Source organism: Stegostoma tigrinum, chromosome 27, assembly GCF_030684315.1.
Source record: "Stegostoma tigrinum isolate sSteTig4 chromosome 27, sSteTig4.hap1, whole genome shotgun sequence".
NCBI classification, from domain to species: Eukaryota; Metazoa; Chordata; class Chondrichthyes; order Orectolobiformes; family Stegostomatidae; genus Stegostoma; species Stegostoma tigrinum.
The window spans coordinates 32154343-32273259 of record NC_081380.1 but is presented as its reverse complement, the minus strand read 5'-3'; the positions used below and the strand labels follow the sequence as shown (position 1 = coordinate 32273259).

General features: G+C 40.8%; 1 protein-coding gene across 2 annotated transcripts; it reads left to right on the top strand.

Moving 5' to 3' along the window:
- Positions 1 to 12884: 12884 nt before the first annotated feature.
- Positions 12885 to 108638, top strand: gosr1 (golgi SNAP receptor complex member 1). Of its 2 annotated transcripts, none has more exons than XM_048557398.2 (10): positions 12885 to 12925; positions 13052 to 13154; positions 18843 to 18957; positions 31065 to 31152; positions 34517 to 34624; positions 40173 to 40264; positions 40936 to 41010; positions 92534 to 92563; positions 104925 to 105007; positions 106569 to 108638. In XM_048557398.2, the coding sequence occupies exons 2-10, from the start codon at positions 13124 to 13126 to the stop codon at positions 106691 to 106693; spliced, it is 747 nt and encodes a 248-aa protein (XP_048413355.1). In that variant the 5' UTR covers positions 12885 to 12925; positions 13052 to 13123; the 3' UTR covers positions 106694 to 108638. The 2 variants fall into 2 exon arrangements, with proteins under 2 accessions (XP_048413355.1, XP_048413354.1); XM_048557397.2 differs by having other exon boundaries at positions 12909 to 12925; positions 18843 to 18963.
- Positions 108639 to 118917: the final 10279 nt, after the last annotated feature.

Below are 118917 nucleotides of genomic sequence, written 5' to 3'. Positions count from 1 at the left end.
AGACCCTTCATCAGAAAAAGGGGAAGGGGAGAGAGTTCTGAAATAAATACGGAGAGAGGAGGAGGTGGATCGAAGATGGATAGAGGAGAAGATAGGTGGAGAGGAGACAGACAAGTTAAAGGGGTGGGGATGGAGCCAGTAGAGGTGAGTGTAGGTGGGGAGGGGATAGGTCAGTCGAGGGAGGAGAGACAGGTCAAGGGGACGGGATGAGGTTAGTAGGTAGGAGATGGGGGTGTGGCTTCAGGTGGGATGAGGGGATAGGTGAGAGGAAGAACAGGTTAGGGAGGCGGGAACGAGCTGTGCTGGTTTTGGGATGCAGTGGGAGGGGAGATTTTGAAGCTTGTGAAAGCCACATTGATACCATTTGGGCTGCAGGGTTCACAAGTGGAATATGAGTTGCTTATCCTGCAACCTTCGGGTGGCATCGTTGTGGCATTGCAGGAGGCCCAGGATGGACATGTTGTCTAAGGAATGGGAGGGGGAGTTGAAATGGTTCGCGACTGGGAGGTGCAGTTGTTTATTGTGAACCGAGTGTAGGTGTTCTGCAAAGCGGTCCCCAAGCCACTGCTTGGTTTCCCCAATGTAGAGGAAGCCACGCCATGTACAGCGGATGCAGTATACCAAATTAGCAGATGTGCAGTTGAACATCTGCTTGATGTGGAAAGTCTTCTTGGGCCCTTGGATGAGGGTGAGGGAGAAGGTGTAGGGGCAAGTGTAGCACTTCGTGCGGTTGCAGGGGAAGGTGCCAGGTGTGGTGGGTTTGGAGGCGAGTGTGGAGCGGACAAGGGAGTCATGGAGAGAGAGTGGTTCCTCTGGAAGGCAGACAAGGGTGGGGAAGGAAAAATATCTTTGGTGGTGGGGTCGGATTGCAGATGGTGTAAGTGGTGGAGGATGATGCGCTATATCCGGAGGTTGGTGGGGTGGTATGTGAGGCCGAGGATGTATTAGATGTTTTAGTAGACATAAAGGAGAAGATTGCTGAGGTCCTGGCGGAGATACTTAATACTTCACTGGCCATAGGTGAAGTGCCAGGTGACTGGAGGAAAGTGAGCATAGTTTCTTTGTTGAAGAAAGGCTGCAGGCATACTGCAAGTAATTAGAGATTGGGGGGCGCGGGGGGGGGTTTGGGGTGGGAGTAGGTGAAGGATCTGATTGACATGTACAAAATTATGAGAAGCATAGACACTGTACATTGTGAGAATATTTTCCCCATGGCAGAAGTGTCCTAGAGCAGAGGACATGAGTTAAAGATTAGGAGTAAGCAGCTCGGAGGATCTGAGAAAAACGGTTTTTCACCCAGATAATGGTAGAAACGTGGAGCATGTTGCCTGAGCGCATGTCCTCTTGCAATATTTAAAGCATCTGTACCAGCACTTAAAATGCCAGGGCATTGTAGGCTATGGACCGAGTGCAGGTAAATGAGATTATTATAGCTTGATGGTCATTGGTCAGCATGGATCTGGTGAGCCAAAGAACCTGTTTCTATCCAAGCTTCAAGGCCCGCCCCCCCCGGCCACTGCATCCCAAAATCAGCCCAGCTCGTCCCCGCCTCCTTAACCTGTTCTTTCTCTCACCTATCCCCTCCTCCCACCTGAAGCCACACCCCCATTTCCTACCTACTAACCTCATCCTGCTCCCTTGACCTGTCTGTCTTCCCTGGACTGACCCATCCCCTCCCTATCTCCCCACCTACACTCACCTCTACTGGCTCCATTCCTGCCCCTTTAACTTGTCTGTCTCCTCTCCACTTCTCCTCTATCCATCTTTGATCTGCCTCCCCGCTCTCCCTATTTATTTCAGAACTCTCTCCCCTTCCCCCTTTTCTGATGAAGGGTCTAGGCCCAAAATGTCTGCTTTTGTGCCCCTAAGATGCTGCATGGGCCTGCTGTGTTCATCCAGCTCTACACTTTGTTATCTCGGATTCTCCAGCATCTGTAGTTCCCATTATCACTTTAAGATTAGTGTCAGGTCAAAAATAGCTTTAAGATGGGCATTTGCTGTGCTGACCTAAAATGTTGTGCTGTGATTCGCAACCAACAATGCATAGGCATGAAGGAAACTTTGAGAGCTATAGCATTTGATTATTTTTCAAAGGACAAGTATTGCCTGTTCAAGTTTTTTTTTTGTAAGGCTGTCCTGTTTGCCATAGTGTAGAAGACAACAATGCAACGTCTTATGTGGTAACAGTTAATGGTAATGTTGTATACAGTACCCACAGAAATCTAGAAATAGATATGGAACAGATATTAAACTTAATGCTGTCATTGCAGTGTTACCGATGAGTAATTTGGCAAAACAGAAATATGCAAGCCAGAATATATTATATGTTATGCATTTAAAAATGGCCAATGCAAGGTATTCATTCTAGTTACTGCATTGCTTACTATGCAATGCCCATATTCCAACTAGTCACGTATTTACATTTTACAACTGAAACACTTGATCCATTTTCACCTTCAGTATTAACTGATTAAGTCATTCTCACATAATTATAGATAGTAGCATTATGCATTTCTAGTTGCAGAAAAGCTAGAATGGGAAGTAGCTTGCTTGCAAAGTCAATATTCTTTTAACTTGCATCGTTAAGAAGTCATTTTCCTGATTGTCGGGCAAGATCACTCTTAACGCAGAGAAAAAGGTTGAACAGTAACAGATCCGAATATCTGAAAGCTCTTGACTTGCTTTTGAAGTGACTGGATATTTTTAAACAACTGCACACTGAGCGTAGAAAGTGAAGAGGTGAATCATTAGGAACTTTATCTTGTCCTGGTGCTGTTATGTACAGACATACCCTAAGCTATAAATCAGTAATGCAAGTTTACCAGAGAAGTTCCTGAAAGAGATGTAACGATTTTGTTGAGATCCATCTCAGGTGGTGTGATACAGGACTCTCTCTGCTCTATGGGCTACACAACAAACCAAATATCAATCACGGCTAGAGGACCATCAACTGAAAGAAACACACTATTTAGTCTGCCAGAACCCTGCTTATCTTCTAATGTGAGCTATTTAATCACATTGGAAGTTTGCAGGCCAACACATTTCAACTTCCAAAGCTCCATACTGAGGGGCACACTAATGTTTGGGGTGGTGGCTGCAGGGACACAATGGAGAAAGGTCACTGTCTAAGGTCTTACAACCGTAGTATACTGAGGGGTTGCTAACCGGTAAACTCTCTGAAGCTACCATTTTTAAATGCAATGAATATTGCGAATAACAACTATAAATGTCATGAGTAACATGACTGAAAGAAACTGATTTAGTTTGGCACTTACTTAATCTCAATTTTGACCAGTCATATGATGTATTTTTATAAATTCTGTGAAATAAGTCTATGGTTGGAATAAAAACTTGCAGTGAAGGTTTAGTTTGAAGATGCCTCTTGTAAGAATGAATACATTGTAGAACAGATAACATTACATTAAGCTTCATCATTAGATTAGCAAGGATTAATGGAATTAGGTCTCTTTGAACACAAAGAGAGAGATGTGATAAGATGTACAGACAGATTGATTTTATGATGGTTTAGTGCCAAAATATCCAGGATAAAGCTGTAAGATATAGGAGCAGAATTATACCATTTGATCACCATGGATATGTTTCTCAACCCTGTTCTCAAGCCTTTTCTCCTTAACTCTTGATCCCCTTACTAAACAAAAATCTATCTCTATCTTTAAATTACTCTCTGGCTGAAGAAATTCCTCACTTCAGTTCCAAAGGGTTGTTCTTTCACCCTGAGCTTGTGCTGTTCGATCCTATCCTCTTCCCACTAATGTTCATGCTATCCAGGCCTCTCAGTATTCTATAGTTTCAATCAGGTCCCCTTTCATCCTTCGAAACTACGTGGAGTTTAGACCCAAAGGCCTCATCTGCTTCTCATATGACAAGTCCTTCATCCTTGAGATCGTTCTTGTAAATCACCTCAGACCCCCTCCAAAGTCAGTACACCCTTCGTTAGATATAGGGTCTAAAACAGCTCACAGTATTCCAAATGTGGTCTGACCAGAGTCTTACAGCCTCAGCAGTTATTTCCCTGCTCTTGTGTTCTAGCCCTCTTGAAATGAATGCCACCATTGCATTTGCCTTCCTAACTGCCATCTGAAGGTACATGCAAATCTTAAGTCTCTGTGCTTCAGAATTCCAAAGCCTTTCCACATTTAGAAAATAGTTTACGCTTTTATCCTTCCGACCAAAGTGTATAACCTCACACTTTCTGACATTGCATTCCTTCTGCCAACTCTTTGCCCACTCTCCTAGCCTATCCAAGCTTCTTCAACACTACCTGTCCCTCCACCTGTCTTTGTGTCATCTGCAAACTTAGCCACAATGCCCTTAGTTCCTTTGTCCAGATCATTTCTGCATAATGTGAATACTTGTGGTTCCAACACTGACCTCTGCAGAACTCCATTAGTCACTGGTTGCCATCCTGAAAAAGACCCCTATATCCCTACTCTGTGTCTTCTGCCACTCAGCCAATTCTCTATTCATGCTAGCACTTTGCCCCTAACAGCACGGAATCATCTTATTTAGTAGTATCCTGTATAGCATCTTGTCAAAGACCTTCTGGAAATCCAAATAGATCATATCTGCTGGCTCTCGTTTGATAAGATGGAAGTATGAAAGATAAGAAGGTGAAGACCATCCGAAATGGATAGTCAGTCATGAGGAAATTTGTTTTAAGAACAGTAAGCAGGTGATGGCTAGATTTTTATGGTAACAATAATGAGGCTTTCAATGTTCAGTTACTAGAGCATAGATTAGATCACTGAGTAGAAATTCTTCCCCATCTCTGCCTTAAGTAGGTGACCCCTTATTCCGAGATTATCATAGAATCCCTACAGTGTGGAAAGAGGCCCTTCAGCCCAACGAATCCACACTGACCCACAGTGCATCCCGCCCAGGCCCATCCCCCTATAACCCACCTAATCTACACACCCCTGAACACTCTGGGCAATTTAGCATAGCCGATCCACCTAACCCGCACATCTTTGGACTGTGGGAGGAAACCAGAGCACCCAGAGGAAACGCACGCAGACAGGGGGAGAATGTGCATACTCCACACAGACAGTCGCCCGAGGGTGGAATCGAACCTGGGTCCCTGGCGCTGTGAGGCAGCAGTGCTTTGTCCTCTGATTCTAGACTCCAACTCTTAGCATTTACCTTGACATGCCCCCTAAGAATCAGGTGCTTGGGAACACATGGAAGTTTATCTCCCAGTCATCTGCCAATTTGATTTGGAACTATGTCACCATTTTTCCCCTACCACTGGGTCTGAGTCCTGAAATCCCTTCTCAAACAGCACTTGGATCTACCTGTAATAGACAACTCCAGCTGTTTAAAAACACAGCTCACCTTCTCGGGATAATTATGGATGGATAACAAATGCTTACACAGGCAGAGATGCTTAATTACCAGGAACAAAAACAAACAGAAATGCTGGAAAAAGGCCCGGGAGCATTTGGCCCTTACAACAAATGGGCAAGATCCTGAGGTAAATCGATTTTTAACAAGCCAGTAGGTTCAGTGCATAAACTCATTGACACTGCGTAATTATGGTGATACACAGTTGCTTGCCCTGTTCATACAGGTCTTAGATCGCTTGTAGGATATGAGGTGTCAAAGTGGCTTTCTAATCATAAGTTCCAATGTAAAAACCCGTGAGGAGGTCTCTAAGTCAGTCTAATGAATAATACTTGCCACTAACCATAAGTTTGATCCAGTGATATCAGTACACAGGTATGGATCATAATTGTATTGAATAATATATTGCAATTCAAGTAGTCATAAACCACAAAGGACATTGTTAGACAGCCACATATAGTTTGAGGAGGCAAGGCAAGGAAACACACCTCCACGAACAGCACAAGGTTTGAAGAAGCACCTTTGGCATCACTCTGCACCAAAGCCTGACCATCTTATCAATCCTGCCAATCCACCCCCACTGCACTGAATAATCTAATGAGACGTCACCCAAATAATCTTGCGCACTATTTGGAAGAAAGAAATGCTTGAATTTACATAGTGCCTTTTTCCAATCCATTAGATACATTCTAAAATGTAGTCACTGCTAATTTAGTCAGCATATTTCTGTCAATATGCACAAAGAAAACTCTTACCAAAAGCGCTAAGATTTTTGCTGTGTGACGTTGATTGAATAAAAAATTTCTCTGGACAACCACAATGCCTTCCCTGCTTACCTTTGTGATAGTTATGTGGATATTTGAGATCATTCTGATCAGGGGAACACATCTCAACTGAAAGATGGCACCTCTGACAGTGTGGGATGACCTCAGTACTGGAGTGTTGGCTTTGATTTTTTTGATACTCCAGCCCTAGAGTTTTAAATGAATTTAGAACTTCACTCAGAGAAGAGATTGCTACTATCTGAACCTGCACTGTTAGAATGTGCCTAAGTGTGCAATTTGTGACTAAATATTGTAGTTAATCCTGTAAAGACAATACAAGCTGACATTTTATTAACTTTTACCACCCTTACTTGGGGCTCGCAAATAACAACATGACATAGCTATACGGTTCTCTGCTTGTGAGTGCAGTCATCACGGAGATGCAAGTACTACCTGTAAAGGGTTACCAAGATAAACATTAATCAAATGTCCCTTTCTCTTCATGCATCAATAAGGGAAAGATAATAACTAACCTAAAGGAGAGTACCTAACAGAATTAACTTTCTAGAATGTTTTTTAATTCATTCACAGGATGTTGGCACTATTGACTGCGCTGCCTTTTTGAACTGCTGCACCCCATTTGCAGTTGATTTGCTGACAATGCCCTCAGGGAAGAAATTTTGATTCAGTGACACTGAAGGAACAGTGATATATTGCCAAGTCAGAATGATGAGTAGCTTGGAGGAGAACTTGCAGGTATTGGTATTCCCATGAAACTGCTGCCCTTGTCCTTCGAGGTGGAAGTGGAAGGTACTGTCTAAGGAGGCTTGATGAATTTCTGCAGTTCATCTTGTAAATAGTACATACTGCTGCCGCTGAGTGTCAATGACCAAGGAAGTGAATGCTAATCAAGAGGACTGCTTTGTCTTAGATGGTGTCAAGCTTCTTGAGTGTTGTTGGAGCTACATTTATCCAGAAAGTAGAGAGTATTCCACCACACTCCTGACTTGTGAAGAAGGTTATTTCAAACAATTGGACCTTGATAATATAGATCAATGCGCTGAGGATTGGCAGATGGAATTTAGTTCAGATAAATGCTAGGTATTACATTTTGGTAAGGCAAATCAGGCAGGACTTGTACGGTTAATGATAAGACCCTGGGAAGTGGCGCTGAACAGAGACCAAGGGAGGCAGGTGCATTTATCCAGAAAGTAGAGAGTATTCCACCACACTCCTGACTTGAGCTTTGTAGATGGTGGATGGCTTTGGGCAGTCAGGAGGTGAGTTACTTGCTGCAATGTTTGACCTGCTTCTGTAGTCACAGTACCTATATGTATTCCTAATTCAGTTTCTTGTCAATGGTAAACCCCAGGATGTTGATAATGGTGGATTCAATGGTGGAAATTTCACTGTATGTTAAAGGGTAAAAGTTAGATTCTCTCTTCTAAGAGATGGTCATTGCCTGGTATTTGTGTAATTCACATGTTACTTGTCAACTGAAGCCTGGATGTTGTCCAGGTCTTGCTGAAATTGGGCATGGACTGCTTTAGTATCTGAGGAGTCATAAATGGTAATGTGCAGACATCATTGAACATCCCCACTTCTGACCTTATGATGAAGCAGCTGATGACAGTCCTGCCAAGGGCACTAGCCAGAGGAACCCCTGCAGAGATGCTCTGGAACTGAGTATGACAATCATCTCCCTTTTTGCCCGTCATGACTCCAACCAGCAGGGGACGCTCTCCCTGATTTTGACTGATTTAACTTTGCTAGGGTTCTTTGATGCCACACTCAGTCATATGCAGCCTCGATGTCTAGGGCAGTTACCCTCACTTTATCTCTGGAATTCAGCTCTTTTGTCCATGTTTAAACCAAGGTTGTAATGACGTCAAGATCTGACTGGCCCTGCTGGACCCAAAACTGAATGTCAGTGAGCAGGCTATTGCTAAGCAAGTGCTGCTTCATAGTGTTAATGACACCTTCCATAACATTACTGATGGCCAAGTGTAAACTGATGGGTTGGTAATTTTCCAGGTTATCTTTAATTGTAAATCTTTATAAGTTGAAACTGAACCAAAGATGCGGACATTAGTACAGTTGACAAGAAGCTTATTTAAAGGTGTAGCTTTAATAAGGTACCACTTTATAATCACATTGTTTTGCACTATGCACACAGCAATTAATAATCTCAAACAAATACAAAGAGGTTAACTTTAAATAGAAATTAAAGTGGAAAAGGCTTGAGGGGCTGAATGGCCTATTCTGGTACCTATGTTCCTGCGATGTTAACTCTATCAGTGATTGTCCTTTTTTTCAAATGTAATAACATTCTTGCAGATTCTGTTTGAGAACATTAGTTTACCTTTATGAATGATATCTTAAATATCAAACAAACTAGGTTAGATCATATAGAATCTTGGGGAGCTAGCCAATTGGTTACATAATTGGCTTGAAGGTAGGAGACAGAGAATGGTGATGGATGGTTATTTTTAAGCCAGGAGGCCAGTGCTGGTTCCACTGCTTTTTGTCATTTAGATAAATGATTTAGATATGGATATAAGAGGTCTCGTTAGTAAGTTTGCAGATGACAACAGAATTGGTAGAGTAGTAGACTGTGAAGAAGGTTATTTCATACAATTGGACCTTGATAATATAGATCAATGCGCTGAGGATTGGCAGATGGAATTTAGTTCAGATAAATGCTAGGTATTACATTTTGGTAAGGCAAATCAGGCAGGACTTGTACGGCTAATGATAGGACCCTGGGAAGTGGCACTGAACAGAGACCAAGGGAGGCAGGTGCATAGTTCCTTAAAAATGAAGTCACAGGTAGACAGGGTAGTTAAGAAGCATGCCTTCAGAGGTCGCTGCATTGAGTATAGGAGATGGGAGGTCATGGTGCAGCTGTACAGGACATTGGTGCTGCTGCTTTTAGAACACTACATTCAATTCTGGTCTCCCTGCTATAGGACAGATGTTGTGAAACTTGAAAGAGTTCAGAACAGATTTACATAGATGTTGCCAGAGTTGGAGGTTTGAGCTATAGGGAGAGGTTGAATAGGCTTGGACTTTGTTTTCCCTGGACGATCAGAGGCAGAGGAGTGACCTTATAAGTTTTATAAAATCATGAAGGACATAGATAGGATGAATAGACAAGGTCTTTTCCCCAGGGTAGGGGAGTCCAAAACTAAAGTGCATAGGTTTAAGGTAAGAGGGGAAAGATTTAAAAAGAACCTGAGGAGCAATGTTTTCACATAGAGGGTGTTGTATGTATGGAACGAGCTGCCAGAGGAAATGGTGGAGGCGGGTACTGTTAGAATATTTAAAAGGCCTCTGAACAGGTATATGAGTAGGAAGTATTCAGAGAGATACAGTTCACATGATGGCAAATAAGACTAGACCAATTTAGGATACCTGGTCGGCTTGGGTGAGTTCGACAGAAGGTCTGTTTCTACAAACAAATATTTCAGAGTTGATTTTCATCTTTAAATTCTTTGACTATAGTTTGCTTCCAGCTAAACTCCTTCCAGAGTCTCAACTTTAACACGAACGTTAGAAGGGGGAGAAAAGCTGTTTAGAGAATGCTTAGATTGAACAAAATAATAATTCAACAGCGAAGGAGTCCTCCAGATTGAACATTTGCAAGCTACTTCAAAAATCAACAAAGATAACAAAGTGTGGAGCTGGATGAACACAGCAGGCCAAGCAGCATCTCAGGAGCACAAAAGCTGACGTTTCAGGCCTAGACCCTTCATCTGAGAGAATTGAATCCACACTAATCACCCTCACCGCTGCTGCTGCTGCCCACTCCGCTCCGCCCACAGCTGATGCTGACGGAACCCCGCCCACAACCTCCACAGCCAGCAACCCCAGAGGAGACAGCCACACTGAGGCCTGCCGCATCTTCACCATCCCCCCAGACCTCCCACTGACTGAGGACGAACGGTCAGTCCTAAGCAAGGGGCTCACCTTTGTCCCCCTACAACCACACATCAACGAATACCAGTCACGTTTGGACATAGAGCAGTTTTTCCGCCGACTTCGCCTCCACGCTTACTTCTTCAACCGGGAGCCTAACCCTCCCTCCACCCGCTTCCAAAACAAGTCCTCCTCCTGGACATCACCCCCAGGCCTCCTAGCCTCCCTCGACCTCTTCATCGCCAACTGCTGTCGAGACATTAACCGCCTCAACCTCTCCACCCCTCTCACCTACTCCAACCTCTCCCCTGCAGAACAGGCAGCCCTCTGCTCCAACCCCAACCTCACCATCAAACCCGCAGACAAGGGTGGCGCAGTGGTATGGCGCACTGACCTCTACATCGCCGAGGCCAAACGCCGACTCTCCAACACCACCTCCTCCTACTGCCCCCTTGATCATGACCCCACCCCCAAGCACCAAACCATCATCTCCAACACCATCCATGACCTCATCACCTCAGGGGACCTCCCACCCACAGCCTCCAACCTCATTGTTCCCCAACCCCGCACAACCCATTTTTATCTCCTTCCCAAAATCCACAAACCTGCCTGCCCTGGTCGACCCATTGTCTCAGCCTGTTCCTGCCCCACCGAAATCATCTCCTCCTATCTAGACTCCATTTTCTCCCCTTTGGTCCAGGAACTTCCTACCGACGTCCGTGACACCACCCACGCCCTCCACCTCCTCCAGGACTTCCAATTCCCTGGCCCCCAACACCTCATTTTCACCATGGACGTCCAGTCCCTATACACCTGCATTCTGCATGCAGATGGCCTCAAGGCCCTCCGCTGCTTCCTGTCCCGCAGGCCCGACCAGTCCCCCTCCGCTGACACCCTCATCCGCCTAGTCGAACTCGTCCTCACCCTCAACAACTTCTCTTTCAATTCCTCCCACTTCCTACAGACAAAGGGGGTGGCCATGGGTACCTGCATGGGCCCAAGCTATGCCTGCCTCTTTGTGGGCTACGTGGAACAGTCCCTCTTCCGCACCTACACAGGCCCAAATCCCACCTCTTCCTCCGTTACATTGATGATTGTATCGGCGCCGCCTCTTGCTCCCCAGAGGAACTCGAACAGTTCATCCACTTCACCAACACCTTCCACCCCAACCTCAAGTTCACCTGGGCCATCTCCAACACATCCCTCACCTTCCTGGACACCTCAGTCTCCATCTCAGGTAACCAGCTAGAAACTGATGTCCATTTCAAGCCCACTGACTCCCACGGCTACCTAGGATACAACTCGTCCCACCCACCCTCCTGCAAAAATTCCATTCCCTATTCACAATTCCTCTGCCGCATCTGCTCCCAGGATGAGGCATTCCACTCCCGCACATCCCAGATGTCCACATTCTTCCAGGACCGCAACTTTCCCCCCACAGTGGTCGAGAACGCCCTTGACCGCGTCTCCCGCATTTCCTGCAACACATCCCTCACACCCTGCCCCCGCCAAAACCGCCCCAAGAGGATCCCCCTCGTTCTCACATACCACCCCACCAACCTCCGGATACAACGCATCATCCTCTGACACTTCCGCCATCTACAATCCGACCCCACCACCCAAACCATTTTTCCATCTCGACCCTTGTCTGCCTTCCGGAGAGACCACTCTCTCCGTGACTCCCTTGTCCGCTCCACACTCCCCTCCAACCCCACCACAGCCGGCACCTTCCCCTGCAACCGCAGGAAGCGCTACACTTGCCCCCACACCTTCTCCCTCACCCCCATCCCAGGCCCCAAGATGACCTTCCATATCAAGTAGATGTTCATCTGCATATGTGCCAATGTGGAATATTGTATCCATTGTACCCGGTGTGGCTTCCTCTACTTCGGGGAAACCAAGCAGACACTTGGGGACCGCTTTGCAGAACACCTCTGCTCGGTTCGCAACAAACAACTACACCTCCCAGTTGCGAACCATTTTAACTCCCCCTCCCATTCCTCAGACGACATGTCCATCATGGGCCTCCTGCAGTGCCACAAGGATGCCACCCGAGAATTGCTGTTCCTGCAACCTATATTCCGTTTGGGAACCCTGCAGCCTAATGGTATCAATGTGGACTTCACCAGCTTCAAAATCTCCCTCCCCGCACTGCATCACAAAACCAGCCCAGCTCTTCCCCTCCACCCACTGCATCCCAAAACCAGTCCAACCTGTCTCTGCCTCCCTAACCTGTTCTTCCTTTCACTCGTCCATTCCTCCCACCTCAAGCTGCACTTCCATTTCCTACCTACTAACCTCATCCCACCTCCTTGACCTGTCCGTCTTCCCTGGACTGACCTATCCCCTCCCTACCTCCCCACTATACTCTCCTCTCTACCTATTTTCTTTTCTCTCCATCTTCGGTCCGCCTCCCCCTCTCTCCCTATTTATTCGAGTTCCCTCTCCCCATCCCCCTCTCTGATGAAGGGTCTAGGGCCGAAACGTCAGCTTTTGTGCTCCTGAGATGCTGCTTGGCCTGCTGTGTTCATCCAGCTTCACATTTTGTTGTCTTACTATTTTAAATTGTTGATCTTGGGGCATTTTCTTTCACAATGCAATTTGTTTCCCTTCTTTAATTTTGTAATATCCCTCCACGCTGCAAAGAGAATCAAATGGGACTTTCTGCATCATGACTTCAGGATTGTATTTGATTCCGGGCGCTAACTTTCCCACAGTTTGATTGGCTCTGGAAATGTAGCAAGTACAAGAGACACATCACGAACTGGGACAGCTAACCGTCAGCCGCGCGCAGGCGCAATAGGTCAGACGCTGAGGCCCCTTTAAGATTGTGGTCGATACAATAATCTCTGAGGGGGAGCTTGGGTTCAGAGTACTATTCGGTATGAAATATACGTTGGGTTCGACGGAATATTTAGGAGTGAATTTAATGTGAGTAATTCCATATACAGTGGATCTTTGCGGAAATGTTTCTGTTGAAATGAGCAAAGGTATTTATTCTCTTCCAGCTACTGGTACAGTCCTCCCTCGGAAAGTGATGGTAATGAAGTGATCCAGGTGGGTGACGCTGGAAAACAAAGATGGCGGCCGGGAACAGCAACTACTGGGAAGGTGAGGAGGCCGTGGGCCGGGAGGGGAACCAAGCCAAGCGGATGAAAATCCACGCGTGAAGCCGTAAGGCGTTCTCCCCCTTCCTACCCGTCTTCCTTCCCCCCCCCCCCTCCCCGTCTTCTTCCCCCCCCCCTCCCCGTCTTCTTCCCCCCCCCTCCCCGTCTTCTTCCCCCCCCCTCCTTCTTCCCCCCCCCCTTCTTACCCCCCCCTCCTTCTTCCCCCCCCCTCCCCGTCTTCTTCCCCCCCCCTCCCCGTCTTCTTCCCCCCCCCTCCCCGTCTTCTTCCCCCCCCCCTCCCCGTCTTCTTCCCCCCCCCTCCCCGTCTTCTTCCCCCCCCCTCCCCGTCTTCTTCCCCCCCCTCCCCGTCTTCTTCCCCCCCCTCCCCGTCTTCTTCCCCCCCCCTCCCCGTCTTCTTCCCCCCCCCTCCCCGTCTTCTTCCCCCCCCCTCCTTCTTCCCCCCCCCTTCTTACCCCCCCTCCTTCTTCCCCCCCCTCCCCGTCTTCTTCCCCCCCCCTCCCCGTCTTCTTCCCCCCCCTCCCCGTCTTCTTCCCCCCCCCCTCCCCGTCTTCTTCCCCCCCCCCTCCCCGTCTTCTTCCCCCCCCCCTCCCCGTCTTCTTCCCCCCCCCTCCCCGTCTTCTTCCCCCCCCCTCCCCGTCTTCTTCCCCCCCCCTCCCCGTCTTCTTCCCCCCCCCTTCTTACCCCCCCCGTCTTCTTCCCCCCCCCTCCCCGTCTTCTTCCCCCCCCCTCCCCGTCTTCTTCCCCCCCCCTCCCCGTCTTCTTCCCCCCCCCCTCCCCGTCTTCTTCCCCCCCCCTCCCCGTCTTCTTCCCCCCCCCTCCCCGTCTTCTTCCCCCCCCCTCCCCGTCTTCTTCCCCCCCCCTCCCCGTCTTCTTCCCCCCCCCTCCCCGTCTTCTTCCCCCCCCCTCCCCGTCTTCTTCCCCCCCCCTCCCCGTCTTCTTCCCCCCCCCTCCCCGTCTTCTTCCCCCCCCCTCCCCGTCGTCTTCCCCTCCCCCTCCCCGTCGTCTTCCCCTCCCCCCCCCGTCGTCTTCCCCTCCCCCCCCCGTCGTCTTCCCCTCCCCCCCCCGTCGTCTTCCCCTCCCCCCCCCGTCGTCTTCCCCTCCCCCCCCCGTCGTCTTCCCCTCCCCCCCCCGTCGTCTTCCCCTCCCCCCCCGTCGTCTTCCCCTCCCCCCCCCCGTCGTCTTCCCCTCCCCCCCCCGTCGTCTTCCCCTCCCCCCCCCGTCGTCTTCCCCTCCCCCCCCCGTCGTCTTCCCCTCCCCCCCCCCGTCGTCTTCCCCTCCCCCCCCCCGTCGTCTTCCCCTCCCCCCCCCCCCGTCGTCTTCCCCTCCCCCCCCCCCCGTCGTCTTCCCCTCCCCCCCCCCCGTCGTCTTCCCCTCCCCCCCCCGTCGTCTTCCCCTCCCCCCCCGTCGTCTTCCCCTCTCCCCCCGTCGTCTTCCCCCCCTCCCCCCGTCGTCTTCCCCCCCCCTCCCCCCACCCTCCCCCCGTCGTCTTCCCCCCCACCCCCCACCCTCCCCCCGTCGTCTTCCCCCCCACCGGCCCGCCGTGCCCCCCCCCCCCCTCCCCCCCGGTCGTCTTCCCCTCACCGGCCCCTCCCCCCAACCCTCCCCATTCCCTGAAGCAGAGGGTAACTTCAGGGGGCTTGTGGTGAAGTGCTAGGTCTGCCTCTTGCCTAGAAGTCCTGATTTCTAGTCCTGCCTTCCCGAGAAATGTGTGATACCTTCAGGCTTTTGTGGTACACTGGTATGACGCTATCTTTGAGCCAAATAGTGTAATGACATTTCTGAACAAGTTGATTATAAAATATCTACCCATGTCAAGTCCAAGACTGTATTCTATGAGTTCAGGAATCTGTCTCAACCTGTTTCAACTGTAAGGTTTGTTTTTGCAGGAGGGTATTGGAGTAAATTTTTGTGAATTAATATATTTTATTCTCTGATTTAGAATGCTTTCTGGCATTCAGAGTTTCTTGTGGCACACTGTGTCCCTAATTCTGGATCAGAAGATTTACACTTAAGTCCCAGTTGCCGCAGAGTGCTGCCACATGGCCAAATAAGTTGGTTAAACATAACTTTAAAAAATTTATTTTAAAGCTGCAGTTGGGGAAAGAACTACATTTTTACAATTTATTATCACAACCTCAGGGTGTTCCAACTTTACTCTAACAGCCGTGAAATATTTGTGAAGGGCATTCGCTATTATAGCAAACACTGGCAGAACCTTGCCCTCTTTTCTCATTCCCAGTGTCAGTTTCTTTCCTGCTGTTGACAACTATGGCTAAACCTCACTTCAGTTTGGTACCAGTTAATTCATTTTTGTATTATTCAATACAATTTTGGCTTGTCCAATGATAGTGTCATCCCAGTTGAAAGTGTGTTTTTTCACATCTGTGTTTATTGAAACCAAGGACGTCTGGTCGTGTCGCTTAGTTGCTAACTGGTGTTCGTGGATGCTGGTTGCTAGTTGTTTGCCTGTTTGTCCCACATAGGGTTTGTGCAGCCTCTGCGTGGTATCTTGTAAACCACATTCATCCTGTCCATGGTATCTATTGCTGTCTTAGTGTGGCTCCTGGTTTGTGTGCTGTCCTAATTCCCAGCAGTCTGAGTAGTCTGGCTGTCAGTTCTGAGGTTTTTTAACGTATGGTATGGTGGTTATTGGTTTTGATTTGAAATGGGAAAACCCCACGATTGTTGGACAAACTAAATAGGACAGCCAGGGAATTCTTGGAGGATTCGTATTCATCTCCGGAATCCGTCAACAAACACATTGAATTAGATCCAATATATCGACCATTGCAATGTACGTCTGGAACGGGCACCTACCGGAGGCAGCAAATAGTCTTAATGTTGGCGGGGGGGGGGATGAAGTAAATCTTAAATATGGGAGAGAACATCTTTTAAAGTGTGTTACTAGCCATGAGTGAATTGAGTAGTTCAGCTGATCACTTGAGTTTATAATTCTCCACCCAGAGAGCTGTGGATTGTCAACCATTAAACACCATTCAGTGGTTGACCTTGATAGGCTTCTTGTGACTAATGACCTAACAGAATATCATGATAGTATGTACATGTGGCATTCAGGAGAAGATCAGTTACAGTCTAGGTAAATGGTGGGGTAGGTTCAGTGGGCTGAGTGGCCTATTCTTTTTAGATTAGATTCCCTACAGTGTGGGAACAGGCCCTTTGACCCAACAAGTCCACACTGCCCATGCAGCATCCCCCCCAGACCTAACCCTCTGTGGCCCACGCACCCCTGAACACTATGGGCAATTTAGCATGGCCAGTCCACCTAGCCTGCACCTCTTTGGACCATGGGAGGAAACCGGAGCACCCGGAGGAAACCCACGCAGACACGGGGAGAATGTGCCGACTCCACATAGACAGTTGCCCAAGGCTGGAATCGAACCCGGGTCCCTGGCGCTGTGAGGCTGCAGTGCTAACCACTGAGCCACCGTGCCGCCCCTTGTTCTGAAATTTTGTCTGAATCATGACTCAAGTTTAAATGTATTTTCAACAGCTGTTCTGTTTAAGACCAAGTTGGATATCATGAATGAGTGTTTACTTGTGTCAATTGCACACGTTTTCATATTTTAATATCATAGAGGACTAACTTCATGGATGTTAGTGGTGAATAAATTTAGCTGATTTGAATGCTGATGCACTACAGTTAGTTTTAAGTCAATACACAGTTCTAAAGGTGTGAGAGCAGCCTGTCCTTTTGAACCATGAATTTATTGTTACAGGAAATTTCTATAATTTGATTTCAGAAATAATCTGAAAATTGCATAAGGTAATAGTGCTCCAAGGTACCATCTAACTGAATGACAGGATATGTGACAACAGCCATAATTTTTCACAGGAAATGCCCAGTCTCCCGAAGTACCAGTGGAGAAGATGGCTAAGTTATTGATCTCATTTGAAGAGAGGAGAAGCCACCCTATTTCCACCTCATTTACCCCTGCACCTAATATGTGTTATCAGCAGAGATCAGACTTCATAGTTACATTTCACCTGTAATCTGGGCCCAAGAAGACAAGTGATTTGGGAAGTGGAATCAAAATAACAACAAGCCAAGTCTCAATGTAGCATGGGGAGTTATGTGTAAAAGAAATGAAAATAGAAATTGCAAATCTCTTCCATCTTCGTACAAAAGTATTTTGTTTGGTGTTCTGAATGATATGAATGTGATCAGAAATCTGAATAAAGACAGAATAAAAACTAGTAAGAGAGGTGATTTAGAGAAATGATGTGATTTTTACCATCTATTATTTTCGTCATTCATTTCTTCCTTTAAAATCTATTGTTGTTATAACAATACAAAATTTAATTAGATGCATTCAACATAATGTTCATTGTCATGTACCCAGATAAACTATTTAATTTGTCTGACTGTGCAGTAATGTATATCCCGTCTTTTAAGTCTGGTTTAATTCCACTATATTGCCGAAATGGCTGTATATCCCTAGTATCTTTCTGCCTTTTCTAGGCAATGCCATCTCTGTGCTGGAGAGGGATATGGTGATGGCTTCTAACATTCAGTTCCCATCAATATAGTGTTTAAGTCAGAGGAAAAAAAAACAAAATATATCTCCTTTTACATAGTTGCTTAAGATGACAACTATAATGGCATTTCCCATGTGCTACTTTTGGTGGCAAAAGTAATCATACAGGTATATCAAAGGCATGATCACGCTGGATAGTACATTGTCAACCTCAGTATTGTGTTGATTTCTGGTCTTCAAGATATAAATGTGAGAGTTCAATGAGCAGTGACAAGACTGATCTTGAGTCTAGGAGGCTTAGGGTCTGAGACACCTAAGAAACTGACTGTTTGGCTTTGAAGATGATTTTCAAATAGTGAAAATTAGTTTTTTTTTGGAGTAAGTGAAGGCGACACAAGTTCTAACTATTAAGGTTAAAATAAGTGCTGCTGTCAAGAAGTGTCTCCATGTTTCTGTGTGAGAAGATTTTGTGCTCAAACCCTAGTCCAGAGATTTCAACACAGTGATTCCCAACCCTACAGTATCACGCTAAGGGGATGTTCACACGTGCTAACTTTAGGATAAGATGTTAAACCAAAACCCTATTTCTTCCCCAAGTTGACATATGAACACTCATTGAGCTATTTACTGAGCAGTTAAGTTTCCCAGTACCTTTGGTACCATTTATCTCTCTTTGTCACAAGTTAGTTGGTAATTTATCAGATTTTGGTATTGTTTGCTGTCATTGCCTTCATTGCAATAGAGACTACATTTGAAAAGTACTTTTTTGGTTGTGAGGCACTTTTGCAAAGTTACTGCTTAAATTAAACTTCTTGATTTGCATAAGGTGATCCACATTTGAAGTGGACTGCTGGAATGGGGATTTTTTAAAAAAAAGTCTGGAACCAGTTAGGTGCTACAGCAGTGTGGTGTATTTCAGTGATATTGGCTTGAATGTCTTTTCCAAACCACACTAATGACCTTTGTGATTGACGAACTGCAAATGATTGGAGAATTGGCTTCATTTAATACCATTCAAATTCCAGGTGTAGTCATACTGCTTTCACTGAGGATGCTCTTGGTCAAAACATATCGACAATTATAACCTCTAATCCATCTTCCTCCTTACCAATATATCACTTTTTCTTAGCTAGATGAAGGTTGCTTAATTTCTCTTTTTGTGTTTGCTTAAATAGACCTGCGGAAACAGGCTCGACAACTGGAGAATGAACTTGATTTGAAACTGGTATCCTTCAGTAAACTTTGCACAAGTTATAATGGTGCCACAACAAGAGATGGACGCCGCGACAGGTATAGGTACTACACAGCAATCTCTTTCTTTTAGTTTTGTTTTACTATACTTTCCTGAACTGTCAAGAAAATATTTGCTTTGTAAACAGTTGGAGGTATTAATTCATTTTTTTAAAGTTTAGTCATGATTTCATACTTAGAGTAAAGCTGAGAAAGTTTTGACAGAGCTTTTGCCTTGCACTCAAGATGATTTGCAAGAGTATCGATTCAAGAGGAAAACCAGTATTGCTACTGCATGAGGAGTGTACTGATCATTTGGCAAATGAATGCTGGTTGGAAGCCTTGCCATGGTGAATACACCAGTTAATGCAGACTGACAGTTAACTCCTAGAATTTTAAAATTTTAAGCCATACAGGTTGACTCTAGTTAGAGCTTTGCCCTAATTTATAAAGCATAGAATGACTGCCACCTGCTTTGAATTGAAATAGGTGCAATGCATGTCCATGTTCTTTCTGTCTGCGAAGAATGGGGTTTTATGTTGATGTATATACCTTCCAGAGCATGTAAATGTGTGACACTAAACCTGACTGAAATTCCCAAATTGTGTGTTTGCATAATTCATTGTTCAATTGCAGAATTATATCAAATGTTAGACAGTGTTGTAAGCTCAAGCTCAAGGGCTGGTTGAGTATGCATAGTACCTTTACTATGGCTAGTGTCTGGCTCTAGAGATCATGGACTCATTGGTAATCATTTTCCAATGTTGTATAGATTCAGGATCAGTTCCTGCGGATTGGAGGGTGGCTAATGTCCCACTTTTCAAGAAAGGAGGGAGAGAGAAAACAGGGAATTATAGACCTGTTAGCCTGACGTCAGTGGTGGGAAAGATGCTGGAGTCAATTATAAAAGATGAAATTATGACTCATTTGGATAGCAGTAACAGGATAGGTCAGAGTCAGCATGGATTTACGAAGGGGAAATTGTGCCTGACTAATCTTCCAGAAATTTTTGAGGATGTAACTATGAAGATGGACAAGGGAGAACCAGTGGATGTAGTGTACCTGGACTTTCCGAAAGCCTTTGATAAAGTCCCACATAGGAGATTGGTGAGCAAAATTAGGGCGCATGGTACTGGAGGCAAAATACTGACTTGGATTGAAAATTGGCTGGCTGACAGGAAGCAAAGACTAGTGATAAACGGGTCCCTTTCGGAATGACAGGTGTTGACCAGTGGGGTACCACAAGGTTAGGTGCTGGGACCGCAGCTGTTTACAATATACATTTAATGATATAGATGAAGGCATTAAAAATAATATTAGCAAATTTGCTGATGACACAAAGCAGGGAGGCAGCGTGAAGTGTGAGGACGATGTTTTGATAATACAGGGTGACTTGGACAGGGTAGGTGAGTGGACGGATGCATGGCAGATGCAGTTTAATGTGGATAAACGTGTGATTATCCATTTTGGTGGCAAGAACAGGAAGGCAGATTACTATCTAAACGGAGTCAAGTTAGGTAAAGGGGAAGTACAACGAGATCTAGGTGTTCTTGTACATCAGTCAATGAAAGCAAGCATGCAGGTCCAGCAGGCAGTGAAGAAAGCTAATAGCATGCTGACCTTCATAACGAGGAATTGAGTATAGGAGCAAAGAGGTCCTTCTGTTGCTGTGCAGAGCCCTGGTGAGACTGCACCTGGAGTATCGTGTGCAGTTTTGGTCTCCAGATTTGAGGAAGAACATTCTTGCTATTGAGGGAGTGCAGCGTAGGTTCACTTGGCCAGTTCCCGGAATGGCGGGACTATCATATGTTGAAAGATTGGAGCGACTGGGCTTGTATACACTTGAGTTTAGAAGGATGACAGGGAATCTGATTGAGACGTATAAGATTATTAAGGGATTGGACCCTCTGGAGGCAGGAAGCATGTTTCCGCTGATGGGTGAGCCCAGAACCAGAGGACACAGTTTTAAAAATAAGGGGTAGGCGATTTAGAACAGAATTGAGGAAAAACTTCTTCACCCAGAGAGTGGTAGATATGTGGAATGCTGTGCCCCAGAAGGCAGTGGAGGCCAAGTCTCTGGATACTTTCAAGAAAGAGATGGATAGTGCTCTTAATGATAGTGGAATCAAGGGTTATGGGGATAAGGCAGGAACAGGATACTGGTTGTGAATGATCAGCCATGATCAAAATGAATGGTGGTGCTGGCTCGAAGGGCTAAATGGCCTACTCCTGCACCTATTGTCTATTGCCTTTCTTCTTGCGATCAGCTGAAGGATATGCTGTTTGATACAATCCTCCAGTTGTAGGGAAGTATGGTTTACATACTTGGCATTACGTGAGCACTGAAATTCATATTCCACATTACTCCTTTGTGAGATAGTTTGAATGTCTGTTTGGTTGACAGCCATCTCTTTTTAGTGGTGAATGCCACGTGATCAGATTGCATAGTAGCAGTGTGAAACAGCCAGCTGTGACTGTTGCTCAAACTTGAACAAAAAGCTTAACCTTCCAGCGTAATTGGAGGTAGACTGGGCACTTTCCAGGATTAAGGGATGGGGCCTTTCATACGTTAGCAAGAAATGATCCCGAAATAAAAACAGAAATTGCTGGAGAAACTCTTGTAGCATCTGTTTCGAGTCCCGTGATTCTTAATCAAAGTAAGAGGGTGCTGACTGGTTGTCGTATTTCAAAAGTGAATTTGAGCATGTGATGGACCCCATTAAGTCATCTAAGGAAATTCTTTATATATAGATGCAGATTCAAACACGGCAAAGATATATGTAGCAAATATATAAGACGAGGTGATTCATGAAGCCACACTTTTTCATAGAATCCAGCAAAGATATTTGAGAAAGCTGGGCCTAGTGAGGTTTTCATGCAACACCGTTTTATTTGGGTAAATGCGCTATCATTGAATCTGAACAGAACTGTGGGAGTTACTGAGTTCATAATTTCAGCTAATAACCCATTGATGCCATGATAGCACGTACAGACTAGCATTATATAGCGCTGCTTTGCAGGTGACTGTGGCTTCCATGAGTGTTCTTTGCAGTGGACACTGCATTGCTGTCTATGTGCCTATGTGATCCTTGCAAGTTTAGAGGAATACAGTAAATGTAAGCAGAAAACTCACTTGTGACTGTAAACAAAATTTAACAGCAAAAATACATTCACTGTCTGTTTCAACCCATTAAGCATCCCTTTGCTGGTTCATTCTTCAGGCAGTATCCTCACCAGTTGACCTGTCTGGCTTAAAACTTAAATAAAGCCAGCAGTTAATTGTCAGCCAGAAGTTATAGGTGCATTCTCCATGGCGATATCTGCTCCAATCAGAATCTATTATCATTCAGCATCTTTTGCTCGCATAGTATAAATGTTGGCTTTCTCCTTGTATTGGTATTTTCTCAAATTGTCCTCATGAGTGCAAGATGAAAAATGTTGCTTTTTTTTTCAGCAATTCTCAGTTTCTCTGTGACCAAATAATTAATTAATTGTGTTATGTCCATGACTGGAAACTAGTTTTAAGTTTCTTGATTTCTATTGCTATAAATCATTGATGGAAATATAGCATTTTGGAAAACAATGCAGGAACATTGAAAGGTGTTCTTACTTTTGTACCCATATATATTACCTCCTATTTTAACAACTTGTTCTAGCTGCTATGCACTTTTAAAATGTTCTCAGTTTTATGATAGGTTTTACAGTCACAATCTAGTCACAGATAAAGAACGGGAAAAATTGCTTCCTTTCTATTGACATTTTTGGCTTAAATTTACAACATGATGCTCAGGTTGGAGGTCTGTGAATACTATTAATTTGCATTATCTTTCACTGCTATTTTGAGATAGATTCTATTGCATTTGTACATTATTCAATAAGTGTTATTAACACACATTCTGTTTTTACTCACCAATTACTAGAACATATTGACAATATTTTAACAATTTTTATTCTTAAAAATAGGAACTTTTTTTGGTTCGGTTGCTTTTTCTTCCCTCTGGAGTGGGAAGTATGGGTTATTTTCTTCGCTTCTTTCTAGCATCAAGAAATAAGCCAAATCATAGTGACTTTACCACTGTCTGACTTGCTACTTGGCATATTACATATAATGGTTTGAATCTGGGTCCTTTCTTAACATTGATAATAAAATGTGAGGCTGGATGAACACAGCAGGCCAAGCAGCATCTCAGGAGCACAAAAGCTGACGTTTCGGGCCTAGACCCTTCATCAGAGAGGGGGATGGGGGGAGGGAACTGGAATAAATAGGGAGAGAGGGGGAGGCGGACCGAAGATGGAGAGTAAAGAAGATAGGTGGAGAGAGTGTAGGTGGGGAGGTAGGGAGGGGATAGGTCAGTCCAGGGAAGACGGACAGGTCAAGGAGGTGGGATGAGGTTAGTAGGTAGCTGGGGGTGCGGCTTGGGGTGGGAGGAAGGGATGGGTGAGAAGAAGAACCGGTTAGGGAGGCAGAGACAGGTTGGACTGGTTTTGGGATGCAGTGGGTGGGGGGGAAGAGCTGGGCTGGTTGTGTGGTGCAGTGGGGGGAGGGGATGAACTGGGCTGGTTTAGGGATGCAGTAGGGGAAGGGGAGATTTTGAAACTGGTGAAGTCCACATTGATACCATATGGCTGCAGGGTTCCCAGGCGGAATATGAGTTGCTGTTCCTGCAACCTTCGGGTGGCATCATTGTGGCATTGCAGGAGGCCCATGATGGACATGTCATCAAGAGAATGGGAGGGGGAGTGGAAATGGTTTGCGACTGGGAGGTGCAGTTGTTTGTTGCGAACTGAGCGGAGGTGTTCTGCAAAGCGGTCCCCAAGCCTCCGCTTGGTTTCCCCAATGTAGAACCAACCTCCAGATACAACGCATTATCCTCCGACACTTCCGCCATTTACAATCCGACCCCACCACCCAAGACATTTTTCCATCCCCTCCCCTGTCTGCTTTCTGGAGAGACCACTCTCTCCGTGACTCCCTTGTTCGCTCCACACTGCCCTCCAACCCCACCACACCCGGCACCTTCCCCTGCAACCGCAGGAAATGCTACACTTGTCCCCACACCTCCTCCCTCACCCCCATCCCAGGCCCCAAGATGACATTCCACATCAAGCAGAGGTTCACCTGCACATCTGCCAATGTGGTATACTGCATCCACTGTACCTGGTGCGGCTTCCTCTACATTGGGGAAACCAAGCGGAGGCTTGGGGACCGCTTTGCAGAACACCTCCGCTCAGTTCGCAACAAACAACTGCACCTCCCAGTCGCAAACCATTTCCACTCCCCCTCCCATTCTCTTGATGACATGTCCATCATGGGCCTCCTGCACTGCCACAATGATGCCACCCGAAGGTTGCAGGAACAGCAACTCATATTCCGCCTGGGAACCCTGCAGCCATATGGTATCAATGTGGACTTCTTCACCAGTTTCAAAATCTCCCCTTCCCCCACCGCATCCCAAAACCAGCCCAGTTCATCCCCTCCCCCCACTGCACCACACAACCAGCCCAGCTCTTCCCCCCCCACCCACTGCATCCCAAAACCAGTCCAACCTGTCTCTGCCTCCCTAACCGGTTCTTCCTCTCACCCATCCCTTCCTCCCACCCCAAGCCGCACCCCCAGCTACCTACTAACCTCATCCCACCTCCTTGACCTGTCCGTCTTCCCTGGACTGACCTATCCCCTCCCTACCTCCCCACCTACACTCTCTCCACCTATCTTCTTTACTCTCCATCTTCGGTCCGCTTCCCCCCCTCTCCCTATTTATTCCAGTTCCCTCCCCCCATCCCCCTCTCTGATGAAGGGTCTAGGCCCGAAACGTCAGCTTTTGTGCTCCTGAGATGCTGCTTGGCCTGCTGTGTTCATCCAGCCTCACATTTTATTATCTTGGATTCTCCAGCATCTGCAGTTCCCATTATCCCTTTGTTAACTTTGTCCAGCTAACCATTACATTAACAAACTAATCCTTCTGGAAAGTATGCAAAGTACTTTTTTTTAAAACAACTCAGTGTTGCCTTTTAAGTTGCTGCTTTCAACACTTGGGCTAATTGAATATGTCTCCTCATCTTGGGCAAAAATTTTATTGGGAAAAAGACTGCCAGTAGTGTATTAACTTCAGGATCAAATGATCACTGATGGTAAAGCACAGATTGAATCAAGTAAAGGAGCGCTGTACCTTTTGATTCGCTGTGACCATTATCTGCTCTTATTAATGCTTCTGTCATTAGATTATATGCAATGTTCTTGTGTCCAGTATCTGCTGTATAAAATATTTTCTGTCACATTGAAGTATGCTTTCTGTAGTGTAAATGAAACTAATTCAAAGTTTCAAATTAGGGATTGCGTTGAGAAGTTGGGGAATGAGATGCTGTTAGAATTCATTCGTGTATTTGACAATTAAAGCAACACCTGTAGTTTATTAGCAGTGCATACTGTTTGTTCAGTCAGCTCATTTATAATTAGGATGGCTGATAAGTTATTGAAGTGCATTCTAGTTCTTAGTACTGATCAGTGAATTTTAAAAGCAATCAAATGAAAGGAAGTTTGCACCGGCTTATTAATTTCTGTGCCAAAAGAGTCCTTTTTTTGCCTAATGATGTGCTGCAAGATGGCTTGCCGTTCTGTAAATTTGATTGTCTCACAACATGGCGTATTCAATTTATTTAGTAATCGTTTTGATTCTAATTGTATAGCACAGTTTGAATCAGATAACTTGAAAATGTTTAGCAAGAGAATTTGAGGGCGTGAGCAGCATCTGCAGGAGATTAGCCTGCAGTGGTATGGTGTGAAACAATGTAAGCACATTTCATCCCTTAAGGAGAATAGAGTTAGAGATGGGATGGATTTTTGTAGAGGGTTTCTGATTTGGCTGACAACATGTATCCAGATTTCAGTAAAATGTAATATTGCAAAACAGGAAGCGCTAAATTTTCTTAACTTGCAGCTTGTTTTCTCCTTTCCCATGCTCTTCTCTCCCAAGGGAGAGCTGAGGGGTTGTAATACAGGCATCACTATATCCTACAGAACCCTTCAGACGGTCATCACATCCTTACCCACATTTTTCTGCATGGGCTCACCCTTTGACTCCCAGTTTGGAGGCCAGATATAGTATCACCTCCACCTCAACCCAAACAGGAATCTTGCTGATCTCTATAGCTCGGCACTGTCCTTGTCGGTGTATTTACTTAGCCATTTCATTTATGTTTTACAATTTTTTTAATGTATTTTAAAATTGTTGCTTCACAATATTCCATTTTGAGTTCATTTTGAAAGGCTACGTAGTTCAATCTTTGGCCAAAAAAGATGTCATTATGCTGTTTTTACTGTGAAACAATTTTTGGTGGCATGCTGATCGTGGTTTTCAGATTTAAACCATGTCCAATTTAATAATGTCGTAATTTCTTATTTCACAGCCAAGTCTGAATAAAGTAATCATTGTTTAGAAATTAACAGTGATGGTCAACACATTGCAGAATTTAAAATTACAGCCTTTTTCAATTGTGTGAAACATGTTAACATGCACATAGCGTTTAACTCCAATGTTTGAAAATCTGTGTCTCTTCATTAGTTGTAAAATCAGGGACCGTATTTTTGGATTACCTGGACACGCAGAGTAGCTTTTCCATTCCCTTAGCTTTTCAGTGTACTTCTGTCATGCCTTGAACTGATTTTATTCTGCTGTCTTCAAATCTTTCTTGTCTGAAAGACACAGTTTGACTTTACGATTTAATTATAGTGCTGTGGAAGACCAATTACACTGATAAAATCAAATTGACAATATTACCTTTGAATCTTTAAGTGAGAGCTTCAACAGTAGACATGTCTGTGCATAGAACAGTACAGTGCAGGAACAGGCCCTTCAGCTCATCATGTCTGCTTATCTGTATCACCTCCCATGACAATGAATTCCAAGCACCTCTGTTTTCAAAAATAAAACTTGCCTTGCACATCTGCTTTAAACTTTACCCCTCTCACCTTTAAAACTATTTAGTATTTCCACCCTGCTAAAAAAAGACTCTGATCCATTCACTCCATGCCTCTCATCCCTTTATATACTTACCACATTATACCTCAGCCGCTGAGAGAGCCAGAACTGCCGATGCTGTTGTCAGAGCTAACACAGTGTGGAGCTGGAGGAACACGGCAGGCCAGGCAGCATCAGAGAAGCAGGAACCTGATGTTTCGAGTTTTGGAGAAGGGTCCCGACCCGAAACATCAGCTTTTCTGCTCCTCTGCTGCCTGCTGTGTTCCTACAGCTCCACAGTGTGTTAGCGTCTCAGCCGCTGATGCTTTAGTGAAAAAAATCAAAGTTTGTTCAGGCTGCAGCATGACTTGCTAATTTTTTATACTCAATGTCCCAGCCAATGAAGGGAAGGATATTATACACCTTCTTTACCACCATATCTACTTCTGTTGCTACTTTCAAGGAGTTATTGACTTGCACCGCAAGGACCCCATGTCAGTGTTCCTAACAGTCCTGCCATATACTGTGTACTTTCCTCTTGCATTTGACCTCCCAAAACGAATCACCTCATACTTGTACAGATTAAACACCATTTGCCATTTTCCAACTGATCTGCATACCCCTGTATCCTTTGACAGCCTTCCTCACTGTCCACAGCACCTTTAGTTTTCATGTGAATGAGCTTTGCCTCCCAGATTTAAGTTAATGTTTCATTACTTACTCTGGAGGATATGAAAACAAACCGTAGCACAAGAGCAATGCATTTTCCTGGTGTGTTAACTAACATCCCTCCTCTAAAGTCCCATTACCAAAACCAACCAAGTGGTCACTTTTTTTTTGTCTTTTGCTGATTATGGAACCTTGCTGTGTGCAAATTGTCACAGCTTTTGGCATCAAAGCATCAGTACCTACAGTCCAAAATTAATTTCTGGTTGCAAAGTTGTGGAATTGTTGAGATTGTTTGTTTGTGGTTTCTAAAATAGAAAAGCAGAATTTTTTTGAAAAGACAGAATGTCAGAAATTGTTGGTATGCAGAAGTGATTTCATTTAAACAGCCACCAAGTTACCCTGCACATGTGGAACAATCAATTAGGAAGGAAAGCACAGTAGCCTCCCTGGTATTCAGCACATGTGAGATATATTGGAAATGGGGGTTTCATGAAAAATACCAGTGGCAGCTTTTGTGGCACAAGATGAATGTTCATTTTAAAATAACTGGCAGAAACCAATGGCTCTCATTTGAATCTGGGAATTTTTGCAAGCACTGAAGAGAAGCTTCAAGGTCAGTCTTGAACTAGCTTTGATAAAGCAATGGACTCATTATTTTCTTTCAATTGCTAATGCAATGAAGTCCCTGCTATCTGGATTCCAAGCATCTGGAGTCAAGAATTATGGATAGTTGAGACCTAGATATTGGGGATTTTACTGTAAATGAGAAGGTAGTTTTTTGGAATAAAGTACGGAAGCCTTGTTGCCAGAGTGTTGTGCACAGTTTTGATCTTTTTACCTGGAGAGAGGGCATAATTCTAGTGAAGGTTCATTGGCTCACCTGACCCAGAGTGGAGCTAACCCTCACGTGGGTTGGGTGGCGAATTGTTCAACCTTCACCTGGAGGGTAGAACTGTGACCACCCCAACTTCTGTCACCAAGCTGCAATACGCAGACAGTACCTGCGTGCGCGCGCGCGCGCGTGCACACACACACACACACACACACACACACACACACACACACACACACACACACACACACACACACACACACACACACACACACGGACCTTGAGCTACAAACGGTTATCGATGCATTCACTGTGACATTCAGGAGAGTGGGCTTCAAGCTGAACATTTTGGGAAAACAGAGGTTCTCTACTAGCCTGCTCCTGCCCCACTACAATACTGTTGTGACCACCAAAATCCACACCAAGCCCTTGGAACGATACTTTAAGCCTTCTCTTGGTGAGAGCACACATTGATGAGGAAATTCAACATAGACTCTAATGTGCCAGTGCAGCATTTGGACACCTTACTAATGATGTTTGAAGCCCAAGGCCTCAGACTCAGCAGCAAGCTCTTGGTCTACAAAGTGGCTGTAGTTACCGCCCTCCTGTATGGATCAGAAACATAGACCATGTATATCAGACACCTCAAATCCCTAAAGAGTTAACGCTAGTGTTGCCTTTGAAACATCCTGTAAATCCAATGCCAGGATAGGTGTACCAATGTGAGTGTCCTCTCCCTGGCCAGTACCCCCTGAATTAAGGTATTGATCAGGCATAACAAGGTACAGTGAACAGGCCACATTGTCCGCATGCCCAAGACACAACAAATGCTCAGCTCCAAGCTCTGAAATGGTAAGCCGTCACTAAGAGGACAGAGGAAACGCTGCAAGGACACCCGGAAAGCATTGCTAACCGAATGTAACATCTCCATTGATGTGGGAATTGCTTGCCCTAGAGAACACAAACTAAGGAAGAACTGTCTGTGAGGACGCCAACCACCTCAAATATCACTAAGTGGTGCATATGGGAGGCCAAGCACAAGCAGCAGAAAGAGTGCCCAGAATCCAGAGTGTCCTACTTTATCACAACCTGCCCCATCTGTAGCAGAATCTGTGACTCGAGGATTGGACTATTCAGGTACCACAGCATACCTAATCCCCCAGGAGTGGAACCAAGTCATCCTCAGTTATAAGAAAATTGCCTTTTCCAAGCTGCCTTTTGTAGTGATAAATTATCTGTCAGAATTTTTGCAGTACATGTGGTGAGGTACCACTGTAGCACTATCAGGATGTTCCAGGATTTTGAAACTAATAATGTAGAAATGGTGAATGAATTGGAGGTGAACTTTTTGAAACAACACTGCTCCCACGCACCTGATCCTTCTCTATAGTGGAGACAATGGATTTGTGAAGATTGTTGCCAGCAATGCTTTCGTGAGCTGTTCATTGAATTCTGTAGATACTGTATACTGCAATCACTGCGGTGGAGGGAGTTGTTGTTTAAGCTAGTGGATGAGGTGCCAGTCAAGAAGGCAGCTTTATCTTAGATGGTATCAGTCTTTTTGCTTGTTCTAACTGCATCCATCTAGGAAAGTGGAAAAATATTGTGTTGCATTCCTGAATTGTGTTTTTGCCTACAGTAGAGGGGCTTTTGCCAGTCGAGAAGCAACCCAGCCTCTGAATTGTTGTGTAACCATTGCAATTTGTTGCTGATGAAATTTGTTCCCTGATCATTGGATGTTTATTTTGCTGGAATTTGGTGATTGTAGTGCTGTTGCATGTGTTTGTGCAGGTTGTGTACGCATCACTGTGCCTTTTATACTGTAAGACACAAGTAGCACAGTACTTGACAAATTATTTTTCACATTGTGATTCCCTTTTCAAAGCTTGGAAATTGTTACGACTCTGTCAGTAAGAATTGAGCGTGCATACTCCTGTTAAGGTGGAGGTACATCTGTCAAAGTTCCAAAGTGATCATTACTGCCTCGAGCTAATTTCAGCTCATGATCACCACTTCAGGAAGTTGTGATTTAGTTTTCAGTTCTTTTACCTATCAATTTCTGGATAAGAGGTCATTGGAATTAGCTTGTTCCACGCGTAAGTGACAAAACATCAAGCTGTTTTACATTCTGTTCAGCCAGTCCTTGTGTCAGTACCTATGGAAGTTGAGCACTGATTGCTTCTTGGGGAAAAGTATGGTTCTGCAAAGAATAAGTTTGTGTTGCTTAAGTATTTTGAAGTTTGAGATTTCTACTTGAAAGGTGCATCCATTCTTAACTACTTTCATTTCTTTTCATTGATTTGAACAAAAATTAACATTTTAATGCCAATGTGTTTCTCATTAAATATAACATAAGGAAATGTTGTACAGCTGATTTTGTTTCAAGGAATTTCATTTAAAAGTATGCTTAACCACCTTGATCAAGTAAACACTTTTTGTTTCACCTTGTGAAGTGGTTTCATTAATGTAAATTAAGTAAAATTAAATGTTTCATGAAAAATGTCTTCAATAGTAATGAATAATGTGTTGATTCAAACTTCCACTTATTTTGGGCACTTTTTTTTCTACATCAATTTTTTTTGTTTCTGTTGTATACTTGGATAGATTAACAAAGCTACTATTTTTGCAACTGTGTAGCAAATTATATGTTGTCCTACATTTTTCTCGTATTGTTGTGCTAGTTTTGTTTCTCTTTCTACCTCTTCTAGTTCTGATACAACACCTCTTCTAAATGGTTCGAGCCAAGACAGGATGTTTGAAACAATGGCTGTGGAAATAGAACAGCTGCTAGCCAAGGTGATTTTTAAACCTTCAATTAAATATTGCTATTTTGGAACCTTGTTAATAGTTATTACAGTTTCTGTAATTTGTAATGCTCCACCCTTCACAATCTGCCCCAACTGGAACTCCGTGCCTGTATCTGATTTTCTTTTACATCTTTTATTTGTCTTTCTCTTCTGTTAATGTTCACTTACTCTCCTTCCCCCATAATGGTCAGAATTTTCATTTTTCTCAAGCATGGGAATTGTTAGATGAAGACAATGTCCATACCAGTCTTTGCAAAATACAATGTAAATGGAGCTGTTCACACATCATCTCTTCCTCCTCGTACAGCTCTGTCTTTGAACCTTGACTACTGTTTGGGTCTTTGTTCATCCCACTTGTACACACCTGCATCCCACCACCACACTGTGAAACACATTTCCTAAACTGCTCTGCCTTACTTAATTTCTCCAACTTTTTCAAAGTCTTCCCAGAAACCCATGTTGTGTTTTCTTCAGCTATTCATGTTTATTTTTCTGATTCTTCTGATCTTTCTCTCTTCAAGCACTTCAGGATATTTTATTACATTAGGAATACTATACAATGAGAAGTTATTTCTTTTACAATATTGTGAGTGGTCACTGCTCACTTTTTTTCCTCGTTCGCCTGAAACTTTTAGGCCTCTCATTTCTGCTTGATAACGAGTGCATAGATAATAAACTCTGACAGAAGTTTTGTGAAATACCTGAGGTATGTGACCTTGATTTTACCACCGTTCTACAGTGAAATTTTAGTTTTAGAAAAAATGGAAACCAGGAACATGCCACAAAAAATGTCTTCAGCGATTGAACTGCGCAGAATGTCACTGCAAAAATAATGGAAATAGCAGGAACTGCCGATGCTGGAGAATCTGAGATAACAAGGTGTAGAGCTGGATGAACGCAGCAGGCCGAGCAGGAAAGCTGACGTTTCGGGTCGAGACCCTCCTTCAGAAAAAAGAAGGGTCTCAACCCGAAACATCAGCTTTCCTGCTCGGCCTGCTGCGTTCATCCAGCTCTACACGTTGTTATCTCAAAATAATGGAAAATATTTTGTCAGAAAATTCATTCCTACAGTGCACATGTTGTTGCAAAACATCATTCAATGATCAGTATGAAAGTTACAAAAGTGCAGGGCAAGCTTTGCAGCTGTTTCTTTTCCTAGGGCTTCTTTATTGTTGAAACACTCAAGACCTAAACCCAGCTGTAACACTGAATTGTTGTACATCTCCAGTGCCCTCAAGGTTCACCTTGTTATTTGTTGTATATGCGTTGAACCTGACATTGTCTTTCACCATTTATATTAGGCACTTGAGTCTAATTTAGGGCTCTCGGTGTTGTCACCATTATGTCTTTGTAAATTTGGGTATGATTGGATCGGTTTTGTCAACCACACCTTGAGACAACACTGCTGTTATTGACCGAGATAATTTTAAATAAGCAGTCATGCAAAGTTAAGATGATATAATTCTTCTCCATTCTCTGAATTCTGGAGAAGTAATCAATGAATAATTTATATTATGTAAAATAAGTACTGCATATTTAGGATAGAGCACTATTGGCTTTTGAATTTCTCCTTCGGTAACTTGTATCAAAATCCAGTTAATTTTAACCAGTTAATATTTTTTAAACAAGTTCAGCATTGTCCACTTGAAGTGAGTTTCTTGAGTGATCGAAAGAAAGCAGAAATATTTTTGTTTGAAGATTTCTGAAGATGCAGAGCTGTGCACATTTTTTTGTTGCATACCTTTCTGCTGTACCAGTCTCAATTCTTCATCTGATGTGCTCTGTTCTTAATTGACACCATGCATCGTTATTCCATTATGAAGAATTCCACACCATCGATTATCTGGTTTCATTTTGATTTTGAGCCTCTCTGTTGTTAGTGTTGAGCTGAGACCAAAAGACTATGGGAGCAGAATTTGGCCCATTTGAGTCTGCTGCATTTTCAGTAAATTGGCCTCCACAGTCTTCTGCGATAATGAGTTCCACATATTCAAACCCTGCCAGCTAAAGAAATTTCTCCTCCATCTCAGATCTAAAGGATCATTGAGTCTGGAAAGAAAGATCAATGACCTTTTAAAATCCAGATATAAGCAAGAATTACAGAAAAATAAGTACAATCTGTAGAGCACCATATCTCATCTCAGTAAAAAATGCTTTTATGCAAATGACTTTTTTAATTTAACAATACCGTACAAACAATAAAGAGATCAATAATCAATTAATTAGAGTGGCACAGCGGTTAGCACTGCCTCCTCTCAACGCTAAGGACCCGGGTTCAATTCCAGTCTTGGGTGACTATCTGACTGTGTGCAGTTTTCATGTTCTCCCTGTGCCTGCATGGGTTTCCTTCAGGTGCTCAGTTTCCTCCCACAAGTCTAAAGATATGCAGGCTAGGTGGATTGCCCATGCTAAATTGCCCCATAGTGTCCAGGCATGTGTGGATTAGGTGGATTAGCTATGGTTAATGCAGAGTTGTGGGGATAGGGTGGGAGAGTGAGTTTGGGTGAGATGCTTTTAAGAGAATCATACAATCCTTACAGTGCAGATAGAGGCTATTTGGGAGACTCAATGCGCCAAAAGATCTCTATCTGCACTGTAATGACTGTATGATTCTATTAATCTGTTTTTGTTGCTGAGAAATGCCCTGGATTTTGTATATTGTCATGATATCATCCAATAGGCAGATGAGTTTCAGCTTTGCAACTCTTCCTTGCAATATAGAACTTTGTGTATTAAAGTGTCAGCCCACTGTGCTGATGGTCTGGCATGGAACTTGAACCCATGGTTCCAACTTTTAAAGTAAGTACGTTACTGAAGGGGGCAACCTCATCTTTCATCGATTTTGAAAGGTTAGCTTTATTTCTTTCCCCTAATGCTGCCAGACTGACTAAGAGTTCTCGCATTTCTTTTTATTACAAATTCCCAGAATCCATAATATATTGAATTTTGAAGATCCTTTGTAATTTGGATATTTGTTTGCTTGTCCTGTCACCCTTCCTTATTGGGAATTAACTTGAAACAGTTGTTGGACCTTGCGTGCTATGCTGTATGCTTTTTGAATTAGTGAATCCTATTTTGCCCTGGTTTGCAGTGCCCAATATCAACTGACCATAAGTATCTATCACTGAGTAACCCAAGACTGAGTTCATGTGATTGCTTCATGATTTTAGTTTCCTGTACTCTACTAAATGGTGGCTATCTTTTCCTCAGCCCTTTTTAGACATTAGTATAACTTCTAGTATTACAGAGGAATTCTGAGCCAAAGTGTTTAGGGGTCAAAAAGGCATATGATAAGCACTGGCATTATTGTGGTATAAATGATTCTCAATTTTTTAATACACTTTTATCTCCAGCTGACAGGAGTAAATGACAAAATGGCAGAGTACACTTCATCCCCTGGTGTTACATCATTGAATGCAGCACTCATGCACACACTTCAAAGGCACAGGGACATTTTACAGGTAAAAACAATCTTCATTAAATTACAGTCTGGTGTTACTGTGATAGTACGTGTATTTCATTGTTGGAGCGGCTCAACATCGGTATATCTAGTTTTCTTCTCTACTTCTGTCGTATCATTATGATGCTACAATGTTGAGCCCTCTGGATTGTTTTAGCCTCTTTAATGCCATTTGGTTTAAAAATACTTGTGTGTTGTGTTGATTCTCTGTTTCCCTGTGGTTGAATGTTTTCACTTTATTTGTTTGTTTCATGAAATATTCCATTTTTAATAGTTCATTTCATGATCCAGTTCTTGCATTTTGAGGTAAATTACAAATGCAGTATATATTTGGTAGTGGTGTAGATTCTAAATACATTTACCACAGGAATTTGAAATCAAGATGATGGAGGAAACTATTAATTTCCATCTAACTGTATTTTTGAATGACAGCTGATGTTGCATTTATGATGTAAAAAGATTAGCTCATTGCTACCTATAAATGAGGATAAATTGCATGACATGATTTAATAGAGTAGTCTGAACTTAATTGAGTGACAAATGTCTTCAACTTATATGCTGAATGTACAAATGTCAACCTCAGCAAAAAAGTGAAAGGTGACTAGAACTGCGAAATAATGGCTGTCCAATAAAGGAACTTCTTGCATTTTAATCTTGCACTTTGAGAAAATAGGCTGGTAACATTTTTTTTAAAAAGCAATTAAAGGGAGTGTCCCATTCTTCTTACAAAACATTGTGCCATCCACTTCAATAAAAGTGAATTTCACAAAATTACAATGCCACAAAGCATCACACCTTCAGATTCTTTTCTCTTGTGTCCCCTGTTAAAACTAATGAAGATATTTTATATTTCTATTAACTTCATAGTGGAAGGCATACTTTTGCATGTTCTGAACGATAAAATTGAAGTCAACAGGTTAAAATACATTTTAATTTGGTTTGAGTTGCTGAACAGACCAATATTTTTGTATGTGTGTCCAAATGCATAATTTTGAAACTTCTTGCAATGCTAAAGACTAGAAACACTTCAAGCTGAAAAACTACAGTATATAAAAAAAACTATCCTCCTGTCTAACTCCCTTTGGGAATTGAGCAGCATCTGCCTTGGCTACCAGGAAGATGTATGTGGATATGTGGTGCTTCGTCAGCTTGTAAATTTTGTTTGTGCCTGAATTTGTTCAATAATTTAAGCGTTTTGGGATATTTCATCCAGGATTAGAAAGGATTTTGATGGCCAATACTGTGCAAAGAATCACTGGATCCACCACACAGACTTCACTGTCTTCAAACAATAATTTAAAGGCTTTTCTTCTAAAGTTTGCCCAGTAATTATAACTTAGCAATGTAAATCGTGAAGATAAATTGAATAGGAAATTCTAAAAAGAATTTGCGAGATGATTTGATTTCTTCTGTTTTGAATTAAAGTAGTCTGTACTAAAAGTTGAAACATTTCCTTAGAATAAAGGACTGACACTCAACATTTAGGTACTTTGAATATGTTCATGCCATCCATAACATTTCCCGCTGCAGCGTTTGTAATAAACTTGGCATGAGCTAATGTAAAGTTTTAAGATTTGTTTTCTTTACGTTTTTAGTGATTTTTGAACGAAAGATTCACAGTCAACATATCATTAGCTAAACGTAAGACAAGATATGTTCATGTTCAGGTAGTATCTGCAGAAGAACAACATTGACCTCATTCTTACCATGTAAAAGAATTTACTGATTGGTACTTAAGCTTTACAAATGCATTTACAAATGTTTTTAGGAGTATAGAGTGTATTGGGAGGGTTGCTTAAAACATTAAATTAGGAGGCAAAAATACATTAAGGAAACCCCCAAGGTATTTTGTAAGTATGCGGAGAGCAAGACAATTACCAGGGAAAGAATGGGGCCGATTAGAGATAAAGGGGCAATCTGTGTGTGGAGCCAGAGGATATGGGTGAGGTCTTAAATGAAAGTTTTTCATCTGTATTCACAAAGGACAAATGAAATGTAGCTGGAGACTGTGGCGACCTACGGTATGTTAAGATTAGTAAGGAGGATGTATTAGATATTTTAGTAGACATAAAGGAGAAGATTGCTGAGGTCCTGGCGGAGATACATAATACTTCACTGGCCATAGGTGAAGTGCCAGGTGACTGGAGGAAAGTGAGCATAGTTTCTTTGTTGAAGAAAGGCTGCAGAGATACAGCAAGTAATTACAGATTTGGGGGGGGGGGGGGGTGGGGGGGGGGGGGGGGGTGGGGGTGGGGGGGGGGGGGGGGGGGGGGTGGGAGTAGGTGAAGGATCTGATTGACATGTACAAAATTATGAGAAGCACAGACACTGTACATTGTGAGAATATTTTCCCCATGGCAGAAGTGTCCTAGAGCAGAGGACATGAGTTAAAGATTAGGAGTAAGCAGCTCGGAGGATCTGAGAAAAACGGTTTTTCACCCAGATAATGGTAGAAACGTGGAGCATGTTGCCTGAGCGCATGTCCTCTTGCAATATTTAAAGCATCTGTACCAGCACTTAAAATGCCAGGGCATTGTAGGCTATGGACCGAGTGCAGGTAAATGAGATTATTATAGCTTGATGGTCATTGGTCAGCATGGATCTGGTGAGCCAAAGAACCTGTTTCTATCACAAGCTTCAAGTTCTCCCCTCCCTCCACTGCATCCCAAAACCAGCCCAGCTCGTCCCCGCCTCCCTCACCTGTCCCTTCCTCCCACCTCAAGCCGCACCTCCGTTTCCTATCTACTAACCTCATCCCGACCCCTTTATCTGTCCATCCTCCCCAGACTGACCTAGCCCCTCCCTACCTCCCCACCTACATTCGCCTCTATAGGCACCATCCCCGCCCCTTTAACTTGTATGTCTCCTCGCCACCTATCTTCGCATCTATCCATCTTCGATCTGCCTCCCCCTCGTTCCCTATTTATTTCAGAACCCTCTCCGCTTCCCCCTTTTCTGATGAAGGGTCTAGGACCGAAACGTCAGCTTTTGTGCTCCGAAGATGTTGCTTGGCCTGATGTGTTCATCCAGCTCCACACTTTGTTATCTCTGTTTCTATGCTGTCTGACTCAGACTTTTATCTTGATCCTATCCAATTATTGTTCTGATCCACCTCCGCCTCTCTCTCTCGCTATTTATTTCAGAATCCCCTTCCCCTCCCCCATTTCTGAAGAAGGGTCTAGACCCAAAACGTCAGCTTTCCTGCCTCTCTGATGCTGCTTGGCCTGCTGTGTTCATCCACCTCTGATTCGCCAGCATCAGCAGTTCCTACAGTCAGGTTTGTTTTCAGAGACCCTCACAGACTTGCTGCAATAATAAGACACTGACCTGTTTCGAAAAACACACATCCTCTTATTACCAAGCAAGTACAAGCTGTGGAGAATCACTGTACTCAACCCGGTGCAGAGTCTCGCAAGTAATTTTCCCCGAGCAGTGGACAGTCCCCGCTTTTTATACTCTACAGAAGACATGATACAGAAAACAACTTCACAGTTTACAAAAGACATGATTCATGAAACAATTACTACAGCAGACAAAGACAGGATACCAAACAAGTATTGCATCAAGAACGTAAAAGACCAATATATTGTATCGATTGCTAGTGAAGTAGCTGCTAATGGCAGGAGGCGATTTCGAGTTGTTGTCCGGGACAGATTCTGATTTCAAGTTGCCAGTGTGTCTGGCTAGGACAAAGTCAGTGCCCTGGCCCCTTTGCCAGCGACAGAAGTTACGTGCTTTAGAGGTTTCACACCTTTACAAATTTTCCCCACCTAACCCTATTTAAAACAGCTTGATTCTAATTTTAATTCAGTCAAGAAGCTTAAGACAGTGTCTGCATACCAATGTGTGAGAAGATAAGGAGTTACAAAAGCTTTACCCTGCATTCCTAGCTGGGCAGGAAGCTTCAGGGCAGTGCCTGCATACCTATGTGTAGGTAGATAAGAGTTTACTTGTATAAATTAAAGTCTCTGCATAGGAATCAAATGCAGATAAAAGACTTTAATTTATAGAAGCATAGAAATCGATGGGATGTTATCACAGTAACATCTCACTACTATCTCTTGTTACGCAGTCGGTTTGTTTTAGAAATGTGTAATTGGTTAGTCTTCGATGTAGATCTCTTAGGAACAATATATGGTTTTGATATATTTTCCTTGTTATTGTCTGAGGTAAAGTATTTAAAAATTGCTAAATCACCAGGGTCAGGGATTGTGATCATTTTTTTCTGAAAAAAATTGTACCAAAACACTGGAAGCTGTCAACCTAGAAGTGGGATAGCTCTTGCAGAAAGTCTACACAAGTGAGTGTGTTTGGAAGAATAAATGGTGAAAGATTACTGATCAATGATTTGTAAAAAGCTTTGTACTAAACATCTTAACATTTAAATTAGATTAAAAGAAATTGTAACCAAATGCCTTTAAAAGACATAATCCTTTCAGTGAAGATGCAATGGATTTTTGTTTTTGCAGAGTTCCTCTGAAATTGTGTATGATTTAGATTATTGATAGAAGTACATCTGTTGGACACATCCAGTGTCAACATAATTTTGACTCCATTCTGCACCTTGTTTCAGGATAATTTTTAACTCAGTTGGTCATTCTGATTTAGAGTCCCACCTTCCATTTTTATTATAGACGTGCTTTCGGATATTCTGAACTCTGAAAAACCATAAATTGTAATTTCTACGGGATTGCCAAAGATCCATTTTGTCCTACCTCAGGTATTGTTTTGGAAGTGTATTGTGCAAAATAATTTAATCAGTTTTGTACAGATGGACAATACTGTACAATGTGCATTTCCAATCTTTGTGTTCTGTCTGTGAAAATGACAAGTGGCTTAGTTATGTTTTGATAATATTAGCTAGACTATTATGTTATCTGTTGCAATAGAGATCAGCTGCACTCTGTTCTCCTTTAAAAGGGAAAAATAATAATAGCTGTTGTCCTTGTTACTGCATGATCCTAATTATTGCTAGAAATGAATTTTTGTGCTATCACTGTCCCTGTGAAGCAGTTTTTTTTGTCAGTTTAGAAAACAAGGTCAGATATTACAAAGGATTTTAAGTGCGCTGTGTTATATAGTGTTACAGTATAATGGCAGTGCTATTTGAGACTTTTGCAGCAGAGGTATAATCAAAGCCATGTTGCTTCATTTCTACGTGCTAAACAACCTGAAAGTTTCCTTTTGATCCCCATTCCTTTTGGAAATGCTGGTGGTGCTAAACACTTTGAGTCTAAGTGCATCTTCAAGTGTGGTCAGTAATTGCCACATCCCACTGCTACCCTAAGCTGATGCATTGAACTGTATGTTCAGACTTCGACGAGTGCACTCTTCCTGCCTGTAATATTAGAGATTTTGAAGGCTGTTTAGCATTTGGAAAACAAAGCGTGACGTTTTCAAGCATTGGGCCCAACAATGGAAATTAATGGTGGAGGTTTTCAATTTTACTAAATGCAGTATATTTTTCCAGGAGGTGCCGGCCGAAGAAATGTTGTGAAATGGGTGGATAGTTGATTGTAAATGGTTGTTTTCAATTTGCCTTTCCACAGGATTATACACACGAGTTTAATAAAACCAAAGCCAATTTTGTTGCAATCCGAGAACGTGAAGACTTGTTGGGATCAGTTCGAAAGGACATTGAGTAAGTGATGATTATTTAACACTGTTAAAACATGAAGATGCTTCGTATGTTTCTATTTTGATACACACGCTGTCAAATTATAATAATGGTTCAGATATTCTGTAATTTGTTAGTTTGGATCCAATGATTGTCACATTCTTGCAGTATTTTTTTGGCCATGAAGGTTCATGTTTTGTATATTTCATTATAGTACTAAAGATCCTTTCCGTAAACATTATATATGAGCAGCATTAACTGCCTCTGATAATTTACATCTGTTTTATTTTCAATGTTCAGTTTATCTTCAATTTTGATTGAGAGTTTGAAATGAACATAAAATTTAATAAAAGTAATTACCCACACCACAGACATCTATCAGCTCTTAAGATAAATATATTAATTATAAAATTACTGATTTTTTTCAAGCATTGACAACCTGAGGAGAGAAACCCAGATGAAATATTGTGTGAATTTCTTTTGTAGCTTTGTTAATGTACATTTGGCTGGAGGACTAAATTTGCCTCCAGATCTAAATGCATACTAATATCGTCTGTTGGCCAAGTTGAAAATCAGAATTGAACTTAGCTGATAAAACTTCTAAGAGCTGTGACAGGTGTCTGTGTCCATGGAAGTAGGGTAATACTTAATCATTTTACCGTGTCCATTCAATAAAGTCTTTGTTAAATCTTCAGATCTTACAAAAGTGGGTCAGGAGTTAACAACAGGAGAACAGAACTGTTCCTAAAAGAGCATGAACACCTTCGAAAGTGAGTTTATTTTGTTGTTTCTTTGATGCGTTGCTGCTGTCTTGTGATTTTGATTTGTAAGAACATGGTGAAGATTAAAAGAGGGAAATATGTGAGGAAAGCATTGAGGAAAATTGTAATTAAAATGTAGCAATCTAATTGAGGTTCAGATGATATAAACCTCAAAAAACATAGATGCTTTGCGATCCCCAAAGTGAAGGACACCCTTTATAAACATGAGGCGAATTCTGTTTCACTACGGTGCGATCAGTGACCATGGGGGTTCTCTGGTCATTTTGTAAGCCTGATGTGCATGCGGGTAGAATAATGATTGTCCTGTTCTTTCAATATGTTCCCAGCCAATTCTATATCCCATATATTAGACCCTCTGGAAGCAACAAGATGATTTGTTGTTCTGTAAAAATAGGCTGTGTGTATAAGTTATCCTGATTTTTCACCTGACTTCCTCGATGATCCCCTCATTCAGATATTCTATAACTACAGGGGTACTTGGATATATACCACACAGAAACAAACCCTTTGGTTCAACCAGTCTTTGACGATCCTAATCCCACACTAATTTTGACTCACATTCCTCCCCATATTTCTTATTCACGTACTTGCGCAAATGCCTTTTAAAACTTTGTAACTGTGCCCCCATTCACTACTTCCTCTGGAAGTTCATTCCACACATGAACCACTTTGGGGAAATTTTTTTTTAAAACACAAATGTCTTCACAAGTCTTTCTCCTCTTAGCTTAAAAGTATGTTCTCTAGTTTTGAAAATCCCCCACCCTAGGGAAAAGAGACCTACTATTCACTTTATCTTTATTCCTTGTAATTTTATAAACCTCTCTAAGGTCACCCTTCGACGTCCTACACTCCAGTGAAAGAAGCCCCAACGCCTCGTTATAATTTAAACCTGCCATTCCTGGAAACATTCTGGTAAATCTCTTCTGAACCCTCGCCAGCTTAATAGTTCCATTGCAGTAAGAATTTGTTTGCAAGGGCTATATTATTTATTTAATCCTGTTAATCTCTTTTTATTTGGTGCCATTGATATAATTTATAATGAAATTCAGCGGGTAACCTCATTATTTTCAATGGAAATGTTCAATTTCTACTTGAGTATATTAAAAGCTGGCATAAGAGGGGCCACATTTTTAATGGCCGTTTATAAATTTCACAAATGTGCTGTGACCTCTTCGTTAATGAACACTTAATGAGGAAGAAAATGTATAATTACAGTACATTAGTCAGTGGAATTACTGTTGAGGGAAGAAACTTTTTTAAAAAGGAGTTCTTGAGTTTAAAATTTAAATGGCAGACTAATGCTGCTTAGACTTTTGTTTTATGAGAAATGCTCAAGAAACTTGTTACTTTTGAATGTGAAATGCAATATTATACTTTGTACAACTTCTTCATAGTTTTGCGTATTCCTATTTTGGTGGAAAAATATGCTGTAGCACAATGTTTGAAAGTGTCTTGTGTGTAACGTGTTTCGAATAAAAGTGAATTGGTTGATGCAATACTGATTCAAGCCTAAAGCCTGCAGATTTAAGGCTGCATGGGTGGCTTTTGAATCATGGTGTGATACTCTGCAGCATCTGAGTTGATGAAGATGCAAGTGAAATAGTTGTACAGGTGCTAAATGTTATCAATGTCATCATGCATAGTAGGCTAAAAGTAGGCCAGGTGAGTCAGTGTAGTTTATCTGGTTATGAGCAGAATCATAGGATATTTAGAGCAAGAGGAAATGAGTTGTGTAGCTGATGGAGACTTGAGTTCTTAATTGCATACAATATTAAGATTGCAAAATGACCTTGTGTTAGGCAGGCAAATGTGTCAAAGGAAAAAGGCAATAAAATCATATATTTAAGTTTGACTAAAATATATATTTTCTAAATCAGAAACTTGATCAGGACAATCAATAGGGAGTGATTGTTTTTGAAACGTATAAAATCCTAGAGCCTTATAGCACAGAAGGAAACCATTCTAGTCATTGCACCTGTGCCTGCACCTTTTTAAAGAACAGTCCAATTCACTCCCTTATGTCTAGTGTTTTCCCATAATCCTGCAAATTGGTTTGTTTTCCTTTGATTCGTTCTTATTGTAGGGTATGATTGAGTTGTAGTTGATTCTATTACTAGCAGTTTCAGTTTTGCATAAGCACAGTTTATGAAATTTGAATACTTTTCCTTCAAGCAGCCCGTTTAGTAAATGCAAATAACAAAGTAATGTGCCTGCTAGTGTTCTAACCATGGCAGTCGTATATTTTGTTCTACAGAATATTAGTGGCATTGTAGTCCACATTGATACCATTGGGCTGCAGAGTTCCCCAGCGGAATATGAGTTGCTGTTCCTGCACCCTACTGGTAGCATTGTTATGGCACTGCAGGAGGCCCAGGATGGACATGTCGTTGCAGAATGGGAGGGGGAATTGAAGTGGTTCGTGATTGGGAGGTGCAGTTGTTTAGTGCAAGCCGAGCTTAGGTGTTCTGCCGAGTGGTCCCCAAGCGTCTGCTTGGCTTCCCCAAGATTGAAGAAGCTGCAATGGGAACAGCGGATGCAGTATACCACATTAGCACATGTGCAGATGAACATCTACTTGATGTGGAAAGTCGTTTTGGGGCCTGGGACGGGGGTGAGGGAGGAGGTGTAGTGGCAGGTGTAGCACCTCCTGCGGTTGCAAGGAAAAGTGCCAGCTTGTGGTGGGGCTGGAGGGGAGTGTGGAGTGGACAAGGGAGTCTTGGAGAGAATGGTCCTTCTGGAAAGCAGTTAAGGGTGGGGAGGGAAAAATGTCTTTCGTGGGGTTAGTTTGCAGATGGTGGAAGAGTCGGAGGATGATGCGTTGGATCCAGAGGTTGGTTGGGTGGTACATGAGGACGAGGGGGGATTCTGTTTTGGTTGTTATTGCAGGGAGGAGGTGTGACGGATGAGTTGTGGGAAATGTGGGAGACACGGCCGAGGGAGTTCCCGACCACTTGGGTGGGGGAGGAGTTGCGGTCCTTGAAAAACGATGATATCTGGGATGTACGGGAGTGGAATGCCTCATCCTGGGAACAGATGCAGTGGAGGTAAAGGAATTGGGAATAGGGGATGGCATTTTTGCAGGAATGTGGGTGGGAGGAGGTCACACAGTAAGATTTCAAGTCTTAAGACTTTTTAACTCTTGTCATTCTGTTTCTCTCTCTTGGCCTTTTGGCAAAACCATTTGCTTTGTCCTTTGTTGTCAAGTCTACCCATGGCAAAGCCAACTGCTGTGGCCTTCCTTTGTTCCCAGGTCTTGAACCAGGCGCATGCATTTTTCAAACACTTCATCTATGTCACCCACTCCCAGATGTATCAGGCAGAACAAATAACAGGTCATATGCTCCTTTTTCACTACACTATTTTGCCTTCAGTTTAAAGGTTAAAATACAGCTACTTTATAAGGTATAGTAGTCATACCACAATAATTAATGGCCTGTACAGTTAATTGCACAGACTGTGACCTCATCAGTTCTGGCTTTGCTGTGAGTTTTTTTTCTCTCTAACTGTTAATTCATATCACGTAAAATAGGAATGCGACTAAATTCCCCCTGCAATCCTCCAGCTTGCAAGATGAAGTTATCTGTTTCGTCACAGTGCTCATTTTATCTCATTCTTTATTAATGTTTTCTAGCTGTTTGTTCCGCTGATTTTATACTCCTCATTGTTTCTTTGTAAGATTATTGAATTTTTAAAAAATTTTGTATGATCCTAGGATCATCAGGGATCATGAGTGTTTGTGTTTTAGTTGATTTAATAATTTGCAGCAAATGTCATATCATGAAGCCTGTAACCTGAACAGCATTGTATGGCAAAAGTGGTAATTGTTAGGCATTATCAGACTTGAAATATGTTAGGAGGTTGCTCCAATACTGTAGTCCAACTGGGATCAAATTCCTAGCTAACAATTTGAAGAACACACTTTTTGTTTGTTAAACACGGTATTCTCTTTCTCCAAATGGATTGCACTTCAAATCACAAGATAAGAAATGAAATGTTTAGGAACAAGTTTCCGTGCTATTAATAAACAGGATGTTGAAGTGCCGGTGTTGGACTGAGGTGGATGTGGTCAGGAATCACACAACACCGGGTTATAGTCCAGCAGGTTTATTTGAAAACACCAAGCTTTCGGAGTCTTACTCCTCCTTCAGCTGTTAGTGAGAGAGGTGGGATCAGACACAGAATTTATAAGTAAAAGATGGGAATGGTCACTCCACTGATGATGATCTTCTAAACAAACCTGCACGCAGTACCAGAACTGATAGCTAAGTACAAATTGCAATGAAAATGCATAGACTGAAGTTTTGTTTCAATGCTTTCACTTGTGCATATGCATGTCATCAAAATATTTTGTTAAAGCATATGCAAATCACTTTTTTTTTAAATGTTGGCAGATCAATTTACGTCATTATTTTAGAATCAATTGCCAACGACTTTGGATTCAGAGCAAAAGCATGAACTATGTAGTACCCTGCTAGCCATCAGGAATATCTTTTGCTGAGTACACAGGTTAAAAGAGCAATTTTATTTACCTGTGATTATAAGCCAAACCGCGCGTCATCCTGATTGGGAACTATATTTCTGTTCCTTCATTGCTGCAGGGTCAAAACCCTGGGACTTGCTGTGCGTGTCCCTACACCTTATAGACTGCAGCAGTTCACATTGACAGCTCAACACCAGCTTCTCCACATCATTTAAGGATGGGTAAAAATTGTTGGCTCAGTCAAAAATGCCCTCATCTTACAAATGCATTTCAACGATTAATAATGATTTATGATCACGCTTGGAGGATAAACTTGGCACCAATCTTGTCATAATGACAGCAGAACTATCAGCATTGATACGGATGAAATGTCAGATTTCTTCATTGTGGTTTGTTTTTTAAAAAAACATTTTTAAATTCCATTTTCTTCTAGCTTGTTCATGTTAGCTTTTATCTAAGTTCAATCATTTATTTTGCTATTTGAAATTTTAAAATTGAAGTCATGAATTTACAATTTCCTGGTTTTGTTGTATGTAAGTGCTCCAACGTGATTGGCCGCTTATGCATTTGCTGTCATTGCTGCCTTTGCTAAGAGAGCACCTTGCCAGATTTAAACTACTTTGGGGAAAAAGGGAATCTACACCATGGAAATCCTTAAATGCTTGTGGCAACGTCTGTTTGAGATTGGCAGCAAATGCTGTAATTTTGCCTCTGGCCGCAAAATGCCATCCATTACATCCTAATTATTGTAACATGGTTGATTTCAACTTGGTATTTCCTGTGCAAAATTGCCAAGAGGTCATATAACCTTTATACCCACAAATGTACTGCATGCAGTTCATAAATTTTGGCAGTTGAATACTTTCAAATATTGCATAACCAGAATTTATATATCCTTTCTATATTCAATTTTAGAGGTGTGCTTATTTCATTTCCTTTCCATTTTCAGTTTTAAACAGGGGTTGCTTATTTCTCTTTATTCAATTGGTTGTCTGCTGCTGCAGTGTAACAGAGACTGTGCTTTATACGTTGTTTTTGTGTAAGGGCAAGTTAACTTGATCTGTGTGCAATGATGGGATATTGTCTCGAGATGGCAGAAGAGACCTGTTATAATCTAACACTGCAGCTTATGTGTACATGTCAAAGAGAAACTGAGGAGCTTTTCAAAAGACCTATCAGGCTTTTGAATTTCACTAAGTAAGAGATGGCCACCTTAGCAGAGGGCACAGCTAATTACCTGAAGAAAATTGAGTTAATTGTTTAGTCCCGTTTGTTCCAGGCACACTTGCGCAGAATTCACTCTCTAACACATCTTATGACAGGTTCAGCAATTTTTAAAAACTTCTTAATAAAAAATTTTTCTAAAACTTCATTTATTTAAAAGTAACCGCATTGATTTTGGCAAGTATGGAACAATGTTCCTGTGTTTGTTTTCATCTGGTTTACTTGCTCAACTGACGTTTTCCCCTTATTCTCATTTACCTCTCTTATCTCCTTGTTTCTTGCCAAATCATAGCTATCTATCTCTCTCAACTGTTCCCTTTTCTTTAAATTGCTCTTACCACAGATTTTTGGACAACTGACATGAAATTGATCCTCCTCATTTTTTTTCATGAATAATCTGAAATTTTTTTGTTTTTGGCATCACTGCAGATATTTGAACAAATTACTTCCATAGCTTACTTAGTTACTAATGATAAAGCAAGTAGTAAAGCAAAAATGTCACTATTTAAAATATGATAATTCTTTTTAACTTGTGTTTGCGCAAGTTTTTTTATCACGACTTGGCAAGCATACGTAGAGAGACTCATCCTTAATCAATGGACATTTAATGGAAGCTGACACATTACACTGAGCAAGACACTTTCTCCCTTTTTAGGCTTGTAAAAATATAGATGTGGCGACACTGCATTTTTCTTTCATACATCAGATGGGGAAGTGGGCTGAGGATTGCCAAATGAAATTCAACACAGCTAAGCGTGAGGTGTTAGCATTTGGAAAGTTCAGCCAAGGTAGGAGTTATACAGTAAATGGTGAAGTTCTGAGGAATATTGTGGAGCAGAGAAACTGAGAAGCACAGGTGCATAGTTGGTTGAAAGCAGCATCACAGGTAGACAGGGTGGTGAAGAAAGCATTCAGCATCCTGGCCTTCTTCGGTCGATGCATTGCATATAAGAGTTGGGATGTTATGTTAAAGGTGTACAGGTCATTGGTGAGGCCACACTTGCAGTGTGGTGTACAGTTTTGGTCACCCTGTTTCAGGAAAGGCATAGTTAAACTGGAAAATGTGCAAAGAAGAGTTACGAGAATGTTGCTAGGAATACAGGCAAGTTCTAAGGAGAGGTTGGCCAGGATTGGACTTTATTCCTTGGAATGGAGGAGAATTAGGGCATACCTTACTGAGGTGAATAAAATCATGAGGGGCAGAGATAGGATGAATGCACGTAGTCTTGTTCCCAGGGATGGGGAATGGAAAACTAGAGTGTACAGATTTAAGGTGAGAGAGGTCAGATTTAAGGAGGACGTGAGGGGCAACTTCTTCACACAGACAGTGGTGCATATTTGGAATGGGCTGCCAGAGAATGTGGTTGAGACAGGTACAATAGCAACGTTTAGAACACATTTGGGCAGGTACATGGATGGAAGTGTTTAGTGGGGATATGGACCAAATGCAGGCAGTTAGAAATTGCTGAGTGGGTACCATAGTCAGCACAGACCAGTTTGGGCCGAAGGGCCTGTTTCCATGCTGTATTACACTCTGACATGGAATGAGGGCATCACTGGTTAGGGCAGCATTTATTGCCCAGAGGGCGGTTAAGATTCAGCTACACTGCTGTGGGTCTGGAATCACATGTAGTCCAGGTGATGTAAGGAGGGCAGTTTCCCCTCCCTAAAGGACATAAGTGAGCCAGATGGGTTTTTTTCCCGACAGTCAGGAATGGATTTGTGGTCACCATTAGATTTTTAATTCCAGATTTTTTATTGAATTTGTATTCTACCATCTGCCATGGCAGGATTCAAACCCGGTTCCCCAGAACATTACCTAGATCTCTGGGTTAACAATACTACTAGCCATCACTTCTCCATTAGCTAAATGTCTCCATTGAAGTTTTTGGGGGAAAAATTAGAACACTGTTATCTAATACTTGCTGCATGATGGGTTAAAATAGCATCAGTTTTGAGTTTTCTGTTGTCACTTCAATATCAGCTCAGGTCTCAATTTGTGCTTGAGAGCACTTTGAATTTAATTTTCACTAATGTTTGATCGAAGTAAAGGAAATAAAATTATCTGATTTTCTTTCCATTAGCAGCAGGCTTCATCATTCCATAAAAATAAAAGCTATCCCGAAATATTTAGTTGTCACTTGTAGGGGATTTCTGGCTTATCCCCTCCGAGTGCAATTCTGGAACATTGTTCTGATTTTTATTGAAATTTTAACTGAAAATAAAACAGTTCTTCCTCTTGTGATAAAAGATGTACTATATATGTGAGATATTTTGGGATCTAGAGTTTAAAATAGAAGCAGATGGATGTGGGTCAGCTCTATGAAGGGATTTTGTTTTAAAATAAGTTAGAAAATCATTTTGAATAGTGAACATTTTGCATCAGTTTGAAGAAAGCATAGTTCTGCAGTCAAGAACATGAGAGAAAATCTTGTGTTAATTAATGAAATTTGAACTTGTGTTAACACAAGCCAAGCAAGCTATTCACTTAGTTGGACTTCAGAACAGAAGGTTCAAAGTCTTAGTTCAGAAGAACCAAGAATTCAGTTCAGAAGGGAGAAAAGCCTCTAAGTCTCTCTTGGTAGGAGAGCCTGGTTTTAGTTCAGGGAAACCAGTCACTGGAGCTGAAATGTTTTTGTTTGTGGAGTTTTCAAGTCAGTAGAATTTAGGTAGAAATATTCAAGTTGTTGCATTTGGAGAAGTTAGGCCCATTAGATTTTGTGAAAGACGTGCTAGCAAACTCAAAGAATTGTAAAACTGTCTCCACAGTCCATGGAAAAGAAACTGAGAAGACTCATAACATAAAACTTAGAGCTGAAATCAGAGTGAAATTTCTCTGGAATGGCGTATCTGTAAAAGGTTTAATGTTGGGGAACAGGTTGAAACTTTGTTTTCGTTATTTACGTTGAGATCTGGTTATCTTGTTGAGTGTTTTTTTGGTGAGGATGTGTAGTTTGAATACTAAATTTATGTTCTGAATTTAAAGAAAGCCTGCCTCATGAATATGTTTCATAAATGCAAAGTGATGCATTTTGGAAGGTCGAACTTAAATGCTGAATATAGGATTAAAGGCAGAATTCTCGGCAGTGTGGAGGAACAGCGGGATCTTGGTGTTCCAAGTGCATAGCTCCCTCAAAGTTGCCACCCAGGTGGATAAGGTTGTTAAGAAAGCATATGGTGTTTTGGCTTTCACTAACAGGGGGATCGAGTTTAAGAGCCGCGAGGTTATGCTGCAGCTCTACAAAACCCTGGTGAGACCACACTTGGAATATTGTGTCCAGTTTTGGTCGCCCCATTGTAGGAAAGATGTGGAGGCTTTGGAGAGGGCGCAAAGGAGGTTTGCCAGGATGCTGCCTGGACTGGAGGGCTTGTCTTATGAGGAGAGTTTGACTGAGCTCGGACTTTTCTCTCTGGAGAGAAGGAGGAAGAGAGGTGATCTGATCGAGGGTACAAGGTAATTAGAGGCATGGATAGAGTCGATAGCAAGAGACTTTCCCCAGAGCAGGATTGACTGCCACGAGGGGTCATAGTTTTAAGGTGTTAGGAGGAAGGTATAGAGGAGACGTCAGAGGGAGGTTCTTCACCCAGAGAGTTGTGAGCGCCTGGAATAGTTTACCAGTGGTAGTCGTGGAAGCAGAGTCATTAGTGACATTTAAGCGACTGCTGGACATGCACATGGACAGCAGTGAATTGAGGGGAATGTAGGTTAGGTTATTTTATTTTTGGATTAGGATTATTCCACGGCACAACATCATGGGCCGAAGGGCCTGTACTCTGCTGTTCTTTTCTATGTTCTATGTAACCATCTACAAAAATTATTTGCTTTATCAATTCAGATTTCTTTTGAGGATTCAACTTATCTGATATTACAACCAGCTGGGATCATAAACTCTTAAAATTCTTCCAATCGATAGAATTCTGCTTTCTGCTGCTTTTTGATTCTCCTTAAACTCAAAGTATTCACATTTTGTGCTTTTTGAGTTTAACAATGTGATAATATCCGGTTTTGTTTTAATTTCTCTCCCTGTTGAAGTCAAAACAAATAGCCATTCATAGCCATAATGCAGATGTTTTACCTCCAGACCTTACAAATTTCTCTATTCAAGTTGTTTGATAGGATTTGAAAAAAAATGTAAGTACTGTTTTTAGCTGACACATGGACCGAACATGTCATAAAACTGCATTCTGCGTAATGCCACTGCACAAGTTTGGATTACAGCTGTCTGGCAGTAACAGGTATGGTTAAAAATTGTCTTCACAGAGAACTTGTCGTTTATCTCCAGAGGGTTGGAATATAAAAGCAGCGATGTGTTTCTGAGGCTTTATAAAGCTCTAGTTAGGCCCCATTTAGAATACTGTGTCCAATTTTGGGCCCCACACCTCAGGAAGGACATACTAGCCCTGGAGCGTGTCCAGCGGAGATTCACACGGATGATCCCTGGAATGGTAGGTTTAACGTATGATGAACGGCTAAGGATCCTGGGATTGTACTCATTAGAGTTTAGAAGGTTGAGGGGAGATCTAATAGAAACTTACAAGATAATGTATGGTTTAGAAGGGGTGGGCGCTAGGAAGTTGTTTCCATTAGGCAGGGAGACTAGGACCCGTGGGCATAGCCTTAAAATTAGAGGGGATAAATTTAAAACTGAAATGAGATGACATTTCTTCAGCCAGAGAGTGGTGGGCTTGTGGAATTCATTGCCACGGGGTGTAGTGGAGGCCGGGACGTTGGATGCCTTCAAGGCAGAGATTGATAAGTTCTTGATCTCGGAAGGAATCAAGGGCTACGGGGAGAGTGCAGGGAAGTGGAGTTGAAATGCCCATCAGCCATGATTTAAATGGCGGAGTGGACTTGATGGGCCAAATGGCCTTATTTCCACTCCTAGGTCTTATGGTCTTAAAGAAAATGCATTTTGGGGCACAATGGTCATGTCCCTACCCTGAGCCAGAGGGTCAGATTTGAGTTACCACCTGTTGCAGAGGTGTACCATAATGTATTCCAACAAGTTGATTTCATTTTCAGAAATGGTCATTTCTGGTCCCAACCTTTCAAAGGATACTGAAGCCTCCAATCTAACAAAAGTATTCAAAACAAAATTGATGTAAAGTTTATTTAAGAACAGACGAAGAGGAAACAATATAGACAGCTGGTTGGTTAGTTTTTTTCCAGGTCTCTCAATTTTTTTTAAGACATGCTGGAATATTTGGAGTTATGATCAAACTTTTAATTTATTGAAGAGTCAGGAAATTTTTTCAAAAATGAAAATGCAGTAATTTTCTACTTTTAAATAATTTGGCAGTTGTCTCTTCCATTAGTAGATTGGTTGTGATTTTTAAAATTGTTTTGTAATAATTGGAATTATTTAGGTTTAGTACATCGTTGCTTGATGACGTTTGAAAACCTGTTATTTTAGTTTCTTGGAAAAAGGCTAGTGGTTATTCTTTAATTTGAAAGATGAGCAAAAACATTTCCTTGTTCTGGACATACCTTAATGGTTAAGGTGAGTTAGTCATTAATGTTATTGTTTGAAAGGCACATCAAGCTGTTTTATGGTAAATACATGAAAGTTCGTTGAGGTCCCATAATAGAGTTTATTTCGAATATTACAGTACTTTTAGTAATCTTCCACACAATGCTTTGTATAATACTAAAAGCTGATAAATATTTGAAGTTGGACAGAATCGAAAATGTTTTAATCTGTATGCGAGTCAAATTGTAGTCAAAATAACTGGTCAGATTCACTGAATACTTTTATAACACAATAATGAATTCAGTGCAAGACTTGCAAAAGAATGTGTGGTTTTATAATTTGGCAGAACTTTGACACATGAACGTGGGCACCAATCCAGGTATTTGTGTGTTTTTTGTAAAATAGGAGTCAGGAGTAATGAGAGGTACACAGCCGCTAATGGCCAGGCAATATGATAAAATAATTTAAACAGGCTAATGGAATGCCTGGCTGAATGGCCAAGCAGTAGACCATAAGTATAGAGAAGCAGCATTAAAAAAAATACAATGCTCAGTTTTATCACTACGCCACAAAAATAATTTACTCTCAGTGGAAGGGTATAGAGAAAGCAGCAAGACTCATACAAATATGAGGCAAGATGAAGTTTAAATATATCCGTCTAAAGTATAGGCAGAATAACCAATATATTAAAGGATTCCATTACATTAAGTTCGGAAAATAAATAAAAATTAGTGCAAAGGTAAATTTTAGATGTAAGAGTCTCTTCACACTGCTTTTTGAATGAGTACGGTTAACCACCCAACAAAAGTAATTTTTTCAAGATGCAATATGTGTAATGAAGCAATTATGTTAGGGTGATTAGCTTCACTGAGCTGTCTGGCCTGCTGTCATTATTGGTTTTCATATTTAAGCTATTTCTTTGAAGAAAAATGGTTTGACGCTAAAGATTACCTGTCAAACAATGATCTCATGAAATCTTTAAAGTTCTAACTGATCAGTTTCAACAGTCCGAAAGTGTCTGGAAATTCATTGATGTTGACATGTATGAAGTTTTACTGAAAAGTTCAACTACAAGGACCTTAATCGGATGGGCCGAGAAGTGCACTTGGAGTTTAGTTTAGACAACTGTGAAGTGTTACGTGTTCCGGTAAGGCAGACCAGGGCAGGACTTGAACATAATGGGCATAATTGGCACATGGGTGGCTAAGTGGTTAGCACCGCTGCCTGACAGTGCCAGGGACCCCGGGTTCAATTCCACTGTCCGGCGACTGTCTGTGTGGAGTTTGCACGTTCTCCCTGTGTCTGTGTGGGTTTCTTCCAGGTGTTCCTGTTTCCTCCCACAGTCCAAAGATATGCAGGCTAGGTGGATTGACCATGCTAAATTGTCCATAGCGTTCAGGGATGTGTAAACCAGGTGGGTTATAGGGGTTTGGGTCTGGGTGGATGCTTTTGAGGGTCACTGTCTACTTGTTGGGCTGAAGGGCCACACTGTAGGGATTCTATATATAAAAAAGAAATGGTAGGGCCCCGGGGAGTGTTGCCGAACAAAGAGACCTAGGGGTGCAGGTGTATTGTTCTTGAAAGTGGAGCTGCGGATAGTCAAGTCGTGAAGACTATGTTTGGCACGCTTGCTTTTATTGATTAATGCATTGAGTTTAGTCATTGAGGTGTTATGTTGCAGCTATGCAGGATATTGATGAGGCCACTTGTGGAAGACTATGTTCAATTCTGGTTACTCTGCTATATAGAAGATGTTGTTAAACTTGAAGGGGTTCAGAAAAGATTTACAAAGGTTTAGAGGATTTGAGAAGGGAGGCGCTGAATATGTTGGGGCTTTGTCCCCTGGAGCATTAGTAGCTGCTGAGTGATCTTATAAAATCATGAGGCTAGGTTAGGGTTAATAATTGAGGTCTTTTTCCCAGGGTAGAGGAGCCCAGAGCTAGAAGCTGTAGGATTAAGATGAAGGGGGAAAGATTTAAAAGGAACCTGAAGGGCAGCTTTAACAGGGAAAGGTTGCGTGTGTTTGTGTAGAATGAATTGCCAGAAGAAGTGATGGAGGTGGATACGATTACATTTAAAAGGGCTCTGAGTGGATACATGATTCAGAAAGGCTTAGAGGGATATGGACCAAATGCTAGCAATGGGATTAGATCAGTTTAGATATCTGGTCAGCACAGATGAGTTGAACCAAAAGGGTCTGTTCTGTGCAGTATAACTCTAACTCTGACTCTACAGTTCATTCTGTTCCATTTTATCAATGTCCCGATTTCATCAAAATCTTGAAAATCAATGGTCCTGTAGATTATTTGCATTGCACTAAAGTCTAATGAACTGCTTTTGATATTAGTTCTCTGGAAATCTTAAGTTTGTATCTTGGCCTTTTTAACTGGTGAACAAAGTGTGCCATTAAGCCAGTAAGAGTTTTATATTTCCTTACTACAAAGCAACTTCCAAAATTCTAAATAAATTAAATTTATAATATTTCCTTTAGAAATATAAATAAAACAATTGTCAAGTTTTATGTTTTACTACAACACTGGAGATAAATTTATCAATTCTCAGTAAGCTTTGGGTTGAATTTGAGTGTTTGGAAGGTATAATTATCATTTTCAATGGTCCTTCTTAATGAACAGCCCCATTTATAAACCCTACACAATGTCAGGCGCAGAGATTATTGATATTCTTTGACACACAAATTTAATTAAGCCCCTTTTTGACTTTCTATCCCTCACACAGAAAGTAGTCAACAACTTGTCTTTTTTTTCCTGTAGTTGAATTGGTAAGCTAATTCTCAAAATCCCTCTGTTGTGATACTTCAGGGAATGTTGCATCATCAAAATGGACAGTTAGCTTCACTATTTTAGATTAACCCTCCAAAGTTTTTCTAAACTGCTTATTTTCATTCAGATAAACAGAACTCCTCTTGCTGAGATTAATGGCAAAGATGTAACTTACGTCCTGATTAATAATAGGAGTTGGTCTTTGCAACCTCAGAATTTTTTTTAATGATTTGCAAAGCCTTCAAAACAGCATAACTTTATATGTTCATTTTAAAGTGCTGTCATGTGGACAGATAAATCTTTACAATGTGTTTGTGTTTTTAATTTGTTCATCTTGACAGCAGTTTGGTCACTTGGTATAAACTGACCGCTCTGTAAATTTGCATCAACAAGAAAAACTTCATACAGCACATTTTTATCACGGTAAGATGTTTTCATGGCACTTCTTGGTCTATTAGCAAAATAATAAAGGCGCATGTGGAGAAATTGGGCAAATATCCACAAATTTGCTGAAAGACCAGGGTTTAAAGGAGATCATTAAAGGAGGGAAGTAAAATGGTGAAGTTCAGAAAAGTAATTCTAGAGCTTGGGGTCTTGCTAACTTAAAGGCAAGGTCATCGTTGATGGAATGATTTAAAATTAGGATTATTTAAGAGCAGACGTGCAAGTATCTAAGTATGGTAGGCTGATTGAGACCAGAAATGGGGTGAAGCCACAGAAGAATAGGAAACAGTTGCTTTGCTGGCACTAATTACGCATTTTCGTACAAGACTAAAACAGTTTTTGATGAATTACACTTGTTAAATCGGGAAGGGAATTATGTGGATAACTGAACACTCTCTTTCCTTCTCCATCATAGCCAGAGAAGCTCTTGCAATAGCTTTTCTTTACATCTCTATTACATGTACAATCCTCAGAGTCCCACCCATGGCTTTGTCCCAATTTATTTCTAACCTACATTTTGCTTCAGTGATGTCATTTAAATGCATGTCAGGTTCCACGTGTATGTTATTGACTATTGCTTCTTCCGCAACACCAACTCCCCTTTTAACCATTCTGTTGCCTTTATATTGTCAACCCTTTTGTTAAATAAGAATTTGATTTGAGCTGAAGTTTACTCTAGTTTAACACTGGGAGCTCAAAGCTATTTTCTTCAACTACCACCATAAATTCCCTTCTGTAGCCACTAAGTCTATCCCCCACCCTCTCAGGCTGAACTTGTAGTCCAGATCTCTTCTTCACAAGAGTGCATACTGGTGTACTATCATCTGCCTGTATACCTACCTCAGCCCATTTCCTGCTAAAACCCACATTTATGCTTTTGGTTTCTCAAGTCAGAACAATTCCAACACTCACCTGGTCAATCCCCCATTTTCTACCCTTCATAAATTTGAACTCCTATAAAGCTCTGTTCCTATTATAACCTTATCAATTTGAATTGGAGATAGTAAGAACTGCCGATGTTGGAGTCGGAGATAAGTGTGGAGCTGGAGGAACACAGCAGGCCAGGCAGCACCAGAGGAGCAGGAAAGTTGATGTTTTGGGTTGGGCCTGAAGAAGGGTCCTGACCCGAAATGCAACTTTCCTGCTCCTCTGATGCTGCCTAGCTTACTGTGTTCCTCCAGCTCCACACTGTCAATTCAAATCACCTTTTTTACACTTGCTTCTAGCCCAGTGATAAACTATGAATAAATAACAGCGTAAATTCTGAAAAAAATCATTTTAATTGCAGTTTAGTTGGTGAATCACAAAATTTATTGTATAATTATTGCACGTTGCATTGGTCCTGTTTTTAAAACTTTTTAAAAACATTCTCGAATGTGGACAGCTTTGTTCCATTTTTTGAAGTTTTGTCAAAAACTTGAGAAAGTTAAAGTGAAGATGAGGTTTTTAAAAAAAAATTTTGAGGAGATTTTCTGTTCATCTCTGGATATATTGCCAAGATATATGTAGATATCATAGTAAAGCTGTCCTTGATTGTATTACAGTTTATTTAATTGAATGCAATGACTATCCAGTAATTAGCCTATCCTGTAAAGATTGTGTTCAGGCACAATGACTGAAACTGAGCAGTGAATGAAAAGAGAGTTGATATAGTCAATTACTGCCCTAATATAGACACTGCTATTCTAAATATGCAGGAATTGTTTGAGAGTTGCTTATTCGCTTGATTTAAATCTCTGCAAGTTGAATCTTTCAAATCGGCCCATTTGTGTTTATGATCCAAAGCAATAAATTCATGAGTAAAGTCATTAAGCGATATTGTTGAGATTAGTTTGGATTATTGAACAGTTGTTTTCACGGTAGACCTTCTTGCTGGTTTCAGATTGTGTTGTGCATTACATGAGTCCAAAATATTATTTGGGCATTTTCTAAATTTTCCATATAGGTGATGATTTTTAGAATGATATTCATTATCTGCAGACTTCGTGAAGTTCTCACGAGAGCAGTGATGAATATGAATGTATTTTGAGGAAACCAACTAATAAATGAATGAATTACCTCAACATTTTACTACTTAATAAGTTCAGATGATGTCAACCCTCTTTAAATCAGCAAATCACATGCCAAAATGTGGGGAAAATTACTAGACAAACTAGCCTTTATTTATTTGAGTCTGAAATTGGCAATATCGGCAAGTGATGTTAATTTTTCCAGTCAAGTCAAGTTGACATTTGGAAGTGAATTATTCATTTCTATCTTGTGGTAACATTCATCTTCAAAATGTTTTCAGCATTCTATTAAATCATATAGGAGTAATGGGTGTATCAACTGACTGAGCGTAATATTGCAATAGAATCCTGTTGGCTGGGAGCTGACAGCAAAGCCATTGAGTTTTGACTGCTTAGATTAAATTATCCTCATGCAGCAAATATGTGTACATTGTTTATACTGCTCCTAGAATGATCTAATTGCTATCAGTCTGACTCTTAAGCCTGGAAATAAGGGTGCTTTTTATGCTTCACTTGCTTTGCTGTATGTTTATGTTCAGTCATGTTTCTCTGGTTTCTTGCCAAGCAGTTATTTTTGTTGAAGAAAGGTGCTGCACGGTAAGAATCCCACTACATTGTTCTGCGCCAACACCAGATCCACACTGATGTGCTGGTGAGACCATCTGCAGACAGGGAGATTGTAGAATGCTTATTGAGGATTTGAGTGTCTTCGTACACAAGTTACAAAAAGTTAGCGTTGATATACTTCCCTGGGGTAGCAGACTGAAAAATAAGTCCTGCCTATTTCCAGACTCATTGAAAGTTTTTTAAAATCAAATTTCAAGGTGCACTGTCATCATTTTACCTGTCTAATGAAGACGGTTACCAATAAGAATATACCTGGTTCTATATTTATGCATTAATATTTATTATAGCTAAGTAGAATCTAACTCTAGGCATAAACAATGCACTGGTGACATGTAGCTCTCTACTTCTTAAAACTCTGACACTTTCTGAAAAAGAACCTATACACATGACAGATTAAAAACATTGGTGTTTTGGTGGCGGGAAAGAACGTTTTGAACTACTTTCCAATGTTCCCAGTTGTCAGCCTTCGTAAAGTTGTACGCATGAAGGCACCTATTATAAAAATATCCACTATCCCTCTCAGATGGAAGGATGCCTGAAAGCAAAATCTTTAGGCATTTGAGATAGCTGGAATAAATATGTGGTTTAGGAAATAAATCCTTTTAGTTGTGACTGAGTGAAAATTTCATGTGTGCTAATCTGATCAGGTCTAATACCGTATAAATGCCACTTGTTCTGTGGAGGTTTAGCTCGATAGCTACATTTTCTATATGATTTTATTTGTTTCTGGCATGTGTCCTTTATCATGTTCACTCATATTACAGGCATGACATAGAATATGTGATGAAACTGTGAGGGTTAAAATGTCAATGTGTTCTGAAAGAGAGCCATTGGATCTGAAATGTGAACTCTGATTTTTCTCTACAGATGCTGTTAGACCTGCTGAGCTTTTCCAGCAATTTGTTTTTATTTCTCAAAATGATGTGGTCTCTTTTAAAATTGAAAGCTGAAATGTTAGTTTGAATACTGTTAATCACTATTTCAAAAAATGACTTACTTTATTTCTACCAAAACACTATCAGATTTAGTTCAGATTTTGAAGACATTTTTGGTGTCCCATTCTTATTTTAGTTCCCAGTCCCTCAAGCCCATGTAGGAATGTGTTTTGTCAACTTCTGACTACAGTGTACAATAACATTGCATGTGATTTGTAAAAGTAGCAGGGTGTTATCACTGACCATTTTAATGCATACCAGGCAAAAATATTATCTAAAATATCAGCGGTAGCAAGAACTGCAGATGCTGGAGTCAGAGTTAACACAGTGATGAGCTGGAGGAACACAGCAGGTCAGTCAGCATCAGAGAAACAGGAAAGTTGACGTTTTGGGTTGGGACCCTTCATCAGAACTGATGAACCAGTTCTGATGAAGGCTCCCAACCAGAAGTGTTGACTTTCCTGTTTTTCTGATGCTGCCTAACCTGCTGTGTTCCTACATCCCCACACTCTAGGTATAGAGTATTTTATTCTTGTGTATTAAAGCAGAACTGCTAAAAGCTTCCATTTTAAAACTACTTAATCTCCGCATCTAATTACAGTGACAGTTCGATTTACTATACCTTTGCAGTGTCAGCAGGAAAATAACTGATTATACTTGAATTTTATGCTGAGCTCACTGAACAAAGCCAATTAAAGAAACTGCATTAATGTATTGTCTTTTTGAGCCCACGGGATTCCCTAAACACTTCGCAACAAAAATATTTATGAAGTACAATAGTACAGTGCAGCCAAACACTGCAATCAGCATGTTCTGTGTAAGGAGCAATAAACAGGTTGTCTCTACCTTTTTGGGAATTTTTTTTGTGCTGCTGACCTAGAAAGTAAGGGTATCTATGACTTGTGCAGTGAAATCTTTGTCAAGACGGTTGACAGAACTTCAGTTTTTTTGACTGATCCATAAATCACGTCTCCAACAAAACAAAGACTTGCATTTGTGTGGCACTTGCTGACTAAAATTTCTAACTTCAATGAAATACTTTTGAAGTGGTAAATGTGGCAACCAGTGGAGGCTGGTACAATGTTTTAAAATGCATCTGTATATACCCATCCAGATGCCCTTTAAATAATGTACCTGCCTCGCAAACACCAGAAACTGCAAAGTGATAATGCCCCAGTAATGTTTTTATTGTTACGTAGGTTCCGGTAGGTACGTTGACCAGGGCACACAGTCTCGCTCTGCAAATTGAAATAGTGCTTCCATACTACTGTGCTTAAGTGTCAGCCTTGATGAGGCTCGCTTTATTGGTGTTAATTTACAATTCCTGATTTGTTTGTTTTTTTTGCAGTTTCTTTTTATTTTGGATTCTTGGAATTGCACTTCATTTTTTAATGTGATATTTAGAATTTTGGAAATTAAAAACTTAACTGTTCACTTGGCAAAGGCATTTAATACAGAATTGATTTAATTTTAATCTTGAATGCTTGTTGAATAATTAAGTGGAGTTTTGGAATATGGATGAGAATAAAAATTAAATTTGCATTGTTTAAATGTATTGTTCCTAAATGATATTCTTTTCAAAATTGACCATATTATGTGGGTATATTTCTTAGCATGTAGTCACTCATCTATATTCGATTTTTTTTTTTTTTCTTTACAAGTGTGTTTCATTATTTTTGTAAACTTGAGATTGAAATGTTTAAAAAGCATTAAATCTAAGAAATCATAAAAATGATTGCCATGTAAAATTAATGCCATTCATGAACCTCTACGACAACAAGGTTAAGAACCCCTTCGACCCAAAACCCTGAAAATGAAACCTTGTCCTCGCCTTTGCTTTCCACCAACCACCGTATTCAATGGATTATCCTCTGTTATTCCTACCACCTCCAGTATGATGCAGCTACATCTTCCTTTTCAGTATTCCATAGGGACCACTGTCTTCGGGATAACCTAGTCTACTCCTCATCAATGCCTTCCTTCTCTACAGCACCTTTCAGTGCAATAGCACATCATAGAGTCATGGAGCTGTACAGCATGGAAACAGACCCATTGGTCTAGCTTGATCATGCCAACCAGATATACCAAATAAGTCTAATCCTATTTGCCAGTTTTTGCCCATATCCCTCTAAACACTTCCTATTCATATACCCATCCAGATACCTTTTAAATAATGTACCAGCCTCTACCACATCATAGGGCAGCTTATTCCATACACGCACCACCTTCTGCATCAAAAAGTTGCCCCTTTAGATCCCTTTTGAAATCTCACCTTAAACCAGTGCCCTCTAATTTTGGACTTGGCCACCCTGGGGGAAAGACCTTGTCTCTTCACCCTATCCAGGCCCCTCTTGATTTTACAAACCTCTATAGGGTCACCTCTCAGCCTTGACACTTCAGGGCAAATAGTCCCAGCTTATTCAGCCTCTCCATGTAGCTCAAACTCGCCAACCCTGGTAAGATCTTTGTAAATATTTTTTGAACCCTTTCAAGTTTGACTACATCTTTCCCATAGCAGGGAGTCAATGCTTGCTTGCTGTATTCCAAAAGTGGCCTAACCAATGTCCTATAAAGCTGCAGCATGACCTGTCAACTCCTATACTCTGTGCATTGATCAAGAAAGGGAAGCAGATCAAATGCCACCTTCACTATCCTGTCTACCTGGGACTTCACTTTCAAGGAGCTATGAACCTGTACTCCAAGGCCTCTTTGTTCCGCAACACACCCCAGGACCTTACTGTAATTTGCCTTTCCAAAATAGAGCACCTCACATTTATCTGAATTAAACTCCATCTGCTGCTCCTTGGGCCATTGGTCCAATTGATCAAGATCCTGTTGTACTCCAAGGTAACCTTCTTTGCTGTCCACTACACTCCAATCTTGAAGTCATCAGCAACCTTAATAACCTTACCTCCTATATTAACACCCAAATCATTTATAGAAATGATAAGCAGTGGATCCAGCACCGATTCTGTGGCATCCCACTGGCCACAGGCCTCTAGTCTGAAAAGAGCCCTCCACCACCACCACTCTATCTTCTCCTTTCGAACCACCTCTGTGTAGAAATGGCTAATTCTCCCTGTATTCCATGCGATCTAACCTTGCTAACCAGTGTGCCATGAGTAACCTTGTCGAACACCTTTATTGAAGTCTATACAGATCATGTCCATTGCTCTGCCTTTATCAATCCTCTTCATTACTACTACAAAAATCAATGAAGTCAGTGAGACGTAATTTCCCACACACACAGCCATGTTGACTATCCATAATCGGTCCTTGCCTTTCCAGATACATTGTAATCCTCTCCCTTAACTTGCTCACAACCAATGTCAGGCTCACCAATCTGTAGGTTCCTGGCTTTTCCTTACCACTTAGTGGCACCACATTAGCCAACCTCCAGTTTTTCAGCACCTCACCTATGGCTATCGGTGATGCAAATATCTCAGCAAGGGTACCAACAATCACTTACCTAGATTCCCACAGAGTTCTGCAGGAACATCTGATCGGATCCCGGGGATTTATCCACCTTTATGCATTTTAAGCAACAACTGCTCTGTAACATGGACATTTTTCAAGATGTATGTAATAATTGTTCTTTTTACCTCCTCCTTTCTCACTGTCCAACGACCCAAATACATTTTAAAGCTTGAATTGTGATTTATTTGTAATTCTTTTAATTTGGTGTGCTGTATGTGTTGCTTATGATCTGGTCTCCTTCAGTGTGTGAAGACCAAGCACAGACTATCTAGTGGCTCTGGATGCGAGTTTGCTCGCTGAGCTGGAAGGTTAGTTTTCAGACGTTTCATCACCATTCTAGTTAACATCATTAGTGAGCCTCCAACAAAGCGCTGGTGTTATGTCCCGCTTTCTATTTATCTGGTTAGGTTTCCTTGGGTTGGTGATGCCATTTCCTGTGTTGGTGATGTCATTTCCTGTTCTTTTTCTCAGGGGATGGTAGATTGATTTGGAGCCAATGTGTTTGTTGATGGAGTTCCAGTTGGAATGCCATGCTTCTAGGAATTCTCGTGCGTGTCTCTGTTTGGCTTGTCCTAGGATGGATGTGGTGTCCTTCCTCATCTGTATGTAAGGATACGAGTGATAGTGGGTCATGTCGTTTTGTGGCTAGTTGATGTTCATGTATTCTGGTGGCTAGCTTTCTGCCAGTTTGTCCAATGTAGTGTTTGTCACAGTTCTTGCAAGGTATTTTGTAGATGACGTTCGTTTTATTTGTTGTCTGTATAGGGTCGTTTAAGTTCATTAGCTGCTGTTTTAGTGTGTTGGTGGGTTTGTGGGCTACCCTGATGCCAAGAGGTCCGAGTAGTCTGGCAGTCATTTTGGAAATGTCTTTGATGTAGGGGAGCGTGGTTATGAGGTTACTATATATGAGGAAAATCACCTATACAGCGTATTCAAAAAGAATGGGTACCCTATGAACACAGTGCGCTGATTCCTCAGCAATAAACCCAAACAAACAGACAACATGGGCTCAGAAACCGTAACCACTCTCCCCTACATCAAAGACATTTCCGAAATGACTGCCAGACTACTCGGACCTCTTGGCATCAGGGTAGCCCACAAACCCACCAACACACTTAAACAGCAGCTAATGAACTTAAAAGACCCTATACAGACAACAAATAAAATGAACGTCATTTACAAAATACCTTGTAAGAACTGTGACAAACACTACATTGGACAAACTGGCAGAAAGCTAGCCACCAGAATACATGAACATCAACTAGCCACAAAACGACATGACCAACTATCACTCGTATCCTTACATACAGGTGAGGAAGGACACCACTTTGGGACAACACAGCCATCCTAGGACAAGCGAAACAGAGATATGCATGAGAATTCCTAGAAGCAAGGCATTCCAACTGGAACTCCATCAACAAACACATTGATTTGGAGCCAATCTACCATCCCCTGAGAAAAAGAACAGGAAATGACATCATCAATGCAGGAAATGACATCACCAACCCAAGGAAACCTAACCAGATAAATAGAAAGCGGGACATAACACCAGCGCTTCATCGGAGGCTCACTGATGTTACCTAGAATGGTGATGAAACGTCTGAAAACTAACCTTCCAGCTCAGCGAGCAAACTCGCATCCAGAACCTCAACCTGAGCTACAAATCTTTTCAAAACTCGCTAGATAGTGGCTTTGCTGAATACCTGTTTGATTTGCAAACATGGCCTGGTGCTTTCGGTTGCCTGTAAGGTCTTCACCTTGCTCCCATATTGATCTTTCTGTCCGTGGCCTACTGCAGTATTCTGCTGAAACTCAACACAGGCTCAAGGAACAAGAAGTTGCCTTTTGAATTAACACTGCAAACTTCTGAAAACAATATTGAGTTCACCAACTTAAAATCATAGTCTCCAGATATTCTTCCAGCTAATGATTTTTGTCTTGTCTTTGACTAAGAAGGGCATCATCTTGTTTGTTCCTTTATCATTTCATGTTGTATTTAGATATTTATGTCTCAATTCGTGCCTCATCAAATGCAAACTTTGTTTCTTTACCTTATCCACTCTTTGGCTATTGCATTATGAAATTTTTATTTTAGTTTCCCCTGTGCTCCCGTGAATACAGACCTTGTTCCTCTCCACAGATGCTGCCTGACCTGCTGATTCTTTTTTTTTCCCCCCAACTTGTTTTGTTCTTGCATCATTTCTAGGAATTCGGTTCACTGACCATTTTATTTTCTGATCAGCCTTTGTTATGTTGGGCTGCTCAGAAATCTAAATTAAATGTAAAACAAAGTTAACTTAGATGGATGGAAAGTGATGTGAAATCACACAATGCTAAAGACAGCTCTATTGTGGCCAGAAAACTAATGATAATTTCACCAAGTTTTGCTCTGTTTCCCACCATTTTTGTTTAATTGCCTGCAGAGCGCCTCTGATTTCAGTTAATTTTCATGAGACAGTGATCAGTGCTTTATATCAAAGTGAGTATAGTTTTATTGTTACATGTTCACACAACTCTCTTTTCTTTATTAGAATTTCTTGCCAATTTTGTGTTTTTGTACATCAGCATCTCGATGGTGGAATGTGGAGTGATGAAAAGGAGGTTTATTATCAGAAGGATCTGACCAAAAATTGACTGTTGAGTGATTAACATTTTTTTAAATAGTTGTAACAAGTCGCTGCAAAGCGATCTAAATAGAAGTTTGGGTGGCTATTATATGTTGGCTAATTTCATATTTTGCTCTGAAAACCGTTGCTGTTATACCCATTACACTCTGCTGAAGAAAGTGATGTAGCACAAGGTTAATGGAGGGTGTGGGTCGAGGAGAATAAAAACAAATCTCGTCATATAGAAATGAAACTGGATTTGTTTTTGAGTGAGCATCTTATGAAATATTGCCATTGTCTCTTCTATAAAGAACTGCGCTTGGCTGATGACAGTTTGTAAAAGGTCAATAACTGGAAACCTGGCTTTTGGGAATAAGTACAAGTATTGTTTGCCTATGATTTTATTCCCTTGTGTTATAACTCATCCTGAATTATTTTGTAGGAAAAACAAGGGCAGTTTTTTTTTTAACAGTTTGCGCAATGCTAGTTATTAGCTCTTCTGATGTCTTAAATGTATTCGGCTGGTGAAGTACTAAATCTCAGCAACCAGGAAAGTCCAAAGTTCTCTCCATTCTGTGTTTTGTTAACTGGTATCAATATTAAGTCCCAGTAGAGGTATTGGCCTTGACTTCAGAGCCCCTAGGTCAAGAACATCGCAGTTGTCTGGTGGCATTGCTTTTAATTGCTAACCGTTCGCTCATTCAGGGACAGCACATCTCTGAGCACTGGATTTACTTTATTGCGCTGCCAACCAAAGGAGCAGTGATCCTGGTGAAGTAGCCTACTGCAGTGTTTCAGTTTGCAAATGAACAATGGTTTCTTGTATGAGGCATTGGAGGGCTACCTGTGAAATCATTATTTTTCTAGAAAGGCATTGCATTCAGCAGAGGAGTGGACAAGGTTGCTTTTTGAAAAATGTCCATTTTGTATTTAAAACACTACGAATGCTGCAGTTTTTAAACATATATCCACATCCCTCCAAGAAAATCTCGACCCTCTTATTGAACCAACATCTTGAATATGATTGGTCAGGATACAGCTTTCAAAAACAGACGTGTTGTTTATGGTGTAGCAATGACAGAGTTAACTAAATGGTTACATTTTAATTTTCAAATTGTGTACCTGCCTTCGTTTGCAGTAGTTCTCCCAATCTGTTCACACATTTTGTACAGCTGTTAATAGAGCTCTGAGATGGCATAAATGCTGGTATTCATGGTCTTATAGGGATAACTCTGATTATTTTACTGGCAAGTATGTGGTTTCTGCCATCTGTTCCGTGAAGGTTTCAGGTTTCTAGTGGGAGTTTCCAATCTGTTTTGGTACACAGATGATGAGCCAAACCTTTATTCATTTGATGATAGAAACTGCTCCTGCTTCAGTGATCAAATATATTTCTAGAACCCATGGGAAGGAGCTGTCGCCTGATTCCAGACAAGCACTAACTCAGGAGGATGAACAATATTTCTGCCCCATCCCCAAAAGCAAATGTTCCAAATCAGCATTGCATGTTTTTTTATTTATTTGTTTTTGATTTTGTTTTTGTTTTTGCTTTTTTAAAAACTGGTTTGAGTATCAAAATGATGGGATTTTTAAAAAGAAATCTCCTTGCAGCATGCAGTGGAATTGGTGTTTTGATTCTTGAGGTTAACGCTTTGCTTAACGTGTAAGTGAGGTCGTTAGATTCTCTGGTGATAACTAGATAGAAAAGAGTTGAACCATGTGAGGAAAGTCTCACACTGCTGGATGATGGAAAATGAGGAATGAACTAAAGCTGCTTGTGCATAACAACAGGATACTCCAGATTTGTTTAGTTCATTTAGAATTCCCAAAAATGTAGTTACACGGGGCACGACAAGAATGATGTAGGTGTTATATCCTGTTATGATTTGATTTGTTTTAGTCACATGTTGAACCTAAGTACAGTGAAAAGTTTTATCGGCAGATCTTACGGTGTTTAGACAAAGTGAGGCATACAAGGTTATGACTGTACAGGAGTACACAAGAATCTAGGTTTAAAAGGGCGGATCGGTTGTAAGAAATGAGAATAAGATCTGCTGTAGAGTGCTCACAACGAGTCACTGGAGTCAGCACCTGAACACACAAGAACAACAAAATAAAAACTGAAAGAACTGTGGATGCTGGAAATCCATCAAAAACAGAAATTACTGGTCCAGTCCTGACGAAGAGTCACTGGACCTGAAATGTTAACTCTGCGTTCTGTCCACAGATGCTGCCAAACCTGCTGAGCTTTTCCAGAAATTTCCTTTTTTTTTGTGCAACAAGAATAATCTGCGCCCTTTGTATGAAACTTCTTTCTTGTCAGAGCCAGCAGACACCTTTGGGCTTAAAGCCACGATGTCTGGAGCCTGGGGTAGTGGAAATTTACTGCAATCCTCACTCTGCTCAAAGTGAGTAGCATGTGATCTGAATCCTTATGTGCCTCCTCATTTCAGCTGTGAAGCTGGCTGTATCCCTTTTGAACGATCATCTTCACTTATGGAAAGATGTTCCCCACTGGATTCTCCTAAGGCTGAGTGGTCATCACCTCTCAAATCGAATCAAGTTCAGCAGCTCCACTGCATTGCTCTTATAGCTGTGAGCATGATTTGTCGCAGCAGCTCAGAGGTTCTGGCTGCCACCAATCAGTGGGGGGCAGGGAGAAGCGAGTGAGACAATAAGCGTGGTTACTGTGCTCGGTTATGTCCACAATCCATCCAGCTCAGAGGACAAGAGGTGAAGGATGGCCGAGGTCCTGCAGCCGCTAGAGGAGCAGCTCCACCATGTGAGAGTGGATCATAGAGGTAGTGTTGAGCAAGAAGGGGCTCATTGTCTTTCAGAGAGACCATGATCAGGTAGTGACCATGCTGTGGCCTCGAACAAACAGATGGTCCGGAGTCTGAGTGATGGCTCCCTGGTATGGACATTTGGGAGCATTGCAGCACAGGAGTGCCTTCAAATCTGAGCGGGAGAAGCCATGCCAAATGACTCCATTTGGATCACGTATGCAAACCTCTCGATGCTCAACAGGTTACAAACCCCAATAACTTGCAATGTTAAAGTGAAACTATACTAAACTGTAGGGCAACGTTAAACATGGATTTTCTGTATTAGAATCCACATGCCATCAGGCCCTATTAATTGATTGGCAGTTTTTAAACATTGTCATTTGATATATGATTTGTAAACACTTTATATTTGCGTTCAAAGTTGTAGTCATAGGATCCCTACCGAGAGAAAAGAGGCAGCCAGCCCATTGTGTCTGCACTGACTATCCGAAGAGGATCCCAGGTACCTAAACTGTCCTGTAACTCAGCAGTTACCATGGCTAATCGCTCTAACCTTGACTGCCCTGGACACTGGGCAATTTTAGCATTGGTAATCCCCCTAACCCACACATCTTTGGTCTGTGGGAGGAAACTAGACCACCTGGCAGAAGCCCATACAGACAGGGGGAGAACTCCACACAAACAGTCACCCAAGGCTGGAATTGAACCTGGGTCCCTGATTGCTGTCAGGTAGCTCTGCTAATCACTTAGCCACCATGCCACTTTCACCTAAATTATCAAATCCCAGGGTAAGTTGGCATTCAGTCGGGGAATGATTTGGGAAAAATTGGCAATTCCTTGAAAAATTTTCACCCTTTGTGTGTGCATGATGGCAGTGATTGTGTTGCAGGATAACATGTAATATCGCTCACAACATGGTCAGCCACCCAAATAAGCTTAGAAGTTCATGTACCTCTCCAAGAGTTTAAGTAGCTTAAGGTGAATAAAAGAATAAGGGAGTTTACAGCTTTAATAGGTGACCTATGTTTCAGGACATGTATGTAAATTTGAAATGATGTGATCCTGTTGTACGTGGATTAATGTTATCTTTCTTTGGTTGTCCTAATTTCTTTTCGTTGTAATTCTACGAATTCTTAGCATCATTTTGCTGACAATATTGTAAAGCCTGAACAGTTGAAGTAATGAGATTAAACTAATTTCTCTAAGCTCTTGACCCAGTATAAATTCAGTTTACGTCCTTGATTTACTGTTGAGTCTTGTTTTACATCTTTGAGTGGTTTTCTTCCTAATACTAACATTTTCAAGTGAATTTATGTATAGCTATTCTAACAATGACATGTAACAGTAGTGTTATAAACAGAGATAACAAGGTGTAGAGCTGGATGAATACAGCAGGCCAAGCAGCATCAGAGGAGCGCTGATGTTTCAAGCCTAGACACTCCTTTAGAAAAAGGACCATTTTTCTGAAGAAGGGTCTAGACCCAAAACATCAGTTTTCCTGCTCCTCTGATGCTGCTTGGCCTGCTGTATTCATCCAGCTCTACACCTTGTTATCTCAGATTCTCCAGCATCTGCAGTTCCTACTATCTCTGAAACACTATTGTAAGCAGTTGCAATTTAATGCAGAATCCTCATCTGGCTTTTGCACCATTCTAATGCAAGCTCACCCAAATATGTTAATACCTGTTATGCACTTACAAACCTTTAAATACAGCTACCTGTTCATGTCATAATTTTTTAAAAATCAAATACTTAACCCATGAAATAATTGTAACTCTTGCATTTTTATTTCCCACATCTCCTTCCAAAAATACTGGGAAGTCAGGAAAAAATCCTGAAGACTTTCCAACCTATGTTAATTTCAGAAGTTTCCAAGTGGTTCACTTTAGAATGGATGTGGGGCAAAAGCAAGTAATAATTGAGCTGTGCATTAAATATTCCTTTTTTTTTGGCCCCATCGTAATGAAGTTAAATGATAGTGAATTTAGGTGCAGTGTTGCTCAGTATACTGCAGTGTGATTGTTCGATGAAGTCACTACTGCTGCAGCACAATTATTTTCCAGCTCAGCTGAACAACATGTTAGGAATTCTTCTCAACTTTACAAAGCAGCATGTACCTATACTTCCTAAAAATATATTTATCTATGACATGACGGTTTACCTCCAGAACTAGAATGAGTTGTGCTAGAATTGAATTTACATAAGAGCATTAAGAACTTAGAGCAGGAGAAGGTAATTCATTTCCTCGAGCCAACTCTGCCATTCAATGGCTGATCTCCTGTCTGTCTCAATTCCACTTTACTGCTTGCTATCCCTGACCCTTAAAATCATAACTAAATAAAAATACAGTCCATTTCTCTGTAAAATTCATTTAATGTCCAAAGAGCCACCTCACTGTGGGGTAGTAAATTCCACAGATTAAACAATAGACAATAGGTGCAGGAGTAGGCCATTCGGCCTTTCGAGCCAGCACCACCATTCATTATGCTCATGGCTGATCATCCACAATCAGTATCCTGTTCCTGCCTTATCCCCATAACCCTTGATTCCACTATCATTAAGAGATCTATCCATCTCTTTCTTGAAAGTATCCAGAGACTTGGCCTCCACTCCTCCTGGGGCAGAGCATTCCATATATCTACCACTCTCTGGGTGAAGACATTTTTCCTCAATTTGGTTCTAAATCGCCTACCCGTTATTTTTTAACTATCCTCTGGTTCTGGACTCACCCATCAGCAGAAACATGCTTCCTGCCTCCACAGTGTCCAATCCCTTAATCTTATACGTCTCAATCAGATCCCCTGTCATCCTTCTAAACTCAAGTGTATACAAGTCCAGTCGCTCCAATCTTTCAATATATGATAGTCCTGCCATTCTGTGAATTGACCTTGTGAACCTACGCTGCACTCCCTCAATAGCAAGAATGTTCTTCCTCAAATTTGGAGACCAAAACTCCAGATGCAGTCTCACCAGGGCCCTGTACAGCTATAGCAGGACCTCTTTGCTCCTATACTCAATTCCTCTTGTTATGAAGGCCAGCATGCCATTAGCTTTCTTCACTGCCTGCTGTACCTGCATGCTTGCTTTCAATGACTGATATACAAGAACACCTAGATCTCGTACTTCCCCTTACCTAGATCTCGTTGTGCTTCCCCTTTACCTATTGTGACTCCATTTAGATAGTAATCTGCCTTCCTGTTCTTGCCACCAAAGTGGATAACCATACATTTATCCACATTAAACTGCAACTACCATGCATTCGTCCACTCACCTACCCTGTCCAAGTCACCCTGTATTCTCATAACATCCTCCTCACGTTTCACACTGCCACCCAGCTTTGTGTCATCAGCAAATTTGCTAATATTACTTTTAATGCCTTCATCTATATCATTAAATGTATATTGTAAACCGCTGCGGTCCCAGCACCTAACCTTGTGGTACCCCACTGGTCTGCACCTGCCATTCCGAATGGGACCCGTTTATCACTATTCTTTGCTTCCGGTCAGCCAGCCAATTTTCAATCCAAGTCAGTATTTTGCCCCCAATACCATGCGCCCTAATTTTGCGCACCAATCTCCTATGTGGGACTTTATCAAAGGCTTTCTGAAAGTCCAGGTACACTACATCCACTGGTTCTCCCTTGTCCATCTTCATAGTTACATCCTCAAAAAATTCAGGAAGATTAGTCAAGCACGATTTCCCTTTCGTAAATCCATGCTGGCTCTGACCTGTGCTGTTACTGCTATCCAAATGAGTCATGATTTCATCTTTTATAATTGACTCCGGCATCTTTCCCACCACTGATGTCAGACTGACCAATCTATAATTCCCTGTTTTCTCTCTCCCTCCTTTCTTGAAAAGTGGGACAACATTAGCCACCCTCCAATCCGCAGGAACTGATCCTGAAAATATAGAACATTGGAAAATGATTACCAATGTGTCCACGATTTCTAGAGCCACCTTTTAAAGTACCCTGGGATGCAGACCATCAGGTCCCAGGGACTTATCAGCCTTCAGACCTAACAGTCTATCCAACACCATTTCCTGCCTAATATAAATTCACTTCAGTTCATCCATTAGCCTAGGTCCTTCAGCCATGATTACTTGTGTCTTCCCTAGTGAAGACAGATCCAAAGTACCTATTCAACTCTTCTACCATTTCCTCGTTCCCCATAATAAATTCACCTGTTTCTGTCCTCGAGGGCCCATTTTGGCCTTAACCATTATTTTCTTTTCAAAAAGCTTTTACTGTCCTCCTTTATATTTTTGGCCAGTTTTCCTTCGTACCTCTCTTTTTTTCTCTGCGTATTGCCTTTTTAGTTATCTTCTGTTGCTCTTTAAAAACTTCCCAGTTCTCCAGCTTCCTGCTCAACTTTGCTATGTTATACTTCTTCACTTTTATTTTTATACAGTCCTTAACTTCCCTGGTCAGCCACGGCCGCCCCTGCCTCCCCGTAGGATCTTTCTTCCTCTTTGGTATGAACGGATCCTGCACCTTCTGCATTATATCCAGAAATACCTGCCATTGTTGTTCCATTGCCATCTCTGTTCGGGTATTGTACCATTGAACTTTGGCCAGCCCCTCCCTCATATCTCCATCGTTCACCTGCAATACTGACTCTTCCGATTCTCCCCTCTCCCTCTCAAATTGCAGATTAAAACTTATCATATTATGGTCGCTGAAAAAAGATAACTAAGTGTGGAGCTGGATAAACACAGCAGGCCAAGCAGCATCTTCGGAGCACAAAAGCTGATGTTTCGGGCCTAGACCCTCCTTCAGAGAGTATTATGGCCCTCATGTTATTAGACAGGAAATGGTGTTGGATAGACTATTAGGTCTGAAGGCTGATAAGTTCCCCGACATAGAACATAGAACATTACAGCACAGTACAGGCCCTTTGGCCCTCGATGTTGTGCCGACCTGCCATACCAATCTGAAGCCCATCTAACCTACACTATTCCATGTACGTCCATATGCCTGATGGCCTGCATCCCAGGGTACTTAAGGAGGTGGGTCTAGAAGTCGTGGATGCATTGGTAATCATTTTCCAATGTTCTTTTGATTCACGATCAGTTCCTGCGGATTGCAGGGTGGCTAACGTTGTCCCATATCATATTTCAAGATATTATGGTCACTACCTGCTAATGGCTCCTCCCTGATCAAATCCGGTTCGTTGCATAACACCAGATCCAGAATTGCCGCCTCCCTGGTAGGCTTCAGTACAAGCTGTTCTAAGAATCAATCTCGGAGGCACTCTACAAACTCCCTTTCTTGGGGTCTAGTACCATCCTGATTCTCCCAGTCTACCCACATGTTGAAATCTCCCATAACAACCTTTGCGACAGGCCAATTTCAACTCCTGATTCAACTTCCACTCTACATCCTGACAACTGTTTGGGGGCCTGTAGATAACTCCCATTAGGGTGTTTCTACCCTTACAATTTCTCAGTTCTATCCAGACTGACTCTACATCTCCTGATTCTATGTCCCCCCTCGCAAGGGACTCGATCATTCCACACTAATTTCATAACTGTTTAATAGATTTAATAAATTTCTCCTCATTTCTGTATTAAATCAGTCGCCCTTTAACTCAAAACTATGTCCTTTCATTCTAGATTGACCCACATGAGAAAATGTCCTCTTTACATTTTACTTGGGCCCTCTTGTGGTGCAGTGATGTATGGTGTCTTGTGCCTTTCCAACTGATCTAAGAGAATCCAATGTAGGCAACTTGTTTTATCAGGAGGAGATAAAGTTATCAATTGTGTCTTTTGTGCCTCATCCACTGAGTGTGTTTATCCATGTGTCCTCAGATGGTGCCTGACAGTTCAAGGGCTAAACATGTTTTTCAGTCAATAAAAAAAAAATTGAAGGGAAAGATTGTTAAAGGAATCCCAAGAAGAATGTGTTCTGATTGACAAAATTTTCTTATCCTGAGCTTTAAGAAATGTGGTAGTTCATAGTTGCTGATACTGTGACTTCCTTTTTAAATGCTAAATGATCAAATCACTGTTTTATTTTAACCAGCCAATTCCCAACATTATCTAATATAATTGATACCTGATGGGATTCACTCTCCAAACACAAACCCAGAAATATGGTGTGCTAATGCAGAATTTTTTATACACAAGTTTAGTTGCACTGTGATGGATGTAAAATTAACAGCAGGGATTTGCTTGTCAGCACATTATGAAAAACTCCCAGACAATGCAGTTTAGTGTTGGCATGCTCCATTTGTTTGAGAGGGAATTAGGACCTTAGTATGATTAAAATTAAAAAGATTTTCATTCGTAGACTGCTTGTTCTAACTTTACAAAATAAAGCAAATTCATGTTGCCTTTTTAATTTGTGATCTACCATATATTGTGGAGTATTATTAAGATCATGAAAGGCGAGGTTTCTACTGATTGACTTCTCATTTTGGATTTGGGAATTGAAATTTTAATTAGCTAGTTGGCATTACAATTCTGGAGTGGGACTGTTCTTAACTGCAATTAGGGATTTCCACAGGAAAATCATCTTTAGATTATCATGCCTTGCCAATGCTTAATGTAATTCATAAAATATAGCTAACCCTTGTTTGATAGGATAGTCTGCTTGTCAAATGGGATCTGTTAGCAAAACCTCTTTGTTCTTGGAATAAAGGGTATTCGTACATTTGGGAGTCAAGTAATCAAATACTATTATATCCATGTTCTGGCAGCAAAATCTTGCTGCCTGTATTTCTGTGTACATTTTAATGCAAGTAGACGAGTCATCACCAGGTATATTTTAAATTCATAAACGTGGAGGTGCCAGGCCACACTTTGCTGTGCCAAACCTTGTGTGGAATGTTCATTGGTAGTTTGCACAAGGTTAATAAAGCCATGTAAAATTGTAAATGGTTTAGAAATTGATCTACTTTTAATTTCATTCACAATGCATCTACTGCTTTTATAGTTCTCTGTTAGAAACCATTCTTTCAATTCCTGACCTATTCAACTTCAGTCCAAAATGTACAGGTTAGTTGGGTTGGCCATGCTAAATTGCCAGTGTGTCCAGGGTTGTACAGGCTAGGTGGATTAGCCATGGGAAATGCAGGGTTATGGGGGAATTGAGTCTGGGTGGGATGCTGTTCAGAGACTTGGTGTAGACTTGTTGGACCGAATGGCCTGTTTCTACACTGTAGGAATTCTATGAGTCAACTCCATTGGCTTGCAGTTAATCTCCCCAGCAACTGATATGTAGGAAAGTTTCAGTTGGATTGTCAGTAGCATTGAATTTTCCTTGCATTTAACTCTTAGCCTAATTGTGTTCATTTTTAATTCTGAAACGTATTTAAAGCCCTTGTCTCCATTTGTTTTCTCCTTCACCATTCAATATAAATTTAGTGAAATAATCTGTCAGATGTGTGACAAGGCTAAATTTGTGCCTTGAAATAAAATGCTGTTCAAAATTGATCCAGCATTCCTCGATCAGTTTTAATTTGTAAGTTCATAGTTTTTAACATACACTTGAGTGGCAGTGTCAATTATTTTGTATAATCTGCTCGCAATCTAACTAGACCCTTCTCCTAGAGATAACATTTCTAAAATTTCTGGCCCCAAGAAGAGGGGGAAAGCTCCACCATGTCACCAGGGGTGCTGTATGTATTTTCCGATTTCCTTGGACAACCCAGTTAGTCTGTCAGAAAATTCAGTGCAAACTCTCAACTAGACCAGAAGGATCAGCAATTCATTAATATAGGCAGCTGGGGAGTTTTGCTCACATTTCCCCTGACTGCACGTACCTAAAAGGAACAGTAAAGTAATCACAGCTGACGCCAACGTTCCAATTCTTCCGATCATAATATCAACCCTATGAGATCATGAAAAACCAAACAGGAAAATTTGGAAGTGCTGTATACATCATGTAGCATTTATGAGGGAACACAAGTTGACATTTGAGGCCTTCGATCATTCCTCAGTAAAAATATAGCTACAGGGTCCTATTGATGGGCTCATTGTTTAGGAGGGAAATTCCTGTTGATTTTTATTTGAAAAGCCCTGTCAAATTGCTTTTAATAAAATTTACCTACTCAAGTTATACGACTTGGCAGAAAAAAAATAGCCTTTATTGTATCGTGCATAGCTGAGAAATGTAATGTATACTTTGAGACATCACTGCTTTGTGTATTATTAGTAACTTGCCTCCTAATTTTAGCATCTGTGCTTCACATTTAGATCCCTGGAGCTTGTATCATTACTTCAAAATAAACCTTGCTCCCTAACTCTTTATTTTTCTCACCTTTGTGACTTTTATATATTCTGAGTTTCATCATTTAGGCAAAGCTGGATCAGGGAGATAAATGTGTTGCCTGAGGGAAGTTGTAGAAAGGAGAGGGTTTAGACTTTTGGGACATGAGGATCATTTTTGGGAAAGGAGAAAGCTAGTCAGAAGACCTCAGCGTTATCTGAGCAGAAATTGAACTAATCTCCTGGCCAAGAGAAAACAGGTAGAAGAGGACACTTATGATGCATACTGGAATAATAATAACAGCAATAGAAATCAGAAAGAGTACCTCAATTAAAAGAGAGGGGCTAAGGCTGGAATAAGGAAGGCTAAGAGGAAGCATGAGGAAAGGATGGCCAGTTGTGCTAAAAGTGAAATGTCCTTTAAACATATTAATACTATAAGATTAGTGAACATTTGAGTGAGGGTCACAAGGAACAAACAGAGTAAGCGGCTCCCTTAGCAAAGGGTATGGCAGAGGTAATAAATGAGTACTTGGTCTCTGACTTTACCAAATTAGAAATGGCGACAATGGCCCAGTTGAAAATTTGAGTGTTCAGCAACTGAGTTGTATTGTAATAGGCAATGAAGTGGTGCTAAAAAGGCTGGCAGCATTGTAGGTAGAGAAGCTGCCAGGTCCAGGTAGGATGTATCTTAGTTTGCTGGGAGAGCAAATTACGTTGCTTTTAACAGAAATTCTCCAGGCCTGCCGGAACACAGGATCAGTCCCAGGGGCCTGGAGGATGCAAATATGATGCCCTTGTTGAAAAACGGGGCACAGGATAACCTAGGAAACGATAGATTTGTCAGCTTGACGTCAAAGTGGGAAAACCAGAGGAGACCATAATGTGGGTTAAGATAAACATACACTTAGAAAATTAAGTAAATACTAGACAGTCAGCGTGGCTTAATCATGGGGCAGGTTCTGTCTCACATATTTGAGTTCTTTGTCAAGGTGACAGAGGAAGTGGATAAGGATCCTATTGTGAATGTTGTATATTCGGACTTTCAGAAAGCGTTTGATGTGGTGCCACAAGACAGGTTGGTTAGCAAGTTAGAAATATCTGGGAATTGATGGTGGCATGAATAAGTTGGTTAAAAGGGTAGGTTTAGATGGCCATTTCTCAGACTGGAGACGAATTGGAAGTGGTTTCCCTCAGGGACTGGTGTTTGGGACCTTTGTTTTTTCTGATTTTATATAAACGATTCAGACATTGGTGTTCAGAGTAAAATCTCTAAATTTACAGAAGATGCTGAGCTGGGAAAAATAGTGAATTTTGAGGATGATGCTAAGCGACTTCTGAAGGACATTGACAATTTGGCCAAATTGGCAGACACCTGGCAGATGAATGCAATTGCAGAGGAATGTGTGGTAATGCATTTTGGTAGCAGTGACAATAAAGGCTCAATAATACAATTTTGAGAGAAGTATAGGAGCAGATGGATCTCTGAGGCCACGTACGTGATTCTCTGAAGGTGGCCTGGCAAGTTGACGCTGTTGTTAAGGCGGCTTACTGGACCCTTCAGTTTGTGAATGAGGGCAGAGAATATAAAAGCAAGGAAGTGATGCTATACCTCTACAAATCATTGGCCAGACCACATCTTGAGTATCGTGTTCATTTCTGGGCACCTTATTTTGGTAAGGATGTGAAAGCCCTGGCAAGAGTGCAAAGGAGATTTACTAGAATTACATCAGGAATGAGGCTACCTACCTCAGTGCACAATGGGATCTGCATCGGATGGGCCAATGGACCAAAGATTGGCAGAAGGAGTTTAATTTGGAAATTTTGGAAAGGCAAATGGACTTATGCACTTTATGGTAAGAGCCTGGCAAATGTTGCTGACCAAAGAGACCTTGGAGTGCCAGTTCATAGTTCCTGGAAAGTGGAGTTGCAGGTTGTGAAGATGACATTTGGCATGCTTGCCTTTCTTGGTCAGTACATTGAGTATAGGAGTTGGGAATTTGTGTTAAGGCTGTACAGTACGTTGGTGAGACCACTTTTGGAGTATTGCTTGCAATTCTGGTATCCAGAAAGGAAGGGTTAAAGGAAGAATGTTGTCAAACTAGGAAGGGTTCAGAAAAGATTTGTGAGGATGTTGCCAGGGTTGGAGGGTTTGAGCTGTAGGGAGCGGCTAAATAGGCTGACACTGTTTTTCCTGGAGTGTTGGAGGCCGAGAGATTTATAAAACCATGAGGGGCATCAATAGGGTAAATAGCCAAGGTCTTTTCCCTGGGGTGGGGGTGTCCAAAATTAAAAGGCATAGACTTAAGGTGAGGGGGGAAAGATTTAAAGGGCACCTAAGGGGAAACGTTTTGACACAGGGTGGTACATAAATGAAATGAGCTGCCAGAAGTGGTGAAAGTGGTACTGTAAAATATTACAATTCTCTTTCTGATTGACGCTGGTTTGAACTTGCATTATTTGAATGAATCTTTTTCCTTCAACTTCCCCTCTTCAATTGAGTTTGGAGAAACAAGTTCTGTCTTGCTGCAATTTTTAACAACCTTAAGTTAAATATCTACTCTTTAAACTTCCTATCTGTTGGTTTTATTTTCTGTTACTCCTACTAACTCTCTTCCCCTTCACCAGCTCTGTGCTTCACTGGTTAAGATGTTCTTCCTTTATTGCAACGCAAGAAAAGATAGAGACAAAATACAATAAGACATGCAGAATGTTTGTTTCTTCTGTAGCAGCACTAAAAGTTTGTGCGGAAGTTTGGAAAAATGTTTTTGGCAGCTATCTTTGGGGGCAAAAATTTTGCTTCATCAAAATGTTAATGTTCTTGTTTGGGGTAATTTACTGTTCAGGGTGACTGATAGTAACATCAATGGACCAGTAATTCAGAACCAAGCTAATGTTCTCCAAGCACAGGTTCAAGCCATGAAAGCTGGTGATATTTAAATTAAATTACTAAATCTGGAATTGAAAGTTGAATTGAACAATTGATTGCTGGTCCATTAATGTCTGATAGAGAGGGAACTGTGCCATTTGGTGGTATCCTCACTTGGTCTGCCCTGTGTGTGACTCTAGAACTGGAGCAGTACATTAGAGTCCTAACTTCCCACTGAAATAGTCTAGCAAGTCACTTGGTTTAATTGCAATTCAGGATAGGCAACAAATACTGGCTTTGCCAGTGACCTCTGCATCCCATGATGGAATGGGGAGGTGGGGGGGAATGGCATTGACTTATTATTTGCATCTGAAATTTTGATCATGCCATGTTCTTGCAATTTCTCTTATGCAGACATTTTTTGATTTACTCTCTCACTGATAATTTTTACAGGATACTATAAGAATGCAATTTCACAGGATGTACAAAATCTGCTGGATAATTTTGTACACGGAAATCTGACAGTAAATTCTTAAGTACAATGGAAATGGAGTGAGGCATCCGCTTGTAAATTAGTGGGGCTTGTCAACTTTGCTCTCCTGCTCAATATTGCATCTCATATGTCATCTGAATTTTTTGGCAGAAATGTAGCCTTGATTAGGAAAAGAAATTGGGGGCTCTCGTGCTGAATAAAGCCACCCTTGCTCAAAGTATCTGCGTGAATTCAGAGTGGAAACAGGGCTGGGCTCATCCTGATTGGCCTGCCCGTCCCTATTGTCACACTCATCAACAAGGATAAAGTCACATATTCCATAAATTTTAAACACTTTTCACTGTTGAATTGTTTGAGAGCAGCAAATAACGGAGAGTTAACTGAGTAGTTACAGGCTCCCTCGCAACTTTGTTCTAGTTTAGATTAGATTCCCTACAGTGTGGAAACAGGCCCTTTTGGCCCAACAAGTCCACACCGCCACTTGAAACATCCCAACCAGACCCATTCCCCTATAACCCACACACCCCTGAACACTACGGGCAATTTAGCATGGCCGATCCACCTAGCCTGCACATCTTTGGGCTGTGGGAGGAAACCCACGCAGACACGGGGAGAATGTGCAAACTCCACACGGCCAGTCACCCGAGGCCAGAATTGAACCCGTGTCCCTGGCGCTGTGAGGCTGCACTGCTAATCACTGAGCCACCATGTGGCATGATTGAAAAGCTTCCAAGTTTGTGGAACTGTTTTTAACAAATACGTAGTAAGTAGTGGTCTTCAGTGGATACATCAAATGAAGAATTCCCACTGGCTGTGTTATTGCATCTGTGAATATAATTGGGCATCTTGGTTGTAAATTGAAAAGCTTCCTGTGTTGTTAATGTGTCCCTGCTAACCAGATATTTTGAAGAATGAAAAGCAACCTATTGTTTTTAAAAAAAGGTATTCAATATTTTTAACTTTAGCCAACTTCCCTGCTTTGGCATTCCTATTGTACAACTAATTCCTGACCACCACCATCTCCCCAGTTCTCCCTCAACATACTCCCTAACTAGATTCCAGATTTCCTATTTAGTGACTTTAGCTCTACCTTCAACACTGTAATTCCAACAAAACTCATCTCCAACGAGACCTAGATCTCTGCTTCCCCACTGCAACTGGATCTTCAACTTCCTGATCTGCAGACTACGAAGAGTAAAGATAGGCAACAACACCACCCCCATGATAATCCTCAACACTGGTGCCCTGCAGGGCTGCATGCTCAGCCCCTTACTATACCCCTTAAATATTGATACTGTGTGGTCAAATTCAGCTCTAACTTTCTAAATTTGCTGATGACATCGCTGTAGTAGGTTGGATCCAAAACAGTGGTTAGGAGGAGTACCGGAAGGAGGGAGCAAGTTTAATGGCATGGTGTAACAACAACAATCTCTCCCTCAATGTCAGCAAAGTTAAGGATCCGGTCATCGACTTCAGGTGGAGTGGAGGACATGCCTCTGTCTGTATCAACAGTGCTGCGGTGGAGGTGGTGAAGAGCTTCAAGTTCCTAGGAGTAAATATCAACCACAATGTATCCTGATCCACCCATGTCAACGCTACAGTGAAGAAAGCATGCCAATGCCTGTACTTCCTCAGAAGGCAAAGGAAATTCAGTGTGTCCACAATAACTCTTACCGATTTTTATAGATGCACCACAAAGGATCCTTTCAAGTGGAATCAAGGGTTAAGGGGATAAGGCAGGAACAGGATACTGATTGTGGATGATCAGCCATGATCTTAATGAATGGTGGTGCTGGCCCAAAGGGCCGAATGGCCTACTCCTGCACCTATTGTCTATCCAGATGCATCACAGCCTGGTATGACAACTGCTCTGCCAAAAACTACAAGAAGTTACAAAGAGACGTGAACGCAGCCTAGTCCATCACAAAAACAACTTTCCTTTCATTGACTCCGTCTACACTTCCTACGGCCTCAGGGAAAGCAACCTCCCACCCAGTTATACTCTTCCATCCTTTTTCATCAGGCAGAAAATACAAAAGTTTGAAAACACACCAACAGATTCAAGAACAGTTTCTATCCTGCTGTTATCAGATTTGTGAAAGGACCTCCCATTTATTAAGCCGGAACGTTAACTCTGTTTTTTCGTTCTCAGATGCTGCCAGACCAGCTGGGCTTCTCCAGTGACTTTGTTTCTGTTCCAACTGGTTCGCTGATGCCCTTTAGAGAAGGAAGCCGCCGTCCTCACCAGCGATGCCCACAACCTGTGAATAAATTTTCAAAATAATTACTAAAAGTTCCAAGTTAACCTGTGGCAACTTTTGCTGCACTAAGACTCTGGTGACCATATAGATTATTCTGCAAGCTTCAAATTGGATCATCCTCCAGGTTCTGTTCCCTTGCAAAATTCAAACTAAGATTGTCTCACCCACATTACATGTGGTCACTGACATCAGTATTTTACTCTGCTTTCAGTGCAGACCTGGACATCTGACCTTTATTTCAGTTAACTGTTGGGCAGCAAACCACTTCAGGTCCAAATTACAACTAACAAAAACCTCACAGCAAACACCCAGCTAAATTGAAACTAAGTTGGCTCTAATTCGCAAAGCAAAAATACCCCTTTTGGCAGCACATCTTTGCAAGTGTTGGATACTTTGGTTATTTTAAGGAGAAATAAAGAATCATCAATCGGTAAAAATCCAAGGATTTTTATTGAGAAGCAGTGACAATTATATTCTGGTTGCCAAGAATAAGCCTGTAACTGAGTCAATTCTAAGCTCGGCTTACATTTTTAAATATTGCGATACTGATAGCTTTATCTAATTACATTTCATTTTTCAAGCCTTATCAACACAAGCCAATTACAACATGACATTCCATCAGTAAGTCACTTAACTTGACCTCTTGCAACATCGGTTAGGTTCAGTTTGTGGTAGCTTGTGTACGTACTTAGATAATCTGTTGTCTAGAATAAACTGTGAACAATAACTCTAAACAGTCACACATCCCTATTAGCAGCAGAAACAAATTTAATTGTTATATGACATTGGCTCAATCATGTTGTTTTCTTATATCCCCACATCTGCCCCCTTTTGATTCTTCCCAAACACCATAATGCAAACAAAGCAAGCTAACAATAATGTGTAAAAGTTCTTAGGGCTTTGGTGAACTGCAAGATATCGAACTTTTTGGCTTTAGCATATGTTGAATACAACATCTAAGCAACATAAAGGCAAAATACAGGTCAAGAATTACTTAACGTAAAACTACAATACCTTGCACTATTGACGTACCCAATGATACCAACCAGCCGGTTGCCCAGCTTCACAGGATTGACAATGAGGTTGTTTATGTTTAGGTTTAGGTGTGTCCATCTCTTTACAGATATGGTCAGCCATGTCAGTTATCTCCTCAGTTATCAGGGAAATAGGTACAACATTTCTGACCTTGGAGGGTACAGGTGCCACCTTTCTTGGCTAAGATCCAGTCCAGAACTATGGGCAATCATTTACACATTAATGCTATCAAGGATCTGACAGGTGTCTTTGACTGTTTGTTCTAGGATAGCTGCCATATTGATAGATTCCCTGGCTAACTTGGCTGTTCTGTACGGGGTGGAGCAGAATAGAGAAGAATCATTCTGGTTCTGTCATGGCGCATTTGTGTACTGTAGAGTGAATTTCAAAGAGGTCGTAGATGTGATGCATAAATAGGACTACAGACACAAGGTAACTGTCCATGGGGACACTGAGGCATGTGCTTTGTGTCCACAAATGAAACACATGCCATTGTTTGAGACAAACCAAGTCATATAATCAGAAAACCAGAACAAGGTCAAAAGTTCCTGCTGACATGAGGTTAATAAAATTAAGTTTAGCTGGAGGCCAAACATCAGGTGTAACATTAGAATATTGGGTACAATTACTCCAACCTGCAGACCAATCCTAGGCTTAGATCTAATGAGGCAAATATAACAATGGTTTTCCTACCCTTGAGGTATTAGTGACAGTGGCAGATGGTGGGATATGGAGGTTGATGCCAACCTTCAAGTTTCGAAAAGCTATATCCTGCCAATCCCCACTTATCTTGGGTTCCTTTATCATCCGCCCAATGTATTGCTCTGTGGAAGATGTGACAGCCATGCAAGCCCTAGTCATTAGGCTTCTGTAAGTGCTTGTAATCCCACCTGTTGTGCTGAGGTGGCTGCTAGCAAACTGCCTTACCCTATTGCTTTGTGTAAAGTGGTAATGACCCAGCCTGCTTTCCGTGTGCCATTCTCAACAAACAAAGACTCGTTCGTGAAAAGGATTGTGTTTGGATTCTGCAAAGGCTCTTCTGCCCGAGCTGCCTCATTGAAGTGCTGCAGAATTTCTACACCATCATATTCTTCTTCAACTTCATCGGTCTCTTCCACTCCTCCTCTAAAATTGGGAGCAGAGTAGCTGGATTGACCAGACTAGTGTGAAAGAGGTGGAGGCTGGGGGCTTCCAAGAGTGTAGTCCAGCATATCCACTGGGCTGCTGTCACCTGGGAGGCACGATTCATGGACAATGTGGCGTGAACTGTGTGTGGCCACTTAACCAACTTCTGATTGAATATAATGGGTGCTGTGGCCATCACAGCCCTACACGTAACTTCCATGGCTCTCTGGCAACTAACCCGAGCCACTGTATCCAATTGAGTGGAATAGTAGCCAATGGGTTGCTGCCTGTCACCATGCTTCTGTCTGAGTATAGCTTTCATGTGACCCGTCCTCCTTGTGTACATCGAGGGTAAATAGTCTCCTGTTTTTGGGGATGCCCAAAGCTGGGGCTGAGCATGGCAGTTTTTAATTTTTGGAATTCAGACCTGGGGTGAGTGCAGCAGCTTCATTGCTCTTTTGAAAGAGGAAACCCATTCAGCAGCTGAGCTAACTGTGTAACAATCCTGTTTCAGTTGGAAGTTACAAAGACCCAGAAGAGATCTCAGTTCCTGAATGGTGGTGGGTTCTTCAGCTGTTCAAATAGCAGCTGACCTATCCTGGGCCATTTCACGTTTTCCTGCTGCAATCTTTTGTCCCGGGTACCACTAGTTGAGCAATTTGCACCACCTTAAGGTTGGCCTTATGGAGTGTAAATGGTCAAGGAGGATGCGTATATTCTTCCTATGTTGTTCTTCCGTCTGGGATGCTATTAGACTATCATCCATGTTTTGAATTACATTGGATGCCAGTAGAGGCAGTTTCCACAAATGATTTTGTACAGCCATGTGAAATACTGTAGGGCTACTTCAAAAGCTTTTCAGACGCATCCAGGTATACAGTTGTCATTGGACAGTACAGGAAAACCATGGTTGTACCTCGGGTGAAGGGGCACAGATCAAAATCCGTTCGCCATGCCCATCAGCGAAAAGTATTTGTGATTTGGCGAGAGGGAGATGGTACATATACGCAAGATTATTTAGCTCCTGCTTTTGATCATTTATCCCTGATGTTTATGGGCTGGGCTGAAACTGCTTACCAGCTCAGACATTCCAGATGTTACAAAAGCATTGGGAATCTTCTCATGGTTTTATTTTCTGCACTGCAGCAGCTAATTGAGCTGGCTTAGCTGGTGATATCAATAAATTGCTGTACAGGTTGAACTATAGGGACTGGAAGCAGATTTCAGAAATGGTTTACAGTGCAGAACCATCCAATTAGATTTCCTTTGTCCTGAATCATTGCTTGAACTGAAACATATATCTGAAGCCCTGAGCTCTGAAGAAGAGTGATATTGGTCTCAAAATGAATCTGATCTCTAGCTTCCAGTATACTTTGGTTTTGTCATTTTAATATAACCTGCTTTGGTGGGCTGAGCTTAAAACCAGTGTAACTTATCAAAAGAAAGTAAACATTTTTATGACACTCTAGGCTTTTCCACAAATTAGAATGAATAGTGTTGATTTCTGCTGCCTTTGGAGAAGCTGATTTTTTTTCTTGAAGTAAAAGCATAAAAGAGTAATTAGGCAGAATGCTTCAAGAGCAGCAGCAGTTAATTTACTGGAGACCAAAAATTTAGGGGATGTAGCAGAGAAAAATGGTGAAAGCTAGCACTGGCTGACCATAGATCAGAAATGTGAGGGTAAAGTGCAACTAAAAGTTGAGGGGCAGCCCACCCAGACATTAAAAAGGGAGCTGCAACCTTGTACAACCAATGTAAACATAGAGCACTGAAACCTCAGGACCATTTAAAAATACGGATGACTTTGAAGTCTGCTAACTGATTTAACCCAGCCTTACCCAGGACTTAAAGATAGTGGAATCAAGGGTTATGGGGGTAAGGCAGGAACAGGATACTGACTGTGGATGAATAACCATGATCATAATGAATGGTGGTGCTGGCTCACAGGGCCAAATGGCCTACTCCAGCATCTGTTGTCTATTGACTGCAACGCTATTCAGCAAGAATCTCCTATGGAAAAAGAAAGTGTCCCTTCGTGACTGTACAGTTACTCATATAATTAACATGGATGACTCTGCCTTTCTATGTCAACACTTCACCCAAGTAGCCATTCTTCACTTGACCCCCACATGTTTATATTTATAAGTAGAAATCACTAGATAACAATTGGGTGTAGGCAGCATGGCTGACTTGCATGTTTCCTCATCCGGAGATTTTGAAGCCAAACTGCAGTTTCCCTCCATCCCTTCTCTGGCTGAGATTGACAAATCTCAGAAGCAGGAGAACAAAATACAGGCTATCGTGAAATTTAGACTTCGGTTGTCACCAAATGTCAGCAAACATTATTAGTCAGTGCAGGTGTATGATCATGTCCTCAAATGCAGACATGATCCTGCTCCTAATGCTGTAGAAATACTTCTTATGTTGCAGTGCCGGAGGAAAAAACCCTTTGATTAAAAGTGTAGTCCATTCTTCATCATCCACCAGGCTCTCTCAATTCTCTCACACACACATTATTCATGTTAATCTGCCATATGATTAGAAAATTTCTTCGCTGAGCATTTGCCAATTGTACAGTTTTGTTAGTTGCTGTTGTCCCAGTAGGCTTTTTGGTGGGGACATATACAAGCTGTTGGATTTCATACAAATTTCTGCACAACAGTAGTCTAAATCATGCTATGCATTTGTTACTGATTTTGAAAAATGTGAAACTATCATCATTATTGGAAAATATTCACTTAGCCCCCACATTTTTATCATTATAATTTAAAATTAAGGTCTTCCATTTTTCCCACCAATGAATGAATATCTTGATCTTTGCATTCAGGAAATGTTACTTAGCATTTTTACTGACCATGCATTATTTACTACTATATTTACTACATTATCTACTATCGTCAATAAGTCATTAAAACTTTCAAGAGTGTTGCTGTCTATACTCATTTGGTTTAGGTATTACTTAACGTAGCAATTTAATTATTTAATGTAGTGATTTTCTGTCGTATTCTCCTGTTAATTATAGATGACCAAGTATTGCAAAATACATTTCAGTTTTTTTTTGTTCTGAATCTATGCATGATAAAGTTATCTTCCTTTGGAAAATCAGGGGGATAGACTCTAAAGGTTTCCCTGTAAAACCTTTCCAACAAAATGATTTGTTTATGCTCCATTTAATTATGCAAGGGGAATTTATTTTTTGATGTGTCAAAGATTCTTCACATCTGCCAATTCTGAGTTTCCCACTAGGCTTTTAATCCCAAATGGAAGGCTAGGCAGAAAATCCTGCTTTCGGGTCAGAGCCAATGTTCCATACACACGTGAGTTGAGGAATAACAAACCAAAGTATGCTGGTATTCTATTTTTCTCTCCCTTCTTGGGCTTCTGCTGTTCAGGATCCTAAGAACGTGAACTATGCCACTGAGAAATCATGTTGAAATTTGCTGTAGGTTTATGTAGAAAAATTATAATTATTTGTGATAACTAATTGTGATTCATGAATAAAGATGCAAGCATTCTTTCATAGCCCCAGCCTACTTTAGTGTTAGTGAAGGAATATTAAAGGCAATTGTGACCTGTCCACATGTTTTATAACTGAAACATTTTTTGAATATCCCTATATATATTTTTATATAGAAATTCTCATTAGTAGCATTCTTAAAAATGTTTTTTGAATAATAAAGGAGTCTTCATTTTATAAGTGAGTATGCTGCAATTGTTGAGTCTGTCTGCTCACTGTTTTCTATTTTCTTGTTAAGTGTTCAATTTGTTCTCTGAGTTGAACATGGGATGGGACTTCCACAGTTACCTATTTTACAGCAGGCTAACTCAATAGATCAAAGCGGTGAAATGCAAAATAATTTTTCGAAGTTAGAGGTAAAGAGAATTTATGGCTTAACCACATCTACACAACCCAGTAATTTCTGGCAGTATAGTGCCTGGACATGATTGTCGAGGGAGTTACCCAATTATCTCCATTTCAACCAGGAATAATGCTCACAATATATTTATCCTACTAGCTGACGTCTGAAACTAAATGTACCCAAAAAAGTTTTCCCAGTTCCACCCTGTATTTTGGATTACTAAGAACACCTACTGTACTTAATTTTGTATTAGTGCACTGCTGGTCTTAGTATTTTGTACAGGAACCACTTTTCTTTAATAAATTAAGTTGTCATTTGTAAGCACGCTTTAAAAACTGGCTGTTTTGATCAGATGACTGTCCACAGAGGATAATGCATCTGGAAGGAGTACTGCTGGTTAGAATAGTGAAATGTGACTGAGCCCCCATTTTAGTCACCTTTAAGCTGCAAGCACTTACATTTGGCAGATCAGCTTTCACCACGTATTCCCATTAATCTCAACAAAAAACTTGCTCACCTCTCTTGATTTAATTCCCCCTTCTTTAATTTCTATCATGATCTTCCCTTCGGGGATAGCCCTGTTTGTTTTCTCCCCACCATAACTTGGAGCTGACTTTTCCATTGAACTTTCTGGGTTTCACAAGAAATGTAACATGTCTAATCATCTCTTCATCCACAATTTTAGGGACTGTAAGCACTTTTGGGGGTCTAGGCCCGAAACGTCAGCTTTTGTGCTCCTGAGATGCTGCTTGGCCTGCTGTGTTCATCCAGCTCCACACTTTCTTATCTTACTTTTGGCTGAGGCTGGTTTACATGTGCATCCTCCTCTCTAGTTAGTGTATTGTGTACATTGCTCACAGATTAATTTTGACTTTGAGCTGCAAACACAGATCTTTGATAAGCATATCCAATCTAGTCTTAAGTGACACACAGCTAAATAAATGCTTTTCCTGTTCCCTCTTTTTTTGAACTTCTCAATTTTCGGCATTCTATATGGCTCTAACCAATCACAATGGAAGTTTCCAGGAAAGTGTGGTTCCCCCCCCACCCCCACCACGCGCGATTCTAAGCAGTTCGCTGTTGAACCTTAGTAATTTCTAATTTGCCTTCAGCAGTGGTGCTGATTTTTGTGGGAGGGGGTCTGCTATCACCTGAGACAGGAGATGGCTACATGTTCATACGCAGAACGTAGCTTACTACACAGTACTGTTGGCCTGTGTTTTTTTTTCTTTCTGAGCGCCCCAGTTATTTGTGGCATTTCCTATTTGCATTTCAGGTCTCCTTTTTTTTTCTGTGCTTTACGTTAGCTAGTTACATATTATAGATCTCTGTTGCTTTTCACATCTCCCTGTCTTCCAGTACTTTCCAAACCTGATTTCCTCCCCCACCCTTTCACGTGGGAGTTTGCTTATATTTTAAGTTTTCAGTCCCTTATCTCCTGGATGTTATTTGCGATGTCTTTTTACAAGTACTGATCGATCTTCTGTACATTTTCTGAATTTCCTACATTTTATTTGGAGATGTTTTTCCATTGTTGCCAAATTGTCGGCGTTCTTAATGTTTTGGGAATGTAAGGACAGGAATAGCCCGTGTAACCCCTTAAGCCTGCTGCCCCATCCTGGATCATGCCTGATGTGCCTTCCTCAAATGCTCGTTTTTCACACTATTCCATACCTCTTAATATCACTAGTCAATGTCAATCTTGAATATATCCAGTCTCTGAGCTTCTATAGCCCTCTGACATGGAGAATTCTAAAGATTCCCGGTTGTCTGAATGAAGCAGTTATTCCTTATCTCAATTCTAAATGGTGTGCTACTCAGATGGGTGTCCTCGATTCTACACTGTTCTAGCAATTGTTTAGGTAGACCTCAAGTGTACTCCCTCTAGGCAAAATATTTATTACACAACCCTGCGGATGTTATTGTATCAAGACACTATACTTTTGAAAGAAGGCCTCTTTATTCCTATATGTAGATTCTCTTTTTATAAAGACTAATACACCATTTGCCTTCCCGTTTGCTTGCTGCACCTACATCTTTTAGTAACTTCTTAACAAGGGCATCCAGGCACTTTTATATATAAACGCTTCCAGTCTCTCGCTTGCATATTCTGCACCTTTTGTTCCTCCTCCTAAAGTGGAGGAGTAGAACATAGAACATAGAACAGTACAGCACAGAACAGGCCCTTCAGCCCACGATGTTGTGCCGACCATTGATCCTCATGTATGCACCCTCAAATTTCTGTGACCATATGCATGTCCAGCAGTCTCTTAAATGACCCAAATGACCTTGCTTCCACAACTGCTGCTGGCAACGCATTCCATGCTCTCACAACTCTGTGTAAAGAACCCGCCTCTGACATCCCCTCTATACTTTCCGCCAACCAGCTTAAAACTATGACCCCTCGTGTTAGCCATTTCTGCCCTGGGAAATAGTCGCTGGCTATCAACTCTATCTATGCCTTCATTATCTTGTATACCTCAATTAGGTCCCCTCTCCTCCTCCTTTTCTCCAATGAAAAAAGTCCAAGCTCAGTCAACTTCTCTTCATAAGATAAGCCCTCCAGTCCAGGCAGTATCCTGGTAAACCTCCTCTGAACCCTCTCCAAAGCATCCACATCTTTCCTATAAAAGGGCGACCAGAACTGGACGCAGTATTCCAAGTGCAGTCTAACCAAAGTTTTATAGAGCTGCAACAAGATCTCACGACTCTTAAACTCAATCCCCCTGTTAGTGAAAGCCAAAACACCATATGCTTTCTTAACAACCCTGTCCACTTGGGTGGCCATTTTAAGGGATCTATGTATCTGCACACCAAGATCCCTCTGTTCCTCCACACTGCCAAGAATCCTATCCTTAATCCTGTACTCAGCTTTCAAATTCGACCTTCCAAAATGCATCACCTCGCATTTATCCAGGTTGAACTCCATCTGCCACCTCTCAGCCCATCTCTGCATCCTGTCAATGTCCCGCTGCAGCCTACAACAGCCCTCTATACTGTCAACGACACCTCCAACCTTTGTGTCGTCTGCAAACTTGCTGACCCATCCATCAATCCCCTCATCCAAGTCATTAATAAAAATTACAAACAGTAGAGGCCCAAGGACAGCCCTGTGGAACACCACTCATCACTGACTTCCAGGCAGAATATTTTCCTTCTACTACCACTCGCTGCCTTCTGTTGGCCAGCCAGTTCTGTATCCAGACAGCTAAGTTCCCCTGTATCCCATTCCTCCTGACCTTCTGAATGAGCCTACCATGGGGAACCTTATCAAATGCCTTACTGAAGTCCATATACACCACATCCACAGCTCGACCCTCATCAACGTTTCTAGTCACATCCTCAAAGAACTCGATAAGGTTTGTGAGGCATGACCTGCCCCTCACAAAGCCGTGTTGACTGTATTTGATCAAGCCATGCTCTTCCAGATGGTCATAAATCCTATCCCTCAGAATCCTTTCTAACGCCTTGCAGACGACAGACGTGAGACTTACTGGTCTGTAATTGCCGGGGATTTCCCTATTTCCTTTCTTGAAGAGAGGAATTACATTTGCCTCTCTCCAGTCCTCAGGTACGACTCCAGTGGAGAGCGAGGCTGCAAAGATCCTCGCAAGTGGCGAAGCAATTGCATTTCTCGCTTCCCAAAGCAGCCGAGGACAAATCTGGTCCAGGCCTGGCAACTTGTCAATCTTAATGTTTGACAAAATTTATATATATAATATATGCATGATATTTCATTTGCTGTTCTTGTCCACTCCTGATCTTCCCAAATCCTCTTGAAACTACTTTGCATCATCGTCACAATCCACATTGCTGCCAGCTTGGAAATATTACAAACTTATTGCCTGGGAATGATTGCTGGTGTCTTTTATTCTTGTGTCCTGGAGTTGATTGAAGGATGCATAATTTATATTACATGCACTTTAACCTCGTACATAAATAGTGGCAACATCAAGTTACAGTATGATTGAGAATCTCTATTTGCTATGCTATTTAATTTTGAATGTACTTTATTGTGTGGTTACCAAACAATAGTTTACAGATTTGCACAGTCCTATAGTGAGTTTAAAGGGAAGCTAAGGAAAATGCTTCCCAATTAAGAAAGTATTCGAATGTAGTTAGAAACATTAAATTTTAAATGATGTTCTCTGCAATACTTCAAAAATTTCAGTAATGTGCCATAGACATTTCAGAAAAGCTGAATTTTACTCTACATAAAGTTTTACATGTAGAGTTTTACTCTACATAAGAAAAAGAAAAGACACATCTGGAATAATAGGGAATAATTTCTCATTTGGGGTGATGATCCAGGGATTGTTTGCAAGCCCCATTGTTTTTGAGATGTTTTGATCACCCTTAGCAAAGAACGTTAATATGTACTATTAGACAACATTCTACTTTTTTATGCCTCCAACAGTGCATCTAATACAGGTATTATTTCTTTTTGCGGAGGGTTGGGTTGGAAAGAGAAAATATGTCTGTGCTTTAGAAAGTGGTTTCATCTTTTGTTTCCTGAGGGTAGAAATGAGATACCAGGTCATCCTCATTGTCGCACTAAACCAGGAAACAAAAGGTACGCAAAAATAGTATGGGGTGCTTCTCTGCAATTAACTTCTTACCAGGTTCTGTTTTATGTTCTATTGGAGTGAAGCTGAAATCGTGAACACGTTGTGTTGGCAGTGCCATGCGTGAACATTGTTCCTCATTAGTTTGGACTGCAACATTCGAGATTTAAGATGGAAAAACTAATGGAGAAATGTAAATTTATGTGCTAAGATATTTTCTCATGATTGATTTTCTCCCTTCCTTTTTCAGCTCAGATCGGCTGATAGAAGATACAATAAGGTACGGCAGCATGTTCAAATTTCGCTACTCAATTTCTCAAAGTAGAAAGTGTTTAATAAGTGTAAGTTTACAGAAAAAAGACATTTTGTCAAAGCGTTGTCTTGCACGCATCAGACCAATTCACATTATTTCCAGCAATCCCTTACTTTAGAGGATGAATGATTCCAGGTCTTTCCCTAGTTGTTCGATTCGGTTTAGCACAATACTGTCTTTACTACCATTGAAAGTGAAACAAGACTGCAATTTAACAACGAGCATCTAAAAATGGGGTAAAGTACTACTAGCAGACACTTTATAAACAATAATGTAAATCCCCATTCTTTTTAAGAGCAAATCTTTGTACAGTTAATAGCCTGTCTGCTCACGTAGTTAATATGCAAGATTTTTCAGTCAATTGAAATAATCGAAATTGCATTTCGAGCAGGGTATTGATTTTATTGGTACAATGCGCACTGCCATTGGGCAGGAAACCCAGTATTTGGGTATCCAACAGCTTTTGTTAAATATTAGGAATGTATTTTGATCTGCACCTATCCTTCAATTTATCTGAACCAGGAGCGTAAGTGATCACTGCACCTCCTGAGCCTGCTCCATCATTCAATAAGATCACAGTTGATCTGGCACTGTTTAGAATTCCACATTCCCATCGGCACATCCCTTGGGGGGACAAAAGGCTTTGATTCAGAAGGATATATCCACCTCTATAAATGTATAACGAAGCCACTTCCACCATATTCTGAGGTAATATGTTTCATAGTCTTGTTTGAAGTGGTTGAAGCACATATGCCTGAGATGTGGGTGCTGATGTTTTAAATGCTGTGTTGACTGCTGTGCTGTACTGCTAGTGTCCAATCTCTGAACCAGAAACAAAAACAAAGTTGCAAGAAAAGCTCAGCAGGTCTGGCAGCATCTGTGGAGGAGAAAACAGTTAACATTTCGTGTCCAGTGACGTTTGCTCAGAACCAGAAACCCTGGAACAAGTCCCATCTGTTCCAAAGGTGTTTCACATCTGAGTAGATGAAGAAATATCTTTAAATGCGGTATCAATTGAGTGTGCATGCCTGGTTGTGATTAAGAGCAGCTGATGTTACTTGAAGAAAGACTCAGACAAAAATAAATAGCCAGTTTCCACCTGGGATGGGTGGGGCTGGTCTGCAGAAGGGAAATGCCTGACTGCAGTCAAGTTTATTTACAATTCTGAATACATCATGTGGAAAGTAATCACCTCTTGTTACTTCATTTGCACGATTAGCAATGAGTCAGTGTGGGTACACTTAAGATTGATATCATGTCACTGAGAGATGCATCATAGTTACCTTTCTAGAGTTTACTCTAGTTATTCTAGAATTATCTGTCATTCAGTAACTCTCTTGTGGTGGCCCATTCTGATCGTAGAAGTGTTTCGGTTTTAGATTATTTAATGCATTGGAATATCTGTCCAAAATAAAATTCAGGTAATTACTGTTGTTAGTTACTGAAACACGTTACTACTGGTATTATTTGTTAAATATATTGCTCACATGTTTGCAATCCACGTCTGATTTCATCTGTTTTGTGGAATTGTCCTCAATCATGAGTATCATATGAATTTGCCTTTTTTATCCAAATTAGGAATACATGCTGGCTGTAGTTCATAAAAGTGAACACTTTGTTATAATTTTTCTTACGCTGAGAAAATTATGCGAGAAGCTGCTTTGTAGCCCTGCTATAACCATGTATGGTGTGGTTCCTTGAGGCTGTGTCCATTACATATCATCGTGTAATTTTTTTAGATCACGGTTATCATCTGACCTTCAGAAAGCTTTCTCTTTTAAGGAATTTTGTTTCTAAATTTTGTGACAGCTAAGATTTACAGGAGCTCTGCCATTATAATGCACCGCAATAACTGGGAAAGTCACTTGTAAACCTACTTTAAAAATCTGCTTTGTTCTCCGACCGCACAAGTGTCTTCACTGGCACAGACAGTAATTTTAATCTACCATGCATTTGTTTGCCAGTCTTTTAGTGTTCTCCTTGCACACCAAATACAGTAGGCATTCAGCAAGAAAAATCCCATATGCAGTCTTGTGGTTCTAATTAAATAGTTAGAATCACAGTTAATCTTTGTAATGAAATATTCAAAAACTTTTTTTTTTAAACTGCAGGAGGGCTCACCACAACCATCACCAGAGCGTTCTGCCGTTGTTTCTAACTAGCTTAGGTGCGTAGGCTGACTTCATTCACCCATTGGCTGAAATACAGTCAGACAGCACAGAAAAAAGTCCTTCGGCCCAACTCGTCCAATCTGAACTGCCCCCGTTTGCCAACATTTGGCCCATATCCCTCTAAATCCTTTCTCTTCGACATAGAATCATTCATAGAATCCCTACAGTTTGAAAGCAGGCTGTTTGGCTCATTGAGTTCACACCGACCTTCCAAAGAGCATTCCAGCCAGACCTCCCCCGTCCCTATCCCTGTCATCCAGCATTGCCCATGACTAACCCACCTAGCCAGTGTATTCCTTGACACTGTGGACAATTTAGCATGGCCAATCCACCTAACCTGGACATCTTTGAACTGTGGGAGGAAACCAGAGTACCCAGAGGAAACCCACACAGACATGGGGAGAATGTGCAAACTCCATACAGACAGTTACCCAAGGGTGGAATCAAATCTGGGACCCTGGCACTATGAGGCAGCAGTGCTAATCACTGAGCCACTGTACCACCGTATTAATATACCCATCCAGATGTCTTTTAAATATTGTAATTGTACCCATCTCCACCACTTCCTTTGGCAGCTCCTTGCATGCACCACCACCCCCTGCAAAGTTACCCCTTAGGCCCTTTTTAAGTCTCTTTCCCTCTGAATTTAAATCTATTCCCTTTAGTTTTGGACTCCCCTACCCTAAAAAAAGACGTTGGCTATTTACCCTCTCCATGCCTTTCATGATTTTATAAACCTCTAAGGGCTACCCCTCAGCCTCTGATGGTCTTTCCTGTTTTGCTGAGGGAGCACTTTGCATACACTTAAGCTTCAGTCTGGATGACCATGCCTTCTGATATATAACAACACATGTTTCGCCAACTTGTACTATTTTTGAGGAGTAAAAGATTGGTGTGATAAATTTTGTTTCAATCCTGTGGTGTTAAAGTTGACCTGGACTCTGATTTCCGAATAGACATTGCTATTTATTTTTATACAATTCTCTCACTACTGAGTTTATGCAGGTACCTTCACCACAGTTTATCACTTTTCGGTCAATTGAAATAATCCAAATTGCATTTTGAACAGGGTATTGCTTTTATTGGTATAATGCACATTGCCATTGGGCAGGAAACCCAGTTTCCTTGATAACAACAAGGTATGGAGCTGGATGAACACAGCAGGCCAAACAGCATCAGAGGAGCAGGAAAGCTGACGTTTCGTCTGTGAACCGTTCTTCAGATTTGAGTTTCCCCAACAGCTTTTGTTAAATATCAGGAATTTGTAAGGTCTTGTCTCACAGTTGCTGCATACTTAGGATTAGGTATTAGATCAAGGAGGGTGAGAGGCAGCTTGTGTGGAACGTAAACACTGGAATAGACTAATTTGGCTGAAAGCATTGTTTCTATAGTCTGTGTACTGATATTCGTTTATTTACGTTATTCTTCATGAACTGTTTTCCTTCTCCACCGACTCAGAGATACTCATGAAAGTTTCTGGTTTTTCCTTGCATTTGCTTGCCTGTAAAAATGTCACTATTATTAGCTGTACTGCTCCAACTAAAAAAAAAATTGCAGGCTTATGGAAAAAGCTTTGCTTCTTGTTTGTCAAGACAGCACTGTGCAGTGTAGGAAATGTATTGGAGCATTAACAATTCTGAACATTGACCTTAACGTCATAGTTCTACAGCCCAGAAAAGGCACCTGTACCCTATTCAGACTCAAGCAAATTCACTGGTTTTAACCCAGGTTCTTTTAACATTCTCATTCCAAATTTCTGCATCACAAATCTAAAATAATGATTGTTAATAAGCTATTAGCATTTTGGTACTGAACTAATACCATTGTAACTTGGAGAAGTGAAAGATTGTGCCATTGTTCATCCCAATGGGCATGTTATTGCCATAAAAAGACCTCACCTCCCAGTCGCAAACCATTTCCACTCCCCCTCCCATTCTCTTGATGACATGTCCATCATGGGCCTCCTGCACTGCCACAATGATGCCACCCGAAGGTTGCAGGAACAGCAACTCATATTCCGCCTGGGAACCCTGCAGCCATATGGTATCAATGTGGACTTCACCAGTTTCAAAATCTCCCCTTCCCCCACTGCATCCCTAAACCAGCCCAGTTCATCCCCTCCCCCCACTGCACCACACAACCAGCCCAGCTCTTCCCCCCCACCCACTGCATCCCAAAACCAGTCCAACCTGTCTCTGCCTCCCTAACCGGTTCTTCCTCTCACCCATCCCTTCCTCCCACCCCAAGCCGCACCCCCAGCTACCTACTAACCTCATCCCACCTCCTTGACCTGTCCGTCTTCCCTGGACTGACCTATCCCCTCCCTACCTCCCCACCTACACCCTCTCCACCTATCTTCTTTACTCTCCATCTTCGGTCCGCCTCCCCCTCTCTCCCTATTTATTCCAGTTCCCTCCCCCCATCCCCCTCTCTGATGAAGGGTCTAGGCCCGAAACGTCAGCTTTTGTGCTCCTGAGATGCTGCTTGGCCTGCTGTGTTCATCCAGCCTCACATTTTATTATCTTGGAATCTCCAGCGTCTGCAGTTCCCATTATCTCTCACCTTGAGATTGCTGTGTTTATATTATTGTTTTGTTGCTGACCTGACCAGAAAGTAATCATAGCCATTAATGAAATGATTGTGACCTCTTTTGGGAACACTTTTTTCCTGAAAGTTTTCCATAGTTAAACCATAAATGGAAGACATTTATCATCTGATTAATCAAGAAACTGAATTCATTATCTTGACAATACTTGAAATTTGGAACAGCTCCAATACTTGGAGATCTTGAATTCTAGTATTAAGAATTGTACTGCAGTAATAGAACTGTTTGCATTTTTGTTTTAGAAATATGTTTTTCCAAACATTCTCTTATATATATTTAGGGCACATTTATTTTACTTTGCTCCAAAGGCATTTTTTTTGAGGTTTTCTGTTTAATTGTTTTAATTCTAACTAATTTATTGTAATAACATATTCTGTATTATTATTGATGTATTTGGCTTGCACAGAAGCAGATTAGAATAATTCATCAATATTTTAAAGAAAACACTCCTGCATTAAGCTCAAAGCCGTAACATGCGTGAAAAACATTAATTTCTTAAACACCGGTATTTAAATTGGTTCAAGACGAGTCATAACTTGACAATAAAAACTTTTCTGAAAGTAACTAAGCCCCTCCTAAACAAAAAGACTTTGTTAAACGTACATTCCACAGACTGGTGAAGTCATGGTTAATATATTTCTATACCACAGACATACAGCAGGAAGATTGTCTGTCTGTTTTATTGCATCTCAATCTCAGCTTTAAACTGAACAATTGAGAAAATGTTTGTTATTATAGCATCTGTTGCATTTTTCCATGTAGTAGCTCCTGAACATATGCAGCGTTAAACTCAAGAATGCACATTCGTTTGCAGAAAATTCAGTGCCTTAGTGATTTCAAGTTTTCTTGGTTCTTTGTTGGCTGACCGTCGTTTTGTTGGTAGATTTAAATGTGCAGCCTCCCTTCGTATCCACTGAACTTTGCAGCCTCACCTTTGCCACATTCCTTTCTTTTGTTGGTCGCAGTATTTCTCCCCCTCTTTTTGTCCCATGTTTGCAGCCTCCCCTTTCCTGTGCTGTGCACCCCATTGCAGCCTTCCCCTACCCCTGCCTTGTGACCCCTTACTTCTGCCTTCCCTGCCTGTTTCCACCTCTTCCCCCTCCGCCTCACCTCACCACCTTTTGGCCTCTTCTTGTCATCACCACACTAACCTCTTGTCCCAGCTTCTTCTCCTCCTCCTTTCCCCATTGCCTGACCCATCCTTTGCTGCTTTCTCCTTTCCACCCTCTTTGCAATGCCTGAGAGTTGAGGCAAGAGACTAATCATCAAGTTGAATGGTGAAGCCAGCTCAATAGGCTCTGTGTTCCTTCTACTCCTATTGTTTTTATATAAAATTTTGAATACTTTACAAAGAGTGCAGAACAGATTTACAGCATGGTTCTAGGATGAATGACCTTAAGTCATATGGTGAAACTGGAGAACTGGGCAATATCCTTTGGGCATACAGAGTTGAGAAGTGATTGTATCGAATAATCAAACTTGTGAGATCCGGAGAGAACAGATGAAGAGGAATAGTTCCCATTGGTGGAAAGGTCAAGACCAGAGGGGGCACAGTTGTGAAGTAATTGACAAAAGTACCAAAGGAAACTTGAGAGAAGCTTTTACACAATGAGGGGTCAGAACCTAGAATTCACTCCGAGTGCGTGGTGGACGCAGATTTCATAATGACTTTTAAAAGGGAAATGGATAAGCAACTGAGGAGAGAAGATTTGTGGGGCTGCAGTGAAAAAAGCAGGCAAGTGGAACTAGAGATAATGGGAACTGCAGATGCTGGAGACTCCAAGATAACAAAGTGTGGAGCTGGATGAACACAGCAGGCCCAGCAGCATCTCAGGAGCACAAAAGCTGACGTTTTGGGCCTGGACCCTTCATCAGAAATGGGGGAATAGGGAGAGGATTCTGAAATAAATAGGGAGAGAGGGGGAGGCGGACTGAAGATGGATAGAGGAGAAGATAGGTGGAGGAAAGTATGGGTAGGGAGGGGATAGGCCAGTCAGGGGAGGACGGACAGGTCAAGGGGGCGGGATAAGGTTGGTAGGTAGGAAATGGAGATGCAGCTTGAGGTGGGAGGAAGGGATGGGTGAGAGGAAGAACAGGTTAGGCATGCGGGGACGAGCTGGGCTGGTTTGGGATGCAGTGGGGGGAGGGGAGATTTTGAAGCTGGTGAAATCCACATTGATACAATTGGGCTGCAGGGTTCCCAAGCGGAATATGAGTTGCTGTTCCTGCATCCTATGGGTGGCATCATTATGGCACTGCAGGAGGCCCAGGATGGACATATCGTCTAAGGAATGGGAGGGGGAGTTGAAATGGTTCGCGACTGGGAGGTGCAGTTGTTTATTGCGAACCGTGCGTAACCATCTGAGTTGTCCCTGCAACGAACTGGTGCAAACCTAATGGATGGTATGGCCACTTTTGTTGTTGTGATCATTCTGAAACTCCTGAAAAAAGAACAAGAAAACTGTTCTGAGGAAGGGTCATTTGACCCAAAACATTAACTCTGAGTTCTCTGTATAAATGCTGCCAGACCCGCTGAGCCTTTCCAGCAATTTCTGTTTCTGATTCTCCAGAAGGCTGAGTGGTTTCTCTTGAACAGATTTGCCCATGTTCAAGCATGTGCTTGAGTAAAAATGTTCTGGCTCTGTATAATGTTGCCATTCAATTCCAACACAGAGTCTGTGATCATTTTTGAGTTTGAATTTCAAATATCCATTTATTAGATAGAGCCTTTCCATTTTTGGATGGCATCCTTCAAGTAGTTTTTCCTTGATTAAGGGTTGAATATGAGGGCATTTGTTTTGACTGCCGCATTTGGTAGTCAATCTTTAGTTTTGACAAATGTAGCAAAATTTGGCTTTTAATTTGAGTAACCCACTTGGGTAACTGAAGACAATGATGTATGTGTAAAATGAGGAATATGCGTTGTCAGGACCGTGCAATCTCAAAGTATTCCTTTTAGCTAAAAAAAAAGAATGGCTTCACTGAGTCTTTGAACAAGATTTAAAACTGCTAGGTAGCTATTTGTCAGTCATCCAATAATTGCTTGCCTGTAACTAGATGATTTACTGCTCAACGCTGTAGGTTCTTAGTTTTAACATATGGATATAAATCATTTTTAAAAGTCAATTATTTGAAAAAGATGTTCAGAAAGTTAAATCAAAATTTAGTGCACTGAAGTAGTGTAAAGATGCACACTTCGTCTTATCGACTTGCACTTTCCCCTGCACCCCTTCTCTTTATCCTTCATTCTTGATCCTCTGACCTTGCAGATTTCTGACCCACCTTAAACTTGTCTCTTCAAGGTCTAAGAATGTTATCCATTCCCAAATCTGACCTCCTCTCCTAGGCATGCTTTTTTTTTCTCTGCATAGAACTGTACAAACTCTGAAAGGCCCACTTGGCTGATTTTGTCTTCGGCAGTGATTATGCTGCATACCACCTCCCACTGTGATTAACTCTGTTACTATACAGGCTTTTTACTTTACTTCCGAAACTGCTGCACATTGTGTGTGGACAGTTTCCACAGTACCAGCACACTGACCCACGACTTAGAATCACCTGAAATGCAGTTTGAGATTCTCCGCAGTAAATCTGTGACAAAGTTCCAACACTTCCGGTTCAAACACATGGAGTTAGTTTCAATATAATAATGACTGACAAATGCTATGGACCTAGTAGTAGTTTATGGTAAGCTCTATAATCGTTATAATAAGAGAAATTTGTATAGGGAAACTCCAGCAGGCTGACCTTTGATTTCTAGCAGCTGGCAAACACTTAAGAATACTCGGGAATTCCTGATACCATTTACAGTATAAGTCATTATATTTCGTAAGGAAAGACTACAGAATAAGTTGTCTTGAAAGGCAACGGTTAGTTAAGGTACCTACAGTAGTTAAGGTTGATTTGAGAAATAATGGCAGAGACATGTGTTATTAACTGTAATAAAAGTTCCTGAGCAAATTGCATATTTTAGTTTAAGATTTTAATCAACAAGAGTGCTTTTTTAAATTTCAAGTAACAATAAGAAGCTCCTGGTGTTCCTGGAGAGCGTATAATGGAATTATTAGTTATAGCAGGGAGATGGACTTTATACTTGAGTAAAACTGTACATGCCACTGGCAGTTTCAAACAAGCGGTTGGAAAGTTAAGTGCACATGGACAATTACAGTTCATTTCCAAAGTCTTACACTTTTAATTCATATTGTGCTACTTTAATGTTTCCTTTTTCTAAAATAATTTGTCTAAATTCAAATAGATTTATTTTATTAAGTACTGAATAAAATCAACCGATATTTCCATCTGAAGATTATTGCTTTAAAAAAGGTTGATTGTTGCTGAGATATTATAAAAACAAATTAATGTGTAGATAGAAACAAATTGTTTCTAGGAATGAGGAATGACAGATATGAAGTCAAACAGAAGAGATTTAAAACAGTTGAGTTCATGGATTTACTTCCAGGTTTGTTGACTGACTGTATGTAATTGTTTCAATCAATTTTAGATTGGATAGATAGACAAAAATATTGACTTTTGGGAACTAGGTAACTAACTACAACTGTATACAAATGTAACAATTTGCTCATGCAAAACGTGTACACCAAAAATAGTGATTATGTGTCAACTCTGCTGGTAGCTAAGGAACTTAGTTAAATTTAAGTAATGCCAGAGACATTGTTGACAGTTCCTGAGCAGGTACCTGTTTAAATTCTCAGCTTGCATGGAGCTGAATTTGATACAAGTATCGCAATTACACACCAGTGTATTTCTGTAGTAATAACCTCATCTTAACACATACTTGGTGCGTTCCCTTTCTTTATTCTGTCTCTTGGTTTTTCATTTTCATTTTACTTTTGCTTCTATCTTTGTTTTTGGTAAATAGTTGAGCACTTAATTCATTTTTATCAGGTTTCAGGTGCAAAATGTTTAGGTGTGAGCTGATCTAAAAGATGTTTTCAGCTTGTCCTGGTGTGGAAGTGTAAAGATCATTTGGTCAAGTAATTTAACACACAATAATAACATTCAATATTTATAATTTACATACAGCTAAATATGCAACATACTTTATAGCACCTCAAGCAGAGAGCTCCTGCCGACATTTTTGTGGTTTCCCCTTCTAGGAATATATAAAAAGGGGTTAAAAGAGAACTTCAGCATTAGTCTGTGTGTTGTTGTTAGGCTGCTGTGGAAGCCTTGGTTTGAGAACAGCCAGTCCCTGCACCACAGGTAACGAAAGGAAGAGTCTGTCTTTTTATTCCTCTTTTTCCTCACTCACTCAGTCTCCCTCCCTCCCCCCTTCCCTCCCCCGCTCTCAGACTGATCTGAAGATCTATTTTTAACTTTATTTTGAAGTCTTCTCATTTGTAATGCGTGTGCATTGCAGCAATATTGCTTCTTCAATCTAGAAGTTAAAAACACAGACTTTGTAAATTCATGAAACCTTGGCTAAGTTGGCTCCTTTTGTAGCATAAGTTTGCTTTCCAAGAAAGTAATCCACAAAATGAAAAGAATTGCTTTTAAAATAACCTTGTTGCAACCAACCAACCAAGTGGGTGAATAAAGGAGGAGAGTCGTACAAGCATGGATGCAGACCCTTTGGTCCCACATGTCTGTGCTGGCCAGACATCCCAATCCAACCTGGTCCCATTTGCTAACCATTTGGTCCATATCCCTCTAAACCCTTCCAGTTCATATATCCATTCAGGTGCCCCTATTAAATGTTGTAATGGTACCCGTCTCCACCTCTTACTCTGGCAGCTCATTCTGTACATGCACTTCATCAATCGTGCTCCCCCTGTCCCATCCCTAATCTCACGGGATCTTGAATGGTAACAAATTGGGGAACATTGCCACAAGTCTGGACTTAATAAGTGGTAAGTAGACAAAAACTTCCCGTAGATGTCTGCAGTGCAGATGTGTAATCAGCCATCAGGAGTGTATCTTACTCTCCTTTGGATTCCTGCTCTCCTTAACACGGAACCTCATCTTTATTTAGTGAATGTCTGTAGTGGAATGACTGACTGTAGTAACTGTTCGTGGAAGAATGAAGTGTGTCCCACACAAACTCCCACCCCAACCATCAAATTGTGAAGGGGTTTTAAAATTTGTTAGTGTGTGTTTTGGAACAGGCCTAGACAAATTTTCTCCTCAAACCTTTCCACCATTCACTGAGATTGTGGGCGATTTGCAGCCTAAATGTATTTATCCCACATGCCCCATTTCCTTTAAATATCTTGGAATAACAAAAATCTATCGGTCTTGGATGTAAAGTTCACAGTTGATCTATCAGTTTCCATCTGCAACGTAGCGTTTCAAACATCCAGCATACTTTGGGCACAGAAGTATTTCTTCATTTCACTCCTGAAAGAAATGGCTGTAATTTTAGACTGTCTCCTAGTCCCTAACTCAGCCAGCATAAATAGTTTCTACCTGTCCCATGTGTCTCATTTACTAACTCAAATCACTTCTTGCTTTCAAAGTTCGAGGAGCAAAAGCATAATTGATGTGTAATCTCTTTTTGACCTACCCTTGGAGACCAGTTGTCATTCTGGCAAGCCTACAGGCACTTCCTCCATGGCCAATATATCCTGAAGGTGTGGTAACTCAATAGCTCCACATTACTCCAGGTGTGGTGTAATCAGGAATTTGTGTTACTTGATTTCTACTTCAATGTATTCTAGCCCTCGAGTTGAGAAGGTCAGCATCCCATTATTCTTTTTAATTACTTTCTCTACCTATTCATGACTATTAAATACCAATCTGTTTGGACCCCAAGTCTCTTTGGATCACCACTGTTCCCAGTTCATTATCATTTAGGAAGTACATAAAGAAAGATTAAATAATGTCCAAAATGGATAATCTGACATTTAGCTGCCGTGAAATCTATTTGCCCAGTTTTCTACATTCGTTTAATCTAATAGTATTTTTAACTTTATGCTTCCATCTGCTTGTAATGATGCCCATATTTGCATTTCAGTAAAATTTAAATGCATAGCTTTCAATTTCATTTTTGTAAGTTGTAAATAACTCCAAATAGTTGAAGTCCTAGCACAGAGTCAGAGGTACATAGGTGGCATCATGATAGTAAAGAACAGATGTAGTGAGAAGGTAGAGTGAAGTTGTCATCATTTTAGACATAAAACAATAAATGCACCACTGTTATGAGTTGTCAAATTGCTTTGTAACTCATTGCAGACACACTAGCTGGTGTCGAGAATTTTCCAGTTTTGCCTTCATCATATTACTAATCCCATTGGATTTTAACCATGGTTAAATGTAGATTGTGAACGTAGAAAAAAAAAAGTACTGAGTCTGCACATTTTGTACACTGGCGCAGGAACCGAGAGCTAAGTAAAGATAAAGAAGGATGAAGATTAATTGGGAGAAGTTGGAAAAGTGAACAGCTCTGGGAATACCTAGTGCACTAGTGTGTGTCATATTTATCAAAGAAACAGACTACAGCGTATATTTTGATTTTCTGTCTAGTCAGCTCAGAAATTGCAGCAGGCTAAGCGAGCTGTTGTTAGTAATGATATGATGTGCTTTCTTTCTTCAGCATTGCTATGGCAACAAAAGAAAATGTGACATCACAACGAGGAATGCTGAAGTCAATACAAAGTAGAGTGAACTCCTTGGCCAGTATCCTTTTTAAAACATTTTGTTTTACATTCTTTCACTTTGTGTCAATGTAACAATAAATTAGAAAGTAAATACGACAGAACAGGCTAGTGGACACAAGTTTGTCTGGAGTTTCTTAGGTGGGAAACTGTTGTAAAATTTGTTAAACTCTCTTCCACAGCAAAGCTGTGATACATCAAACTGCAAAACTGCTCAGTCGGCATAGTAACTAATTTAGTTGAACATAAAGAATTAATAGAATTTAATGCAAAGTATTGAACTTCCAGGACAAGTTGGAGTAGATCATTCACAAAGTACAAGTTTCCAGAGATGTCAATCTTTTAGCTGAGAAAAAATATGTAAAAGAGAACTTTTGAAGAGTATATCAACTAATAATTTTTACTATGCAGTGTTCCAGTTTTGTAGGTTTTGGATATAGATGTTAAATACCATAATTATTCTAACAATGATGCAAAAGCTTTCTTTAGTTTTTTTTAAACTCTATAGTCAATCCCTAATTTTACTGAGTTAGTAAGTTAGAGACTTGGACTAATAATCTGAATATGAGAGTTCAGATCCCACATGGCATTTGGGGAATTTAAATTCAATTGAATAAAACTGAAATAATGAGTAACTGTCAGTAATGGTGATCTGAAACTACTAGATTGTTCAAAAAGACATTTAGTTCGTAAATGCCATTAGGAGGAAAGTCTGCCATTCTTGCCTAGTCTGGCTGATATGTGTCTTCAGACCTGCGACAATGTGATGGGCTCTTAAACTATTCTGTGTCATTTAGAGGGCCGATGTGTTCTTTACAAGCCCAGACTGGCAGGATCTGGAGCAAATTGTTAAGTGAAAGTTGCTTGAGCAATTGCTATTGAATGAGTAAGTTCGCTACACAATTTTTCTATAAGTTAGAGCTTTACATGAAAATCTAGGGTTGGAGACATAGGAATGTTCTCACCTTTCGAAACCTGCAGCTCGTCACCAATTATCTTAAATTGTTAATTCATTTAATTGTGATGCATATTGTAGAGTGAGTAGTGAAATTAGCTCTGGCTTAAAACAAGTTGCAATGTGGTTCTAGATAAAAGCAAGTGTACAATCAGTTTGTGGGTTATCCATTCAAATTATCCAATGAAATGAATTGAGCCTTATGAATCAGTAATGTTTGCTATTCAGTCTCTGTTCATGATAAATTAGCTAATCTCGAGTGAGTTGTCACTAGGACATCCAGTTGGCCTCGGTGCTCATTATCAGAAACATGTAAACAAACCAGGATTCCCTCTTCCTCTTCCTCTTGGAAGGATCAGAATAAGACATTAGGCAAGGATATTTTGAATTGGATCCTCATTCAGCCAAATAGCCGCGGGTCCTTAAACGTCCAGTCTGACATCTGAAGTGCCGTCACATCAGAGAATGCTTGATATCCATGCAGCTGTACCCCAATCAAGGAATCTGTACCTTTCAGAAAATGAGAGAAAACAGGGTTGACTGGCTAAAAGCCTATTGTTTAGTGTTAGAATGTCTTTATAACGAATTGAAAACAAAATTATTTCAAATTCTTTAACAAAAATTTCAGACCGATTTCCTGCCATTAACAACCTGGTTCAGAGGATAAATTTGAGAAAACGCAGAGACACGTTAATCTTGGGAGGTGTCATTGGCATTTGTACTATCCTATTACTACTGTATGCTTTTCACTGATGCATTTCCATAAGATATCTCCACAGCTGCAAAGCACTGAGGAGAATGTGATGGGGAGCTTGTGGACCTGCATATATTGGCTGGATTGTGAGTATGATGGATTTAGGTTACACTGGAATACTTTAAAAGAGATTCCTGCGGGCTACAGTTGTGATTGGTTTATGATAAAATGTTAAACCTCAGATTTTTAATTATGCTCATGGAATATATAATTTTGAAATATAGCTCATTACATTTTGTGAAAGAATGCATTAGAATGTGGTCTGTTAACACTTCTTTCTCCATCTCAGTTATCCAGACTGAAAGTTACTGTATCATTTCTGAGCAATTACAAAGACCAAATTAGAAAGAAATCAGCTCTTTGAATCATATATCTTGATGCATTGACTTGTGTATTTTCAAGAACATATGTAATGTGTACATAAAATTACTTTTGTACACTGTGGTCCTGCAGGACATTTGTATATTCGTATTCTGTGTAAGTCACGGTTTTGCTATTTTCTATGGCTTTGCATGTCCATTGTCTGCTCTCACCCAGATAAGTGCAAAAGCCAAATGTTCTGAAAACTGGAAATCTGAAATAAAACCATAAAATGTAAAAATACCTAGGCCCAGCAGCATCTGCAGAGAGGAAAACAAAAGTAGTGTCAGGTGAATGACTTTTCATTATAGTCAGTTCCAATGAATGGTTGCCAGCTGAAACATCAGCTCTCTTCTCTCTCCAGGATGTTGCCGGAGTATTTTCTGGTTTACTCAGATGAATGGTTTTGATTCAACTGATTTAGTTGCAGAGCAGCCTTTGCCAAGACCAAGAAGCGAATACCACACTTAGCCATTCTCTTGGAAATATGTAGAAGTACTGAAGTGAAAACAAAAGGAAAATTTTAAAAAAGCTAGACATCCATTCAGTGATAAGTTTTTGGTTGTTTATCAATTTTCCAAAGTTTTATTAATCTGGCAGAATTTTTAAATTGTTATGTGGCCGTGCACAATGTTTATTTATATCAAACTATTCTGTGACATTGGCAAACTATAGCAATATATTAGAACAGGTTTCTGAAGCCACACCCCACATAAACCAAGTAATCGCAATCCTTTTTTAATATATGTAGGTGCAGTATATTGAAACATTTGGAACTCTCTGCAAAAAATACTATTGCCAAAGCCTACTTTAAAAAAAAAAGTAAAATTTTAGAGTATCTGTACTAAAAACCAGCACTGCAGTGAATGGAGAATACTTTTTTGTGTTTTGTTTTCAGATACTTGCATTATGGTTGGGATTTGCCCTTTATCCCATTATTTGTTTAAATCACTATACATTTATTCACAAACCACTAACTGTGGCCTCCCTAATGATTTCCAGAGTATATGACAACCTTGTCAGTTTCAATTCCTCAGATTGAGGTAACTAATTTGAATGTTGTGGTTTGGAATTCATGCAGGTACAAAACTTGATGCTTGGAAATATGAATCATTCCAATAGTGTGTTTGGAAAGAAATAACACTTCTTTTGTACATTTCACTGTTTTTGCATACAGGCTATGATCTATTTACCCTGGCATCTTTCCTGAATTAACTTGACACTATGGCAAGCAAAAGTTGACTGGCTAACTGGATCATTTGAATTCATATTGTTCAGTTCCTTAGCTGGATTTTTGTTTACCATGCAGTTGAATTGATCCATGTAGAAGGTGCATTTCTGCTGTAAGATAGTGGTCACACAGCTGCTGTGTTTGTTAATCTACTCAAAGCTTTTGATGTCAAAGATCTACTTGTTTTTCAGAAAATTCACCCCCCCACAACCCTTCTCCTACTGCCCTTTTGTTCATGTAGATTTTAATAACCTTGTAAAATATTTTTTTCTCTGCTAATGTGCATTTCCTGCATTGTACAGAGGAGCTCTGACTGTGTATGTAATTTGTTAATAAATTAGAAACCTAAGTGATCCTGTTTGCTGGTGTATTGCCATTATCTGCAAGAACCTGAAATTGTTGTTTGATTTAAATGGAGTTTCATAGTCATGTTAATTACTGTAATAACTCTCATTCTTTTCAGAAAATTTCACTCAATTACATCAGATGCAACCACTGTCCTTACAATTCTCAACTGCCATGTCTCAGTCTCTGCTCAGTCTTTGCTGCTCAAGAAAAAGGTGTAATCCAGGCAGCCTGTTTCTCTGGGTCTGTGTTTGACCATTCATCATTAACCCAGAATGTGTTCCATGGAGCCCAGTCTGGCTACTGTTGGTCAGTTTAGGATGTCTTTGTTAAAATCAAGCGGAGTAATCTAGTTAGTCATTTTAATTGGTTTAGGAATAACCCTCGCTCTGACTCCAGGCTTAGTCTTTCTATTTTGTTTGATCATTTCTCCTGTAGAAAAGATTCAAACTCTTTCTACCTCCTTGCTCTTAGCACTTTGCATTCTGGTCCATTTTATTGCATGCCAAACTTTATAATTGATCCTTGGAAAATTTTCTACTGATTTATTTGTGCCAAGGAGGTATGAGGAAGTGTGTTCACATCCACTGCTCCTCTGTCTATCCTGTTGTTTATGTATGCATTTTCCCAACTACCGCACCGTGGATGTTAACAGTACCTTTTACCTGCATTCCATCTAACTCCAGCTACAAATGAAGGCGTGCAATTGATTCCAAACCGTGCAGATTCAGCATCCAGAAGCAGCTCACTGTAGTTTCACATGCAGTGTTATTCAGACTAAATCATGAGAAGATGAGAGTGCATTTTCTGCTTCATAATTTTTCTGAGGAAGATTTTGTAAATATTCAGTTGTAAAGAATAGCATAAATTATCGGAACATTATTCTCTGTCTGAAGAAATCCAGTTTGCTTATAAAATGTTCACTGGATATTGTTTCCCAAAAATTATTCCTACCCTTCTCCTCTGTCCTTTTTCCCATTGTGACCTCACAGTAACTTGCTTTCAGTATGCTGTGGGATCCAGCAAGGGTTGCAATGGCAGGAGAGAAATTGTGATTAATGATTGCAGTCATTTGAAATTGCTCAAATAATTTTGAACCAAAATAGTAAGCGGAAAGCATTAACAGGAAATCAGATTAATCTCAAGAAGACAGTAATGAAAAATGGACAAATAGTAGCAATCATGTCTTGTTCAGTGGTCTGAGCAGCAGCTTTACGCCAATCTTTCAACGCAATGGGCAATGGTTAAAAGCTCAGCTGATAGGGGAAATTGACCTCAATTGAGATCAAGTAAATTTAGCATTAATAGGTATTTATGCGTATTTTAAAAAAAGACTATTCCCAGCAGAACTGACAACTGTTGCAGTATAAATTCTGTTTAGGTCATGGGTTGCGTAGAGAGTGTAATTTAAGTTTTCTCACTTTCAAAGAGGAAAGAATCACAGCTGTAAAGGTGGCCAGGAGATAAATCATATGTAATTCATCCAGAGATATCAAAGTAATCTGTTAACGATTAAAATGCAATTTTTTTCTTACAAAAGCTTGAATTTTGAAATTATATAACTATAGGTATTGAGAGCCACAGATTGTATCTGTACTTCTGTTTATAATATTTGCTCGGTCCCAATTATGAAGACAAAGCTACTCACTTCTGTTAACATTACTTTCATAGTCAGCATTGATAAAGGGAAGTGTTGCACTAGTCGCTAGGACATCAGGGTATTCTATTCTGGCAGAACATGGGGGAAATACACATCTTGTTTGAGTATATCATGTTAGTAATTGGAAAATTTAAAATGCGCCAGTCTTCTTCAGTACCATCTCGCACCCTAAAACCTTTTTCTGTTTCCTCATACATGGCATATTAAGTCTGAATGCAAGTTAATATCAAAAAAGGGTAGAATTGATGGAGCAATTTCTTTCTTAATTGCTCCAAGAAGTTTGTATTACTTGTTGCCTTTGCTTAACTAGAAATATACAGCAGGAAAATCTCTTTCTGTTCAGGAGGGAACCAAGTATTACAGGAGTAATTAGTTTTGACAAAGGGCTAATCTCAATTTGCCAGTTAGTTACATCTCCAACCAGTAACACTAAATGAAGTTTGGATTTTTTAAAAAGTATAGCACATGACTAATTTTATTTAGTTTTAAATTCTCACTGTATTTTTGTTTTCCAAAGAAATAATTTATCTGAGTAAAAAGTGTCAAAACCAAACTTGTATCTTGTGCTTGCTGCAATATGCAGCCAAAAAAAAGGCATTTCTCTCCATTTCTTTTGAAATCAATGAGAATTCAGGAGCATTTGTAAAATGCAATGGAATGATCTTGATTTAAATCTGCAATGTGCTTTTAGTACAATCTGTTCCTGCTTATTATGCTAAAATAAGAAGAACTTTATTTGTTAATTGCTGTTTATTAAGCTACGCTGCTCTAGTTGAATATTTAGTAATTTATTCAAATTTTCTTTTCACCAGCGGATTATGTTTAATAAACTGACTTTATACAAAAGGGAAGATTACTCGAGAGAGAATTTATTTAATTAACATGTTAACTGCATTGAAGTTTGTCTGTCTTATTGTATTTTCGGTGAATTAAAGCTTAATCACAGTAGAATTTAGAAAATGCTTGGTTTATCAACAATATTGTGCAATAAAATGTGACAATGATCCAAGCAATCAGTTTGTTTTTAGCATTTATGTAAACCTGTTCTGTTGTGCGTTGGTGTTGCCCTAATTGTACCTTTTTGTTTAGAAAAGGTTATTTTTCTTCACTCGCCTATTCACAACTGTCTTCACATCATACCAAGGCAGTAGAGCAGCAACACTGATCTCAACACTAGGTTCAGCATATTCCATTTTGAGACAATACACGGATCGCACTCTCAGGAAGTTATTTGTAACAAGGAGCTATCACATTGGTGAGGCAGGAATGGAAATTTGAGTGGAGAACTTCAAGTAGATTTGAGCAGCAGCAGCAGCGTCATGTTTGTGGTCTTGAGAGAGGTTGCAGATGCCCTGAAAGATATTTGAACAGGAAGGTTTACAATGATATGAAAGTAAGGGAGTGAAGGTCGGAGTCAAACATGAGGAGCAACGGAGGTGTAAATGAGTAAATATTTTACTGAGATGAGCGTATCGGAGTTGTCAGTAAGGGAATAGCAGATCAAATTGTTAATTGCAGAAATGTGTGAATGGTGAATTAATATTTTTTTAATCATCCTGTTCAGGCATGTTTTTACACCCTTTTTGTGCAAATGAGGCTTAAACCCAGATCTGGCACCAACAAAGGGATTATATCACAGACCGTCAATGGCAAAATGAGTATGGAAATATATTTGGTGGCCAGGATGAAATACAATGAGTTTTAACTAGGAAAAGTAAAGCTGTTTTCCACTTTCAAGTACATGTATTTAAAAGGAGAGTGGCCAAAGTAAGCATTGGTCCTTCTATGGATGGAGGCTTGAGAAACAATCTTGTGAAGTAATAACGCAGCCTTCATTACAGAAGACACAGATCACATGAAAAATAAAAGGTAACCAGTGGCTACTAGAAGTGAGGAATGCAAGGTAATGATAAATAAAAGTATCAGAAACTTATGGTACTAAAGTCTGATTCATCCTTTGAATTCTGGCATAATTCCTACAATTCCATAAAGGTGCCTGCAGTGATAGTGGTTACATTGTTCTTTTTTCAAAACTCCCTAGATTTTAGAACCATTATAATGGCTTAACAATGAGCAGATGTTGCTGGCATCTTTTCAAGAAAATAAGGAAAGATAAAGTGGGAAACTACAGCCAGTTAGCTGAATAATCCATGAAAAAATGCTGGTGTCTGTTACTATATTTTTTTTAAAATGCGGTCTTAATCATGCGCTTAGCAAATTCTTGCCTGATCAGTTAATTTTTTTAATAAAAGAGTAAGTCTCAGGTGTTGGATAGATAAGTAGCTGTGGTATATGCAAACGTTTCCATTATTTTCCAGGTATTGACTTCCAAACTTACCTCAGTATACTCAATTGCCAGGCAAGAATGACAAAACTTCATTTTGCAATCTCTTCCTGTTGGTACAACTGAAAAACCTTGTGAACTGCAAGACTAAACTGTAACGCATCATTGTTTAGTGTAGAATTTTGTAGAAAATGTCAATTATTAAAATAAGGAATTAGCTTTTAAAATAAAATCTGAAGCCTAAGATTAGATCTATCAGTTTTACATTACATTTGCTTGTGAGTTTAAATAGATTTTCCTTTTCAAGAAATGGTTAATAGCTTCTGTAAATTCAGTTTCCAAGTTTTAATTAAAACATGCAGTTTGAAATTTGTAGTGACAAAATTGCTTTATGAAAATTGGATTGCTGCTGTCTTGGTTTAAAAAAAATCGCATAATTTCCTTGTATAAGATTACAGTTCATGTTTTTCCCTTGGTATCGATTCCATTATCTTTAACGTTTAGGATAGAGTGTTTAGAAAAACTATCTATTGCAATGAGACCTGATTTCTAGCAGTTAATGAGCATTTCTCCAAGATGCACTCAAGTATGTCTATTATGAGGCCTCCTCTTTCTATACTTTTTCTCTTTGTACAGCACTGTGTATAAAAACAGAGAACTGAATTCTTCTGGAGAGCAATAAATGCTGATCTTGCCACTAACATTTGCCTCCTGTGTGCAAAGAAGACAAAACAGAAATGTAGAATGCAAAAACTTGAGGCACAATGAGATTTGAAAATATGACAATGAGACGTCACATTTTTAGAAAACAAATGCTCACAGGCTAATTTTCAGATACTTGTCCCAACAATTTTGAGTTCTCAATAACATGCTTGCATTTTGAGAAGGCATGAGAGCTTTCACAGACTTACAGCAGGTACAATTTGCAAAAAGAGCCAGGTTACAGTTTGTGTAGCAACTTTCTTCTCTTCCCCCAAAGACTTCAAAAGAAATGGCAGGTTGAATTGCCAAAGATTTTCATTCAGTCAGATCTGTCATTTTTTTAAAGTTTATTAATGGTCTGTATTGGACAGAGGTACTTGGGATTGTGGCTTCCCTGATTATTAAAGCATTAAATAAGAACTGTAATTCTACTGCAATCCAGTTAAGTGTTTTAAGGAATTAATATATCAAAAACCGAAATTGCATAAGCAATTAGGTTTGCCACATTTTACAAGAACTGGAAGTTTGTTTGCTGAAGATTTCATTTGTCAATGCACTACATCACTCCAAACCCACTCATTTTAAGGAGCCTGAACGTTTACAGCCGTACCATAAAGAATGGAAGTAATTGACACTTGGGAAAACAGTATAGGGATGGTGTAATTGAGAGTACAAGGAGAGACTTGAAAAATGTCAGGGAGAGATTGGTAAATGTGAATGTGGTGGGAGGGTGAGTTGCAATTGGTTTGCAACAAACCAACCACATTTTGGATCCCAATCTCTGCTTTCCCCCTCTCCAAGGTGTCTCTAATCCCACAATAATTACTCAATAATCCAACCTCAATCTCTGTTTTGTGGAACTCAGGATCTCTTCAGAATCCTTTCCCCATCTCAGTGCTCACAAACAAATTGCATATTCACACGATACCTTATTCACAAAATTGGCCATTCCTCCGAGACCTTGAAACCTATCCATTCAATGTCTCCAAACATTGTAAGCTGATTTAGGCTCCCTTTGCTTGGAAGCTATCTTTCTGCTTATGTAAGTACAGCAGGTAATAAGGAAAGCAAATAGAACTTCATTCCTTTAGCTATAAATGCCAGAGTATAAAAGTAGGGAGCTATTTCTGTAGCTGTATAAGGCAGTACCTGGAGTATTGCATACACTTTTCTCGTCCCCTTGAAGAGGAATAGAGTTGCATTGGAGGCAATTTAGAGGAGGTTCACTAGATTGATTCCAGAGGTGAGGGGTTTATTCCTCTGCTGTATGAAGTTTGAGGAATTGAGAGAAGATTTGATTGTGATGTATAAGATGCTAAAGGGAATTAAAGTAGTAGAAGTGAGAAGGACACTTCCTCATGGGATAGTCTAGAAGAAGGGTTGTAGTTTTAGGATAAGGAGTCGCAGATTTAAAACGGATGAGAAGAAATACTTCTTTCAAAGGGTCGTGAATCTGTGGAATTCACCACCCTAAAGTGTGATGGAAGCCAAGTCATAGAGTAAATTAAAGGAGAAGAGGACAGATTTTAAATTGGTATTTGGTTGAAGGGTGATGGAGAGTGTGGAGTTGAGGCCAAGATGAGATCAGCCATAATTGTATTAAATGGCACAGCAGGCTTGAGGGGCTGAATAGCCTATTTCTGCTCCTAGTTCTTATGTTTTTACCAAATTGGAACTTTTTCCAACCTGACCCACAAGCCACTGTTTACCTGACCTTGCTCAGTGATTCCCCAGCCTTGTCTCCTTACTTATCCTTCAGGCATCCTGCCCCTTGGACTCTTCTAATCCCCACCATCTCTTGCTGTATCTATTTCCACGCTGAATGAAGGTAGAGGCATTCCTACAGCTTGCTGCTCTTCTAATCAACAGTGACACTGTCAGCAGCAAATGGGAGAGAAAATTAGCTTCAGCTTAAAGGTGCATCCTCTTGCAGAGTCTTCCTCGTGCTATTACCAGTAATGAGACCCATCTTGGCAGCCCACAGTCTGGCTTGGGGACTACCTGTTAGACAAACTGAGTTTAAGTACTCTGAGCTGGGAGGGTCATTCTATCTCCTGTCTCACCAGCAAAAGGGAAACTGACTGAGCGAAAAGATTGGTTGTTGACAGTTTGAGAAGCTGCATGATGGAAATCATATGTAAACAGAACAGGCTGTGGAGTTGGATGCCTGACTTTTTCAGTATATTGTGATTTCATTTTGAGTCTGGAACAGACTTCACCTTTCTATTGAAAATGCCTGCTGCAGAAAATGGAAATATTTGCTGAGAAAATGTAGTCCAGTTGCCTCTTCCTGGGCTTGCTCATGCAGTTCTGAACACAATCAAGCTCATTGAATTCTGTTTATTTGCAGATGTAAAGATTCACCTCACTGCAGTGACTGTAGGTAAATTTAATCCTTATCAATGTTGCATTGTATCACTGTACACTAGCCCAGGGATATGAAGCATTCGATGAAAATAAATATCGATCAAGTCCTCCTGTTCACACCTCTACTTCTCTACAAAGAACCACTACAACAAAATGCCATGACATGTGACTGGATTCTCAATCACTCAGTTGAAAATAACAATAATAACAAAAATCTTCTCAGCTTTATAAGGAGGAGACCAAAAACAGACAAGGTGCTACACCCCTCAGTTTAACAAGCAGCACATTTCATTTATGAACCACTGTTTAATAATTTACTGCTCACCCTCTTACCGCAATAATGATGCATTTGCAATTTAATATTCCAACCCTTGGCACTGGCCATAGTTAATAAATAATGTATGTTATTTTAATATGTATAAAATGGCACAGATATGAGACTTATGGCACAACACCACTTAATGGTTAGAGCCTGCAACTACACTAGGTGTGTTTTTACATAATGAAGTTGTTTTCTAAGTGTTTGCATAGGTAATGTAAATTGTTGATACAAAATAATGGGTAAAAATTGTGACAATAACAATCATGGCTTTTAATAACATTATAGACCTACAATATGTAATGTATTAAAATAGTGTAACCAAATAGATATCAACTGAGTTCTGGCAACCTATTTAAAATTTTCTGTACTTTGTGTACGGGCAGAGATTTGTACTAGGATGCAGGTCATGAATGAAAGTTACCCTTATAAGTGGCCATTCCTCCAGTAGGCTGCTGGATAGTAAAGATTCGAAATATATTTGTTCGGAGATGTTGGGGAGGGACAACTGAAGCCAGCCATACTCCCCACACATGTATTCCATTCCAGAAAGAGTCTGAAAGGTGACTATTAGTGGGACTTCATCTGCCTTTTCCTTTCTTCTAACCTTGGAGTCATGGAGCCAATTGCAATGTTTTTGGGTTGAGGAAAACAAACTCATTGCATGTTGCAAATGAAGCTTCAGTGCTTTAATATGTGGAATTAGAAAAGTGTCAGTTAACATATCCACACAGAGAGACCTGCAATAATTTGCCTTTTTAGGACAACAAAGAATCACAAAGCACTTAAAGACCATTAAGTAACGTTGAGTGGTTATATCTTTGGAAATACGGGAGCCATGTTTTTATTATTTCATGGAATGTGAGCAGTTCTTACTCTTGGTCCCTCAGCTGCTACGATAATGACCTGATCATCAGTTTCTTTTTGATGTTGGTTTAAAGGATTATTATTGCCAAGGAGACTGGGAGAACTCTTTTGGTCTTCAAATTAGCGCTGTGAAATTTTCTTTCTGTTCACCTAAGAGGGCAGATTGGGTCTTAACAACTCAACCCAAAGATGGCACCCCCTAGTGCCAGTGAGCTGTCTGCTGTGGATTGGGGCTTGGAGGTGAGTGTTACACAGCTAACACAAATGCACATCAATGGAGGGGCACAGAATGGTTTCAGAAACAACGTGGCTGTTAAGAAAGTAGATTTAATAGCATGTGTACATTCCTGCCTTAGTGTGGTTGGCATCACAGTGGAGTGCAATACACAATGCAGAAGTTGAAATGGTGTGAAGCACCTGACTGGCTATGACAAGGATTAGCACTGTCCAGATCAGGAGCCGGAGAAAGTCACTGTTCATTTCAGTAATGATCATACAGGTTTTCATGAAACAATAAATACACTATGAATTAGCATATAATTCTTCCCTTAGTCTTGTCAGACTGGTGGTGAGGTGCCTCCTTGAACTTCTGCAGTCCATGTAGGTATGCCCACAATGCTATGTGCATATACAGAAAGCAGATTCAATCCCACATTTTAACTCCATACCTGATGCCAGCTGCGGGCCATTGCAAGGAGTTAAAACATTCGGAATTAAAACATTCAGAGTTATCACCAGAGCGTCAAATCTGGACTGAACACAGTGATTTCCCTGAAAAGTTCAGAGCTTCTCATCAACCATACAGAGTAAAACAGGAAGGGGTAAATGTGAGTACAGTTACAATGTTTAAAAGACATTTGGATAAGTAGATGAACGGGAAAAGTTCTATGGGATATGGTCCAGGAGCAGGCAGCTGTGACTGGTTTAGTTTGGGATTCCGGTCAGGATTTGTTTCAGTGCAGTATGACTATGACACTATAGAATCCTGTATCAACAAAATGTTCCGAGTAGGACTCAGCTCTTCCCAAATCTTCACAAGTATGTAAAATACATTTGAATGAAGAAGCCTTTTAAAAGTTTTCAGCTTCATCCATCTTCATTGAAATTCTTAGCGGGCTTGACAGACCTGAAGTGTTTATGACTTGGGTTTGTTACGTCGACTGGTGTTTATAACTTGAGTTCATAGCTTCAGAATGGGGGCATGTGTCAGTCATTGAGGACTAAGGTGAGAATTTCTTCACTCAAGGTTATGAGCCTGGAATTTTCACCTCCACGAACAATAAGTTCACACCCAACAGCAATAAATTCTTCACCTCCAGAGGTGGTTAGTAGAACAAAGCAAAGAATATAATGTTCTGGTTATAGAGAAGGTGCACAAAAAGCGAGATCAACAGTGAGTTTAAAATTTGAGAGATCCATTTGGAAGTTTAATAACAGCAGGGAAGAAGCTGTTCTTGAATCTGTTGGTATGTGTATTTAAGCTTTAACTTCCACTCAACGAAAGAGGTTGGAAGAGATTATAACCTAGGGTGTGAGGGATCTTTGCCTCGGGAAGGCACGTGACATCAGTGAGAAGTGTGGAAGGAGTCATTGGATGGAAAGTTGGCTTGTGTAATGGAGGTGTTCACAACTCTCTGTTATCTGTATGTACTGCACTGCAAAACAAAACTTTGCACTACGCCTAGGTACATGTGACAATAATGAATCAAATCAAAATCAAATTTTATAAAAAGCAGCTTTAGGATTGGCATTTTAATGTCCTCTGAACAGATAGACAGGAGCATCGATTCAATATCGCAATTGGGCATTTATTAAATTAAAGCAATTCAATTCGTAGCAGTCATTTATGACCTGCCTCCTGAGGACTCATGTGCAGGAGATATAACTTGTCATGAAGATGGTGCTGTTCTCTTAGAATTACAGTGATTATGAAGCATTAAATAATTCAGGAGGGAACGCTCTTGTTTCCATATTTTTTCCAGAGATTCTGCCGAGCTCCCTCAAGCAGTCAGGTGATGGGTGGGTTCTACATCATTTCATGAAGGAGGTTATCTCTGCACGTGTGTCTAAACGAGGACTGGCAGCCAG

What these genes read in the sequence shown, in the direction of transcription:
- gosr1 (XM_048557397.2), top strand. Translation starts at nt 13,124, where the DNA reads ATGGCGGCCGGGAACAGCAACTACTGGGAAG. An exon ending in GGACGCCGCGACAGGTATAG is followed by an intron (nt 18,964 to 31,064) that starts GTACTACACAGC and finishes TACCTCTTCTAG; the next exon opens with TTCTGATACAACACCTCTTC. An exon ending in GGCACAGGGACATTTTACAG is followed by an intron (nt 34,625 to 40,172) that starts GTAAAAACAATC and finishes GCCTTTCCACAG; the next exon opens with GATTATACACACGAGTTTAA.